We start from the raw sequence: 127,255 nt of genomic DNA on the forward strand, positions 1-127,255 counted from the left end.
CCCATGGAGAGCATTCACTTCCGCGTTGAGTCAATGCTCAAATCAAGTGAGGAAGGCCATCTTCCCATCCATCTGGTTGACAGTCGGGAGGTATTACCAGGAATTTTACAAAAGTTCCAGTTTAGATTTTCTCAAGAGACATGTTCTTAACCACTTGCACTTCAACAAGCTTTAAAGAGAAGAGGGGACATTCTAACTCCTAATTGTACTATGAAAATATTGGATAATTAACCTGTCATTTAGTTCTTCACATAGATTAAAATGGGAGCTGCTAGCGACCGGCATTTTCGTAGCGGCTGCCAGTAACTTACTGTCACTGCTCACTGGCAGACGTTAAGCAAACATTACTTGCTAAAAGCACCAACACGTATAAAGATATGGCAACCTTAAGCCTGCCTAAGGCAGGCGTAGGATTTCTGGCCCAAGTCACCCGATACCCTTGCGAAAATTGCTGAGTCTATATAGTAAATGCAATTCCCCATAGCTATTTGTTTGCTTTCTACACCAGTGATACAGGCACTAGTAAATGCTATTTTTGTGTTTTACTTTTACCTGGGACTAAAAAAGAAAATGTTATCGGTGGTCTCCAACAAATCCTGGGTTAAGTGCCTGTCTGCCCCATACGTCTAAATGCTGCAATGCTTTCCTATGGAGTTTTGCTGGATGCTGGACATCTTCATGCAGAGCATGAGGTCATCCAACTTCATTTAGGCAACCAAAAGTCGCCTAACCACCCATAAGTACCTCTAGTATCTGTCTGATTGACTGCAGCCACTAGAGGCAGTCAACCCTGCAATGCAGGGTCTCAGAAACTATGATAATTACCATTGCTCGGTTAAGGGGATATGGGCACTGCACCTAGACCACTTCAATGAGCTGAAGTGGTCTGGGTGACTATGGTGTCCCTTTAAATTGAGTATTGACTGAATATATAATTTAAATAAAAATAAGATGTAAAATATTTGTATCTGCCTTGGTGCACTGGAGGTAAGTAATCAGGTGCTTTATCTAGCAGCTCCACTGATTAGGGACACCAGAACCCCTTATTAGAGCTCACTGTAATTAAAATATAGTGCATGCTTCTTGTTACTTTGAATTCCCTGCTGCTTTCATTCATCATCGTGAAACTGACCATTTCCACACAGTATCCTTCCTGTGTCCCGAGAGGGCCTTACAGTGCAGGTTCATTTAAACGTCAATGAGTCATTTAACAATTGTTGCTTTTTGAGAAGAAGAAATGAAACACAAATCTACCTGGGAGAGAAAAGGAGAAGCACGTCTGTTTTTAAAGTCACAAGTGAAGCGCCACAGGCTGTACAGCGTTGGGTGAGCGTTTTATTGTGGAATGCAGGACAAAACAAGGATACGATGTTTCGGCCGTGACACCTTAAACATAATACATGATTAAGATCTAACAAACGAACCAAGTTAATGAGGTGACATTATTACAGTGCTTACAGTATCCCTTAAAGGAACATTATAGTGTCAGGAATACACATGTGTATTCCTGACACTATAGTGTTAACAATGCAGTTTAGGCAGCTGGCTAACCCTTGCATGTGCAGCAAAACACTGTGCTGCCCCAATAAGCATCTCCTCAAAGACATGCATTGCATCAATGCGTCTCTATGGGGAACATTCAGTGCCTCCATACAGAGCATGGAGATGCTCAACGTCAGTGCTGCACAATGTGCGGCACTGAGCCAGGAGGCACCTCTAGTGGCGTCTAAATGACTGACACTAGAGGTGTTCCTAGGCAATTCTGCAAACACTGCCTTTTCTCTGAAAGGGCCATGTTTACCTTTAAAAAGCCTGCAGGTACATGCTATACACACCAGAACAACTAAAATAAGCTTTATTGGTTCTGGTGACTATAGTGTCCGTTAATAAAAAGCTATATTTTTATCTTATATTTATCAAATTTTAGTGACAAAAAGCTACACAGCAAAATGGCACACTGTGGTGAAAAATACCCTGGATTCACTTAGGACAACTGTGAACACTTGCTTACATTGAATTGTATGCACACTTTTCTCTAGGTTACCTGAAAGTGGAACGCCAAAGAAAGAATCTAAAACATAAAGACAAGGAACCCACTTTGACTCCTGCTTCTGTGCTCGTCACAAATTCTCTAGATCAGTGGTTCCCAAACCAACAGTTCAGGATTTATGTATTTCCCTCTTTTATTTCAATAGAGAAACTAACAAAACCTTGGCTGTTGGAGGATCTTGAGGACTGGTTTGGGAAACACTGAGCTAGACAATTTTAGGCTTTTTGTAACATTATTTTAGCAAGTAGTTTCCCTAAAGACCCGGATGTCGCTCTAGTGGCTGTCTAGCAGACAGCCACTAGAGGTGCAGTTACCTCACAAAGCTAGTTATTGCAGTTTGTTAAAAATTACAATAATAAGCTGTGCAGAGTTAAGGGACCTGGGACTATGCACCCAGACCACCTCAATGACCTGAAGTGGTCTGGGTGCCTATAGTGTCCCTTTAATACATATGTGATCACCCCAATGAAAAAAAACAAACAATAAACTCACAGTAGTACATACAAATAAGTTAGAAAAGATACATAGAGTAAAACTGTAGGACTTAAACATACTGAAGTTGAAGCTACCAATACACACACAAGTATGGAGAGCAGGTAAAGACGGCTCAGACTATAAAGACTTAAGACTAAAGTGTTACCAGTATTTTGTCCCATTCATCTGTAGCTCACCGAAATGAAGCAATGGAAAGCACATAAGCTTTAAACTGAGGTAAATGAGCAAGTACAGTCCAAGAAGCAAGGCATATGGGAAGGTCAAGACAGGTCCACAGGTTCAGATATCCAGGAACCAGGAAGGTTCAGTAGCATAAAAAGAGGCCAAGGGTCAGGTATCCAGAAAAAGTACAATATGTTTAGCCAAGTGTCCACTGCTAACAGCACAGAACAAGTGGTTCAGCTATGAGTTAGGGTACAAAATAAACAACAGATAAAGAGAGCTCAACATATTTAAAACTTTGCATCAAACATATCTCAAAAATTGATACAAAAGTATTGATATCACTTTGATAAATCTCCACCTTTATGTCAATAGGACATCAGCCAGTTTCCTAAAACAGAAACTTTTTAAAAACAGTCACAGTGCTTAATAGACTAGCAGCAGAGGAGCCGCTAGTCAGAATAAAAACCTGCAAAAATAAGGTATTTATAAACAAAAATTCACAAGCAAGTTAAATGCCCTTTTTTTTCTTTAAAGGACAGTCATTTTCTACCTGGAGTTGTTCAACAACCCCTGTTGTTCAACACTGCTAGTAGTTTCCTGCAAAAGTGGGACATTGAGAAGTATGTTTTTATTTTAATTATTATTTATACTGTGCTTTTGTGGGGGTCAACTTCAATTGTCATTTTAAAGTTTAGTTAAACTGATGCCAAACCTGTAGCCAGGAGCATTAATGTGTTAAAACAGAACCATTACCCTAATTTTATAGTAATTGTATTTTCTGGTGCACATTATAAAATATAAACAGTTACATATGTGGCTTTAGTAAGACCACTATCCTCAGAATTAAAATATGACATAATGCAGGATTATACTGGTTCAAACGCAGTCAATGATCACGTCCATATGCTGCAGAGACATAAAGGAATTAGTCTGAGTCTCAGTTCCATTTGCAGTTTTGATAAATATACATTATCCATAAAGTATATATTAACATTATTATGATTATTATTATTATTATTATGTTATTTATATAGCACCATCAAATTCCGCAGCGCTTTACAATGGGTGGACGAACAGACATGTAGTTGTAACCAGACAAGTTGGACACACAGGAACAGAGGGGTTGAGGGCCCTGCTCAATGAGCTTACATGCTAGAGGGAGTGGGGTAAAATGACACAAAAGTGTAGTATTAGACTAATGACAGTTGCAGAAGAGGAATCAGTCAGGAGCTATTAACAGTTTAATTGATACGCTTTTATGAAGAAGTGGGCTTTTAACGATTTTTTTGAAGGAGTGGAAACTGGGTGAGCATCTAACGGAGGAGGGAAGCGAGTTCCACAGGAACGGTGCAGCCCTCGAGAAATCTTGAAGGCGAGCATCAGAGGTGGAAGTACGGACAGAAGATAGACGTAAGTCTTCTGCAGATCGTAAGGGCCTAGACGGGACATACTTGTGTATAAGGGAGGATAGATAGGTGGGAGCAGCATTACTAGTATTCTAGTACATTACTAGAATAGTACTGTAATACTGCAAATTGTTTTATATTAATAATTAACTTAAGACAAGCTCAAATTTGCAAGTACAAGTTCTGAGTTTTAAATGTTTTCATTTTACTACTGCATGAAGCAGTACTCGGTGGAGAGAAAGGATACTGAATAAATAAATAACTGATATTCAAATATTCTGATTATTATGTCAATCAAAATACAGTTGGGAATCAAATCATGGTCAGACTCCCTGCCATACCAAAATGTACCAAAAAGGTCCAGGATGTATGGAATCCCAGAGAGGCCATGTATTTTAAATATTTTTCTGACTTTTTATTTCAAGAAAGCAACTTTTTATCTCACTTTTATTGTATCCCTGTGAGATGCTACCTTGAAAGCACTAACCTGCTGAATACTGAGCCAATTGATTTAGGCTCTGATGCATGTGAGTGATCTGACTTTTCTCATATGTATATTTCTTTCAATACAATTACCATGTGCACTATATTTTGTTGTGTTTCTTTTTTGTTTTGATGTGAACTACACATCAAGTTAAATTCAAGGGTAAGCAACCCTGTCATTTCAGCACTCCACTATAGGTATTAGGTGTTTTTTTACTGATACCACTCTGTATTTTGTTTACGTATTTGTGTGTGGGAGGTAGGGTGTTCCCACACGAGTGTTTTTGAGCTGCTGTTAAGTTATTTCTATCAAAGCGCTTTTTGAATCTGCACACTTCCTCCTTTGGAGTTTTTTTCTTTATGAGTTGTATAAATAGTTTATCAATCTGGTATCTAAACATTTTAATTTATCTTAAAATTTGAGCAAATAAACTATATAAACACACACACACACACAGACCCATACATACACACACACACACAAACTATATAAACTGAGCACCCGTGTCTCACCAAAAATAATTCACTATGGCATTATGATTATGGGAATGGAGTGCACTATGATTCAACCAAATTAAAATCCAATCTATTTCAAAAGCCAATCACCTTGCAGAAGTAAAGGGAACTTTCTGTCAATTGATTTATGTAACAATTTTACCTGAGAGTTGTAAAAAATAAACCTTTCATATAAAGATTGACTGGAGTAAGATTAATATCAGCATAAATATATTTAGACAATAGAAATCAGATTGACTGTGAAATTAATGATCTTACCCATTTTGTCCCTACCATATAATTATTATTATCTTATTATTTATATAGCGCCAGCCAAATTCCGTAGCGCTGTACAATGCGCTGTACAATGAAAGCATTTTATCTCCACGGATACATAATTCTATCTACCACTAATCTCTCTGTAACAGGTTGGACTAATCAACCCCCAATTTCATTTCCAGACTCCATTAGTAAACTCCTAGCTGCAAAAAACCCTGAGAGTAGATTTTCTGGGGAAATGGTTGGAAGCCCTCAGATTACCCCATTCACTTTCCCGATATTAAAACCAGGGGTAGGCAACCTTTGGCACTCCAGGTGTTGTGAAATACATTTCCCATAATGCACTTACAGCCACGATGGTGGCAAAGCATCAGAGAAGATGTAGCCCACAACATCTGGAGTGCCGAAAGTTGCCTACCCCTCATCTAAACTATCAAAGTAGTGGAGTTATATGTACTATTAGGGCACCACTATAGTGTGCATAATAATTTACAATAAGGCTGTCCACTTTTCAAATGGAACTTTATTAGATACTAGTCTGAGCCTTTTCGATCAGACAAATTCTGGCATTTTAGATTTGGCAAAATTCTATTTAGCCTTTGATACATACAGTCATGTCAGATTCTGTAACATTCCACATTGCATTCAATAGATGTAGCCAGCTCATATGGTTTGGAATTCAATATATCATTCAGTTGGTGCAGTAATTCCAAGTTGTGTAAAATTCTAGATGGAATTTAACAGATGCAACTATTCTGAAAAGTCTTTGTAATATTCACAACACCCACAAGATGGAGTCTTCTTCTTGATGTGCATTTCAAAAGCCTCTCTCTTCTTATCTTTGAGATGACAGAGGTCATACCTAAGTGTATAATTTTCAAACTGGCCATCTAAAAATGCTATGTTATTCAGATGGTTTTCTTTTCTCTGAAACAGACTGAACATTTCACTATCATTTGCCGGCCCGATTCATAATGTCAACCGCTGCCTTGTCGCCTATTCTGTTATCATTGGCAACAGATCATGTACTCTTTCACGAGGCATATACAAGGAAGGAATTACAATGGTATGGTAAATGCTGTCTGCCGCTGAGCTGACACTGGTTGCTTAATAGCTTCTGGTTCCACTGAATAGTTTTCTAGTATCAGAGGGATTCGTAGTCTTCTCTTGCATTTGTGCATTCTAAGATAAAACCACTGACCATTCTTGATTTTGACTTGGAAAAAAAATAAGAATATGCAGATTCATTTAACACGCTCTGCAATGTTTATATTCATTAATCACCAGCAAGGAGGGATACAATAAAAGTGAGATAAATGCCATGCTTAAATAAAAAGGCTATATATTCTCACTCAGGGCCGGCGCGTCCTATCGGCTAAATAGGCGGCCGTCTACTGGTCTGGCCGACCTCCTATCAAGCGGGATTGATTATATATATAGCGGGCCGCGGCGGCCGCCAGCCATATTACCAGGCACTAGGGAGCGCTTACTTGTAGACTAGTGCCTGGTAAAACATTGGTCCGGCATTCACCACGGCCTGCTATGTGTCAGGGTACCTGTCGTCTCTACCTCTGAGGAGGTGAGACACTTGGACGTTCTTCCTCCCAAAAGGGTTGAATCACTCATTCCTCGCGGTTCTCCCGGTCGTTTACACGCCGGCCGCGAGGTATCCACTTCCTTTTATGACGCGGCGCTCAGTAGCCGAAGTCATGACGACAACCCGTCCCGACCTGTCAATCAAGTCCTGAGCACGAATGAGGACTCGTCGGGGGCGTGATTACCTATCTGGAACCAGGGTATAAAGTAGGGCTTTCTACATTTGTTCATTGCCTTGTCGTGGTTCTAACTTGTCTAGTCACTCAGTGCTCTTGTTATATTCTGTCTCTTTGGTTTTGACCCGGCTTGTTTGTTATACCTCGTTTACCTCTATTACCCTTGACTCGGCTTGTCTCTCGCTTACCTGCTCTCTCGTTCCTTCGACCTCGGCTTGTCTCTAGACCATTCTTTACTTTCACCTACGTTAGTCCGGCCATTCTAAGGTCCGGTATACGTACCTATTACCTGTTTGTACTCTGCGTGTTGGATCCCTGTCCCGATCCTGACATTACGACAGGGCCATGGATCCTGCAGGTACAAACACTCAGGTTGGTTCTTCCGACTCTAGGTTTGACGACATGGATCACAGAATGGACCAGATGGCTCTAGCGCTGCAGGCCTTATTATCTCGTTCTAGTAATCCACCAGAGGAGATGCGAGCTACGTCCATCTCTCCTGTAAGTTCAGGTCTAGAAGTAGCCACTGTAGGTGCTTCTTCCCGTATTACCCCTCCTGTACGTTATGGGGGTTCCCCGGAGAAGGGTCGTGGTTTCTTAAACCAAATTGGTATTCATTTTGAATTACAACCCCGCTCCTACCCTACAGATAGGGCGAAGGTTGGATTCATTATCACTCTACTCATTGATAAAGCTCTGAGATGGGCCAATCCTCTGTGGGAGAATGATAACCCGTTAGTCTATAATTATAATGCTTTTGTCGCTGCTTTTAGAAGAACTTTTGACCCTCCAGGTAGAAGGGTCAATGCAGCTAGATTACTGTTGCGCCTTAGACAAGATAACCGAACCCTTGTGGATTATGCACTAGAGTTCAGGTCATTGGCGGCAGAAGTTAAGTGGAATGAACAGGCTTATATAGACGTATTTTTAAACGGATTATCAGATGTAATTCTAGACGAGGTTGCTACTAGAGAGCTCCCTGAAAATTTAGAGGATTTAATTTCTTTCATTTCTCGTATTGATGAACGTTTAAGAGAGAGACAGAACACTCGAGATAGTACTCGTAGATCTTCCTTTAAACTTGCTCCCTTATTTCAAAATTCTCAATCCACAATTCCAGTTTTTTCAGAACCTATGCAGATAGGCAATACTCACCTCTCAGAAGAGGAGAGACAGTACAGGAGAAGGGAGGGGTTGTGTATGTATTGTGGAGTAAGAGGGCATCTACGCCTAAATTGTCCTAATCGCCCGGGAAACGCTCGCACCTAAGTTTCTCTAGAGGACAGGCCTTGGGTGTTTCTATTTTGTCCTCTATACACAATTATAAAGAGCACAGACTTTTGCTACCTGTTTCTTTAGCTTGGGAGAAGGGAGTACTAAAAACTATGGCATTGATAGATTCCGGAGCTGCTGAGAGCTTTATCGACCAAGTTTTTGTTACTAAACACTCTATCCCATCCCAGCTAAGGGACACTCCTTTGGCCGTTGAGGCTATTGATGGTAGACCATTGTCTGAACCTGTTATTTCTCGTGAGACCATACCTGTTAACTTGACTGTTGGTATCTTACACGAGGAGGTTATATCTCTTATGCTTATCTCGTCTCCTTCTGTTCCTATAGTCCTGGGGTATCCATGGTTAAAGAAACATAACCCTATTATTGATTGGGAACTAGGGGAGATAACCTCATGGGGTCAGGGTTGCCAGAGCAGTTGCTTACAGAAAGTCTCACCACTTTGCTTAGTTAATACACCGGTTAATTCTACCCAGTCTACAGATATGCAAATACCGCCCCTGTACCTGGATTTAAGGGCAGTTTTTTACAAGAAGAATGCTGATACTTTACCTCCACACAGGTCCTTTGATTGTAAGATTAACCTTCTACCTGGTACTATGCCTCCGAGGGGCAATGTATATCCTTTATCCACTAAAACCTGCCGGGGCAGGTTTTTTTTTTGTGAATAAGAAGGATGGCACGTTAAGACCTTGCATTGATTATCGAGGTTTGAATAAAATAACTATTAGAAATGCATACCCGATTCCTCTGATTACTGAGCTCTTTGATCGTTTAAAGGGTTCCAAGATTTTCACCAAGTTAGATCTCAGAGGGGTGTATAACTTGGTGAGAATTCAGCAGGGAGACGAGTGGAAAACAGCGTTCAATACCCGTTATGGGCATTATGAGTACACGGTAATGCCCTTTGGGCTTTGTAATGCACCGGCTGTATTTCAGGATCTGATCAATGAAGTTCTTAGGGAATTTCAACATGATTGTGTTATTGTATATTTGGATGATATACTAATACACTCTAGAGAAATTGAGACCCACCACAGACAAGTCAGAAGGGTATTGCGCAAACTCCTACAACATGGGTTGTACTGCAAATTGGAGAAATGTAGTTTTGACCAATCTCAGATAAACTTTCTTGGTTACGTGATTTCTGGGGAAGGCTTTAAGATGGATCCGGATAAACTCCAATCTATTTTAGATTGGCCATTACCCAGGGGTCTCAAGGCCATTCAGAGGTTTATTGGATTCTCCAATTATTATAGGCGCTTCATTAAAGGATACTCTTCTATTATTGCTCCTATTACTAATATGACCAAACAGGGGGTTGACACTAAGAATTGGTCTACTGAAGCTCTCGTTGCTTTCAAAACACTCAAGGAACTTTTTGCTTCTGCACCAATTTTAGTTCACCCCGATACGACTTTGCCTTTTCTACTCGAAGTAGACGCCTCAGAGACAGGTATAGGTGCTATCTTGTCTCAAAGGTTAGGTGTGGATAAACCGTTACATCCATGTGGTTTTTTTTCCAAGAAATTATCTGGGCCTGAAAGCAGATATGACATCGGTGACAGGGAACTACTAGCTGTTATCATGGCTTTGAAGGAGTGGAGACATTTATTGGAAGGGACTTTACATCCTGTTACTATTTTGACGGATCACAAGAACTTGTCCTATATTGGGGAGGCTAAACGCTTGTCCGCCAGGCAAGCTCGTTGGTCCTTGTTCCTCACTCATTTCAATTACGTGCTCACTTATAGACCTGGTTCTAAGAACTCTAAGGCCGATGCTTTGTCTCGCCAACATGAGCCTTCTACTATATCTGAGACGGTTTTGTCTTCTATAGTTCCCAAGTGTAATATTATCGCCAACACGAGCCTCAGGATTCATTCTCCGTTGCTTGCCGAGATCATGAAGTTACAACATCTGGCTCCTAGACAGGGTCCCGGGGCACGGTATTTTGTTCCTCCTGAACTACAACGGGAGCTATTAGAATGCTTTCACAACAGTAAGGTGGCTGGGCATCCTGGCATTCGCAAGACGTGTTCCCTAATATCTAAAGATTTCTGGTGGCCTTCATTACGTAAAGATATTAGGGATTTTGTTGAAGCATGTGAGGTCTGTATGAAGACTAAACGACCTCAGACACTTCCATGTGGGTTTTTGCATCCCTTGGAAATCCCCGAGAAACCATGGACCTGTTTGGCCATGGACTTCATTGTAGATTTACCTGTTTCTAAAAAACAGACTGTGATTCTCACGGTGGTTGACAGGTTTACTAAGATGGCACATTTCGTGCCCTTGCCTAAACTTCCATCTTCCCCTGAATTGGCTGAGATATTCGCAAGAGAGATTTTTCGGTTACATGGGATACCTTCCGAAATTATTTCCGATAGAGGTTCCCAATTTATTTCCCGTTTTTGGAAATCATTCTGTTCTCAAATGGGTATCAAATTGAATTTCTCTTCTGCCTATCATCCTCAGTCTAACGGAGCTGCTGAACGCACCAACCAAAAGATTGAACAATATTTGCGTTGTTTTGTTTCCGAACACCAGGACGATTGGGTTGGTCTGATTCCTTGGGCAGAGTTTGCACACAACAATCTCGTTTGTGATTCTACTCGTTCTAGCCCCTTCTTCATGAATTATGGCTTTCATCCTTCCATTCTTCCCTCGGTTTCTCCTTCCCAAGGGGTACCGTCGGTTGATGTTCATGTTGCCAATTTGAGGAAGTTGTGGGATCAGACTCGACAAATTCTTCTGCATAACTCTATGTTGTTCAAGATAAGCATAGAAGGGCGGCTCCAGTCTTTGTTCCAGGTGATAGAGTATGGTTGAGTACCAAAAACATTTGCTTAAAGGTTCCTTCTATGAAGTTCGCTCCTCGTTACATTGGTCCTTACAAGGTTCTGACTCGAATTAACCCAGTTGCGTATCGTCTGGCTCTTCCATCTGCCTTACGCATTCCTAACTCCTTTCGTGTTTCCTTGTTGAAACCTCTAGTATGTAACAAGTTTTCCTCCACTGTATCCTCCCTTCGCCCTGTTCAGGTTGAGGGACAGGAGGAATATGAAATTAACTCCATCATCGATTCTCGAATCTCTAGGGGGAAGTTACAATATCTGGTTGATTGGAAAGGATATGGACCTGAGGAAAGGTCTTGGGTACCTCAGGAGGATGTGCATGCACCTCGCCTCCGCAGGGCTTTTCACTTCCGTTTTCCATCTCGTCCCGGTTCCTTCCGCCCGGTGGGCGTTTCTGAGAGGGGGGGTACTGTCAGGGTACCTGTCGTCTCTACCTCTGAGGAGGTGAGACACTTGGACGTTCTTCCTCCCAAAAGGGTTGAATCACTCATTCCTCGCGGTTCTCCCGGTCGTTTACACGCCGGCCGCGAGGTATCCACTTCCTTTTATGACGTGGCGCTCAGTAGCCGAAGTCATGACGACAACCCGTCCCGACCTGTCAATCAAGTCCTGAGCACGAATGAGGACTCGTCGGGGGCGTGATTACCTATCTGGAACCAGGGTATAAAGTAGGGCTTTCTACATTTGTTCATTGCCTTGTCGTGGTTCTAGCTTGTCTAGTCACTCAGTGCTCTTGTTATATTCTGTCTCTTTGGTTTTGACCCGGCTTGTTTGTTATACCTCGCTTACCTCTATTACCCTTGACTCGGCTTGTCTCTCGCTTACCTGCTCTCTCGTTCCTTCGACCTCGGCTTGTCTCTAGACCATTCTTTACTTTCACCTACGTTAGTCCGGCCATTCTAAGGTCCGGTATACGTACCTATTACCTGTTTGTACTCTGCGTGTTGGATCCCTGTCCCGATCCTGACACTATGTCAGGACCCCTCTCCCAGTCAAGCACTGCGGCAGCTCAAGGGCGCATTATTACTCGCTCCTGCCCCTTGCTCTGTATAAGGGAACAAGGGAACGGGAGAATAACGGGAAATGGGGCTTGGGAAAAAAGTGTCGGCCACCAGGCGCAGTAAAGAAGACAGGAATGAAGAGCAAAGTGCAATGAAGGTAAGAGAGAATGCACAGTGTGTTTCATAGAATGAGTGTCAGTATGTTTCAGTCAGTATGTTTGTGTATGTCAGTCTGATTGGGTCTGTCTGTGTGTGTATGTATGGGACTGTGTGTGTGTGTGTGTGTGTGTGTGTGTGTGTGTGTATGTATGTATGTATGGGACTGTGTGTGTATGAATGGGTGTGGGTGTGTGTGTGTGTGTTTATGTATGTATAGGCGTGTATGGGTCTCTTTAGTCTGCATGAGTCTGTGTGTGTCTGCATGGGTCAGTGTCTGTGTATGGGTCAGTGTGTGTCTTTATGTGTCAGTGTGTGTTTGTATCGGTCTGTGTATGGGTCAGCATGTGTGTGCATGGGTCAGTGTGTGTGTATGTATCGGTCTGTTTGTGTGTATGGTTCTCTGTGCGTGTGTATGGGTCTCTATGTGTGTGTGTAGGTCAGCGTGTGTCTGCATGGGTCAGTGTGCATGCCTTTATGAGTCAGTGTGTGTCTGTATGAGTGTGTGTATGTATGGGTCAGTGTGTGTGAGCGGGGTCAGTGTGGGTCAGTGTGTGTGTCTGTATGGGTCAGTGTGCATGAGTGGGTGAAACGAATGGGGAGCTAAAACATTTTTCGCCTAGGCCGGTAAAAATCCTTGCACCGGCCCTGTTCTCACTACTCACCTTAATTTAGCACCCACCACCTAAAAAATAGTTTTAGTCCTTGACATTATTTACATCAGACCAAATGGTTACTTTAGGCAATGATCCAAGTAAAGCTAGAAATGTACTCTTATTTAGGAAAGGTGTATTCCTTAAAAGCTCAATGGTCATTTTAAGATTTTGTCTTGATTACTAAATTAAATTAGATTTAGATTTTTAGTCTGCAAACTCTGTAGGCTCAACACAAGGAATGAAACCATACATCCATAAAACAAGTCGGTCACAGAATGTTGTGATCTATTGAGTAATAATATATACATCAAGGTAGGGAAAAAGTTGGACCCTCAGATGTCCTCTCTCAATAGTTACATGAATATATATAGAAAGAGACATTTTCTTTTACTGCTCCTGATTTTTTTTACCTCTATTGCTCATGCCTCACTGTTAATAAAGCATTTACTGTCTGTTGCTTAGCCATCAATCATCTTTTTTCCCATTAATCATATCAATTTTTGGTTCCAAAGGTGGAATTCATAATCACGAATAAAACTATTTCTCAATGCTTTCCTATGGATGTGATGCACGCTGGATGCGAACGTCCTCAGAGAACACAGTCAAGTTTCGGTAACTGAGTCTGAAGTGCACCAGAGTTCCCTGGTAGTAACGAGGAAGCTGACCTGGCAGAGGTACTCAGTCGGAATACGGGAGCTCTGTCACAGCACAGATCACACACTTGTAGTCATAGCCATTCATACCAGCAATGGGCACTCTGGTAGGCTAAAAACAGTCAGCTGATCACAGCTCCCTATTTCTGTTCAGGCTAAAACCTCCTCATTGTCCTAAGCAGCACAGAGGGAATGCACTGCTGGGGACTCTCGTTTACCAATAAAACATTAAAAACGGTTTAACTGTTAACGCTGAATGAAAGGATGGCTCCAGGGGGCTCCAGACACTATAACCACTTCAATGAGATGAAGCAGATACAATACCTACAATATCCTTTTAACCACATAAACAATGTTTTTAAGCTCCAAGTTTTAACAGATACATCTAAAGGTGTACAGATGGTATAGGCAAAATGAACAAAGTCTTAACAGTGTGAATTATAGCATAATATTGGTCATACCAGATATTACAGGGAAGGTAGGCAAGGAATGGTCATGAACAGATATAGACAAAGGATTGTCAGGCTTTATACTGAGACTGGAAAAGAATGTATCAGGAATCATAATGATTTCAACAAGACTCTCTCTCTCGGCAAGTAGGGCAAGGTTTTCTCCTAGACAAATCAGTGACATGAGTAATTTATCTGATAAAATAAATCTAAAAGTAAAAAAACATAACTTTTTATCAGTAATTTACTTGCATTCAATAAAGGTAAAACACGTCACTGAAACCCGTAATTCTAAAGAACTCCAACAATATTTTATTTCCCTATTATTATCAACAAAAATGTAATCTGAAATGACATGAAGGTGTGGTTAAGCTTGTGAATAATAGATAACGAGGCCTTTAAGTTACACAAAAATGTTCTAATTCACCCAATAGGGCCTTGTGCACAGTAAGGTTCCCCTCACCCACAAAATTAGTTACATAGTTACATAGGTACATAGCTGAAAAGAGACTTGCGTCCATCAAGTTCAGCCTTCCTCACATTTGTTTTTTGCTGTTGATCCAAAAGAAGGCAAAAAAAACAGTTTGAAGCACAATTTTGCAACAAGCTAGGAAAAAAAATCCTTCTTGACCCCAGAATGGCAGTCAGATTTATCCTTGGATCAAGCAGTTATTACCCTACATTGAAGGATTATATCCTTGAATATTCTGTCTTTGCAAGTATGCATCTAGTAGCTGTTTGAACATCTGTATGGACTCTGATAAAACCACTTCTTCAGGGGACTCTCGTTTACCAATAAAACATTAAAAACGGTTTAACTGTTAACGCTGAATGAAAGGATGGCTCCAGGGGGCTCCAGACACTATAACCACTTCAATGAGATGAAGCAGATACAATACCTACAATATCCTTTTAACCACATAAACAATGTTTTTAAGCTCCAAGTTTTAACAGATACATCTAAAGTGATACCGGAGAAACTGACGGAAGCCAAGCACAGAGAGATGGACACAGGTTTCTTCAGGAAGGAAGAGATTCTTTATTGGATCACCGATCGGGACTCAGAGGGACTAATGTCACCAAAATACAGCAAGTTCTGAGCCCCGGACAATAGTGCAGGCTCCTTATATAGGCACATAACTCCTCCCATATTAAGCTCCACCCGCACATTCTCTTAACCAATCAACACAAATAAGAATTAACTTCCTGTTTGACCGCATGGCTTGTCCAGCACAATGGAGGAGGGGGAATACTATATCCTGTATTCTTGCACATGCTCCGTACACTACTGATCGTATCTTGCCTCGTGCAACCAACTGATCGATACGTCAGCATATGCACGTACACATGCCACGTGGTAATCTCGGCCTACTAAATTTATTTTTACCGAGATTCCACCACATTCCCCCCTTTGATGCCTCTTGATATTTTACAATTACTTGAGGCATCACTTAACCTTGGTTTGCTTACACCGCAAGTTACCTTGAACCAGACCAGACTTATCTTATGATGTGAATCTTTTAACACTCATCTTCCTGCATTGGTTCTCCCTGATCTAAAGCCTTATACTTATAAATCGCCATTATCTGTGCAGCAGCCTTCCTCTCTGCTATACTTCCTATCAGGCTTTGCACAGACCTAACTACTAAGGGTATAAGACACGGCAGGAGTAGACACAACATTAAAATTAGTAGGACTCCACCTACCACTGCCTTAAGCCCTCCAAACCACTCATACCAGCTACCAAACCAACTACTTGGATTATACCCTTTCCATACCTGAGTAGGCACATGCGCTAGTTTAACCATATGGCTAGTAAGCTCAGCTATTGCTTGCCCTTCGTCATCTATTTGAAGACAGCAATTGCTCAAGTTAAACTTCCCACATACACCTCCCTCTACTGCCAAAAGGTAATCCAAGGCTAATCTATTTTGGTAGACTGCTGTCCTCATCCTGGTATTATGTTTCGCTAGAAGATTGAGCGCTTGTGATGTCTCATTTGTGATAATCTCAACCACCGCCTGTAATCTTATAATACGGTTGAGCATATAAATAGGGGTTCTGTAACCAAAAGTACCATCCTCAGCCCACGTGGCTGGCCCATAATAATCTATGATACGCTGGGGAGGCCATTCATTATCTTCCCAGGTGCCTATCTCTATGGGTCCCCTTTTCTTCCTATGATTCACATCATACACTTTAACACCTAAAGTCTCACCTGTTTCAATCGGTAACAAGAAGAAGGATGGTTTGAGCATACCCAACACACATGCCCCTTCCCAGTCCTGTGGCAACTCCGAATAGGCTTTCTTACCACAGATCCAGTACAAATTTGCTGGGGCTCTCCAGGTTGATGTGATGGATAGATCAAACCACACATCCTTTAAATTGGCGTATCTAGCAAACGGGTTTGATGGTTCTGAGACATTTGAAGCCGACCACCAAGTTGTATTCTTTGTATCATCATCATAAGCTTTTTGCCCTAGACAAGTTAATTCTCCTACAGAAGTGTTATACATTATTCCTTTCCTTGCTATGCAAACATAACCTATGATGGAGGTCTTTAATCTCCACTCAGATTTACCTCTAACATTCATATGATAATCGGCTTGTGTAGATATTAGTTGGTCAACTGCCTCAGAACCGGACATTACCTCCTTTGCTTCCCAAGGCCATTGGTCTCCCATGTTAGTACCTCCACACACATAGCAGTTGGTAACATTAAGACTACCGGCAATACTTTCAGCTAAATCGATGAACAGGTTTTTAGCATTATGGGGGATCTTATTATCTATACTCATCTCTTCATAAAAGGAATGGTATACTTGATGAGCTTGGGAGGATACCGTATCAGTCTCTATCCCTATAAACAATAATGTCCCAGGATCTAAACCCGTCCCGTATATCTGAAACCCAAATAAATTGCCATATTTGTCTAAGAACTTGTCGGGGTTATTTATAAGTATGTGGATGGGATTACATTCCATAGACTTACAATATGGGCTAGTCGGCAACTTAGTCACTATCATGTCTTTATCTACTGTCTGTCCCCAAGTCGCCCACCCCACACAAGACCAATATGGACAAAAGTTATAGTCTTTATTTGGGCATCTAGGACTTACATATTTATTTTTACTACTGGGACAAATATATTTATCATTGGACCCATACGTCCTCTCCCATCTAAGATCCCCACATACATTCCACGGCTTTCTACCACTCGATATCGCTTTACACGCATCAAATAGCAGAACACCCGAAGAATGTACGGATTCTAACACCGTCTTATTAATTAGGGTCCCCTGAGGATCTCCATTCCTGAGAGTCAACCAAATTGTACGAGGTTGATACTCTGGACTGAAGCACTTAGGTTCTCCTACTCCTAAATGGCACACACTATAGTCTATATTTAAGTATCTACATCTCGATACATCTCCTTTACACTCGTATTGTGAATGCCAAATTAGGGTTTGGGAAATATGGTTACCTGTTCTCGTAGTCTTAATGCATACCTCACAGCTAGGAGTGTCGGTACCTCTACCTTCCTGAATATAAAAACACATATAAATAAACACTATCAAAAGCACATCTTTCGCCGTCATCCTCAGTCTTCGTCCGTGCGATGGAGCCTCAGCTTCCAGGATGTGAGGGCTGCAGGGAATGGAGTTCTGCTCGTCTTCACAGGTGTCCCTTCGAGACTTTCCTGGCTTATACACTATGTGTTGGTAAGCGGACAGGCTTTATTATGGCCTTCTCACTCACACCTGTAACAATAAAATTTGTAATCCACACGATTCCTCGTTACTCCGACTGAGTAGTGCGTTTTAACCGGATCTTGCAGGGATTCTCTGGATCTGCTGTAACTTGCCAAGAATCGACTGCTGCTGGCTTAACCCTGGAGTGATGTATCCACGGAGTCACTTCGGCTACTTTTATCGCTGTAGGGGTAGACAAAAGAACAACATAAGGACCTCTCCACTTGGGCCCTAACGGTACATTATTCCACTCTTTAATCCACACTTGATCTCCTGGATGATAACTATGAACAGGGGGATAAATATTCACAGGTAATCTATCTTGTACCCATTTCTGTACCTCCTCCATAGTCTTACCCAACTCTACAACCTGCTGCCGGGTAATTCCTTCTCCCAACTGACTCAAGTCCCCCCTTAAGTTACCAAGTACGGGAGGTGGTCGCCCATACATAATTTCAAAAGGAGAGAGACCCATCCTTCTGGTAGGGGTACTGCGGATTCGCAATAGAGCTATAGGTAAGAGAACGTTCCACTTAAGTTGGGTTTCCTGACACATTTTAGCCAACTGGTTCTTTATAGTTCTATTCATTCTCTCTACCTTACCAGAACTCTGGGGTCTATATGCAGTATGAAGCCTCCACTTTATACCAAGCATATGAGTCAGTTGTTGTAGGCACTGATGAACAAAAGCTGGACCATTGTCCGATCCTATAGAACAGGGTAGTCCATATCGGGGTATTATTTCTCGTAGCAGGAATCTCACAACTTCTCCTGCTTTCTCTGTACGAGTAGGACATGCTTCTACCCAGCCTGAATAGGTGCACACAATTACCAGCAGGTAACGATGTCCACCCGATTTAGGCATCACTGTAAAGTCTATTTGTAGATCGGACATGGGGAGTCCCCCCATAAACTGGACTCCTGGTGGCTTTACTGGTCCTTGTCTTGCATTATTTTTAGCACACGTTACACATCTTCGTACAATGGCCTGAGTCAAGTTGGACAATCTTGGTATGTAGAAATGTTTTCTGAGAGATTCTTCAGTACTGTCTCTCCCAGAATGTGTCCCGTTGTGATAATTTTGGACAATTTCTACCGCTAGTGATGCTGGTATGACTATTCTTCCATCTTCTAGCTGATACCACTTGTTCTCCAGATACTTTCCCGGTTCAGTCTTTAACCACTCCTCTTCTTGAGCTGTATAAACTGGAGTCCATTGGGACAGTGGAGTTGGTATAAGAGCAGCTATATGCCCCACATACTCCTGTCTTCCTGATTCAGCAGCACGCTTAGCTGCACTATCTGCCATCCGATTTCCCTTGGTTACATCACCATCTCCTCTCAGATGCGCTCGACAATGTATGATACCGACTTCTTTCGGCTCCCACACTGCTTCCAATAGTTGTAGGATTTCAGCTGCGTATTTGATTTCTTTGCCTTCTGAATTCAGTAGTCCTCTTTCTTTATACAAAGCTCCGTGGGCATGAGTGGTTAAAAACGCATACTTAGAGTCCGTATAGATATTCACTCTTAAACCTTCAGCCAATTGTAACGCTCGTGTTAGTGCTATTAATTCTGCCTTTTGTGCTGATGTTCCTTTCGCCAATGGCCGAGCTTCTATCACCTTGTCTATTGTTGTTACTGCATATCCTGCATAGCGGATCCCTTCTTTCACATAACTACTGCCGTCGGTGTAATATTGAACATCGGGGTTCTGGATGGGAAAATCACGAAGATCTGGTCTACTTGAGAATACTTCATCCATTACTTCCAAACAATCATGTTGACTTTCAGTAGGTTGTGGCAAAAGGGTAGCTGGATTTAAGGTGTTTACAGTCTCTAAATGCACTCTTGGGTTTTCACACAACATTGCTTGATACTTGGTCATACGGCTGTTACTAAACCAATGATTTCCTTTGTAATCCAACAACGTCTGTACTGCATGTGGGACTCGTACATAAAGTTCTTGACCCAGAGTGAGTTTATCGGCTTCAGCTACTAGCAGGGCGGCTGCAGCTACGGCTCTTAGACAAGGTGGAAGTCCGCTGGCCACTGCATCCAATTGCTTAGACATGTAGGCAACAGGTCTTTGCCATGATCCCAAGTACTGTGTCAATACTCCCACAGCCATTCTTCTTTGCTCGTGTACATATAAGTAGAATGGTCGTGTGTGATCAGGTAGACCTAATGCTGGGGCACTCATCAAAGCCTTCTTCACATCTTCAAATTCCGTTTGCTGTTCTTGGGTCCATAGGAAGGGGTCGTGCTCTGTACCTTTGATAGCTGCGTACAGAGGTTTTGCTAGTATCGCATAGCTGGGAATCCATATCCTACAGAAGCCTGCTGCCCCCAAGAATTCTCGCACTTGTCTTCTATTCTTGGGTATTGGTATTTGGCAGACAGCCTCTTTTCTCTCTGGCCCCATAATTCTTTGACCTTCAGAGATATGGAATCCCAGATACTTGACAGTTGGCAAACACAACTGAGCCTTCTTTCTGGACACCTTGTATCCTGCCTTCCAGAGAATGTGCAGTAGATCGTGCGTTGCTTGCTGACAGATTTCTTTTGTAACTGCTGCTATCAACAAGTCATCTACGTATTGTAACAAGACACACTCTCCTGGGATGGACTCGAAATCCAGTAGATCTTGACTTAGGGCTGAACCAAATAGGGTAGGTGAATTTTTAAACCCTTGGGGCAGTCTTGTCCAAGTCATTTGGCGTTTTGAGCCCGTTACAGCGTTCTCCCATTGGAAAGCGAAAATACATTGACTTTCTGCGGCAATTCGGAGGCAAAAGAAGGCATCTTTGAGATCTAAGACTGTGAAGTAAGTAGCCCCGCCCGGAATTAAAGCAAGCAGGTTATATGGATTGGGTACGACTGGATGTATACTAACAACCGCATCATTGACTGCTCTCAAGTCCTGCACAGGTCGATACTCATCTGTACCGGGCTTTTGAACAGGCAGCAATGGGGTGTTCCAGGGGGAAGTACAGAATTTTAGGATACCATACCGTATGAACTTATCCAGATAGGATTGAATGTTCTTCTTAGCCTTCTGCGGAATGTGGTATTGTCTTAGGCTCACTGGATAAACCCCAAGTTTCAGTTAAATTTTTATAGGTGGAATATTGCGGGCCAGTCCTGGTGGGTTGTTCTCTGCCCAAACTCCTGGTATGTTAAATAATGTCTCATCACTCCTAGGGTTTTGGCTAGTCAACGCTGTATAAAGTCGCCACTCTTCTTCCTTTGGTACGGATAATGTCATGATACCTGAAGGTCCATTAAACTTTAAAGATGTTGTTCCATTTGGTAGGAACGTAATCTGCGCTTGTAATTTTGATAGCATATCACGTCCCAGCAATTGGACTGGACATTCAGGCATATAAAGGAATTGATGTTTTATTACGTGGCCTCCCAATGTACAGAGTCGACTTTTAAGAACCGGTCTTTCAGCACTTCTTCCAGTTGCTCCTATCACAGTAATAGTCCTTCCAGATGGAGGAGCAACTAGATTAGTCACCACTGAATGTTCAGCACCAGTGTCGATCATGAACGCACTCCTTTTTCCCCCTATTGATACATCGACCATAGGCTCCGCTCGATTAAGGGGGATGGAGCCCGGTCGGTATCAATAGTCCTCCATGACCGTGTCAGCCAATCCTACGAAGTCCCTACCTTCTCTATCGCGGGACCTTTGCGCTGCTGGAATATACCTGTCTTCCCTAACACTTCCTCTGTTTCCATTACTCCCTCTATAACCATTACTCCCTCCGGGGCCTCCTCTACCTCTCGCTCTGCCTCTAAAGTTTCCGTAGCCTGCCCTGGGTTGGTCTCTCTCGTACTGCTCTCTTTGCGGACATTCGTTCCTCCAATGCCCTTCTTCCTTGCAATACGCGCACTGATCCCTACTCAAAGGCTCCCTACTCCATCTATTATTGCCTCTATCTGGGCCCCGTTTATCTACGCCTGCGATCGCTACCGCTAGCATATCAGCCTTTTTACGCATCTTGCGCTCTTCCTCTTTTTTGCTTTCTGTTTCCCTATTCATATAAACCTTATTAGCTACCTCCATTAGTTGGGTGATTGACATACCTGCAAACCCTTCTAACTTTTGTAGCTTGCGCTTAATATCTCCGTATGCTTGGCTGACAAAGGCGGAGTTCACCATTCGGGAATTATCTGCGTCTTCCGGATTAAAGGGGGTATACAAGCGGTATGCCTCCAATAATCGGTCATAAAAGACACTGGGCGCTTCATCGCTTTTCTGAATCACCTCAACTGTCTTCGACATGTTAATAGCTTTCTTTCCTCCGGCTTTCATGCCAGCAATTATAGCGTCTCTATAGGCTCTGAGTTGAACCATATCAGCACCATTTACGTTCCAATCGGGATCGGTGTTGGGATAATGTGTTGCGGCCCATGCTGATGGATTAGCTTGGTTTAAAGTACGGGCTTTATCTTCTAATGCTTTAATGGCTGCTTGATTAATTCTTGTCCTTTCCTCATTGTTAAATAAAGTCATTAATAACTGCTGGCAATCAGCCCATGTCGGGTTATGTGTCTGTACTATTGAGGTGAACAGATCAGTCATAGCTTGTGGTTTCTCGGTATACGAGGAATTGTGGGTCTTCCAATTTAAAAGATCGGTTGTAGTAAATGGGACATATACGAAGACAGGGTCAGCGTGTGCCATCTGACCTGCGGCATCGATATAGGCTGACCCGGGATTCAGACGAAGAGGCATCTGATAGTGTCTTAATTGTTGGGCACCGGTCAACTGTCGGGTCTGTATGGGGCTACGTGGAGGGGCGTCAGTCATGGGTTCCAGTCGGGGAGAAATAGGGTATGGGGATGTGGGAGCTTGGTTTTGGGAAAAGGTGGTAAATAAAACACTTCGAGCCGAGCTAGATGAAGCTTGACCGGAAGTCTGAAGTGGCGCCAAATCAGGATATTCGTTTTTAATGGGGGTTGGTTCTGATTCCGGAAGGGGAGATTTAGTACGAGGGGGGGTGGATCCTGTACTGGAGGAGGAAGCGGAAGTGGATGGGGGTAATGAGGGGAGGGCTGCAGGACTTCCTGCGTTTGCGTCACTTCTTCTCAACGGAAAGTAAGGGGGCGGCAAAGGGATCTCGGACTCAGGGGGCGTGTCCAAAATGGGCCTAACACCAGTCCTAGTGGACGAACAAGTCCTAGCTACCATGAGGCGACACTGCTCCTCGTGGCATGTCCGGAGCCATTTTGGCGAGTCATTTACGGCCTGTCTCCAACAGTCAATATAAGGAAACTGGCTGTAAAGTTCAGGCCTACCTGATACAGCCACGTGTAAGCGCTGTACCAGAGTTGGATCCAAACTACCACGTGGCGGCCACGCCGCAACCAAAGTAGGCCACTCCCTAGTACACAAAGTGACCAAACGTACAGGAGACATTTTAACCCCGAAATCACAAATTTTGAATCCCTTTTTAAAATTCTTCACCATACATCCTAAGGGATCCGGAATCGTTGACTGCGACGCACCCATACTTAACAATGGAACGTCGTCGACAACGAATACTATACACACGTACTTATTCAACAGTCACACCCGTTTCCTCTGGCAACAGCACCACGTGGTACGGTTACCAAGTGAAACGTACACAATAACAATAAACACTCAGGGAATTCCCGTACACACACAGCTGCTACACCAGTCACTATATAATCAATATTATGCCCTTTGGCGTAACTATACAGTCACCCACGCTATAATTCTCTATATACGAATTACCCGTCTATAACACACCCCAGTAACATCGTCTTTTACAAATAGCGGTTACAGTACGGTTAGCATAGGTCAAAGCACAAGTTAAGGTCACAATACAATTATTAGTGGTTATGGTGTTAAAACATGCAATTGACAACAATGATTAGTACTTATATACAGTGTCAGTAAATATACAGGGTTATGGTACCGTGCACTATAATACAGCAACACACTATTAACACTCTCGCTAGACGGCTGAGCTCGCGCTATCTAACAAGATATACACTTTACTAAACAATCGTTAACACATTTACAATTCCCAACTAAACTATTGGCCAGTACCTTGATGGACTACCTAAAACTATATACACCCGTTTTGGTTAGCCACACTGCCCAATCACCACATATATAGCGAGCTAGAGAACCGAATTTACACAGGCGCCTCTTAGTCGCACTATCAAAAGTCTAGTGGGTTCCAAATTTACACGCCTTCCCACTTAGCCCAGATAGGATGAGAACTAGCGAACCGAATTTACACAGGCGCCGCTTAGTCTCCCGGTCCCTCCGACCTAGCGAACGTAATATACACCCTAGAACGCTAGTCTAGACAAGACACCGGTGTCCGGCTAGGGCTATTTACACCAGGACCCCGCCTGACTAACCAAATCAAACGGTCTGACTAAAGAGCGTTCGATCGAGCGGTGCGCCTTCGCTCCTTCCCTCCGACAGAGGGGGCAGATACACAGATTCAAAACCCCTCATCGACGGGGACACCCCAGCACTTCTCACGTAGAGGCCGATGATCTCCTGGACAACAGACCAGTGGCGCCGAGACGAAGGGAGGTCCACGCAGAAGTTCAGGGGTGCAGCCGTAGAGAACGTGGGCAAAGATAGACCGTCTCACGCCTCTGCCTCTCAGCTACCGTTGAACGATGAGCTTCCCGGCCAATGCACCAAATGATACCGGAGAAACTGACGGAAGCCAAGCACAGAGAGATGGACACAGGTTTCTTCAGGAAGGAAGAGATTCTTTATTGGATCACCGATCGGGACTCAGAGGGACTAATGTCACCAAAATACAGCAAGTTCTGAGCCCCGGACAATAGTGCAGGCTCCTTATATAGGCACATAACTCCTCCCATATTAAGCTCCACCCGCACATTCTCTTAACCAATCAACACAAATAAGAATTAACTTCCTGTTTGACCGCATGGCTTGTCCAGCACAATGGAGGAGGGGGAATACTATATCCTGTATTCTTGCACATGCTCCGTACACTACTAATCGTATCTTGCCTCGTGCAACCAACTGATCGATACGTCAGCATATGCACGTACACATGCCACGTGGTAATCTCGGCCTACTAAATTTATTTTTACCGAGATTCCACCACAAAAGGTGTACAGATGGTATAGGCAAAATGAACAAAGTCTTCACAGTGTGAATTATAGCATAATATTGGTCATACCAGATATTACAGGGAAGGTAGGCAAGGAATGGTCATGAACAGATATAGACAAAGGATTGTCAGGCTTTATACTGAGACTGGAAAAGAATGTATCAGGAATCATAATGATTTCAACAAGACTCTCTCTCTCGGCAAGTAGGGCAAGGTTTTCTCCTAGACAAATCAGTGACATGAGTAATTTATCTGATAAAATAAATCTAAAAGTAAAAAAACATAACTTTTTATCAGTAATTTACTTGCATTCAATAAAGGTAAAACACGTCACTGAAACCCGTAACTCTAAAGAACTCCAACAATATTTTATTTCCCTATTATTATCAACAAAAATGGAATCTGAAATGACATGAAGGTGTGGTTAAGCTTGTGAATAATAGATAACGAGGCCTTTAAGTTACACAAAAATGTTCTAATTCACCCAGGATTTGTAACAGCTTCTGTACTTGTTCAAACCAATTTTGCATTTAAAGGGAAAAGGGGAATCACACTGTGCATATAGCAAAACGCAACACTTCATCTCCCTCAATTTTTAAGTGCTAACACTTGAAGAGTTACTCCAAACACCATGACCACATTAGTGATTTGGAGTGGTCATGGAGGTAGGGCAGTGTTTCTGCTTAAAGCACGGCACATCCAGAGTTATTGTTAATTGTGTGCTAGGGGCTTGTTGCACCCCCAGCATATGTGACATTGGCAGCGCAGAACTCTGTTCAGGCTACCTAACGTCAATTACAAAATGTCTGTCATCAGTGCACACTGCTGACAGATGTAAAAATAAATGCCTCCAACAGGAAGATTGCTCCCCCCTCCCTCCCACTGTGAGCTACTTCCTGCCTCCCTCTGCTGCAGAGAGTATTTAAAAAAATAATCCTCCTCGTTCCTTCATCCCCTCGCCAGTCTAGAGCATGTGCATGCGCTCTGAGCCACTGAAATGGACCAATCACAGGCTTCTGTATAAGAAGCATGTGATTAAACCATGCATGGTCCCAGTGATGTCAGAGAGGGTGTGGAAGTCAGTGCCAGGGGCGTAGCCTGGTGGTGGATTCCAGGTAAGTAAACTTTTTTTTTGCAGGTTATACTGCAAGTCAAGGTGGGACATTCTCAATAGTGCCCAATAGGGCCTTGTGCACAGTAAGGTTCCCCTCACCCACAAAATTAGTTACATAGTTACATAGGTACATAGCTGAAAAGAGACTTGCGTCCATCAAGTTCAGCCTTCCTCACATTTGTTTTTTGCTGTTGATCCAAAAGAAGGCAAAAAAAACAGTTTGAAGCACAATTTTGCAACAAGCTAGGAAAAAAATTCCTTCTTGACCCCAGAATGGCAGTCAGATTTATCCTTGGATCAAGCAGTTATTACCCTACATTGAAGGATTATATCCTTGAATATTCTGTCTTTGCAAGTATGCATCTAGTAGCTGTTTGAACATCTGTATGGACTCTGATAAAACCACTTCTTCAGGCAGAGAATTCCACATCCTTATTGTTCTTACAGTAAAAAAACCTTTCCTTTGCCTTAGACGAAATCTTCTTTCTTCCAATTGTTGGAGTAGCCCTTTAATGAGTACTCTGTCACTTCCCATTGTATGTTTATTAGTGTTCTCTTAGATCTGTCCTCACTACACATAAGGATGTCAGGAGATTGGCAAATGTCTAAGATATGGAATAACTCACCAATTGAGGACATCATGAAATTTTCACAAGTTATTATGTAAAGTTTAAGAACTTGGAGCTAAACCGTGCAGATGGAAGACATACAATGACGCAAGACTAGACTCTTAGCAAGGGACAATATATGATAATAAACAAATAATAATAAATAAAATTAATTTGCTTTAATTATTTGAAACACTTGTCTCCTCTCCTTCTACGGGGGCAAAGGGCAAGAAACATTTAAATTATATTTGAGCAAGAGGGGAAGGGTAGCTAAACCAGACAAGGGCTATACCCTATAATACCTAATGTTCCTTGTACAATTATTTGTAAGATGCCCACCACACACATCCAGTAGGCATACATTAACAGCATTTAATAATAATGTTAATTATAGGAATACTTACATCTCTTTCTTTCCTGGTATAAAGAGGCTGTAGAAAAAAAAAACATCCAGGGTCCACCAGCAGCCCTGTCAAGCTTGATGGCCCTCTGTTCTCCAAACCTACTTTCTTGCACCTTCACTAGGGCCACGAGTAAGGTAGGAGCTCTGTCTCCTCTTCCATCACCCTGAAGGTGGGGTAAGGGTGAAGCCAGATCCAGATCCTGTTCTTCATTATCCTTTCTTATTTATATATTTATTTGTTTGTTTATTTGCTTATCTATTTTTATTTTACAAAGAGAACATGATTACTTATTTGTTTATTTCAGTTAAAAGTTTGAGACTTATTTGAGTTGAATGATCTTGAATTGATTTCTGAGTAATTCCAGATGTGATTCAAGCCATTCGTCCATAATTAAGCTCTGGTTTAAATAATGCTATGCCTTTTGTTTCCTAATTTCGATTATAGTCGATTGATTGTCTGAATTTCTCAAATCTGAACCTCTCATTTGCCCAGAATTACATATACCAAATGATTGAACTTGCTGCTACAAACTGATAGCTTAGCATATAACTCCCTTCAACAACTGCGTCACGTTCCACTAGAAGGTCATTTAAAAAAACAGAGGTTGCTGTTTATTTCAAATTTAAGCACAAAATAGCCAAGTTGGAATAATGCTAAAGCTTATGTACTATTCAAGCTTGTCTATTATGGCCTAAAATGTACAATTCCTTGGTCAATTTAAAATAAAACATGTTTATCTGAATAAGACTGATGGAATATCAATACCTCTTAGCACTAAAGGATCACTAAAGCCTCCCAGGTTGCTTCATCTCAATGATGTGGTCTGGGTGCAGTGTCCTGTCCTCCTAACCAAGCAATAGGAAAAAATTGCATTTTTTTTAGAAACTGCAAAACTTACATTACTGGGCTAAGCCCACCTCTAGTAGCTGTCACACTGACACACTGACACTGTCTCCTCCCTGACATTCCACATTCCAAGAGTGAGCCACGGCACCAGAAAAAGGTGAGTAAAACTTTTTAGTTTTAATACTAATTTTGTTTATTTTTTTTGGCAAACAAGTGGGGACCTGAATATACCCAGAGACAGGGACACTAAAGCAATAGGAATACAGGTTGGTATTAATAATGCATTAGTGTTCCTTTAAATAGCAACAAGCAGGGTATGTATCAATGCTTGTTATTGGGACATACATATTGAAAGCTGTGTTTCACAATCCTCTGATGTCTCTGGGGATAGTTTAAAGCATGACTGCTTTCAAAGCTAGTGCAGAAACAGGCACAAATTAAGGTTCAATCGTTTCCAGATAAGTTAAAATTCAATCAAAAGACTTCTCCGCCATCCTGTTAGCTATTACTGACGTGGATTTGCATTCTAATCAGTTTTTTTTTAAAGGTACTAAATAGTACAACCGCAGCATACAGAAGTGTACCTAATACAGAAGTAATGTTACCGAGGTACAATAATTTCACAAAACCTGTGTTACAGATGCACATTAACAAAAATATTACTAGAGTGGAAGTAATTACAATCTAAAAGATGCCAAATGGATTTGAAGTTCAATGAGGTGAGGTCATTGTTTAAGAATGACAGAAGTGAGTCTTGGATTTTAAACATAGTTTTTTTCGGCCATGTTAAACCAAAGGTGTTTAGTCTTCACCCACCAACTGGTGTTGAACTGCAATCTGAAAAATGTCTCCAAACATATGGTCCAGAACTTAAAGGAAAATGATTAGCTCTTGGATAGGATAATTTGCTGAATGGTTGCAAAACTGTTAATGTTCTAATGTAGATGGATGGAAAAAAATGTACGATATTAATAACAAGTAAAAAAAAAAATATGTGAAGAGTTCACTGTTTAGAAAACGGGGTTGTAGAACGAAGTGGAACACCATATCGGTTCCTGCAGAGTTGCAGCAGTCTGTGCTTTGGCTTGAAGATTGAAAATGTACTCAAGTCAAATGTAGCACAATGTAACCTGTTTCTGTTCATATGAGAATTTAAAAAACATACCACATACCACTTCCTGTGAAGGAGGAGAATCACTTAATGGAGAAGTTACACATGTTAACACTCAGTGTTTCATAGTCTTTCGAAAAAAGGTGAAGTAAACATTTTGGAAGGTTTAAATTTATATCAACTTCAAAGAACCTTTCCAAGCACAACCCAAAAAAGGTAATATTCTTTAATTCTTTTTATATGTTACCATTTTGTTAAGTGTTGCTTGACTAGATACTCAGATAATGAGAATTAATTGATGCAGTGGTAATATATGAATTGCAACATAATTTTTGCTGTTATAATGAGCAACATTTGTCAAACCTTGTTATCTAATATAATATGCAATAATTTGATTCAGTTTTACATGTTCTTGTGTTACCTGCTCGCTCAAAATTATGGTCAATATTTCAATAAGTAGTTTAAATACAGTGATTTGCTCAATGCAATAAGACAATAGGACACTATGGTTTTAATAGCCTGTTTTATACACATTCTGTAAATTCGGTGAGTCTAACAAAGTTAGCAAATTGGTGAAAGAAAATGTTTTTAAACGTTATTATCTGATATATTTAACTTTTTTCAAATAGAACACTTTCTCAAGTACCCAAAGTAAAATAACAAATCTAATATTGAATTGCTCATGTGACACATGCTCAAAACACAAGCCATATGGACTGTCTTTGCATATTTAGACTTAGAACTCTAGCGAGCATTCTATACATTCTCTATAAACCTTTGATGCTTCCTGTCAGCGGAAAAAACTGTGAATCTGATGCAGAAATGTTCAGAAACGCCATAGTGTACAAAGACAAAGCGTCTATAACTGCTGATGAAATTATAATCAGGCACGAGCAATTATATAGTATATACATTTTGCTAATAAGAAACAGATGATGAAATAATAAAATAGATGTAGAGGATGGTCCGTTTGTGACATGGAAAACAGGAAAGTGCTTCTCTGAGGGGAATGCAGGAAGCACATGTGTGCTGATTTCTAAAAGATGATAAAAATGCTGTGGTTGTGGTTTCTTTAGGCGTACAGGCATATGGGATGTGTGTAAGATATTTACAAAAAATATTAGTACAAAAAAGTATGCAAAGCAAGAGGCTTAATGTGAGTTCTTACTAAACATAAATGTTGGCATATTGAAGTAATACAGTTGTGGCCTTTAAGGTGGAACTCAACCCTCCTGTTGGGGAGCTGTCAGTCCATGCTAAGACACTTAACCCCTTAAGGACACATGACGTGTGAGACACGTCATGATTCCCTTTTATTGCAGAAGTTTGGTCCTTAAGGGGTTAAAGTGCCCTATTATGTCTAAAATGACTATTGAGGTTATTAGGGTTGTTCACAAACGTTAGAATTGTGTAGTATGCAAAGTGAATTTGATGTAAATTTCAAATTTAAGGCCAGCTGAAATTTTTTAATTTCTCAAGCCAGCTATTCTATGAGTCCAGTTATTTTGGTCTAAAAATTTTATTCACTCTAAATTTACTTTGCATTTATGACAATTCTTACTTCAATGATTAAACCTGTTGGTGTCACTTTAACCTGTTTTTGCACCTTCATTAGCAAGTTATAACATGTAGATCTGTTTTCGAGTTTTCTCATTGTGGAATGTTTGTGCGCTGAATGCACTGGGATTGAGTTTTGTATCAGTGAAATGGCACACACAAGCTAGTTTGTGGTTTTACTAATACACGTTTCCTGCTTTAAATTCTCTCCAGTTGTGAAAGTGTATGTAATGATATCTAGTCTTATATGTAGAAGAATAAATCACAAAGCAGCAATTCTTTAAACAGTTGCTTCTGCCTTCAAGCTGTTTTATTCAAATCAAAGCAAATCCTGGTCTCAAAGGCTGTTTGCATTAATAAGGTTATAAAGTTAAAAGATCAAGATACGCCTTCTGATTAATAATGCATGATCCTATACTCGCAGGATCATGTTCATCCACCAGTCTGACCTTGACTTTACTGAACACATAAAGGTATGCACAGACATTATTACATGCATAAGTACACTGATGCACACCATAGGCGTGCGCAGCCTATTGCATAAGGTTGTGCATCCTAAAGCACAAACACACATGCCGCATGTATATGTATCTATCTATCTATCTATCTATCTATCTATATATATATAAACATACACACACACACACACACACATACATACATACATACACTGGTGTGTGTGTGTGTGTGTGTGTGTGTGTAAGGGTGCTGTGTGTTTAAGTGTGCTGTGTGAGGGTGCTTTTAGTGTGCTGTGTATGTGTGTGTGTGTGTGTGTGTGTGTAAGGGTGCTGTGTGTGTGCGTGCTGTGTGAATTTGTTTGGAGGGATTGTGTGTGGGGGTAGGAGGGCAGATTAGGAAATAGCCCCCCTCCCTCCTTACCTTTTGCCTAGGAGGGGGGATCCTTGCTGCCATCTCTGATCCCTGGTGGTCCTAGTGTCGGTGAACTCTAGCCTGCAGGGCTAGATTTCACTGTCGCGAGATCAGAGCGTTGCCATGGCAACGCTCCGACCTTGCGAGAGGAACCCTGCGGAGCTGCTGGCAAGAGCTCCCCTGATCCTCTCCTGCCTCCTTCCCTGCCTATCGGCTGGTGAGGGAGATCTTTGATCTCCCTCACCGGCCAATGGAGGCACACAGCATGTGCCGTGGGGATTAGGGTGTGCCCAGGCACACCTGGCACACCCTGTGCGCATGCCTATGATGCACACCCAAACATAGACATGCACATACAGAAAAATAAATAAACAGAAGCATACATAATTCTCTGGAACACCTAATTTATGCATAACTTCTTACCTACTACAAAGTAGCAAATATCTGTAGTGAAGAATAGTTATGAGATAATAAAATTGCTTTCTTACTCAATGTCTCTGCCATATGAACAAAAACTTAAAGGGACACTATAGCCACCAAAACAACTTTAGCTTAATGAAGCACTTTTGGTGTAGAGATCATACTCTTGCAGTCTCACTGCTCAATTCTCTGCCATTTAGGAGTTAAATCACTTTGTTTACAGAGCCCGAGTCACACCTCCCTGTATGTGACATGCACAGCGTTCCTCAATACTTCCTGTAATGTTTATACTTCCTTTATTGCAGTCTTTTTAATTTAGAATCTCCTAGTCTGTTAATAACTTGCTAGACCCTGCAGGAGCCTCCTGCATTTAATCAAATTTTAATTTACAGAGCAGGAGATAACAACTTTTAAAGCAAGTTACATCTGATTGATAATGAAACCATTTTGTTTCCATGCAGGCCGTGTCAATCACAGCCAGGGGAGGTGTAGCTAGGGATGCAAAAACAAAAAACAAAAGTGATTTAACTCCTGAATGGCAGAGAATTGAGCAGTGAAACTTGCTTAATTAAATTAAAGTTGTTTTGGTGACTATAGTGTCCCTTTAAGATGTCACTCCTACTTCAAACATTGGTGGCAGAAGAATAGAAAAAGTTTATGACTAATAATAACCTCAAAGGTGGATGTAAACTGTACCTATTTTGTGCCGAACAGGGATTTATTTAGTCAAAAACATTTTGGGTAGGGGGCGGGGCCTGACTCTCAAGCAGGCAAGACATGCTTTCCAGGAGCTCCTGCCTGAGCCAGCTTTAACTCAAATTAGGCACAACAGACATCCTGACTAAAGAGGACACCAAAGGTCCTGAAATGATCATTTATGCATAATTATCCTGCCATCTTGCCATGCGGCCTACTTGGGTTGCTGGTCTGTCGACTGGGAGAGGCGGCCGATCTCCCACTTGGGACTGCGCATTCCGCTGTGAAACTACTGTAGCCCTGCTGCCCCCCCTTGGACCGGTGGGGGTTATCCCGGTCCCCTCTAGTTGTGTTCACTGAAGTGTTTTGAGGCCAGATTTGACAAGCTGTGCCGGGATTTCTGGTCCCTTGTGGCATGCAGCTGCCATACTCCTGCCTTACCTGCCCGGATCCACCGAAGCACGGAGAGGACTGGTGCTACAGCATCGCTCCTACCGCTCCCACTACAAGACAAAGCAAACTGAGACCCAGACCCAGCGCAACAGCAGTGGTGAGGAAGCGGAGGAGGTTATCTCGCCCCAGTCCTATCCATCTGGACCACGGTTTGTCAAGAGGACTGTCGTGGGGAGAGGTGCGAGGGGGAATAACCACTAGCACGGACAACTGGCTCCAGGCCACCAACAGGAGTCCTCAACACTGAATGGGGTGGGGGCCCCAGGATGGTGATAAGGCAAGCGGCAAGGTCTAAAGAACCGCCAGGTGACACGGAGGCAGTTGCAGACACAGGCCAAGGTTGGATCTCCTGAGGAGCTGGAAATGCTGTGGGGAGCCCAGTTTCTGATGACAACTTGGTCTGTGCTCAAAGGCCCAAAGTATCCCTCCCAGTTGATGGACAGTGCTAGGCCCATTGAGGGCATCGGGTGAATGGATGCCCTGAGACTGACCTACACAGTACTCCAGGCATGCTTACACGTGATAACACTAGATTGGGGGCAAGTTATATGCTAAACATATGCTGAGAGTATATCCCAACCTGCTTGAATTTGTAGGCTTCTGCTGGGGTTGGTTCACACCTTTACTTATTGACTTGTGATATGGCTGAACATAATTTGCCTAGCATGATTTCACTCAGCATGTGCATTCATTTATTTTAATTTTCATTTTCATTTATTATCCACATGTCTAGCAAGTCTATATAGTAACAGACATGCAATTCCAACTAGGACTAGACATGATTATCCTGATTTTTGATAAGCCTGTTTGTATTTTCCTATTACTCATGTTCTATAACAATAAAAAAAAAAGTGCAGCATACCATGATTACTCGAAGCGATATATTGTTAATCTCTCTTATGTATTAAATACATCATCTAGTTTGTGTTCTCCTTGGAAAACACCTGATTACCCTTTAACAGAAAGTCACAGGAAAGACCATCCCAAAGTCTCCAACCTATTACTGCCACCCAAATTATCATTCATAATGTGGAAGTTTAAAATTTGCATTATTAAGACAGCGGAAGCAGGGGTGTGCTATTGGTGATACACCACTCCTAAATGGTTTTAAAAAAAATAACTATAGGCAGTGATCATGGACACTTTGAACATAACCTCTATTACCACCTGTAGCGGTTATGATGCCCTTTGATATAATTATTATCAAGGAGTGTGGATTGGAAAGTGTTATACACAGTACATACATACTTGGAGATGGATGAGTAGGCAAGGAATGTTCCACAAAGAGAAGATTTGTCATGCGATTTTAAGAGTTACACTCACTGTGTGGTTGGATAAATGTAATATTTTAATTAAAGATGCAATAGCGACGCATCATTTGGACTTCACTGAGAACCTCTCAATAAATGCTGGAGAGTAGAAGCAGCCGTATAAATGTAACCCTTGCACTACCAAGAGGGATACGGCATAATACAAAGAAATGATGTATCCCTAGCTGATGAACTACAACTCCCATGATGCTTTGCATGCCTTTAGAATGCGTTACAATGACAAAGCATCATGGAAGCTGTAGTTTTAAAACATCTGGACATCTACCTTTTGGGCACCCCTTCCTTAACGTAAATTATCACTGGAATAATGGCTCTACAATTGAAATATTAGTGTGCAATGAAATAAATAGAATAACTCATTATATGCAAAAGTTATATTCTGAAACTTGGGTTATGTGCTATAATAATTACTTCAAACAGTATATTACACATGTAAAGGAAAGAAAATGACCAATACGAATATAGAAACCAGTGGTTCTCTTGCTTGTGTAACCACTAGATCAGGAACACAGCATCAACTCCACCCATTTACACTTTTTAGTAAATAGTGATTAATACGTTTTCAAATTACCATGTTATGTTTTGACTCCTTCCTGCCAAACCCATATATACACACATATTCAATTTTGTTTTGCATTGCACAGTGTACAGAAGCATTTCTAGTTTAACTTACAGTTCTGTGTTCTAAAATCCATGCGTGGGCAGGACAGAGTGCTTGTGACACACTATAGAGCTTCATTGCAAGCTGCATCATTGTTGTGTTTTAACCACTTGCCTGTACTTACTGTGTATGAGCATTCCAGATACACTGAGAAATTCAGTTCATATTCTTTGAGAAGTAAGATTACAAAATTGCAGATGTTTTACAGATACCAATAAGCATAGTGTGGGTCCATTTTCTATTTATCTCTTCTTATCATGCTTACTAAGCAAGACACACATGGAATTGTTTCTAAGACGTATATGCTACGTATCCTTGAATGGCAAGCTACGTATCTATGTGCAAAATGTATTTTTCTTAAACAAAAAGTACTTGATAACAGAGGGTTAACTTTGCTATGGGTTTACGCTCTCTGAGAGTGAAATGAGCCAGACACTAACACATTGAACCTATTGATGGTTAAGGAGATATGTGGAATGATCCAAGCACTAGGACTGTCAAGCTGATGAATATCAATGACGTTCCAGTTCTGAGAAAAAAATGGCCAAATTCAGTATTGCTTGGATCTGGGTCTGTGAAGTAAGGCCTAAAGGACAGAGATGGAGATTGTCACGGCAAGGGTGCATAATTTATTATTACACTAGGGAATATTGCTATTTAATATAACTTGTGTAGTGCATCAATAATTTGACCCCTGGGCAGAGGACGAATGGCAGAGAGAAATTGCTCTTTTGATCAAAAGGGGCTTCTGCAAGGTGTGAAAAGGATTGCCCTTTTGATCTATCAAAGGCCCTGCAACGTGAGACATTTTGCACTTGAGCCACCTGTATGTCTAGTTTCAATGTAAACTAACTGACTTTGACCATATGGCCTGAAACTCTCAATTGATAGTTCAATTCTTGATATGGTAATGGTATTGGTTTCATGACACAAGGTCATGCGTTTAGACTAGAAGAAAGAAGATTTCACCTAAGGCAAAGAAAAGGGTTTTTTTTTACTGTAAGAACAATAAGGATATGGAATTCTCTGCCTGAAGAAGTGGTTTTATCAGAGTCCATATAGATGTCCAAACAGCAACTAGATGCTTACTTGCAAAAACAGAATATTCAAGGTTATAATTTTTCAAAGTAGGGTAATAGCTTCTTGATTCAAGGAAAAATCTGACTGCCATTCTGGGGTTAAGAAGGAATTTTTTTCCTAGTTTGTTGCAAAATTAGTTTGTGCTTCAAACTGGGATTTTTTGCCTTCTTTTGGATCAACAGCAAAAAACAAATGTGAGGAAGGCTGAACTTGATGGATGCAAGTCTCTTTTCAGCTATGTAACCTTGTAACTATGTAATGAAGACCCTGGTGTTCCAGTATCATATCCAAGAGAAACATTAATACATACCCACAGCTGAATAATTAAGCCTAATTTTATTATATCTGGAATGGAACAAGCCCAATCTTTTAATTAAGCCTAAACATGAGTTGCACAACTTGAACCATGTTGCAGGAATTGTGATGACAGTCCTATTGGATTGCGGGTGGGGCGTGCGACTTATCTATGGGATGGGAAAATAATAATAAATGCATAGATGCAATTATTATTTCTGTGGCAGGTACATAAGAGAAGATAGAGCCAAACGTTTCCATTTGGATTGACGTTGGCCTGTAACAAAGGAGGTGGTCACCTATTATTTCTATAGGTACGCCTTAACTCCACCCCTGGGCAAGACTTAATAATACAAAGGGTATACATCCAATGATTTGGAGAGGTGTGCGTGTACTTGCTTGGGGCCAAGATCTCATTTTGAGTGAGTCACCATCATCCTTCCTTGTCAGAGACCCCCTGGGCAGATGTTTTACTTTGAAAACCTAAGTGAGTAATTAGGACTTCTGTTATTTTATCCTTTTTGTTTTTATCTGTTGGTGTAAATAATTTGTTTATCATATTTTTGCATGCACTGTGACTATTTTTTGCTCATAATAAACATTAATTTATTAAGTTCTGCATTTGTCTGGTTACGAATCATGTTACCTGAAGAGACTAATTAGTATTTTGCAATTACATAGATATTGTGCTAAGGAATATTTGGTGGGTTTTTATTATTGATGTACCTGGGGGACCAAGGTACCCCATTTATAAATTGTCTTGGTGGTGTCAGCGTTAAAATAGTAATAGTTATAGTATTACGTTTAAGTGTGGGTGATGTTAAGGGGGATTTTGTCATTATTTCCGGTCTAGTGCAGACAAAAAGTGAACTTTAACCCTTTCACCACCACAACTACGTCACGCACACCCTTGAAGGGTGCGTTCATGACAGAGATGATACAGTTATATGAAGGTATTAACAGCCAGGAGGAGCAAAGGAAAGAGACAGGGGCCGGGCAGAGCAAATATGTGTTGTATTTCTAACGTTGGAGTGTTCCTGTAACGATCCTGCAGGTGCTGTATTCGTACTCCTATTCCATCCCCTAGACCGGGAAGAGGTTCGACCAATGATAATTATCTATGACGTCTAATTTTATCCCATAAATTCATGTTAAGTAGATACATGCGGATAATGCGGGATATTTAATATAGCTCCACAGTTATTCTGTTTATTGCATCACCTCACATACTGCAAATGCTGTCAGTTTATTTTCAGAATTTTCTAAAAGGGACTTTAAATAGTGCTCGCCCCAAGATGTGGCTCTGGTTCTGAAGCTAGAGTTGAATAGGGATGGTAGGGACTTTGAACAGCACATTACAAAAATATTTTGTATAGTCGAAGAAGAACAGAAGACTTCCACCTCTAACACGACTATCCAAAGGGAAGACTTATGCATGTATCCATTTTTTTCACACTGCAGCAGATATAAGCAACTATTTGCAGTGAGACAGAAACGGGGGACCACCTTGCCCCATTCTAAATGCAAGGAACATATATTTTTAGGGTGCTGGACATGTCCCTTCCAGTGAGCATAGCTGTTGGGGAGCTTCTGGACCCACAGTTAGAGAGAGTCTAAATTATTTGGTTCCTACCATAGAATTGTAGGGTGTAAATTAGTAATGTGTTTGTGATTGGACGTTATGCCCTCAATCCCCAACATAAATAATGTATTATCTAAAGGAAATAGGACATTGATACAATTAAAGATGATAAAACAAATAAACTCTTCCCATAGAAGGTCAGCTCAAATTATTTATCTTCATGAACTTAAAGGAACACTATAGCGTTAGGAATGCAAACCTGTATTCCTAACACTATAGTGCCCATGTCCCTACTTATATACAGGTGCTCCCCCCTCCCCCTTTGCAATAAAAAAGAAAGGATTAACATACCTTTTTCCAGTGCTACAGCTTCCTCACCGCTGCTCACCTCTTCACCTTCCACAAGATCATCCAAGATATATTACCTCTTCCATTATGATCCAATCTAAAGTTCCTCATACAGGAGCGCTGGGGATCTTCAATATAAACATTGAAATTTTTTTTTAAATGTTTTACAATGCAAGGCTAAAAAGACAGGACTTCATTGAGATTAAGTGTTCTTGGTGACGATAGTGTTCCGTTAAAACCCACCGCATTTAATACACACTAGAGAATTTTCAAACTTTAGACAAAAAACAGTAGAGTTGTAAAAAGATTTTCTCTAATATGGCAATTTTACATCAGATTTCACGAGTGGAGAGTCTTCTCCCAACAACTAAATAAAGCCTGCAAAAAGTTAGTGTTACACAGATTAATGCATGGCACATAAGCCATACAGAGAAAATCTCTAGTAGTAAAGATTAACCTTAGGGGTCCCAGATGTGTCTAAACTACATTTCCCATGATGCCTAGCCAACCTTTAATGGATACTCCAGACATCATGTCCACTACATTTCAATGAACTGGTTATGGCCCACAGAATTCTCCCTCATGCCTTTATTTATTTTATTTATGCCTTTAAATGTTAAATTGTTTTTGAATGGTTTAACAATGAAGTAGGATCCCCCAATTCAGCTCTGGAAATGTGGGAGTGTTTGCTCAAGCAGTATTGATGAGCTCCCAAACTCAATAACCGATCTTCCCTCCCACAACTGCATCATCTAGTAAACTAAGCCTTCATTGTAAACTCTTCTAGAAACCGACTTTCCATTACATAAAATAAATCTTACCTTTACCTTTCTTGTACCATTTTACCCCCTTCCCCTAAAACGGAGGCTCGTTTGAGCAGGGCTTTAACACCTTCTGTTCATGTACATCCAACATGTCTTGTTGCGACTACATATTTGTTAGTCCACCTGTTGTACAGCTCTGCGGAATTTGTTGGAGCATTATAAATGCTAATAGTAGACCATCACTGACAGTCTGTACTGAGTAATGCTCCAAAACTGTAACTACCAGACCAGGTTAATATATTCCCGCCACCCCCCACCCCCCAGTCCTCCCTCAATCTTTTGTAGGATTGTAGCTCTAGTTTGGACAATTACTCCCCACAATTCTCATGTTGCTAATCAAGTACTCTAATCCTTTTTTTTAGATATTCTTTGTGTACTCCTTTAACTCTTCAGGGTTATATTGTTAATGTCCAACACGTTGAGTTTGATTGCTTACTTTATGTACTTCTGCTTCCTGATCATTACTTTAAAAAAAAAAACTCATTAACAACAATTCTGCTATTTTTATCTTTAGTTTACAAACTCGCTCTGGACAACCTAAAACACACTGTTCGTTTTTTAAAAAATCCACACGGTTTTCGTGCTGCGTGGTTTAGTGAAAGGTGCACTCCTATCATTTCTGTGACACTTCCTTATTGTTTAGGATTAGTTACGCAACTTATGTTTCAATATCCTGTTTTAAGTTAATGGGAATTTCTGTAAAAAAGATTGCACTTTTCTGTTCTTCCACATCAACTTTAGTTATTTACTGTCTTGACAGCTGTGCAGTTGTTACATTATTCATACTATTCAATGTTCAAGTCACTAGCAAGTTGTAGAGGCTTGTGAATAATTATACACACATTATGACCACATGTGCATATCGTCTTTATATCTATTAGAATTTTACGGTAAAGCCTGCATTTTGTTGGGGGCACTGTTTGTTTGTTTGTTTGTTTTTTTAATCAAAAACTGTTTTGAGTTATTTTGTTTTGTCAAAACTGCATAGTGTCCTGGACCCAGAACAGCAGCCCTGATTTGAAACTTTGGTCCCAATGTAGGGGGATAAGCCTATGGACTCCCGGTTCCTTGTGGATATAACTAAACATATAAACAACTGCATTGTGAGCACAGTATTGGATATAACACAGGCATATTGTGTTAGTGACTCTGCAGCACTCTGCGGCAATGTCAATGCATGCGTGATGGTTGGTTGCTGATAACGTGTGTCCCCGCTAAGTATGCATAATTGCTAAGATAACATGTTACCTCCAATTAATGCATACTGATATGGCCCTAATGATGCTGTGTGCATCACTGGCATGTCCCTTGTCATACCCTCCAACCATCCTAAATTAGGTTGTGCAGTCCTGCTTTTAGGCTCTGTACACGTTTAGCTTTCTGCTGTTCTACATTTGGGGACACCAGAATAAAAGGAGATGAACCTACACGTCCCGGTACAGTTGCATAATGTGTCTGTATAATCTGCCTCTAATTCTCAGCTGGCTTTGATCATTTGTATGTGCTATCTATTTCAATTACACTGGTTACATTTTCACTATAGTGCAAATTCAAAGTGAATTTCAACTCTAAGGCCAAAGTCGTCAAACGGGAAGCATAGCTGACTTTAAGAATTTTTCTGGTTCAGCTATTTTGACTTTAAATTTGAAATTCACTTTGAATTCTCATGTTAGTGAATAACTGTATTTTACAGAGAACTGGCCACAATACACACGATGAAAGCCTTACATCGCCACTTTAGCAACAAAGTAACTGTCTCACATCATGGGAGTGGTTGGAATGTTATATACCACTAATTGCAAAAAAGGCGAATATTATTAACACTGACGTCTTGTATTCTATTTGCGGAGTTTTGGGTGTAGCTGTGGTTTACTGACAGTATTGAGCTTCTTAGCCCATTTTGTAGCTTGAACTACCATTATTTTATGCAGTGGTGGCCAATATTCATAATTTTTTCTCTATCAGCTTGAAAGAGTGTGAAATCCTGTGAGTAATGATCAGCAGCAGTAACACACTAAACATGATGAGATACATTTATGATAATCATTGTTGTTGCTATATATAATTTTTTTTATCATTATTATTTACATCTATGTAAACATTATAAGTCTTCTCCCAAATAGGTGGCAAAATCCATTGATTTTAATACTTTGAGCAGCAGAGTCTGATGAAGGTCATGTGACCAACATGACAAGGTGTTAGAGTATGTATAACAGTGCATTGGGCAGACTGGACAGCAAGTGGATTAGTAACAAGTGTATATATAGCTATAGACAGGACTATTCTTAACTTTTGGTAACTGACCAAAACAAAGATTTATATTAAATGAGATCGGAATTTTGCTGGTGCCCAGGGCCGGCGCGTCCATAAGGCGGCACAGGCGGCCGCCTTAGGGCGCACCGGCTCTGGGGGCGCAAAATTCCAGTGACCGGCAGGAGGGAAGTGCTCCCTCCTGCCTGGTCACCTCCTGGATCCCCGGAGCTGCTGGGAGGCGTGCGTCTGCAGTTGATTAGGAGGAGGCGGCGAGGGAGCTCTCTGATCTCTCTGACCGGCTCCCTCGCGCGCCTTTTGCTGATGCCGCGGGAGCCGGAATATGACGTCATATTCCGGCTCCCGCGGCATCAGAAAACAGCCTGCGAGGGAGCCGGTCAGAGAGATCAGAGAGCTCCCTCGCCGCCTCCTCCTAATCAACTGCAGACGCACGCCTCCCAGCAGCCCCACTGGACCACCAATGAGAGACCCACGCCAGCACTCCAGGTAGGGAGGCTGGGTGGGAAATTTAAATGTAATTTATTTAATTACTTTATTAATTACTGTGTGTGTGCATGTGAGTGTCTGTCAGTGTGTGTGTAAGTGTGTCTATGAGTTTGTGTGTGAGTGTGTATGTCAGTGTGTGTGTGTGTGTCTGTCAGTATGTGTGTCTGTCAGTGTGTGTGTAAGTGTGTCTATGAGTTTGTGTGTGAGTGAGTGTGTCTGTCGGTGTGTGTGAGTATGTCAGTGTGTGTGCGCACATGTGAGCACGTGTGTCTGTCAGTGTGTGTGTGTTCGAGTATGTGTCTGTGAGTTTGTGTGTGTGTGTGTGAGTATGTATTTTTCTGTATGCCTGTCTGTATGTATGTATCTGTATGACGGTATGCCTCTGTATGTATGTATGTGTCCGTATGCCTGTATGTCTTGTACGTATGTTTCTGTATGTCTCTGTATGCATGTATGTAACTGGATGTATGTTTGTCTCTGAATGTCTGTATATATGTCTCTGTATGCATGTATGTAACTGTATGCCTTTATGTCTCTGTATGTACGTATGTGTGTGTCTCTGTATGCCTGTATGTCTTTGTATGCATGTTTCTGTATGTATGTATGTGTCTGTATGATGGTATGCCTCTGTATGTATGTATGTGTCTGTATGACGGTATGCCTCTGTATGTATGTATGTATGTATGTGTCTATATGCCTGTCTATATGAATGTGTCTGTATGACGTTATGTCTGTATGCATGCATGTATCTGTATGTGTGTATGTCTTTGTATGCCTGTATGTATGTATGTATGTGTCTGCATGCCTGTATGTCTCTGTATGTATGTTTCCTTGTCTGTATGTATGTGCCTGAATGTCTTTGTATGTATGTTTCTGTATGCCTGTCTGTATGTATGTGTCTGTATGACGGTATGCCTCTGTATGCATGTATGTCTTTATATGCCTGCATGTCTCTGTATGTCTCTGACTGTATGAGCCTGTATGTCTCTGTATGATTATTGCTGTCTTTGTATGACAGTGTACCTGTATGACTATGACTTTGTGTGACTGAAAAATGATGCCTGTGTGCCTGTGGCTTGGGAGGAAAGACACACAGGTGAAGATGCATTTTTTTTTTAAAATGAGGGTTGGGGGCGCCAAAATGCATCTTCGCCTGTGTAACTAAAAATCCTAGCACCGGCCCTGCTGGTGCCAACAATATTACTTACAATTAGATGAGATAAAAAAAAACAAATATTAACATTCTTTATTTATGTTCAATTTTCATATGAAAAAATTACAGAAGAAAAAGAATACAAGGACATAATACGTCTGCAAATCGCACAAAAAAGGCCAGATGTTAGTGATAATGGTCGCGTGCGGGTCACAACACATAGCAAGGTTACACAGTGCACATGTGACAGCAATCGATAGTGTAGTGACTATCATGGGTTAAGTAACAGGTCGCTCAGAACGCATACATTATACTGTGGGCCTGGTAATGTTATCAAAACTTTTGAGTGATTGCCCATGGAATGGGCGCTTTGTGTATGGGCTCTATGATGTGTCATCAGCAGGGACGCATTATCAGGAGAATTAAACAGAAATCAACCTAGAACTTGAATAGGGTTAGCAGGGTGGCCACTAGAAGTCAGGAGAAGGCTCTTAATTTATGTCCTACTCTGAGTCAGAACAGAAATCTGTCGTCTGCTGGCTCCAGCAAATGAAGATTAAATGACAGAGCCAGAGAATTGGTGTATGGGAGCCAAGTTCATACTGGGCCTCTAAGGAACAAGGCCCTGGATAAGAACTCTACTCACCCCATATCCCTTGGAATGCTAAAGGGGCACTTGAAGCACCATAACAACTACAGCCATTGGTAGTGGTTATGGTGCCAGCATTGCAGTGGATCTAATCCCCAACTGTGTGTTCAATTGTATTTTAATGGTCTGACACAAACAAAGAGTTGCTAACAAGCTCACCTGGTTTGTAACAAACTGTTCAAAAAATGGTGCCTGTGACATGCTGGCACCATAACCACTACAGGGGACTGTAGTGGTTATGGTGCTGACAGTGTCCCTTTAAGTGCCGTACTTTCATGATAGATTTGTTTTTGCAAATATTATTAACATTCTGGTGGCTGATGTTGAATATATTGTTTAAAGATAGAATTGACAGCAGGGCTGCAGTGATATCAACGTCTGGTCGCCCATCTATTTGCTCGTAGCGTTACAGAGGCACAATAAGCATGGTACATGTATCAACGTTATGTGCTACAAATCCTTTCATAGGAATTGATTACTTTAAGATTCATGTGAGATTTTTTACTTAAGATGTTTTGATCCATAACCAGGCTTAAATCACATCTGACAGAATTATAAAAGAAGTTTAATCTACAATCAAGCATTACTTTTCCTTAATACAATGGAATCAGGTCAATAACATTACTCTTTCAAAGAGTCTATTTTTCTTTCCATGGCTGAAGAAAATCACATCATAACTTTGATTAAAGTCCTTATTACCGCTGCATACGCAGCACCACATATTGGAACTAGCATCTTGAAAGAAATGCTGTAAATTACACAGAAGAAAAGGCAGTGAGTCGAAAAAAAAATCTGATCCTTTAAAAATGAGGTTTGTGAACCTCTTAAAGCAATTAAAACACCCTAATCCTTTAATTGATAATGCTGTCGTCCCCCTATTCCTCCTCCCCCCCTGCCCCACCCCCCACCCCCCCAATATAAATGGACACAACAAAGCGGCTTGTTTATTACCTAAGATGTACATATAAAGAGCAAAAAATATTTATTTTATTTATTTAATTCCTATCATTGAGCAACATACATTATTTTCATAGCACCTATTCATTTATAAGCTTCAAATAGAGCGGCAGATTTGTTTTTAAATATTGTTAAGTTACTCATGCAATGACATTTTAAAGCTATAAAAAAAAAAAAAAAAAAAAAATGAAAGTGCAAAAACAGATAACATGCCAAGCATGAGTTGCACTCAAAAATAATATACAAAACGCTAAATAATGTCATAGTCCCTACAGGTGATGAATCTACTATGGTATGTTCTGTTAGAAAAAAAAAACCAAGGGGCATTGCTGGTGGCAAAACAACCAGGGGCTTCAGTCAAAATGTACATTAAACGCCCCCTCGTGTGTTCTGTAATTCACATTATGACACCAAATCTTCCATTGAATTCGGAATACTACATGACTCTTTATTTCATTTATAAACTCCACAACTACTGTATTGAACCGAAGCTTTGCCATGCTTTTTTAGGCATTTATGTAGCCCACCTCTTCCAGTCTTCTGTACTATGAGTTTATAAACCCGACTTTCCTAACGCCATAAGCCAACGCATTTCTCAAAGTTCCCATTGTCTCCTCAACCTTTCTCCCATGCAACCACCTAACCAGGCTTCACCTCTGACATAACTTGATTGCTTAATGTTCGTGGTTCTCCAGAGCAGAGTTATATCATTCATTTCTCTGTTTTCCTCATTTTGTTAACTACAAATATTGCTGCACCCTCTTACACATATTTAATCCATCCATATGTACCATCCCATTCCAGAATAACTAAAGCAGGATTTAACCATTCACCTCTACTGTTCCATTCCGTAATCGCAAAATTGGTTTAAAGGAACAATATAGGGTCAGGAACACAAACATGTATTCCTGACCCTATAGCGTTAAAACCACCATCTAGTCCTCCTGCCCTCCTTTCCCTGCTAAATATAGCAAAATCAAACCTATACTTCAGTCTGCTGCTGCTGGTTCTGCCCCTGATCTGCCTGCGTGGCTGGCATCATCAGAAGTGGTGAACTTAGCCAACCACAATGATTCCCCATAGGAAAGCATTGGATTGGCTGAGCTTGTCAAGGAGACAGATCAGAGCCAGAGCCAGCACAAGCCAAACAGAGCCCTGGCCAATCAGCATCTCCTCATAGAAATCCATTGAATCAATACATCTCTTTGAGGAAAGTTCAGTGTCTCCAGAGTGTATGCAGTGTATGCAGAGAGTGGAGACACTGAATGTCAGTCACACTGTGCAGCATTGCCCCAGGAAGCACCTCTAGCATCCATCTAAGGAGTGGCCATTGAAGTTATCACTAGACTGTAATGTAAACACTGAATTTGCTCTGAAAATACATTGTTTACAGCTAAAAAGCCTGAAGGTAATGATTCTATTCACCAGAACAAATTCAATAAGCTGTAGTTGTTCTGGTGACTATAGTGTCCCTTTTAACTATTGATATTTTCTCACCCATGCTTTCACCTCTCCAACCTATCGACATTTGCTTTGAACCCTCCTGTCTTCAACTTTTCTTCCTTATCAAATGCCATCATTTTTTCTGCATATATTAATTTCTCATGTCATTTTGCTATTTACTTTTCTCCACTCATTCATTTTTTTCTTTCTTTCGCTGTCATCTTTCCTCTTTCTTAAGAATGAGGTTTGGGTGGTTGGTCTTTTTGTCTGCCTGCGCTCTTGGCATTAGTCCGTCAGCAATATTTTTGTGCCCAGTAAAGATAATTTACTGATGACAACTGTGTAGAAATGCATGATTACAAAATCCTTGCAAAAAAAACTTGAATTAAGAAAAAAACCTACACATGTAGTACATTGCAAATTAAGGTTTGTGTTTGTTTTGGGATCTTTAAAAAAAATATTTGTTGGATCGTTTAACCATTTGAGTTCCAGACTAGTGCTAAATTTGGTTATGCCAAGTTGCTTTACATTTTTTTGTTGTTGTTTTTTTTTTGTTTTTTTTTTAAGAAAAGCGCAGCATGGAGATATGGTATATTTGTTTTTAATAACATTACATAATTCACAGAAACATTTCTCAAAGTGATTGAAGCTTCCTCATATTACATAGTTACATAGTTAGATAGCTGAAAAGAGACTTGCGTCCATCAAGTTCAGCCTTCCTCACACCTGTTTCATATGAAGTGTGATAATTCTTGATTGGCCTTATATGTGATACAACCCTGAGAAATTATCTTGTTACTTTTTCATGAAGTAATGATCTTCATTAACAGAGAAAGCCAGGGACACCCATTTCAAAATATTTCAGGCTTTTCAAAGGCTATCATTTCCAAGTGAGCGTTATAGTATCAAAAGACAGACAGAAGAATAGGAAGGTCACATAGTCTTTAATTAATAAAGTTATACAATATATCTACTTTTTGGTAGGTCTAAGGACAATAAAACTGAAGTTTCATAAACATACAGAGAGGAAGTGGTTTGCGACATAATTTGCTAGTAAGCACCAGTAACAACCCCTGGATGTTGGGCTAAGGTAACATCCCCAGGACGTACTTGAAAACCAGAGTAATCTGAATGTGCCTTTCCTGGTGAAATACTTTGTTATTATTATTAATATTATTATACATTGGAAAAAAAAAATATAGAGAGTGAATTTTATCAAAAGATTATGATGTATGACACAGGACCCTATACGGTGACAAATAAAAGATCTGGTGTTTTGGTTTGTTTGTTTTTTAGCTTGTGAGCTGAGATGTTTTTGGAGATTAACCGTTTCCCTGTTGCATCATTTAACATAGTTTTTTAAAGAGGAAGTCCCACAAATGAAAAGCAAAATGAGCTGTTTTGCATTAGCAAGATAGAATTAGCATCATAGAATATCGAATGGTATTGTATTCGATGAGAGCGAGAGAGAGAGAGAGAGATGTTTCATATTTCCAAACATTTCAATATGGAAAAAATGAAAAAGAGGGACTATATAATTTTATGAATATAACCAGGGAGAATGGCCAGTGGTGGGGTTATTCTGACAAATTGACTTACTAACAATAATTTGGCAACTAAGATATAATTAAGAACAATGTTTCTCATTTACACAGACTCATTTCTAAACACTTTTATTGTAGTTTAAAGACTCACTGTGAGTATTATTGCTGTGGAGCTCTGTTATACACTCAGACACACCAACAATATGGAGGTCCTAGAAAAGAGGGACATTAGGATTGAAAAGAAGGACATAGGGATTTGGGTCCAATATAGGGACTATCCCTATTAAATAGAGACACTTGGAAGGTATGGATTCATGCACTTAATCTGTAAATAATAAACATATTTTGTTTCATTTCTTAGATTCTGTCGGGATTCCCCTTTAGTTGTGGGATCTTTACGTGAATATTTTCTTTTTTTCTGCTTCAGATATTATCTAAATGAATTTCTACAAGAGTACAGTCAAATGTAATTCATTAATAAAGGAACATTTCAAAATCAACCTTCTGTCTATATTTATGCCACATGTTCATGGACAATTAGTGGGTAGCATTTATCTCCTTTCTAATTACATTTATGTACTCAGCAGGTTTACAAAAGGCAGTAATATTACATTTATCGAAAGCTTTCTGTGACACATTACTAGTGTTTGTATTCTATATTTGGATGTAGTGTCACCTCAATCTCAGTTACTATGGTATCCACAATCATTCCGCTCCCGGAGAGTGAGAGCACTTTAAAATGATCCTCTAGTAGGTAGGACTAAAATGAACTAAATACAGTAAAATTTTTATTCTGAGACAGGCTAACAGCAGAGTCTTATCTCGTGCATTTGATTTCATCCCAATTGTGAGATTTTGTGTGATTGGGTCTCCTCTGAATCCCCCAACTCCTAATTGCCATATGACGAATCATGAAACACACAAAATAAGCAGTAAATGGACAATGGTCTGTCCAGTCATGTGGGCTGGATCTCCTGTCCAATCTAGAGGTGGAATAAAATACGATTGCTGTTTAGGGGACAGGCACAGTGGATTTTATTCACAGATAAAGTGTGAAGTGACCAATATATGTCCAAGTAGGATTCTTTCAGACTCATTGACTTCAGCTATTGAAGGAGACAGATCAATAGACACTATGTATTGTTATTACCATTGCAGTGCCTGTGTCATTGATCATAGTGTGAGACTGGTGAGGTGGCTAGATTACTTCTAAGCCTAACCACTGCCCATGCCACTTACACCAACTTTGATTCACTGATAACTAGAATAATTTTACTAGTTTGTGTTTGCCTTCATTTTTGTAAAAGACAGGTTTGATTTGCAGTGTCCTTCAATACCACTACTTGTGCTTTGCAAATTACAATACAGTTTAGCAGTTTACTGCACAAATGAACACTACAGTGTGTGTGGCCATAGGCGTGCGCACGGGGTGTGCCGGGTGTGCCTGGGCACACCCTAATCATACCTCCTTGCTGCACTACCTTTGAGCAGTCTAACATGTCGGGTCCTCGGTCTATGACCGAGGACCCGACACAGGAGGGGGCCCGGCGGCATTGTTGTGCGAGACCCCTCATGTCAGTCTGCCCTGACAGAGATCCAGCCTCAGTCTGCAGCTCCGCCGGGAGTGAGCTGCAGATGGAGGTGTCTCACGATCTCCAGCCTGTCAGAGCATTGCCACGGCAACGCTCTGCCCGGAGATTGCGAGACTCACCATGTGGTCTGCAGCTCACTCCCGGCGTAGCTGCAGACTGAAGAGAGAGGACGCCCACTGGACCACCAGGGAAGGTATTTAAACCCCCCTCTGCCCTCTGTCACTCACTGCACCCCACCCCCATCTACCCCCTGTCACTCACTGCCCCCCCCACCCTACCCCCTGCCACTGCTCCTCTACCCCCAACCCCTGTCACTACCCCCCAACCCCTGTCACTGCCCCTCTACCCCCTAACCCCTGTTACTACCCCTCTACCCCCCTGTGGCGGAACCAACCTCGCCACTGTCCACTGGAGAGGCCTGGTTGCTCGCCTGCTCCCTTTAGACTATGGTCCTGCATTTTAAACTTTTATTTTACCTGCAGAAAGGTTTATTCGTGCCTTTCTGCGGACTGTTAAAGCCATGCTACCCCAGCTATGCCATGGAGCCCAGTCGTATACTGAAAGACTGTATGAAAGACTTTGGCTCCATGGCGATTGAACGGTATGTATGTGATCTGAGCACCATCCGGTAATAATGTGCGCTCCGATCTAAGCTATCTGGGGATAGGTAGAATGTGTATGTTCTATGTGATAAATGTAACGGTATGTATTTTTATGTCTTTTATTGTCCTTTGTCTGCCATGTGGCTAATGGAGTTTTGCCTCTGTCCTTGGAGATAATTGGATAACTTCCCAATTATCTCCAGGATAGAAGACTCTGTGGAACTGGTTTTGGGCAGAAAAGCCATGCTTCGTTTGGTCAAATAGGACTTTCCCTTAACTTTTTAACCCCTGGATGGAATTGGCTGAATTTTGGTTATGCTTATATTTAAAGTATGCTGATTCTGAATATGTATGTGAATATGATGCATATTTTTAAAGTTACAGTGTATGTATAAAAAGTGTATTTTTCCTGCCTGTGATAAATTACATTAACCCATTGTGTTCAGTAATTATATCACAGGCAGAGGGGAGGGATGTATGTTTGTGCTGTGTGTGTTTAACGGTTCTCCTGTAAATGATTGGTTGTACTGTGTCCCACCCTGTGGGATGTCCCCTTGCATGGGGACTTGCATAAAAGCCAGTGTGTGGCCATTACAGTGAAGTTCCTGCTTAACCCTCAAAGTGAAGTGTCGTCTCATTATTGGGGGAGGATTTATTGTATGCTGTTCCAGTTTGAATGCTAGGAGTGTAAACCTATTCGCATGGTTTGTCCTATTCGGCTGTATACAGCATTCATATGCTTGAGAGAATTTATGTGTTTCTCTAGTTCGGTGGTTGTGGTGTCTGCTTCAGTGCCTGCCCCTCTGCAAATCAGTTTCATAAATAAGACTAATAGAAACAACAAAAACATATGACTGTATTAATAATATAATCATGCATTCATCCTCTAAATGATGGATTATGGAGAATAAACAAGGGAATTACGTGAAAAATAACTGAGCTGAAGAGATCTTCTGATTTGGTTATTTTGGCCTTAGATTTACAATGCCATTGCCTGTTCTCTTTTATAATATTACATTATGGTATATGGTATAGCCTAACAGAGAATTCCACATCTTTATTACTATGACTTTCAAGATCCTCCTGTAACATTTTGATTTAAGGAGTTGGTGAAACTCAGTGTCATAGGACGATAACGATTACGGAAGTTTTAAGTTTCCATGCACTTGCAGAACTACCATTGTCGTACTCCAGGGGGCCCGGCCGTCCTGCGGCCCCCGGAGACAAGGTGCCTGCCGCCATGTGTTGCAGCTCCGACCGGCGCGGTGAAACCGACGGGGCCGCACTGAAGGGGCCCATAGGGTGACCAATGCTGTTAAGGCCACCCAATGGCAATGAATTTCCAGGGCAGCGGCTATTTAACAGCGCGTCCGGGCACCCTGTGATGACATCAGAGCTGGGAGGAAGTGATTGCCCCGGTCACTCCTCCCAGCTATGAGAGAGAGCCGCGCGGGAGGAAGGAGAGGGAGTCAGAGTGGGAACGTTGACTCCCATTAGCCCGAGCCACCGCTGGACCCCAGGGAAAGTCACCCTCCTTCATCTTAAAGATAGGAAACAGAAGGGTAACTAAAACATTTTGTATGTGTGTCTCAGTATGTGTCTGTATTTATGTGTCTCTAAATGTGTGTATGTGTGTGTGTGTGTGTGTCTGTCTGTATGTATGTTTCTGTGTGTGTGTGTGTGTGTGTGTGTGTCTGTATGTATGTATGTGTGTGTCTGCAAGTGTTTATATGTTTGTCTGCATGTGTGTGAGGGAAGGGGGGAGCATATGGTGGGAGGGAAGAAGTAGACATATGCGTGGGTGGACCTATGGGGGGCCCCAGGACAATTTTGGCACCAGGGCCCCGTGGTTTGTAGTTACGCCTTTGTTTCCATGTAAACCATTATAGTTCCTTCTTTGAAGGAGTTACAAATAAAATCAGTTGATATGCAAAAAAAAAACTAAAACTATTTTCATTCTTCAGCCCAACTGATTGAAGAGCTTTCTTGTAGGCTTCTTCTCTTTATGTAGGCTTTTCCCACCTTGAATACAATGGTAACAGTAATCTGGTTGGCTACTTTATTACAAGCACTTTGAATTCATTCTATCCTCCTAACAAGGTTCTATTTCGTTCATCTTTGGTCAGAGTGCACAAACTCCTCTGTTAGTTTTTTAAATTTGCTTGGAAATTTTTTAAAGAGTCTCTATAACTCTTGCTAAATAAAAATGATTTATAACCAATTAAATATATTTCTACTTTATTTACAGAAACATTATTGATTGTGATATTAGTCACAACTTGGCTCTGTTAGCCTATATTTTGCCAATAACAATTACATTTTATACAGTTTACAGTTTGCTAAACAAAATGTATTGCTTAGCTTTTATCGAACATTTCACACAATCCTTCATGTTTAGTACGGTATGCACTGTCATAAGCCTATGAAATTGTTTGGAACAATGTAAAAATGGTAGTAAATGCAAAGGTGGGTTTTGGTATCCTGTGATATTTTGTCAAATCAAAATCAATTAACATTAAATGAGGAGATTTAATAAGCCAGGAGCAATTTTATTTTCTAATTCTTTATTTATAAGCAAGGGATGATACATAAGACAGCCTTTGCAAACATCTCACAATACAATGAGAAGTATTATATAATCCTTTAAGAAGCCAGAAGATATGTTTCCATCATTCTCGTTTTACCAGAAGCTATTTTGAGGCAACGTGCTAAATGCTGAAGGACCGTCTTTTGGTTTCCACGGTTATTGCTCCTTATTTAGCACTTAGCTCCAGAAGAGCACTAGTTATTGCCTGGATAAATCTCTTCCACTGTCTACAAATTGCAAGTGTATTTCGTAGCTGCATAGTAGACAGTCACAATGAAATAACCCACTTGGTATTCGCTGCGTTGGCCATAACTTCCTTCTCTATATTTTGTTTGTAGATGGAGCAGACGTGTGACGAGATCGATGCAATGTTCAGTAATTTGCTGGGAGAGATGGACCTATTAACCCAGGTGAGCATTACCAACATCTAAAACCATTTAGACACAAAAAAAATGGCCTTGAACGAGTTTTATTTTCTATTCATCCCTAGTACTCCGCTCCACGCAGAGAATTTCCAGACTGTATAAATATTGACAAAAGGGGATTTTCAAAGGGGAAAAAATGGTTTCAGTCTGTTTGGCATCCTTTCCAGAGTGTTTGAGGAACAGTCAGTGTGACATCATACCAACTAATAGCACAGAACAGCTGCATCTCTTTGTAAGAAAGGGTTTTACTCTAAACTCCATCCAATGTCTATAAAGCCTTTATCCAAAAAATGTCAACACATATTGTTCTTTTTTTTTTTTATAATGAAAACACTTGAAAATAATTTGTGTGTAGCTGGCTCTTGCGTGCTTGGCCACGTTAGTTTAAACACAGGCTTATCAAAAACGTTTCTTTAAATGCATATTTTTATTAATTTTTTTTTTATAGTCAGTTGGTCATTTTTCTCTGCAATTTTCTTTTTTTAATTAAGTAGGTGATTTTCTTTATCCCCAAGAATCTAATAGAACCATATTGTAGCAATCGTGGTGCAAAGAGCTACATTTGAAGTAGTCACTAGGAGACCATAAGGAATGTTTGTTTTGATTGCTTCGAAATTCAGGAGGCATGTACAAACAAACTGCATATGAATTAAAGGTTAATTAATGTTTATTTTGTTCCATTTAACACCAATAGGTTTTATACAAATGTTAATAGGAAGAGGTAGCTCAGTAAGTTAATTGGGCTGAATTTGAGCTAAAACTTAGCCAGCTTGGGAACTGAGCAGGGACCCTCCAAAGGGCATGCTGTTGTCCGGTATCAGAATTCTTTTACACCCTGTTTTTTGTTTTTGTTTTACTGAATGTTTATTACAAATATTCCGATGCACTTGAAAAATATTGAAGTGAAAATGAAGAAAAAAATTATAAACATAATATAAATACAAACAAAAGAAAGAAAAAAAAAGAGGACATCATATATACATGAAGAAAATGAGTACGTGCTTAGACTTATATAATTATAATACATTAACCATATGCGGCCTGTAAAAAGTGAGACTAGGGGAGAGATTTATCAAAGTGTTCTGTTCTAAAATATGGTACAAAAATTGGAAAGGGGAGGAGTCCCAATTGAACGTGTTGCTCGTTCCGCAGGATTCCGTGATGATTGCCCCACTTTTGCTACTTTATACCACTCTTCAGAACAGAACACTTTGATAAATCTTCTCCTATATCTCCAAACAATATATATTTACTCCCAAGAGATAAATTGCTAATACATCAGCACTCCTAACAGATATTGGTGTAGCAAAAAAAAAAAATAGATTTAGAACAAACCAAGATTGTTTGCGCAATCCTATTGTTATTCTGAAATGTTGATGTATTTAGTTTGTAAATTACCCAGAAACTACATTCAACCTAAAATGCATTGCATCTGCATATTTCTACTAAACATATTTGGCAGTAAAATAACAGTATCTTAGCTAAGGTGTCTTTAAGCCAATATACTTAAAACACCAGTAGAGGCTGGTCCATGGGGCTGATGTGGCAGCAGCACAGCGCCCATAGTGTTTGTTGCAAAAAATTAAATCTAATCTATTGTAGGGACTGATTGGAAATGTGTGTTAGAAAATATATTTTCGGATTATATACAGTTTTCTTTCTCTCCTCTATTGATGACTAGAGACGCAACTGGTTTTGAACAGGGTATCTCATGGGGTTAAGCGATAAGCGTTAAGACCAACCAACTTAACCCCCTAAAATATCCCCAACTGTAACTGCAAAATACAAATAAAACGTATGCTCTGTTTCAGTAAATGGTAGTAGTTTATAAATCTAAAAAGAATGCACTCGTATAAGTATACTCCTGTATACACAAGTGCAGGGGTGTTAGCTTGATAATATTTTCAGTCAATTAGTGAGGCAGACGTTATTTGATCAAGTTATACGTATTCTAATCGCGCCACCAAAATTAAACTGAGTAAAGACAACAACCAGAACAATGGCAACAATTATAAAGAAGTCTTAACTGCTATTGTTATTATTATTATTATTTTACTATTTATATAGCGCTATCAGGTTCCCTAGCGCTGTACAATGGTTGGACTAATAGACATGTAATTGTAACCAGACAACTGGACGTACAGGAACAGAGGGGTGGAGGGCCCTGCTCCATGAGCTTACATTCTAGAGGGAGTGGGGTGTTATAGCTTGTTATTTATCACAATGGGGGTTACATTGTTGCCGGGGGTTCAGGAGTATATTTGGCTCACAAAAAAAACAATTATTTCAAAAGTTTTACCAACAATTGTACCTCAAATCAAATCAGAATCTAATGAGAGTTTTAACTCCACGTGAGCCCCATCATCTCCCTGACATTGCCAATTCTCTCCCCTCGTTAATTGTTTGTTTGTTTTGGAATCAAATAGCAAGTCTTTGGTAATTGTTACATATACGCAATTATATTCACCAAATAGAAGCACCTTTAGAATATTTTTTTGCTTACCAATAATTCCTGTTGCCATTTCTCTTACGCTACCTTTCATTCACCAAGTAAAAATCTCCTATCAGATCCAATTATTTTCAAATAATAATAAATAAATACATGATAATAATTATATACCTTGTGTTATTAACTGCCCTCTATGTTACTGGCAAACCACACGTTACTGTAACCACATCAAAGATAAAGAAATGTGTGAGAAGTCTGGCAGACGTCTATCTCTGGAGCCATACCTATTCTCAGTAAAATCATATCAGTTATATACATTAAACACATTTCTGCCTGGTGTAAATGCTGAGTTTTTTTGTATCCAGATACAATCTGATGGTGGCATTGGCCAGTGGCTCCCACACCACTTCTCTGTTAACAAAGATAATATACACATCTGTTAAGGCTGGAAACAGCTGGAGATCAAGATACAAAAATTGGTAAAGGCTGATAAGTTTAGCTCAGTGCAGGGAAGGACAATCCGGGGATGTGGTCAGAACAAGATGATAAGGCCCGTCCGTGGAGCTTAGGTCTTTAGGCGATTTAGGCAAGCAGGAGGTACAAAAAAAATTATCAGGAATAATGTCACTTTAGCTACAGACTGTGTTCATAGGGAGCAACAGAACTGTATGCAAAGGGTAAGGGGAATGTCTGAGCCCTGAGAGAGGCTACACAGTATTTTAAAGGAGGTACACCCTCCCTATGTAACAACCCTGTCATTGGAACAGCCCCCCAAAACCACCCCCTAATTCCATAAAGTGTGACCTGCATGGTGCGTGCACACTTTAGGGGACTTGGGAGGACAAAATCTCACCGGCCACAATGGCAGGTACACTCTGGCCCAAGTGTGAGAAGCTTTGTGAAAAGCTATGGGACTCAAGAAACCACTCTGACCAACGAGGAACCATAAAGACTGAGGGCCTCACCGAGTGTTGGTATATCAGCCTAGGAGAGAGGAGGATCATTTGGGGAACAGTTAGAAGGGATTTGAGTCCATGATGACATCTGGACAAATAACCAGCGTCCAAATAACCAGAGGCGACCCATGATAGGTTCATGTAAAAATGTGACTAGTAATTGTAATAGGATCTGATAAAATGGCCCATCAAATGATAAATGGTGGAGTTCACCATAGTAACAAGTAAGGGCTGGGCATTGGCCATTGAGAGGGCCTGACTTTGTCAAACTGTTTGATAAGTTATTTGACAGACAGCAGAGAAACTGCATCCAAAGACTATTTCGTTTTAAAATTGAACAGTAGCATTAAACTATAATTCTTTGTTTCTTATTTGTCCTTTGTCTTGCATGCCTTTTGAACCCTTATTTTGTTTGAAATGTGAAAATTACAGAGCAAATCTTTTGTGCCCATTCTTTAATAAATATTATGTAATGGTTTCCCGTTCTTTTTACCTTCAGAGTCTGGGGATAGAAACTCTTCCTCCTGCAGCTCCCAGAGACATGACTTCAGAGATGAATTTTTCTATTGGGTTTAAAGATCTCAATGGTAAGTTTATACATTCAGATTATGTAAACGCAATATCATTGTATCCATGGTTTAAATACCGTATTTCACCGCAAAATAGCTGCAGCCAGATTTTTCAGTCCAAAAATTGGTTCATATCCAACTCATAGCATAATTGTCGTTGCTGTTTTTGTTTTGAGACATTCCTATTCTTAAAAACTTATGGCAAATATCCTACTGATCTTATGCTTACAACAAGATTTACCACAAATCAGTTTATTGTAATTTAGTACATTTTATCTATGTAATGCGTTAGGAAATGTGCATGTTCATAGCTAAAACAACAGGAGGACAGGGATTAGGATCACAATTGGGAGACAGAGATCAGGATCAGCTTTTATTTAATGCATTAGGAAATATGCATGTTCTCGGCAACTATAATGTTATCAGCAACTGTTAAAAAGCTGTTAAATAAAAAGGTTCACATATTGGTAGCATATAATTTTGTGCAATAAAAACAAAGCTTCGCATAATTTTCGCATGTTAAAAGGCCTGAACTTGTGGAGGCCTGAATTTGTGGGAGGAGTAAGTCCCCTACTTAAACTCCCAGCCCCTACTCACCTCTGCCTTTCAGCTGATTGTTTTGTCCCCATAGCAACCAGCACTTCCTGTCCAGCTTCCCTCCAGAATTTTTTCCTGTTTCCAGCAGTCAGACGTCCTGACCAGTCCTCTGTCCGTTTGAGGCCTTCCACTCGGTTCCCGGTCAAGGTACCCGGTTTCCGGTCACGAGACCGGCACGTTCACGTAAGTTAGGCGTAGGAAATAGCGCCCCGCTATTTCCCGCCGTTCGGGCCTAAAAACGTAGGGGTAGGCTCCCTCTATCATATTTGTACAAATACACGCTTTTTTAACCGATTTCAGTGTTCACGCCAAAACAGACGAACGCTCGGCACTTTATCACTGCTTTTACATATTCGTACGGAAACTACCTAATCTATTATTATTTATATACACAGTAATATTATTACGGGCATTCTCTTATTTCCGTTTGGTCACCCAGGACCAATCTATTTCGTACGATTAAAGCACAAACACCTTGCTCTAAATCCATATTCGGCTAGTTCTTATTCAAATAGGCTACAGTATGCACTAAGTTCTATTTCACGAATTCTACTTTTCTTTACGTATATTCCCTGTTCGGTCATATTGCTACTGATACCTTTTTTTGTCAGTTTGGGGATATAATTAGCTTGTTTAAAAATCTGCCTTGTGATTTTCTTTCTGTTAACCAGTTAATTTGTTTTACTACTTTTTAAAATATCCACGTCTATCATAAACGTACGGTTTCTATACACTGTGGCAGGATGGCCAGGCTCTTCACAAACTTCAAATGCAACAGTCAGGATAAAATAGTACTGCAGTTTATTGTCACTTTCCACAATATATACAAGGTTGTGCTCTCCCACAAAATAAAACAAAAAGAAAATAAATCCTACTCCAACTTGGAGACTTACTAAACAGTATTACTAACTATCCAACTGGCCAGCTAATCTAGTTCCCAGTTTTAAACAAAATGAAATACAGCACTTTAAGCAGGTTTCACACAGTACCTTTGTCTCAGGCTTAACTGCCTCCTCTCTCCCAGCTGTTAGATTCTCTGTCTTCAGAGGCTAACCTTTTAAAACCCTAGTGCTGGTTAATTACATTCACCTGGTATATAACATTCAAGGGGTGACTCCCACCAATTAACCCCATCATGCTGGGAATAGAGAGCGCTCCAATCTATTACTAACATAGAAAGACTCTCTGACCTTGACACAACAAATATTTACCTATTAAACACTTCATTTTGTCACATATACTAATAAATACTGTTTATAAACACAATATCCGGCACATAAACGTCTGTACTATTCATTTTCCATATAAACACGCTGTCACATATTTTTGGCTTTACAAACTGCATCGGTTTATCGCTTTTTCTGCGTTAAAGTTGTTTATTTCAAGGTCTTTTATTACAGGAACAGGTATTGTATTTTATCACTTTGCATTATAAAGCCATAGGCCTAAAATGTTTACATATTGGGTTTTATTACTTACCTCCACACCTGTCGTTAACTATGGAATTTTTCTTCGGTTAACCCTTAGCTCCAGTATTATTCTAGGCTTCCCCCGGTTCTACACAGTTAAACCGTTTCACATAACGTAATTTCTTTATGTCAAACCAAGGTATAGTTCACAACTCGTTTGTTACTACACCTCATATAAAACCTATCACGGTCTCAAGTTCATTACTACTTTTCCACAGGCTTACGCCCACGGTACGTTAATTCTTTACTATTATTTCTACTCAGACATACGGTCATACAGCCATCAGGCTCCGGTAAACACCAAAACCTGACCCGGTACTCAGCCATACCTTCAGGTACTTACGTCTATACCCAAATACGTCCAATCGTCACCCCAAGGCCTCATCCAGCCTTCTCACAAATATCTATTTCAGCCCAGTCACACACTTAAACCTTCCAGATCCCTCAATGCAGGATCTCACGTTGCGCCCCTAACAAACAACCTACTCCCAATTCAAATCATACGCCACCACGATACGCATAAATACGTCAACATCTGTCTTAAAGCCTCAGGACTCTTCCTCAAGGACAGCATAAGACGAGACTTACCACACTTATTACCACCAGAAGGTTCCAGATACCATTCGCAAGAAGTCAAGGTTAGTATCTACACAACATTCCAGTCCTCTCACCTTATCCTTAAATATACAATCGAACTGGCTACAGGGTCTAGGCTAATGCCTTAGCGCACCCTATCAGAAAACCCATCCCAGCGAGGCCTTCCACCCCCCCCCCCCACCTCAACACGGAGGTACGGCCCCACGCCCAAATCATAGTTACAAGCCTCGCATGCCCTACTACAGGGCGCTAGTCAGGGCCTCACCTGTCACGGCCACACGTTTTGATTTCTCTCTACTGTCACCGAGAGGCCAACATCCCGCCACCACGTCTGTGGCAACTACGTCATAAGCCAAATCATAGGTAGAGCCTCTCACCGCCACTTGGCATTAGCAGGGCCTCACCTATCCAAACATTCAACAGTTAAGTTTTTCGCTTTGGCATCTAGCATTACAGTCCAGTTCTTCCATATACACCACCCCACATACCCCGCCTACTTACCTTATGCCCCTTCTAATATATCTTTCACATAATCATTCCTTTTAGAATGTCCCAAGAACCTATTCCAACCAAAGAATTGACAGAAGAAACTCCATTCAGGCCTACCAGACCCGGGTCCCCAGGCGAATCACTCACTCTTTCAACCCCCACGTCCTTGAGAGCATGGACTATTCCCAAAATTACGGCCGAGCTTAGGCTCAGGGGAATCCCCATTCCAGCCACAGCTAGGAAGGCTGAACTTTATAGGCTACTTACTCACCAAGCCCCCGAGCCCAGGCCAGGGACTAGCTCTCAAGGACAACCACCAAGCAACAGCACGGCCACCCAGGATACCCTGGCAGAGATCTTGGCCAATCTACAGACCCTCAATAGCAGGCTATCTAAGGTGGAAAGCGCCATCTCCTCCCCAGGTACTACCACGGTAGTCCCAGTCGCTTTCAAGGCTGTACCTACTATACCAACATGCCCTCCTATACTCCCCCCTCCAGCACCGGGCACAGCCATTACACCATTTGAGTCACCAGCACACTCTATCAGGAAAGATATCCTAGACGGGAAGGATGTGTGTCTGGTGTCCTTGCTCATAGCCTCACAGGATGTACTTGAGAACAAGGCATTCAATTACGGTGATATCTCTGTGGTGCTCAAGACAAGGGATCCCAGGCTTAATCATCTGGTGGGTTATCTCACCACAGGGTTCACTAAAGGGTTTCTCACGGGTATTGTAGCCATTCCCCCAGGTACACTAGAATGCCCTAATCTCCAGTCAGCACGTTTAGACCCAGTCTCCATAGACACTCTCATTGCCTCTGAAATCACCAACGGTTTCATGATCGGCCCCTTCACCTCTTCACCATTCTCCCCCATTGGTATTGCTATTCACAAATATTCCCAAAAAAAAAAACAAAAAAAAACTTCTAATTATTGATTTATCGGCACCGCACTCCTCTTTTGTTCCAAGCATAAACGCACTCATTCCAGCAGACGAATTCTCACTTCAGTACGTAACCATCGACGACGCCATACAGTCCATCATATCATCTGGTAATCGACCCTGGCTTAGCAAAACGGACATCACAAACGCGTTTAAATTACTACCCATGCACCCCTCACTCTGGCACTTACACGGTGTTAAATGGCGAGGGAAATATTACTTCTCTACACGACTCACTTTCGGTTCTCGAAGCAGCCCCAAACTGTTCGACATTTTCGCAGAGTCACTATGCTGGCTGCTTCTGAACGTCACCAGGTGTCACTCCGTTATCCACTACCTCGACGACTTTTTACTAATAGAGCCAGGGTCACCTTCACCCACAGCAATCAGAAGCACTACTGCACTATTTTCCACACTTGGAGTCCCTTTGTCCACAGCCAAAACTATAGGCCCCACAACTAAATTGACCTTTCTGGGGATAGAACTGGACTCGGTTAACCTCAGAGCTAGCCTCCCCCACGACAAACTGTCACGTTTGAGAGGGGAGATGACTTGTTCCTGTGGAATGATGTTTGCACTAGAAAATAACTTCAGTCCCTTCTCGGATCCCTGAACTTTGCGATGCACATCATTCTGCAGGGAAGGTCTTTCATATCCAGACTCCTTTGCCTGCTGCACGGAGTTCCGGACTCTGGCACAGTTTCTTTGGACCCCCACGCCAAGGCTGACTTAGCTATGTGGGGGAAGTTTTTGAAGGACTGGTATGGAATCTCCATGTTTATTCCCCCTCTCTCCACCTCTTCACCCATCATCCACACAGACGCAGCAGCCAATACCGGTTTTGCAGCCATTTTTGGGAACCACTGGTTCAGGGGCCATTGGCCCACTGATTCGGATGCCTTGCCAGGATTCAGAGAGACCTCAGCACTATTTGAAATTTATCCCATTGTGGCGGCCGCACACACCTGGGGTCATCTCTGGTCTGGCAAGGCAGTCAAATGCTACTCTGATAACTCGGCAGCTTGCGAAATCGTGAACAAAGGGCGATCATCTTCCCTGACCATCATGCGGCTGATTCGCAAGCTGACCTGGTTGGCAGCATCCGGCCAGTTTTACTTAGTTTGTTTTCACATCCCGGGTATTCACAACACGGCCGCTGACGCTCTCTCGTTCTCAATTTCAGGCATTTTCTCAGGCACTTCCAACGGCTCACCTACAACCATCCAGGACACCACGGTTCCACGATCTAATCCTGGATTAAGCACACTCTTGAACCACGCTAGAGCACTCACTCACCAAGCATTATCACCAAACACGGCTATCACTTACAATAGGGCTCTTAATATATTTAATAAATTCACAGCAGAGTTCGGTTTACAAGGTGACTTCTCTATTCAAACCATGGTGGCTTTTGCCTCTTTTTTCTACCTACACCTTAAACTATCTCACAACACCATTAAACTATATCTCACGGGGGTCCAGCACCACAGCCTCACCTTTTTTTCCTAACAACACACCTTTCCTGTCTTCATACCCCGTCAAAAAGGTTTTGAAAGGAATATCAAAGGTTTCACCTCCACTCTCTGCTAAGTGACCTGAAGATAGGACCATCTATAGGTAATCTAATGGTAATCTCCTTGACACAGCCCCATTCGACATCGGCACAAATACGGTGATCAAATCTGCTTTATATCTCGCTTTCTATGGTTTTCTCAGACCTAGAGAGTTCACCGTAATTTGTCAAGGAGATACGAAGCTAAGACTTAAAATATCACACCTCACTAAAATAGAGGATCACTACCAACTTTCGATCCCTACAACTAAAACCAACCGGTCACTACACCCTACTATAATTCCTCTCTTCCCTACTGATAATGCCTGGTGTCCGGTAAAAGTACTACACCACAACCAACTTTGCTCACAGTTACTATCCATTACGTATTTAAATTCCGAGCACAAGTTAAAAGGCCTGAACTTGTGGAGGCCTGAATTTGTGGGAGGAGTAAGTCCCCTACTTAAACTCCCAGCCCCTACTCACCTCTGCCTTTCAGCTGATTGTTCCCACCCACCTACACCCTGTTATAATTACATTCTCCTTGGTGGGCCCTCTTATTTACAGGCCCACTCATACGTTGGTTTCGGCACACCACAACCAACTTTGCTCACAGTTACTATCCATTACGTATTTAAATTCCGAGCACAAATATTTCACCGCAAAATAGCTGCAGCCAGATTTTTCAGTCCAAAAATTGGTTCATATCCAACTCATAGCATAATTGTCGTTGCTGTTTTTGTTTTGAGACATTCCTATTCTTAAAAACTTATGGCAAATATCCTACTGATCTTATGCTTACAACAAGATTTACCACAAATCAGTTTATTGTAATTTAGTACATTTTATCTATGTAATGCGTTAGGAAATGTGCATGTTCATAGCTAAAACAACAGGAGGACAGGGATTAGGATCACAATTGGGAGACAGAGATCAGGATCAGCTTTTATTTAATGCATTAGGAAATATGCATGTTCTCGGCAACTATAATGTTATCAGCAACTGTTAAAAAGCTGTTAAATAAAAAGGTTCACATATTGGTAGCATATAATTTTGTGCAATAAAAACAAAGCTTCGCATAATTTTCGCATATAATATTGCAAAAAAATAAAGCTTCACATAATGGTCGCATACCGCATAATGGTCGCATATAATATCGCAAAAATGAAGCTTCATGGTCTCACCCTCATTTTTAAGAAAAAGAATTAGGCATAAAATCTACAACTATCAGGTGGTGAAATGCAGTATTTTAAGGTATCGTGTTTAAAATAACCAGGAGTCTTAAAGGGACATGCATCACTTGACAAGTATTTATTTATTTTTACTTTTTTACATTATTTATATTGTGCAAAGGAGAGCAAACAGGCTTGTGATGCCATGATGGCATGGACTAGCGCATTTCAACCATGCATGTAATGATATTGCCATGGTACATGAGATAATTGCACATTTGTGAGAATTTACTGGTTTTGAGTAAGAGTAAAAAAGGTTAACTACCTTTTGGGTAAAAACACGCTAAAGAATAATAGAATATAACGATGTGTGATCAACAAGGTATTTTGGGGACAATATTTTTTTTAAACAAACCAGCAAACACTTTTAAACAAATATACAAACCAAAATGAAGGAAGAAGAAAAATTTCATAAATGTTTATAAACTTACTGTGAGCTTGGTCAGATGGCATTATTGGGCACGCCTCTCAGCTAGGAGAATTTATTCAGTCTTGTCTCCACCTCCCTATTATCCACCCAACCCCATTTCAGACCAGTCCACCAATGGCAGAAATAGTTTAATCCCCAAGTTACCCCCTCAGGTGGCACCCAGCTTCTGAATTTTCACATTCAGCGAGTGCGGCATGCCACCAGGCAGGAGGGCCTCTGATTGGCTGAGAGTGGTCAGGTGACGGTCTCAGCCAATCAGTGACTCCCCATTCACAAAATGTACCTTTTCCAAGCATGTTTTGTGAATAGGGAGTCACCGGGGACCTAAAAACTGACATTTCAGGAGCCAGGTGCCACCTGCATGGGGAGTGGAGATCAGTGCTGCAGGCAACTTGGGGTTAAACTGTTCGAGAATGGTTTATCCCCTTGAGGTAAGAGTGCCTCTAGGGGCCTCCTGGCACCATAACCGCTTCATTTAGATGAAGTTGTTTTGGTGCCTGGAGTGTTCCTTCTATGGAGATCATGATGACATATGTCAAACATTTGTATTTATTCACTAAACACCAAACTGTAGTGCATTGAAAGTTGATTTGAATAGCTGAAAAGTTCTTCAACTCCGCTATAGTCACAGTATAACTATTGAACCCTAAATTTAGCAGTTTAGTTTAGTTTTCAATTCACTAAATTTCACTGTTTAATATTGAAAATTTAAACATTAAGCTTGCTTTGTTTTATTTTCACAGAATCCTTGAATGCTCTTGAAGACAATGATCTGGATGCCTTAATGGCCGATCTGGTAGCGGATATTAGTGAAGCTGAACAAAAAGTCACCTCTCGGAACCATAAGAGCTCATCTCATACAGATACCAATGCTAGCGCTTTATTTGATCTTCATTTTTGTGACACCCTGACTGTTTATCCTGCAGAAGACTTCTCATTTTCACCGCCTCCACCACCCCCTGAATGTGAACCGGACCTCCCACCTCCCCCACCGGATCCGCCATTACCGACTGCTCAGGTAACACACAATTCGTTGATTAGGATTTCGTTGTATCGACTGGTTCATACATTTTAGAAAAGTCAGTCCGGATGATGCGTTAAAATGTGAATAATTGGAAATTCAGTGTGAATTTAACACAAATTTTAGGTTAAAATAGGCAAACCTGGAAATATTTAATAAGTCATCTATGCTTTCAGTTTGATTATTCTGGCCTAGAATCTGAAATTTACTCTGAATTTCTGAAATGTTTTTGTGGTAATTAGTAAGACATGGTGGAGAAAATGTCATTACTTATTTGTGTTCTTTTTTCCTTATTTTTCTATTTTAAGTCTTGATTTTTCCATTTTTTTATTTTGTTTATGACTATTATATCATTGTCACTCCACTCCAGTTAGTTACACCAGCACCAGGTGCCATTGCCTCCCATCGTTGTGCTCTAGATAGTCTGCCCAGTTATGTCAAACCTTTTTGTTGTTTGCTCTTGATTGGTAAGTCATAGCAGCAGCAAGACAACCCCAAGGGGATGTAGTTTCACCTACTTACCCATCCTCCCTAGATATCATTTACATAAATATTGTTCGCCGATTATCAAAATTGGAGTGTATGAAGGAGATAAGTTCCAAGAAACATCAAAACAACAGTTAAGGAAAATTCAGATGTAAATATGATTCATAAAATATACAAACCAGTAATATCCATGTGTAGCGGAGAGGTAGTATTATCCACAGTATCTACGCTGGGTAACAGGAACAGCATAAATAATCCAGGCAAATAAATACAGCAGACAATAATCCTGGTAGCGTTGTAAGAATCCTTCCTTCCCAAGAACTAGACGACACATAGGCTGGGAGTCAACTGAGGTCTTTATTCACAGCTCCAGTATTTATGCAAGTCCCCATGCAAGGGGTTTCCATACTGACATAGCAGGGGTAATACTGTTGGGGACTACATGGGGGACTTAACATTCTGAGCATTTCTCCCATCAGGCAGGGCTGCCACCAGAAATTTTCGGACCCCTAACAGAACAAATGGTCTGTCCCCCCCTCCCCCCCCCCCTACTTAACCACGCCCCCTCCCTTGCAGAGTTATTTTATCCAGGTCTAGTTTCAGATATGATCATTCTTAATAGAAAGGAGTCTCTTCATCTATAGTTTGGCCTAAAAATAGTAAGCCTGCCACCACGTCAAGGTAGACTCTTTGAGCAGGACCCTAACCTAAACTAACCTTGAAACAGTGAGGTCTATTAACTAAGCTGGGAATAGCTAATTAATTATTAGAGAATTGAAATATTGAAGCCAAATTAGCAGTTTTCCTGCAGTAGGTCAACTATTTTGCCATTGAGTTAGAAAATCTATTAAAATACCCTGTCTAGTGAATAGACCTCTGAATTGCAGAATTATGCTGGTGAAATCACCAATACATAACTCGGAACCTTACATTTGTGGCCACACTATTTCAAACTATATGATGTTACACTAAGCTATAGTGTCAGAAAGCTAAATTTCCATTTTTACATAGTAATTTAGGTTAAAAAAAAAAGCCTAGGCCCGTCAAGTTCAACTTTTCTACCTATCCTTCCTGCTTTTGATCCAAAAGAAGGCAAAAAAAAACAAAACAAGTTAAGCTATTATGAATAGACAAATGCAATAATATATTAGACAATATTATCAAAAACAAATAAATACTCAAATCATGTAGAACCAGACCTGAGTACCAATGGCTAACCACACAAGGTAAAAATGTAAACTTTTAAAACTGTATAAATTTCACGAAAAAGTGCAAATAAATAAATATAAATATCAAAACAAACAAATAACGCAGGAAACAATGAGCAAATATATACAAAAATGTGCAAATAGTGCAGTGCAAACAAATTTTACACAAATTGACTTGCTCGATGTGTTTTAATACAACTTACCAATGTAGTAATCTTCAGATGTCCTAGGAAGTTACAAGCACGTACGTGGTCATGTAAAAGGGAGAAATACTCACCTTTCAGGAAAATTGCAGGTGTCCATCAGTCGCAAGGTCTGAGCAACAAGAAACAAACAAACACACTGATGCACAGAGACACACACATTGACACAAACAAACATACATTCACATTGTGCATTTGGCTCTGTGTATTTATAAATGTGTCTGAGAGTGTGTGTCAGACAGCAAGTATCCTTGTGAGTGAATGTGTGTCTCTGTGAGCATGTGTGTGTCTGGGACCATGTGAGCAAGTGGAAGCTCGTATGTATGGGGGGCTGATTGTGATCTTTGTGCATTGTGTTTATGGAGAAGCTGTATTTCACGACTGTGTATGATTACTGTCTTCAGGGTGTAACTGTGACGGGGGAATATAGGGTTAACTTGGCAGAGTAAGTGTGACAGGGCGAGGGGCGTGAAAGAGACAGGGGTGGGGGTGAGTGTGACAGAATGAGAGAAGTAGAGTGTGACAGAATTGGGGTGAATGTGGGGCTTAAAGTGACAGGGTGAGTGTGGCAGGGAAAGATTTGGGGATGAGTGTGACATAGTTGGAGGAGGGAGTGTAACAGGATGAGGGGTGTTAATAGAAACATAGAATGTGACGGCAGATAAGAACCATTCGGCCCATCTAGTCTGCCCAATTTTCTAAATACTTTCATTAGTCCCTGGCCTTATCTTATAGTTAGGATAGCCTTATGCCTATCCCACGCATGCTTAACCCCTTAAGGACCAAACTTCTGGAATAAAAGGGAATCATGACATGTCACACGTCATGTGTCCTTAAGGGGTTAAACTTCCTCACTGTGTTAACCTCTACCACTTCAGCTGGAAGGCTATTCCATGCATCCACTACCCTCTCAGTATAGTAATACTTCCTGATATTATTTTCAAACCTTTGCCCCTCTAATTTAAGACTATGTCCTCTTGTTGTGGTAGTCTCTTATTTTAAATAAAGTCTCCTCCTTTACTGTGTTGATTCCCCTTATGTATTTAAATGTTTCTATCATATCCCCCTTTAACCTTTCCTTGTAAGTTTTATCCTGCAATCCATGAACCAGTTTAGTAGCCCTTCTCTAAGCTCTCTCTACAGTATTAATATCCTTCAGGAGATACGGTCTCCAGTACTGCGTACAATACTCTAAGTGAGGTCTCACCAGTGTTCTGTACAATGGCACGAGCACTTCCTTCTTTCTATTGCTAATACCTAATGCAACAGGTCAATGCCTTGGCTGAGGGGGTAAGTGTCACATGCAAGGAGAGGTATGTGTGACAAGATTAACCCCTTAATGACCAAACTTCTGGAATAAAAGGGAATCGTGACATGTCACAAATGGCATGTGTCACTGCAGGCCCCCTCTCCCTCCCACCCCCCATCCCAAGTTGCTGAGGGGGTTAAGGCACGCGTATTAGACCTCCCCATAGGAAAGCATTGAAAAATGCTTTCCTATGGGGATTTCAGCGATGCTAGACATCCTCACATAGCGTGAGGACGTCCTGTGCCGTTATAGCACACTTTTCATGTGCTATAAACACAGAAGTGTCCTCTAGTGGCTGTCTAGTCTAGTAGACAGGCACTAGAGGAGTTAACTCTGCAAGGTAAATATTGCAGTTTATGAAAACTGCAATAATTACACTTGCAGGGTTAAGGGTAGTGGGAGTTGGCACCCAGACCACTCCAATGGGCAGAAGTGGTCTGGGTGCCTGGAGTGTCCCTTTAAGGAGGATTAATATTCAGGTTCAGTGTGACATGGTTGAAGTGTGAATCAGTGAGTGTGACAGCATTGGGTGCTAGTGTGCAGGGGCGGGCTGGGAAGGGGGGCAGGGAGGCAATTGCCCCCCAGGCCGCCCTAAACCCAGGGCCGCCCACACCCAGCAAAAAAAGGAAAAATCTGAATCCCCTGCTTCTGGCTGAGGAGTCAGATTTTTCAACTTACCTCACTCTTCCTGCAGTCTGCAGTCAGTGTAGTCGGCCGGCCTCTCCTGATGATGTCAGGAGGAGGGGGCGTGACTTCCACTGCTCTTCTCACAGGACCGCTGGGGAGTCTGGGAGAAGAGCAGAGGAAGTCACGGCCCCTCCTCCTGATATCATCAGGAGAGGCCGAGGTCACTTGCTGCTAGTTGCTGCTCCTGTTGGCTGCTGTCCACCCCTCCCTGGCCTAAGGTAAGACTCAGGGAGGGGGGAAATACACTTTAGTGTTTTTTTTTTTATTCCCCTCCTCAGCCCTGTCCCCTCCTCAGTCCCTGTCCACTTAGTCCCCCTCCTCAGCCCCTGCCCCCTCCTCAGCCCCTGTCCTCTCCTCAGCCCCTGTCCCCTACCTCAGCCCCTGTCACCCTTCTTCAGCCCTGTCCCCTTAGTCAGCTCCTGTCCCCCCTCCTCAGTCCATGTACCCCCTCCTCAGCCCCTGTCCCCTTAGTCAGCCCCTGTCCCCACCTCAGCCTTAGTCAGCCCCTGTCCCCACCTCAGCCCCTGTCCCCACCTCAGCCCCTGTCCCCACCTCAGCCCCTGTCCCCCTTCCTCAGCCCCTGTCCCCCTTCCTCAGCCCCTGTCCCCTTAGTCAGCCCCTGTCTTCTCCTCAGCCTCTGTCCCCACCTCAGCCCCTGTCCCCACCTCAGCCTTAGTCAGCCCCTGTCCCCACCTCAGCCCCTGTCCACACCTCAGCCCCTGTCCCCTACCTCAGCCCCTGTCCCCTTGGTCAGCCCCTGTCCCACCCTTTCCCTGCTCCTTTCCCCCCTCTCAGCTCCTGCCCCCTTCCTCAGCCCCATGCCCCCCACCACAGCCCCAAAACATCCCCACTACAGCTCCTCTCCCCCAATTGCAACCCATATTACCCACACCACAGCCCCTTTCCCAAATTGTAGCCATCAACTTGCTTCAGCCCCTATCCCCCCGTACATTTCCCAAACCCCCAATTACAGCTTATACCCTCCACTACCACCCCCTGTCCCCCACTACAGCCCTGTCCCCTTACTCAGCCCCTGTCCACTGGTTTTAAAAGTGTAAAGTTTGGGTGTGTGTTATGAGTATGTCTGTGTGTATGAGTATGTATGTGTGTGTCAGTATGTCTGTGTGTGTCAGTAAGTATGTCAGTATGTCTGTGTGTGCGTCAGTGTGTCTGTGTGTGCGTTAGTATGTCAGTATGTCTGTGTGTGTGCGCATCAGTATGTCTGTGTGTGTGCATCAGTATGTCTGTCTATGTGTGTGCCAGTATGTCTGTCTGTGTGTGTGTCAGTATGTCTGTCTGTGTGTGTGTCAGTATGTCTGTCTATGTGTGTGCAAGTATGTCTGTCTATGTGTGTGCAAGTATGTCTCTGTGTGTGTGCCAGTTTGTCTGTGTGTGTGTCAGCCAGTATGCCTGTGTGTGTGTGTGTCAGTATGTCTGTCTGTCTGAGTCAGTATGCCTGTAACAGTGTGTCTTTCTGTGTGTGTCTGTGTGAGTACCAGTATGTATCTCTGTGTGTGTGTCAGTATGTCTGTGTGCAAGTATGTCTCTGTGTGTGTGCCAATTTGTCTGTGTCAGCCAGTATGCCTGTGTGAGTCAGTATGCCTGTAACAATGTGTCTTTCTGTGTGTGTCTGTGTGCCTGTCAGTGAGTGTGTGCGTGTGCCTGTCAGTGAGCGTGTGTTTTTTAGTGTGTGACAAATCAGCAAGTGTGTGTGCCTGTCATTGAATGTCTGTTTAGGTGACTGCTCCCCCCCCCTCTCTCACACACACACACACACACACACACTTTCAATCACATGGGAAAGGTGTTTTTACTCTCCTCTTGGTGCAATGGGCCACTTGACTGGATTTGCCCCCCCAGGCCTAAGGCTGCCAGCCCTCCCCTGCTAGTGTGGCATGGTTGGAGGAGGGAGTGTGACAGGATTAAAGGTTTATTATGACACGGTGAGTGTGGCAGAGCGAGGGGTGTTGAGTGTGACAGGATTGGATGTATTAATGTGATAGAGTGAGTGTGGCAATGTTATGGAGGGGAGTGTGATACAGGATTAGCAGGGATAGATGTGAGTGTGGCATGGTAAAGGGGATGACTTTCTGTGGGGGTGAGGGTGACAGTGAGTGAGTGGAGGTGTGGGTAGCAGTGAGTGGGGGAGGTGTGGGTGGCCGTGAGTGGGGAGGGGAGGGTGGCAGTGATGGGGGGAAGGGAGAATGGCAGTGAGTGGGGGAGGTAAGGGTGGCAGTGAGTGGATGAGGGGAGGGTGGCAGTGAGTGGAGGGAGGTGAGGGTGGCAGTGAGTGGGGGAGGTGAGGGTGGCAGACTGGCATTGAGTGGGGGAGGGGAGGGTGGCCTTGAGTGGGGAGGGGAGGGTGGCAGTGAGTGGGGGAGGTGAGGGTAGCAGTGAGTGGGGGAGGTGAGGGTGGCAGACTGGCATTGAGTGGGGGAGGGGAGGGTGGCAGTGAGTGGAGGGAGGTGAGGGTAGCAGTGAGTGGGGGAGGTGAGGGTGGCAGACTGGCATTGAGTGGAGGGAGGTGAGGGTGGCAGTGAGTGGGGGATGTGAGGGTGGCAGACTGGCATTGAGTGGGGGAGGGGAGGGTGGCCTTGAGTGGGGAGGGGAGGGTGGCAGTGAGTGGGGGAGGTGAGGGTAGCAGTGAGTGGGGGAGGTGAGGGTGGCAGACTGGCATTGAGTGGGGGAGGGGAGGGGGGCAGTGAGTGGAGGGAGGTGAGGGTGGCCTTGAGTGGGGAGGGGAGGGTGGCAGTGAGTGGGGGAGGTGAGGGTAGCAGTGAGTGGGGGAAGTGAGGGTGGCAGACTGGCATTGAGTGGGAGAGGGGAGGGTGGCAGTGAGTGGAGGGAGGTGAGGGTGGCAGTAAGTGGGGAGGTGAGGGTGGCAGTGATGGGGGAAGGGAGGATGGCAGTGAGTGGGGGAAGTGAGGGTGGCAGACTGGCATTGAGTGGAGGAGGGGAGGGTGACAGTGAGTGGAGGGAGGTGAGGGTGGCAGTGAATAGGGGAGGTGAGGGTGGCAGTGAGTGGAGGAGGGGAGGGTGGCAGTGAGTGGGGAGGGGAGGGTGGCAGTGATGGGGGAAGGGAGGACAGCAGTGAGTGGGGGAGGTGAGGGTGGCAGTGAGTGGAGGAGGTGAGGGCGGCAGTGAGTGGGGAGGGGAGGGTGGCAGTGATGGGGGAAGAGAGGACGGCAGTGAGTGGGGAGGTGAGGGTGGCAGTGAGTGGGGGAGGTGAGGGTGGCAGACTGGCATTGAGTGGGGAGGGGAGGGTGGCAATGATGGGGGGAAAGGAGGATGGGAGTCATGGGAGGAAGGGAGGGTCGCAGTGAGTGGGGAGGGGAGGGTGGCAGTGAGTGGGGAAGGTGATGGTGGCAGTGAATGGGGGAGGTGAGGGTGGCAGACTGGCATTGAGTGGGGGAGGGGAGGGTGGCAGTGAGATATTAAATTAACTTACCTCTTGAGTGAAGTGACTCCCTGTCCCTGGTGATCTTCTTTCCTGCAGCAGCAGGAGGGTGGCAGTGAGTGGGGGAGGTGAGGCTGGCAGTGAGTGGGGGAGGTGAGGGTGGCAGACTGGCATTAAGTGGGGGAGTGGAGGGTGGCAGTGAGTGGGGAGGGTGGCAGTGATGGGGGAAGGGAGGATGGCAGTGAGTGGGGGAAGTGACGGTGGCAGTGAGTGGGGGAGGTGAGGGTGGCAGACTGGCAGTGTGTGGAGGGAGGTGGGGGAGGTGAGGGTGGCAGTGAGTGGGGGAGGTGAGGGTGGCAGACTGGCATTGAGTGGGGGAGGGGCGGGTGGCAGTGAGTGGGGAGGGGAGCGTGGCAGTGATGGGGGGAAGGGATTATGGCAGTGAGTGGGGGAGGTAAGGGTGGCAGTGAGGGGAGGGTGGCAGTGAGATATTAAATTAACTTACCTCTTGAGTGAAGTGACTCCCTGTCCCTGGTGATCTTCTTTCCTGCAGCAGCAGTAGGGTGGCAGTGAGTGGGGGAGGTCAGGGTGGCAGTGCGTGGGGGAGGTGAGGGTGGCAGTGAGTGGGGGCGGTGAGGGTAGCAGTGAGTGGGGGAGGTGAGGCTGGCAGTGAGTGGGGGATGTGAGGGTGGCAGACTGGCATTGAGTGGGGGGAGGGGAGGGTGGCAGTGAGTGGAGGGAGGTGAGGGTGGCAGTGAGTGGGGGAGGTGAGGGTGGCAGTGATGGGGGAAGGGAGGATGGCAGTGAGTGGGGGAGGTGAGGGTGGCAGACTGGCAGTGTGTGGAGGGAGGTGAGGGTGGCAGTGAGTGGGGGAGGTGAGGGTGGCAGTGATGGGGGAAGGGAGTATGGCAGTAAGTGGGGGAGGGGAGGGTGGCAGTGAGTGGGGGGGTGGCAGTGATGGGGTAAGGGAGGATGGCAGTGATGGGGATAAGGGAGGATCAGGGCTCCCGAACGACTTGGAAGTCCAGCGGTATTCGTGCCGTCGAGTAGCCGATTTTAGTTCCAGGTGCTCGACGACAAAATACCGCTGGGCTAACAAAGGATCCAAGATGGCCGACCGCCGCGTGGTCGGTAGCCGAACGGCGGCCACCCTGAATCCTTCTAATTACCGATTGCAACAATGTTGCAATCCTTAATGGGAGCCACACGACCTCCTGTGTGTGGTCTCCCTTCGGTAGTTTGTTCGTTTCACGAACAGTGTTGAAATTCACTGTTCGTGAAATTATTGTATGAATTCTGGCGGTTTTTCATGCCGCCAGCATACGAACGCTATTGTTTGCATGGAACCCATTAAGCATACATATACTTGGTTCTTAAAGTGGTACACACATCTTTATGAAAATACAGTAACAAGTGGCTAATTTGCCACACCATGCGTACCATTTATTAAACAATATGCATATCATTACAGTCAGCACCAAACTACAACTCTATGATTCTTATTGATGGCGGCCATTACCAAAATGTTTTATCAACGTAAATGATTGCATGCATACACACATACATGTATTCATACATAACATCAAACATATGAACCTGTCATCATTGCTTGTCTATATTTGTTTTAGGAAGCTTCAGAGTCCAAAGAAAAGGTTGATAAAATTAAACTTGCTTTGGGCAAGATGAAGGAAGCTAAAGTTAAAAAGGTAAGAATGGACCGTTGGCTGTATAACTGTTGCGATTAATTAAGAATACTTTAATAAATTCCCGCAATGTTCATTTTAACAAAGAATACTTTTTTTGTTTATTTTGAAGATCAATGTTTTGCGCAATCTCACAAAGATATGTTTCATAATTGAGAATACCCATTGGCTTGTGACTGAGGCTTAGCCTGCACAAAGCATTTAGAAATAGATTAAGATAAAGTGAAGTTTAGGGGTACCAAGATTCCCCAGCTGCTGCAGAACTACAAATCTCAAGATGCCTTGTAGACTTCTGCACAGAAAAAAATGTGTTTCGGCCAATAAACTACATCCACACAATAAAAAAAAAAAAAAATGTACTTTTGCAGTAGCAAAAAAAGATACGGAAAACAACTTACATTTAAATTAATTTACCATCTTGTCCGTGCAGCTGATTGTAAAAGTCCATATGAACGACAATAGCACAAAAACATTGATGGTGGATGAACAGCAGACGGTGCGAGATGTTTTGGACAATTTATTTGAGAAAACACATTGTGATTGCACCATTGAGTGGTGCTTATATGAAATGCTTCCAGAACTCCAAATGGGTAAGTGTTGGTAGTACATCTAATGAACAGGAAAATGTATTTATTACCTTGTTATAGACCAATAATATTCATTACAATCATCAAGATCTTTTGGTATCATTTACTATCAGCTGCTGTGTGGAGAACTCTTGACATTCAACAGATGATACTTTGAATTTTTGGAATTTGCATAATTTAATAAAAACTGATTTAATGTCGTTCTTTAAAAGGTAAAAAAAAACATGATAATTATGTGGAAATGTCCACATTTAAGCTATAAAATGTTTGTTGCATTTTGCTCTACCATGCAAGTACACATGTTATTTCACCTTTTGGTTTCCGGAGATTTAGGTATTAGTGTAAAAACAGGGGGCCACAGAAAATGCAGCTGGACCATTACACCAATATGTAGCAGGCAGCACTGAACGTCGTCCACACATTCTGGACTGAAGGGAAGCAGAATATCCCAGCAACCCAGGTTTTCCTGCCACACAAGATAAGAGAATGGATGACCAGAAGCACAAGGTTGGATCGTCACAAAATATGCATGTCAACATTATAGGTACTAATATACAGCTTCCACACCTGGATATCATAAGGCATTTCAGTTTTTGTTAAATCTCCATTACCTACACTGATAAGCCACAACATTAGAAACCACTGACATGTGAAGTGAATAACATTGATTATATCATTACAATGACACCTGTCAAGGGGTGGGATATATTAGGCAGCAAGGGTAACAGTCACTTCTTGAGTTTTACATGTTGGAAGCAGGAAAAATGGGCAAACGAAAAGATCTGAGTGACTTTGACAAGGACCATATAGTGATGGCTAGACAACAGGGTCCAGATATGCTTAGTACCTACCAAAAGTGGTGCAAGGAAGCACAACCAGGGAACCAGTGTCAGGGTCATGGGCTCCCAAAGCTCATTGATGCTTGTGTCCATGAAGACCTGCCCACCACCAAAAGCTTCTTCAATGTGATGTAAGCATCAAAACTGGACCATGGAGCTATGGAAGAAGGTTGCATGGTCTGATGAACCACGTTTTCTTTTAGAGCAAGTGGATGGACCTTGTTTACCTGGGGAAGAGATGGCAGCAGGATTAACTATGGGAAGAAGACAAGCAGGCAGATTCAGTGTTATGCTCTGGGCAATGTTCTGCTGGGAAACCTTGGGGCTCCTGGTATTCATGTGGATGTTCGTTGACACATTCACCCCTTCATGGCAATGGTGTTCCCTGATGGCAGGGGCCTCTTTCAGCAGGATAATGCACCCTGTCACACTACAAAACTTGTTCGGGAATGGTTTGAGAAACATGTTCAAGGTGTAGCCTTGGCCTCCGAATTCCCCACCTCTCAATTCGATTGAGCATCTGTGGGATGTGCTGAAACAACAAATCCAATCAATGGAGGCCCCACCTCACAACAACAGGAGTTAAATGATCTGCTGCTAATTTCTTGGTGACAAATACCACAGGCAGCGCCGGATTTACCCTCCTTGCTGCCCCAAGGCCAATTCTTCAATGCACCCACGCCTTCTATATACTATGTGTGTGTATATATATATATATATATATACATTGTTTCTTAGAGTGTCCATTTAAAATAACAATATTCACATTAAAGAGATTAAAAATTGATAAAGAATGTAAAGAAAGTAAAAAATGTTTATTTCAATGCATTCATAAATAGTTATTACAATTGTTAGTTATGTTGAACATGATTGTTATAATTCCACAGAAAGATTCTTTGAAGACCATGAAAATGTTGTTGAAATCCTATCAGACTGGATGAGAGACAGTGAAAACAAGATTGTTTTCATGCAAAAAAATGAAAAATATGCTGTTTTCAAAAACCCACAGGTAAGATTTTTTTTTTAAAAAAAAGATCACCAAATTAGATTTAAATATTTGAAAGACATGTAATTTAAGTTCTCACTAAAATAATTCTGCCCAAAATTTTCTTATCGCCAGATGTTAACGCTGAACTGCTACTTCTGAGATACATGCACAAGCTGATTGCTGACTAAAAGTTAAAAGAAAATCTCATTCGTTTTCATTTTTTATTAATTAGGCAGGTATAGCTACCTAGGCTTGGCATGCAATTAACACGGTTATTAAAATAACGCAATCAAACTGAAATCTAAATGAATTTCAAATTTAAGATCAAAGCAGCCAAACAGAAAAAAAAATCTGTGCCTTTAGTTCACCTGTTCTGTCCTTAAAGCGGCACTGTCATGCCGAACTTTCCTTTCCCCAATTGATTCCTCTTCTCTCCCTCTCTCAGGATCTGTTCTTCTTTTCTTCCTATCTGCTATAGTTTTCTTTAAAACTTAAGAAAAAGTAGGGACTATTTCTCTTCTGGAGGTTTCCTACGCAGTGACCAGCGGTGACCAGCGGAGGAGCAAAGTGTGCTTCGTTTCCGGTGGTCACAGCAATTTTCCCATGATCCTTAGCTTTCCTCCCTGTTCCCACGATGCTTCCTGTCACTTAGACAGAACGCCGGCAAAACTGCAGAATTGCGCTCTAACAGTTTCTCCATTCGTGTTAGGAGGCAATTCGGCACTTTGTTCGGATCGCAATTTCATTCGAATGAATGAAACTCCGATCCTAATAATTGCTGTGGCTGCATCTTGCAGCCGCTTAGTAGATAACTCCCTAATTCCCACGGTATCAGGGAGCTATCTACTAAAAGGCTGAAAGACCTAAATTGGTCTTTCAGCCAAATTTACTAACACTAAGTAAAGAATGGCTGAGGGACTAGTTCCCATAAGTAGCAGTCGCTGAGTTTTTCCAAACAGCATCTCCTCTTAGAGATTTAGCATCAAATCTACAGGTGCACTACACTAGCATGTTCACCATGACCCTCATCCAGCCACCAAGGGAAACATAATACAAAACAAGTAAAGTGACAAATGCTATGAGTCACACAAAATTGATCTATTCACTAAAGATCCAGTTGCAATGGCTATCCTACTGAGCTGCAAATGGAGTAAAGACATTTAATTTAACCACACTGTCCAAAATGGTTCAAGTCAACTAATGTTTGACAAACAGCAGTAGTGCTATTACAAACTTTTTTTTTACAACAGCAAGAGGTTTTGGTTCAAAAAGGTTTTTATTTTTACAGTAATATAAAGAAAGATACGCTTATACAGAATATTCAAGCAAATTGAAGAAAAATGAAAAAAAAAAAAAACAGCAGAGACAGATTTACTAGAGGCATCTACTTATTTTCAGTATCACATGTGTTTGAGATGCTCTTGCATAGTGTTTGCTGAATATATGCAAAACGTTTTCTTTTCACATGCCCATTATGCTAAATCAAACGAACTGTGATTCATCGTAAACACAACTGCTGTATAATTAAAATGTATAAAGTTAGGGATAACAAGGTATAACTAAAAACAAACACAAAACAAACAAGAAAAGTATTCAACAGCGGCTTACAGAACTTGAAATAGTAGTGTTTGTGCAAATTATGAAATGTTGTTTTGTCTAAGATATGGAAAAATATGCATAGAGTATGCACACAATAGACAGGAAAGCGAGGATTAAGGAGTAAGGACCAATGAGATGTGAAATGCTGTAGGCTGCTTGAGAGAGAGAGCTTGGTGCCTGAAAGATTGCGGTGAGACAGACACAATAAAACTCCCCCGGTGCGAATAGAATAATTACTGTTGTGCATCACCTTCATATCGCACCCTGGACTTTGGAAAGTCTTCCATTGCTAAAGGTACCTGCAGAATGAAGTCTGAAACAGAAAGCCTGTCTGTGCTCATTTGCATATCTAGGTGGGAACTCTGGGATAGCTGTTGAAATATGATTTTTTGAGTTTCTATGTCAAAGGAAGACTTTCCCAAAGTCCATCTTGGGATATGCAGGTGATGCACAACAGTAATTTCTTTTTTCTATTTGTGTTTTGGTAAGTTGTACCGTGTTTGGTCTCACCACAATCTTTTTGTGACCCTTGTAACATCAGCTTGTTTCTGGTCACAGATCCTATTGGTCATAACCCATGCTTTAATTTAAAAAGAGCTGTGTTTAAAACTGCACCCATTGCTAAAGGTGTCTTGAGAAATGCTGTTTGAAGTCTGAAACACAATCTGTGCTCATTTGGATGTCAACCTGGCAACTCTGGGATAGTGGTGGAAGCATCATTTCTTGAGCTTCTTTTCCCAAGGAAGACTATCCAAAGTCCAGCTTGAGATATGCAGGAGAGAGAAAGAGTGTGTTTTTCACACAGAGAACCTATGATTTCTTTTAACCATGTTTTTTTTTTTTATATGGTAGCCTGTTGCTCTAATATATATATATATATTGTCTTTTGCTCCAATATATATATATTGTCTTTGCAAAATTTAACACAATATTGGTTTCAATGCCTTATATTGATAATTAATTAGAACTTCAAAAATTAAATTATTTAAAAAAAAAACAAAAAACTTTTTCTTTAAAAAAAAAGTTCCTTGGTGCACCGATTGCACAGAGCTTCTCATTCTGATATATAGCTGGGTGTTATAACCCACTCTTAAAGGATCACTATAGGGTCAGGAACAAAAACATGTATTCCTGACCCTATAGTGTTAAAACCACCATCTAGCCGCCCTGGGCCCCTCATGCCTCCATAAATCTAGCACAATCTTACTGTATTTAAGCCTGAAGCTGTACCTCTGCATGCTGTTTGCCTAGAAAAAAAACAAGCAGTCTGCTGACATCAGCAGAAGTGGTAGCCTGATCCAATCACAATGTTTCCCCCATAGGATTGGCTGAGACTAAGAAGGAGGCAGATCAGGGGCAGAGCCAGCACAATTCAAACACAGCCCTGGCCAATCAGCATCTCCTCATAGAGATGCATTGAATCAATTAATCTCTATGAGGAAAGTTCAGTGTCTGCATGCAGAGGGAGGAGACACTGAATGTTTGGATGCATTTTAGGCAGCCATGACCCAGGAAGGATCTCGAACAGCCATCCGAGGAGGGGCCAGTGAAGTTATGACTAGGCTGTAATGTAAACACTGCATTTTCTCTGAAAAAACAGCGTTTACAGCAAAAAGTCTGAAGGTAATGATTCTACTCACCAGAACAAATTCAATAAGCTGTAGTTCTTCTGGTGACTACAGTGTCCCTTTAAATATGAGAGTGGATTCAGAGTACTGTACGTAGTGCTTATGGTGCTTGGAATGACCCTATAATGCATTTGTCTGTGTTTATTATATCATTAGAAGCCAAACAGATTATGCTGCGCATCTGTTTGGAGGGTAAACATTTAAATTGAAATGATGTTTTTCTGGTATTTTACATTTGAAAAATGGAGTTGGTAGCATTTCACCTAACAAGTTAAGTAATATTTGATTTATAGTTCATAAAACAGCAGGAAATAGATTATGTTCAATGAATGGATTACCAACATATACAGCTTCCTGCATGAGTTCCAGTCGCTTATTATGACAAACGCATGTTAAAAAGAAGTAAAACTTGTTATTAAATGTGAGCCCCAAATGTTGATTTGCTTGTGTAGGCAGATCTAAGCACTCTCTTCAACAGCTGTAAGTGATCCATCATTGTGAAAAAAGAATAAGTGGAAGTGTGTTTCAAAGGTTAGAAATTACATTTTGCATGATTTCCTGCGTGCAGATTGTGTCTGACTGTAGCTTTCCTTATCCCCTCCACTACTACCTTAGTGACTCATTAACCTCTTCACTGCTGGACTGTTTGTCTGTTGCTGCTGCTGAACCTATTTTTTTTTCTGCCGATGAACCCGATGGCCACTAAAGGCGTTTACCCCATGAGAACCGAGTCAGACTAGATTCTCCATGAAATGCTCCCTTCTAGAGAGCATTTGATTGGTGGAGTGCAGTGATTTGCTGTGCATGCGCTGTACTCTGCCGATCCTTCCTTCGAGGATGCACTGGATTGACTGAGATTATCACTCTTGATGATCTCAGCCAGAGTTGCAGGGCGGCCGTGGCAATACAAAAACGGTGAGTGAGTAAAGGTAGGTAAATGCACCTTTTAAACTCTCACGAGGGGGAGGCAGACACAAAATTGTGAGGGTTAAACAATAGCAGGATATTTTATGTTGGCACCAGGTTTTTAGGGATCAGCTTGTAATAACGTCATGAAATGCCATTGGTATTTAAATGGCAAAACAAGAACTTGGCTACAATGTGCGATGCAAGCTTGCAAGGTCTTGCAATATATAAAAGGGCTATTAATATTAATTCACTTGATTCCAATATATATATATTTTTCCTCTTATTAAATCATTGATAAATCCCAGTTTCAAGCACGCAGTACGGTTTTGCCACATGGAAAAAGTGGACTGCTGAGTTACAAAATAAAGAATGTGAAAGAGTTTACCTGCGGATAAAGGTCAGGAAAGCTACATTTGTTTACAAAGTGTAACGCAAAAAGGGGAGTTCACCCTAACAGGTTGAGATGAGAATATCCCGATTAATTCCTAAGTGTGCAATTGCAAAATAAATAAAAGCAAACCAATTATCTTAAGTCAAGGGAACTATTCTAAAATCATTAAATGTGGAAAATGTGAATTCATTACCAGTCTTAGGCAATGTCACGTGTAAGTATGTTCATATGGAGCCCAAACCACACTATTAGTATTTAACAATAAATAATTGATAGACTGGCTGTAAGAGGTCCCTGTGAAACAGGTACCTAATGGAAGGACCCATTCTCTTAAAACCCCAGGAGTCTGTTTATATTATGGGTTCCCAGGGCTTTCTGCAGACATTTTGGGGCCCCTTACACTACTCCAGGCCTGGGGACAAGGTGCCTCCCCGCAAGTCTGCCCACAGGGCTGACACCAAGTCTGCCTCAAGCGCCCCCCACCCATTCCACCTCCATCTTGCAGGCACTTAGAGCTTAGGTAGGTAATTTAGTGTATGTTTGTAAGGGATGTAATGTATTTAGGGAATGTAGTGTATGTGTATAGGGAATCCAGTGTGTGTAGGGGTGTGTGTGTGTGTCAGAAACAACATATTGTGTGTGTATAGTGGATGCAGTGTGTGTGTGTATGTATAGTGGATGCAATGTGTGTGTGTAGTGGATGCAGGGCCTTAGGGCGCACCAGCCTTGGGGGCGCAATGTCAGGCTGACCGGAAGGAGGGAAGCGCACCGCGCTCCCCTCCAGCCGGTTACTATTTGTAGCGTGGCCAAGCCCAGAGATCCCGCCCGCGGATCCCAGCCTCCGCCCGCCCACCTCCTACCCTGGTATCTGCCGACTGCCGCGGACTGTGTGGAGGGGGCGGGGATATGACATCATATCCCTGCTCCCTGTGTACCGCACAGCGCGGCTGGCGCCCAGTGATGGGGCTGGGCTGCAGGACTCCACAGAGCCGGACAGAATGCACCCAGGGGACAAGATTGAACTGTACAAATGTAAGTATGTATGTCTCTGTCTGTATGTATGTATGTCTCTGTCTGTATGTATGTCTCTGTCTGTATGGCTCTGTCTGTATGTCTCTGTCTGTATGTATGTAAGTCTGTATGTCTCTGTCTGTATGTCTCTGTATGTAAGTCTGTATGTATGTATGTATGTATGTATGTAAGTCTGTATGTCTCTGTATGTATGTATGTCTCTGTATGTATGTATGTCTCTGTATGTATGTCTCTCTCTGTATGTATGTCTCTGTATGTATGTCTCTGTCTGTATGTATGTCTCTGTCCGTATGTCTCTGTCTGTATGTATGTATGTCTCTGTATCCATGCATATATGTATCTGTATGCATGTGTGTAACTCTGTGCCTTTATGTCTCTGTATGTACGGATGTATGTGTGTGTCTCTGTATATCTTTGTATGCATGTTTCTGTATGTATGTGTCTGTATGACGGGTTGCCTCTGTTTGTATTTAGGTTTGTATGTGTCTGTATGTCTTGCATGGATGTTTATGTATGCCTGTATGTACTTATGTATGTTTATGTATGCCTGTATGTCTCTGTATGTACGTATGTATATGTATGTGTATATATGCCTGTATGTCTTTGTATGTATGTTTCTGTATGCCTGTATGTCTCTGTATGCATGTATGTGTCTGTATGGCTGTATGTATGTATGCCTGTATGTTTCTGTATGCCTGTATGTCTCTGTGTGTATGTATGTATGTATGTGCCTGTATGTCTCTGTATGCCTGTATGTGTCTGTATGACGGTATGCCTCTGTATGTATGCATGTCTTTGCCTGTATGTCTCTGACTGTATGTGTCTGTGTCTGTATGTCTCTGTATGATTATTTCTGTGTTTGTATGACAGTGTACCTGTGTGACTGAAAAATGATGCCTGTGGCTTGGGTGGAAATACACACAGGTGAAGATGCATTTTTTTTATTTTTTTTAAAGGAGGGTGAGGGGCGCCAAAATGCATCTTCGCCTGTGTAACTAAAAATCCTAGCACCGGCCCTGAGTGGATGTAGTGTGTGTATAAGGAGTATAATGTGTGTATATAGTTAATGCAATGTGTGTAGTGGATGTAGTGTGTATGTAAGGTATGCAGTGTGTGTTTATTGTATATGCAATGTGTATAGTAAATGTAGTGTGTGTAGTGTATGTAGTGTGTATGTAAGGTATGCAGTGTGTGTATATAGTGTATGCAATGTGTATAGTAAATGTAGTGGATGTAGTGTGTATGTAAGGTATGTAGTGTGTGTATAATGGATGCAGTGCTTGTATGGTGGATGCAGTGTGTTTGTATAATGGATACAGTGTGTGCATAGTGGTGCAGTGTGTACAGTGAATGCAGTTTATATAGTCTATGCAGTGTATGTGTATAGTGTACGCAGTGTGTGTGTGTGTGTTTGTGTGTGCGAGCAGAGATAGGGGCTGTGTTGTGGGAGAGTGTGAGAGAACCGGGTTTTTAATGTATTATTTTTATTTACTTAGTATGTTACCAATGGCCAGGGATGGTACACTCTGCACTCCCTGGTGGTCTGGTCCAACGTGACCGTGGCAGAATGCAGAGACAAAGTGTTCCCATAATTGTGGCAACACTCTGACAGCCAGGGCTCAGGAGACGACCTGGCGCAGGAGGAGACAGACAGCATTCCAGGCTCCATCTCCATCTTTAAAGCATTCAACAGCTTTATATGTACATATATGTTTTGGTCATTCAAATGTACTACCTGTACCCCCTGATGGCAGACCTGTGTAATAAATAGGACAGGAGAAGTATATGTATAACGTAGGATAAGTAGAAAATGAAAAGGTCACACTAATAATAACATAGTTGAAGTTTAGATCAAATAAAGAATCAAAAGTATCTATATCTATTGTTTATACCTGCAACCAGTCTCAGCCCCCAAAAACGCTGAAACACTATTCTACTGACTATGTGAGGTGGGGAAAATGTGTCAAGACAGATTACCCTTATGGCCACACCGTTTTAATTTTTTTTTTTTAAAGTCTGAGAAATAGCCCCAAAACAAGAAGGGCTCCTTCTTATCCTAGCAACTAGTCCTCCGATAACTGCCCCACTTCCTAGTACTGGTAACACACTTTCAGTAACCCTCTCCCTAGCAGGTATACTGCCCAGTACCACTCATAGGATCAAAAATTGCTGCTTTTAATGCAAACAAATAGAGAAGCAAAGGAACCCTATCGATATCATATACCGCGGTACTCCAGAATAATGTATCTGGAATCCAACATAACATAATACACTCCTGACTTTTATATAAGCCCCAAAAAGATGAAAATTGTCAAATAACACTGACCTAAAATTCCCATGCCCTAGTGCCCATAACAAAAACCACAAAGAAACGCCCGACGCGTTTTGGAACCAAGCTATGTCTTCATTTGGGGATTAGAGAGTTTATTTTTTTGCTTTTGCTCCCTCAGCACTGAAAGCAAGGTGAGTAAAGAGTTTTTTTTTAACTCTTTAAGTGCTGGGTGGGACCTAATACTACTAGGGACAGGAAAACTAAAGGCTACAAACACAGATTTGTATTCCTAACAGTATAGTGTTCCTTTAATAGTTGATGAAAAGAGATTTCACTTACTGCAGTAAAAAGGATTCTTCACACAAAGGACAGAGATGCAGTAACACCAATGTTTTATTTCATCATTATTACAGTATTAAGCCAAGAACAGACATTTGTGATATCACTATCCAAAAATACATGTCTTGAGCGTCCAGCAGTCATAGTTTATAATTTTTCTAAACACTATCTTATGCTGGTTCTTAGAAGTCAGAGTATAATGTAATGGAAAGGCTTCACACATTAATTTTGCCGTCAGAGGGTCTGATCGCTTGAAAAACTATTTGAAAGTAGAGAATTCATCCAAACACACTGAAAACAGATGATTGTATTCTTTTCATGCGGAAGATTTGTATTTTTGAAGTCTCTCAATGTTCACTGGAATTCCATCAAAACAATTAAGATGTCATTACAGCCAAGATGTATTCGTATTGATCTTGCAGAACTAACTGCTGGAGATTGCTACATTATGTGAGATCATTTGTACTAGCGAAGTGGACACGGTGACAGCTGCAAATAATCAGGAAGCTGATAGGGAAGAATAAATAACAATTCCATGTAAAAAAAATCAACATTAAATAGAAATTGCTGAGGTATATCATCCAGAGACATATACAATGTTACAGTAATGAAGCTGAATGTTGACAGAAATAAAGGATTCTCTCGTTTTGCGGCTCACTTCTAATTACTTATATATAACAGGTGAAACACGATCGCATATTAAATGGAAGCATACAGTGGGAAATGATGGATTTAGATTATAAGTAAATATGGCATATCTGGTCCTCTTATCCTTTTTGGTTGCAATAAGGAGTTAGCCAGATAGAATGTCCTATTTCAGAACCCTTACTGTAGTTACTGTAGTTACTTTAATGCAGAGCAAATATTAGATGATGGCTCTCTTTGATCTATCAGACTGCGGGATGCTAGGTTTCAAGTTTCAACTGGAGAGTCCAGTCCATGCGGACTCAATGTAGCACATAAAGGGAGCCAGAGATAATGTATTATTCTAAAACCCTAATTCACTTTACTGCAGAGCCAATATTAGATGAAGGCTCTCTTTGACCTGTCAGATTGCGGGATGCCAGGTTTAAAGTTTCAACTGGAGAGTCCAGTCCATGCCAACTCAATGTAGCACACAGTGGTGGAACTACCGCAGTCATAGGGGGCGCGACTGGGCACGTAACTCCAGGAGACCCGGCCACATGCGTACCCCTGCGACCGCAGTGCCTGCCGGCTAAGTAACGCGGCCCCCGGCCCGCGCGGTATAACCACCGGGGTCGCATTGTGAAGGGGCCCAATGGGTGGCCCATGCTGTTAGTGCCACCCGATGCTATGTATTTCCATGGGGCCCAGTCAGCACTGCAGCGCTTTAACAGTGCGACCAGGCCCCCTTTGATGAGGTCAAAGGCTGGGAAGAAGTTACTGCTCCGGTCACTCCTCCCAGCTTACACCAGGAGCCGCGCGGTATGAAGCTGAGGAGGGAGTCAGAGTGGGAACATCAGGCTGAGCCACTGGACCCCAGGGAAAATCACCCTCCTGCACCTAAAAGGTAGGAAACAAGAGGGTGACTAAAACATTTTGTATGTGTCTGTATGTGTCTGTATATGTCTGTGTTTGTATGTGTGTGTGTGTGTGTCTGTATGAATGTGTCTGTATGAATGTTTCTCTATATGTGTGTGTGTGTGTGTGTCTGTATGTGTCTGTGTGCATGTGTGTGTCTCTCTGTATATGTGTGTGCATCTCTGTGTGCAGAGGCGGCTCTCTAATTAGGCGGTTTAGGCGGCCGCCTAAGGCCTCGCGCTGGCTGGGGCCTCGTGGCCGCCTAAACCGCCTGTTGGCAGAGTGTGTCAGGTCCTCGGTCAGTGACCGAGGACCTGACACCAGGAGTGGGCCCGGCGGCTTGCCCGGTATGCCGCCGGGTGCGAGGCCCCTCCTGGCTGCCCGGCCACCATCGCAGACACTGGTCTGCAGCTCCGCAGTGTGCAGAGCTGCAGACCATGTGACTCGCGAGAATTGGCCAATCAGAGCGTTGCTTTGGGTTACCACGGCAACGCTCTGAAATCTCGCGAGATTACATGGTCTGCAGCTATGCGGAGCTGCAGACCGGAAGCAGTGGCCACCGGACCACCAGGGAACCCACTGGACCACCAGGGAAAGGTAGGCTCTCCCTCCCCATCACCATCACCCCCACCACCCTCACCCCCCACCGCCATCACCCCCCACCACCCTCACCCCCCACCACCCTCACCCCCACCACCCTCAGCCTCAACCCCCAGGGCCGCCATCAGGGGGTGACAACCATAACGGTTGTCACGGGCCCGGCGGCCCTGGGGGGCCTGGCCGCCCGGGCCCCACGTGTAGCGCATGCTGATGGGGCCCATCGGGTGGCCCACTCACTTAGGGCCACCCCATGGGCCCTGTATCTTCAGGGGCCCGGTCAGCGCTGCGGCCGTGCAATAGCGTGACCGGGCCCCTTTAAAAAAAATCCCAACCGCAAAGTACTGCTGGGAGGAAGTGGCCGTCACTTCCTCCCAGCTCCCTCCCCTCCCCTCAGCACCGCGCGGGAGGCAAGAAAGACAGGCCGCAGCCCGCAGGAGCCACGCCGACTCCCATCAGCCACAGCCTTCCACCTGCAAAGGTAAGACAAATTAGCTGTATTTGTGTATGTATGTCTGTGTGTATGTTAGAATGTCTGTATGTATGTTAGAATGTCTGTGTGTATGTTAGAATGTCTGTGTGTATGTTAGAATGTCTGTATGTATGTTAGAATGTCTGTGTGTATGTTAGAATGTCTGTATGTATGTTAGAATGTCTGTGTGTATGTTAGAATGTCTGTATGTATGTTAGAATGTCTGTGTGTATGTTAGAATGTCTGTATGTATGTTAGAATGTCTGTATGTATGTTAGAATGTCTGTGTGTATGTTAGAATGTCTGTGTGTATGTTAGAATGTCTGTGTGTATGTCAGTATGTCTGTGTGTATGTCAGAATGTCTGTGTGTATGTCAGTATGTCTGTGTGTGTTAGAATGTCTGTATGTATGTTAGAATGTCTGTATGTATGTTAGAATGTCTGTGTGTATGTTAGAATGTCTGTGTGTATGTCAGTATGTCTGTGTGTATGTCAGAATGTCTGTGTGTATGTCAGAATGTCTGTGTGTATGTCAGTATGTCTGTGTGTGTTAGAATGTCTGTATGTATGTTAGAATGTCTGTATGTATGTTAGAATGTCTGTATGTATGTTAGAATGTCTGTGTGTATGTTAGAATGTCTGTATGTATGTTAGAATGTCTGTATGTATGTTAGAATGTCTGTGTGTATGTCAGTATGTCTGTGTGTATGTCAGAATGTCTGTGTGTATGTCAGAATGTCTGTGTGTATGTCAGTATGTCTGTGTGTGTTAGAATGTCTGTATGTATGTTAGAATGTCTGTATGTATGTTAGAATGTCTGTGTGTATGTTAGAATGTCTGTATGTATGTTAGAATGTCTGTATGTATGTTAGAATGTATGTGTGTATGTTAGAATGTCTGTATGTATGTTAGAATGTCTGTGTGTATGTTAGAATGTCTGTGTGTATGTTAGAATGTCTGTATGTATGTTAGAATGTCTGTACGTATGTCAGAATGTCTGTGTGTATGTCAGAATGTCTGTGTGTATGTCAGAATGTCTGTGTGTATGTCAGAATGTCTGTGTGTATGTCAGAATGTCTGTATGTATGTCAGTAAGTCTGTGTATGTCAGAATGTCTATGTGTATGTCAGTATGTCTGTACGTATGTCAGTATGTATGTAAGAATGTCTGTATGTCTGTGTGTATGTCAGAATGTATGTGTGTATGTTAGTATGTATGTATGTATGTCAGAATGTCTGTGTGTATGTCAGAATGTCTGTGACTGTCTGTGTGTGTATGTCAGTATGTCAGTATGTCTATATGTATGTATGCCAGTATGAATTAATGTATGTCTGTGTGTGTGTATGTATGTGATGTCGGTGTATGTGTGTGTAAGTCCTCATGCATGTGTGTCTGTATGTATGTATGTTAGTATGTGTCTATCTGTCACCAGTGGCGTACACATGACCCATGGGGCCCCGGTGCGAAAATTGATCCATGGCCCCCCCCCCCCAACCCCCCGCGCTTACTCTGGCGGACCGGGGCCGCAACACATTGCGGCGGGCACCTGGTCGCAGGGTGTGCAGGGCTGCGAACCCTGCGACCGCGGTATGTACGCCAGTGCATACAGATGCACACACTTAAAGGACCACTACAGACACCCAGATCACATCAGCTCAATGAAGTGGTCTGGGTGTCAGGTCCCTCTGGTTTTAACCCTGCAGCTGAAAACATAGCAGTTTCAGAGAAACTGCTATGTTTCACTGAGGGTTAATCCAGCCTCTAGTGGCTGTCTCACTGACAGCCGCTAGAGGCGCTTCCGCGATTCTAAGACACTGAACGTCCATAGAAAAGCATTGAGTAATGCTTTCCTATGGGCAGTTTGAATGCGTGCGCGGCTCTTGCCGCGCATGCGCATTCGGAGCTGAGAGGCGGAGGGTTCCCCTGCGCCAAGGGAGTCCAAGCTGGAGAAAGGTAAGTGCTGAAGACACACACACACTCTCACGAACAGACGCATACACACTAGCTAACAGACACACACATTTACTGACAGAGACACACTCAGCGACAGACATACATACACACTCACTTACAAAACATACACTCTCACTGACAAACACACACTCACTAACAGACATCAAACAGACTCACTAACACACACACAAACACACTCAGTAACAGACACACACAGTAACACAATCACTGACACTCACTAGCAGACACACACTCACTCACTGACACTAGCAGACACACACACTCTAACACACACACAAACACACACAGTAACAGACACACACAGTAACACACTCACTGACACTCACTAGCAGACACAAACACTAACACACACACTCACACTAACACACACACTCACACACACTAACACTCACACACACACACACTAACACTCACACACACACACACACTAACACTCACACACACTTACACACACTCACACTCACACACTAACACTCACACTAACACACACTAACACTTACACACTCACACTAACACTAACACACACTAACACTCACACACACACACACACTAACGTTTTTTTGTATTTAATCCCCCCAGCCTCCTTACCTTTTGGAGTGCTGAGGGGATTCCCTGGGGTCCAGTGGTGCTGCTGGGCTCCTGGGGGTCCGGTCACCCGGCGGGCAGTCAGGCTGGCGGGCGCGCGAGGGAGCACTCTCCCCTGAGTGCTTCCTCTTCAGCTCCCTCGCGCGCCGCGTACTGATACCGGCGCCGGAAGATGACGTCATCTTCCGGCGCCGGCATCCCTACGCGGTGCGCGAGGGAGCTGAAGAGGAAGCACTCAGGGGAGAGTGCTCCCTCGCGCGCCCGCAGGACCGGCCAGCCGGGTGGCAGCAGGGCCAGCCTCGGGGGGGCCCGGAGGTGGCCGGCTATAGGGCCCCCCAGGAGAAGAGGCTGGCCCAGTGGCTACATACCGGGTCGCAGGGGCGGCCGGGCCCCCTGGTGGGCCGGGCCCGGTCGCAGCCGCGACCCCTGCGACCCTGGTATGTACGCCACTGTCTGTCACTATGTATGCCTGTGTGTCTGTATATGTGTGTATGTCTCAGTATGTGTGTGTCAGTACGTATGCCTATATGCGTGTATTTCTGTTTCAGTATGTGTGTCTGTTAGTATGTATTTTTGTGTGTGTGTGTGTCTGTGTCCTTTTGTATCAGTGTGTGTTTTTGTGTCTGTGTGTATTCCTGTGGGCGGGATTTGGAGGCGGACCCTGTGGGCGGGATTGGAGGCAGGCCCCAGGGGGCCCAGACCCTGAGCTGAGTTAGGGGCCCCAAAATTTCTGGTGGCGGCCCTGTCAACCCCCACCACCATCACCCCTCCCCACCCTCACCATCACCCCCCACCACCCTCAGCCCCACCACCCTCAGCCTCACCCCCACCATCACCCCCCACCACTCTCACCATCACCCCCCCACCACCCTCAGCCTCACCATCACCCCCCACGACCCTCAGCCTCACCCTCACCATCACCCCCCACGACCCTCAGCCTCACCCCCCACCACCACCACCCCCCACCACCCTCAGCCTCACCCCCTACCACCATCACCCCTCCCCACCCTCACCATCACCACCCCCACCATCACCCCCACCACCATCACCCCCCACCACCCTCAGCTTCACCCCCCACCACCCTCAGCTTCACCCCCCACCACCCTCAGCCTCACCCCCACCACCCTCAGCTTCACCCCCCACCACCCTCAGCCTCACCCCCACCACCATAACCCCCCACCACCCTCAGCCTCACACCCCCACCATCACCCCTCCCCACCCTCACCATCACCCCCACCACTCTCACCATCACCCCCCACCACCCTCAGCCTCACCCCCCCCACCACCACCACCCCTCCACCACCCTCACCATCACCCCTCCCCACCCTCAGCCTCACCCCCCACCACCATCACCCCCCACCACCCTCAGCCTCACCGCCCACCACCCTCAGCCTCACCCCCCCACCATCACCCCTCCTCACCATCACCCCCACCACTCTCACCATCACCCCCACCACTCTCACCATCACCCCCACCACCCTCAGCCTCACCCCCCACCACCATCACCCCTCCCCACCCTCACCATCACCCCCCACCACTCTCAGCCTCACCCCCCACCACCATCACCCCCCACCACCGTCAGCTTCACCCCACCACCGTCAGCTTCACCCCACCACCCTCAGCTTCACCCCACCACCCTCAGCTTCACCCCCACCACCCTCAGCCTCACCCCCACCACCCTCAGCTTCACCCCCCACCACCCTCAGCCCCACCACCCCACCACCACCCTCATCATAACCACCACCCCCACCACCCTCAGCATCACTCCCCCCACCACCCTCAGCATCACCCCCCTCACCACCCTCAGCCTCACCCCCCACCACCCTCAGCATAACCCTCCGTCACCACCCTCAGCCTCACCCCACTCACCATCACCCCTCCTTCTCACATCACCCCCCTCTCACTCTCACATTACCCCCTCTCACTCTCACATTACCCCCTCACTCTCACATTAGCCCCCCACTCTCACATTACCCCCCCTCACTCTCACATTACCCCCCCTCAGCCTCACCCCCCACCACCATCACCCCCCACCACCCTCAGCCTCACCCCCTACCACCATCACCCCTCCCCACCCCCACATCATCACCCCCCACCACCCTCAGCTTCACCCCCACCACCCTCAGCTTCACCCCCACCACCCTCAGCCTCACCCCCACCACCCTCAGCTTCACCCCCACCACCCTCAGCCTCACCCCCCACCACCCTCAGCATCACTCCCCCCACCACCCTCACCATCACCCCTCCTTCTCACATCACCCCCTCTCACTCTCACATTACCCCCTCTCACTCTCACATTACCCCCTCACTCTCACATTAGCCACCTTACTCTCACATTACCCCCTCACTCTCACATTACCCCCTCACTCTCACATTACCCCCTCACTCTCACATTACCCCCTCACTCTCACATTAGCCCCCCTACTCTCACATTAGCCCCCCTACTCTCACATTAGCCCCCCTACTCTCACATTACCCCCCTCACTCTCACATTACCCCCCCTCACTCTCACATTACCCCCCCTCACTCTCACATTACCCCCCCACTCTCACATTACCCCCCCCACTCTCACATTACCCCCCCACTCTCACATTACCCCCCCCCACTCTCACATTACCCCCCCACTCTCACATTACGCCCCCTCACTCTCACATTACCCTCACTCTCACATTACCCCCTCTCACTCTCACATCACCCCCTCACTCTTACATTACCCCCTCACTCTTACATTACCCCCCTCACTCTCACATTACCATCACCCCCCGCTCCCTGTCACATTACCATCACCCCCCGCTCCCTCTCACCATCAACCCCCCACTCCCTCTCACCATCACTCCCCGCTCCCTCTCACCATCACTCCCCGCTCCCTCTCACCATCACTCCCCGCTCCCTCTCACCATCACTCCCCGCTCCCTCTCACCATCACTCCCCGCTCCCTCTCACCATCACTCCCCGCTCCCTCTCACCATCAACCCCCCACTCCCTCTCACCATCACTCCCCGCTCCCTCTCACCATCACTCCCCGCTCCCTCTCACCATCACTCCCCGCTCCCTCTCACCATCACACCCCCCGCTCCCTCTCACCATCACACCCCCCGCTCCCTCTCACCATCACACCCCCCGCTCCCTCTCACCATCACACCCCCCCGCTCCCTCTCACCATCACCCCCCGCTCCCTCTCACCATCACCCCCACACCATCACCCCCCTTTCACCATCACCCGCCTCTCACATCACCCCCCTTTCACCATCACCCGCCTCTCACCATCACCCCCCCCCCCCATACACACAACACGCTTCAAGCAGCTACCCCATACACACAACACACTTCAAGCAGCTACCCCATACACATAGGGTCTCAGACAAAAACGCAAACATGCTCACAGAGACATACATTCACACACACAAGGATACTCTCTGTCAGATACACTCTCAGGCACATACACAGGTAGACAGTGCATCAATGTGTATATGTGACACTTTTTTGTTAGTGGGGCCTCATGTTTGCGTTTCGCCTAAGGCCTCATAAAGTCTAGAGCCGCCCCTGTCTGTGTGTGTCTGCATGTGTATCTGTTTGCATGTGTGGGGAGGAGAGGGGGGAACGTATAGGAGGGCGGCAGTAGTGGGGAAGGGTGGAGGGGGGGTAGATGTACGGGGGGGTGGGACGCAGTGCAATTTTCGCACCGTGGCCCCCCTGGTTTCTAGTTACGCCTCTGGTAGCACATGTATTTACACATATACACTGGTGACTTGTTTTATATTTATTGATGTTTTGGGGGTCCAGTTTATATAATACGTGTCCATTTGTGTGCGAGCAATTTAACAAGCATAATAAAAATGCATCACCGTGCATTGTTATCTCAAGCTACTTATTAGGCTTGAACTATGAAGTGTTGTAGCATATAACAGTGGGTTCTGAACAAGAATCATAATAATTTATACAGTAATTTAATCTAGAACACCGACCAAGGTGGATGGGTTAGCCTTTTTGTTACCGAGCTGGATCCACACTTCGCATTGCTCCATCAATATCCATTTCCAATTCTCCAATCATGCCTTTGGTTTTGCTTGCACGGTGCACTTTACTGCATAACTTAAAAAATCTAGATGGCAGAAAAGTCAGGGGCAAGATTAACACCATAAGCACCTCTCAAATATACCAAGAACGCTGTCAGCTGTCTACCTCATAATTGTTAAAGTGATAATTATGCACAAATTAATATACAGCAAGTAAGGAGTTGTGTTGATTTAAAATGTCGATATAGCTTCCAGTAGTTGGATTTTTGTTTGACCCTTTTCTGCTTTAATGTTCCATATGTTATAGTGGGTATTTTAATTCACAGCTGTATTTTTTACTATCTATGAGAATTCTAGCATTGCGTGTTATTTTTCATTTATTATTTGTTTGTTTTTTTCTTCCATAGAATTTCTACATGGCACGGAAGGGAAGCAGTGACATGAAAGAGATGAATGAGAAAATTAAAATATCTCTACTGGAGGTAAGAATGATCCAGATGTATGCTGTAGGGAATCGCACTAAATAAAAAAGAAATGTGCATTGTTACCGCCTACAACAATGTGTCCGCCAAGAGTGATGTCTAAATGTACTGCATTTGAAAAAATATTGACAAACACAAATTAAATACTTTAAGGGAAGAACACGGTATATTCTGGAAAGAGTAGACAACAGATGATCCACTGCCCTAAGCAAAAGGTAGCCTTCTGGAGGACCATATCAAGACTTTATCATGCAATTTATTATTTCACTATATTTTACACATCTTGTATATTATTTTAATTGTTTGCAACCTCTATTAGCCATAGTGTGGATATGCTGGGCATATTGCCAATTTTATCACCTTTATGTCAGAACAAATACAATAAGCTGTACATACAAATACAATAAGCTGTAGTTGTTGTGGTGACAATAGTGTCCCTTTAAGGATACCAAATTAGGGAGCTATCTAATAAATACATACAGATGTTTATACATATACAAATACACACACAATCACAGGTTCACACACACACATATAATCACAGACCTAAGCACACATTCAATTACAGACCAATACACACACACACACACATATATACATACACACAGATGTATACACAATCACAGACACATACACATAATCACAGACATACAGATAATCACATACATACACAAACACAATCACAGACCCACACACACATACAATCACAGACATACACAGACACAATCACAGACCCACACACAAATACAATCACAGACCCACATACACAAACACAATCACAGACCCACACAAATGCAATCACAGGCATTCATATACACACATTTGGTAATTAAGAGGTCCACTCAGCCTCCCTATATTGCTCTGGGAAACTGGAGTGGATCCTCTCCCTGGTGGCCAGTGGTTGCTGCTGTGATGGGATCACTGTGCTCTTTTTGCACAGGTTCCTCATGCCCAGTAGTGATGCCAATGCAGGGTGGCGTCATATCCCAGATGCCGGCTCACTGCAGGGTTCATGAGGAAGTTGTGCAGAAAAAGGACAGTAAGTAATGGGCTCCGTCCCGGCGGCTCGGACGGCAACTGGGCCGCACTAAAAGTTGTTCAGGGCTGCATTCAGCCCATGAGCCATGGGTTGCACATGCCTGTTCTAGAATCAGTAAAGTATTCCCACTTTGAACAGGGGGTGGGAAAAGAGACGATAGGCATTTTTGCCCACTGGTGGTTTTAAATGTATTAATTAATTTGTATCTCTTTTTTATTGCTCTAAATTAATATGTAGATTATGCCATGTTTTAAAACTTTGCTATTTAACAGTAAATGACTTACTTAAGTAGTATGTGGCATCTACGATATCCAAGTCTCAATAAACTCCCCTTAACCTTCACCCCTTAGCTGTGCTTAAATGCTACATGATTCACTGCATGCCAGAGTCTTCCGCAAACAATTATATAAAATTATCCCTAAAGGTCACCTGCTAAATGGAATAATACAGCGCCATTCCCATGGTGCATGTACATATACTGTACATGTAATTAATTGCACTTGTATCCATTTATCTGCATTGCTTCTACATTGTTTCACCATTTTGCTACTGCTCTTGTGTCTCCTGAATTTAGTGCTTAATATTTTTTAATTATTTATATGCTGAGTTGAAGTGACTTCTCAGGTACCAGTCCCTCCAGCAGCATGGGTTTCCATAATAAATGGTTATGATTATAGATTCTTTGTATTTTATTTGAGATGGATTGCTGACCAAATGATGAATTGGTGTTACTTACACCATATATGCTCCCGTACCATATATCCTTGAGTAGGTCACCTACAGTTTTCATAACCTATCCTACTGGTCTACAAAAATACAAAAATCAATTTCTTTCTCATTGTGTTTGCAGTTTATTTTCTACTACAACCTTAGACCCCATGCTACATCACGTGGGACAGTACAACATGAGGGGGTGGTGGGGTTATAGTACTTGTGGTAGGATAGTGTAGTTGAAGTATAGCCACACAATTAATTTAGACCATTCCTACAAAAAGGTGGAGGGGCTTATACATATGAATGTGGCATTCACTAAGGTCATGCACCAGCAGTGTTGGAAGACCTGAGATCAAACTTTCCATGTTAACCATCACCATATTTTAGATATGAAAGTCTTTTCTAAGACTAACACAAGATATAGTTTTCTCAAACCTGATCACATTTTCTAAACTACCATTTAAATGGTAGATTGATTCCATGACTTTGCACACATCTACCACCCAAAGAACAGGAAATAGACTTTAAATATGATATACGAGTTACAATAAATATTCTTTTGTAGCAAATTAGAAAATAAACTTCATTTTATGGTTGATTTTCTTTATTTAACATATCAAGTCAATTGTAAAACGATTTTCCACAGAGGTAAATTCCGTGAGTTCTTCTACAATAAACATTAATCTTAAATTACATTGTTCTTTTATAATGGGAAACGGTTCGGCTTCGCTCATGCCACCTTGTTCTCGGATGTTCATTACAGTAAAACAATCCCTCGTTATCTGTGTCTTCAATAAATGTACAACTTTGGATCATAATGACAATGCCTCAAAGCTTTAATTACTGAAAACAAACTTCATCCTTTGAAAAGCTTCACATATGCCTTGTTTCCTAAATTAGGTTTGTTGACCTCTCTGTTCTCGTTCCAAGTCTTCTGATTTTCATTTACTTCAAGACTCTGAATGTACCAAAATTGGTCTAAACTAAGCCCCGTATAATAGCAGGACCTCTTCCTTTTGTGTTTAAAGCCTGCTTTGTGCAAGTTGTGCCTCCTTTAAATCATTTCTCAAAGTTTATTATGTGTTGTGCTTTTTTTTTTTCAAACTACCTGTTTTATTGTAATTAAGCACAGAAAACGCTGTCTTTGGTCGGATTAACTCTTTCTACAAAAAAAAAAGAAACGAAAATAGAGCAAACTTACTGCCATTCCTGCACAGAGAAGTTGTCTCTGCAGCCTAATCATCGCCCACTGAGAGGGAGGGATGTCCTGGAGAATGGCCTGAGGGGTGGACATTTGTTGCACAAAGGGGGGTGCGTGCTGATATTGGTTGTCCGTCGCCAGTATGGTGTGCACGCTGGCATCAGGTGTCAAATATGCACAGAAATGATGCCCCAATGATGCTCCTGGAGCTGGAGTTATACCTCCAGCAGTGTAGGGGTTAAACTCTGTACGTGCAGGGTTTCACAGCAAAATGTTTCACATACAGGCTTCAGGTACCATGACCACTTCAAATCACTCTTTAGTCCTTGCTGTTGCTCGTGACTGCTATTGGATGATGTAAAATAAATCAATATACACATCCGAAGTGTCAAAACCTATACCATGAATGAGGCAAAAAACATAGGATTGAAAGTTTCACTGAACCTACAATGTAAATATTCCACTTTCTTAATTGTGTTAAAGTATTTAGGACCGGGACATACTTAGGAGTTATTTAAGATGCTGCTATAGAAGTAACATTATTCACAGCCAGACCTTACCATTGCATTGTCAGTGTCAACGAGTGTTAGGATACACACTCTAAAGACTAGAGGATCCTAGAAGAACGTATACCACCACTCTAGTAATGCGATGCCGATATATTTGCCATTATAATGATGCTGTACTTTTTAATACGTTCAACAATTTTTTGTTGCTATTTTCAAAGTAACATTTTTAAAGTGATTAATTGAACCGACTAAGTCATATTTATATAGTACATACGTTTATATGAGAGTAGAGGCTGTGTTAGACTACAACATTATTCAAGGCCGAATGATCTTCCATAGTGCTAATTAAAATGCCTATCATTAATTTATCATTGATTTCCTTTAGTTTAGCTGAATTACATCATGTACACCTCAAAGGGTTTATGATTTCAAGAATGTAAGGGTTAGAAAGACCTGGATGAGGGACAAAGGTGAAGGTAGCTATGTATATAGTGGAAGGATAAACAGGAAGATGGGAACATACGACAAATTGTTAAATATAGCTTATACACAGTTACATTACTGAATGTAGTTAGAAGATAGGAAACATAGAGAGCATGTCAGTTATAGTTCTGTGTCATTTAGGAGTTAAATGACTTACCCTAGCCATACTTCCCCTGATTGAGACGCACACAGCCTTCCTACACACTTAATGAGAGATCTAATTTTGAAACTTCCGTTATCGCACAGTCTGTTTAATTTAGAATTTCTTATCTCCTGCTCTGTTGATAGCCTCCTGTATGTGTAATTAAAGTGTAACTTTTAATATAAATACACTGTGTTGTTAGATCTGTTTGAAAAGTAAACCACTTTTTCCATGCATGTTGTGTGGGTTACAGCCAGGGGAGATGTGGCTAGAGCTGCATGGACAGAAACAAAAGTTATTTTACTCCTAAATGGCAGAGAATTAAGCAGTGAGACTGCAGGAGTGTAAGCTATACTTCAAAACTGTTTAATAAAGCTTAAGTTTCTATGGTGCTTAGAGTGTCGCTTTAAATTAAATTAACATCCAGCGTCAGTTAGGCAACCAAAAGTCGGTTAGCCACCAGGAAGTGCCTCTAGTGGCTGTCTGATTGACAGCCACTAGAGGCAGCCTTAGTCCTGCAATGTAATCACTGTAGTGTCTCAAAAACTGCAATCATTTACATTGCCGGACTAAGAGGGAAAGGGACACTGCACCCACAGCACTTAAATGAAGAAGTGGTCTGGGTGCCTATAATGTCCCTTTAAATTCGTGGCTCACTTTGAATTCTCACTTTAGTGAATAACCCTTTAGAATTCCTAGTTTAGTGAATACTGCGATTACTGAATGGCTAAAACTATACTCCTTGTATAACAGGATTTCAATATTAGTCTAACGTCAACTTTTATTGAATACGGCTATTAATTGTCTGGCTATGCAGTCAGACATTACACTGTGTATGTGGGTGTGTAAGAAAGACTGAATGTATGTAAATATCTTATCTTATATACAATTTTCACTTTGGGGAGGCAGATTTACAAAATGTCATCAGAATTAAACTATTATAACCTCATGCGAGTTTAAAGGGACACTCCAGGCACCCAGACCACTTCTGCCCACTTTTTATAAACTGCAATAATTACCTTGCAGGGTTAACTCCTTCTCTAGTGGCTGTCTACTAGAGAGCCACTAGAGGGCACTTCCGTGTCTATAGCACAGGTCTGTGCTAGAGCGTCGCTGGATGTCCTCATGCTGTGTGAGGACCTCCAGCGTAGCTCAATTCCCCATAGGAAAGCATTGAAAAGCATTTTCAATGCTTTCCTATGGAGAGCTCTAATGCGCATTAGGTCTCCCCGGCCGGCGGACGGGATCAGTCTCGCCCACCGGCTGACGTAAGGAAGGGGAGGAGCAGCGGCGACCCGAAACCACCGCCGAGGGACATCGGCGGGGGTCTCAGGAAGTCACTGAAGGGGTTTTCACCCCTTCAGCAACCGGGGATGGGAGGTGGGAGGGAGTGGGAACCTGCAGTGCCATAGAAAATAGATTGTTTTCCTGGCACTGGAGTGTCCCTTTAAGGATATTGCAGTAATGCATAAAATGCCTTACTACTTTTAGTACTGAAGAACACAATATTTTTTAACTATTAAAGGGACACTCTAAGCCAACTGGTAATATCCCATTCTCTTTTTTTTTTTATTGACAATGCATTAATATGCATAGAAATAACCGTTCAAAAATACCAAAAGATACAAAAAAAAAAGATACTCACTCATAAAGTTTCTTCTTTTTATGCAAATCCCTAAACATTACATCATTAGCCTATTAGCCTTCAGATTTGCCTACTCCAGGTAAGTAGCTTGAAGACAGTGAGGAACCTTTTATTCTGGTGTACAGCATGTTCCACATGTTTAACCAAGCACTGATGGTAAAGTGGTAAAGTGTAGCGAGAGGGGCTGATTGTCACATTTCAAAGACTTCTGTGAACACCTTCAGTTCTGCTTAAAGCATAGGAGTTTCTGGGACTTGTAGTTCAGTTAAGATCTTTATATTCATGAACATTCTCGACTGAACTACAACAACCAGAAAACTGCCAGTGCTTCTGAATAAATGTTATTGATCACTGCAGGTTAGTAGGAAGGGACAGAAAAGGAACTGTATACAGGTAAAGGAACAAGCAAAAGGGTATATTTTAGGATAAAGGAGGCGGAACACTTATTTTGCAAAAAAAAAAGAAATATGCAAACTTGGGCATGCAAAAATACATCTGTTTTTCAGCCAGAAGGTATAAACCCATGAAGATTTTATTGGTGTCCCTTTAATTCTCGATAAAAGTGTCCATTTAAATGGGGAAACTATTTTTCTGAATTATTCTTTGAAATAATATATTATGTGTCCCTTTCTTGACATGCAGCAAAGTTTCTGTGGTTCGTCTGTCGTGGTGCCAGAGATTGAAGGGGCTCTTTATTTGAAAGAAGACGGCAAGAAGTCTTGGAAAAAGCGGTACTTTCTTCTGCGAGCTTCTGGGATTTATTATGTACCTAAAGGAAAAACTAAGGTCAGTGAGACAGAGGAAAACATTCAGTAATGAAACAATTCCTTAAGGTACAAAGAATGAACTCTCAGGGTGAGTTCCACTACCTGAGACTAGCTCGTCTTACTGGACCACTTGTGTAAATATTGGGAGTCAGGATTTTAAATAATTTTGAATGCTTCGGGTGTTTTGTTTGCAGACATAAGAATAGTAGGTCTATTTCAACTAAAACACTCTAAATGTATACCTTGTCATTCTACTGATAAATGGGAGCTTATTACCCAGACCTCCTTGTGGAATGGTGGCAAATTCCATAGGGTTTATAAAGGATTTTTTTTTTTTTAAATGACCCACACAATTGGTTGAATCATTGTGCTTTGCTGCAGTAACTGGTAATGCACATTTGGCGTTCATTCACAAACCTGGATTTTGTAGAGAATTGACAAGGAAATTACAAATTATAGGTTTAAACTATCAAACTCTAAAATTGCTGAGTTGGAGAATTTTTACATTGCGGCTTGCTTGGAATAATTGTAATTTTCTAACCATTTCTACAAAGAATCGAGATTGGTGACAAAACTTTATAGACACTAGCGATATTTTTGTTGTTGCTTTCGCATAAGGCATTTTTTTTTTAAAACAAATATACTGATTATTTCACCTTTTTTAGTATTTGTGGACAATAAAAGCATCTTCTGGGCCCTGGTATAGTGAATTCCAAATTATCAGTACACTTATTTTTTCAGTACACAAGTCACTGTAAAGTTAATCCAAAATGCAGCTTATTTGCTGGTGTAACATAGTCATGACTAAGTTTTTCTTATTAAAGCTGCTCTGTTACCATCTGGCGAATCAGTAGCTCCCCATTCATAAAAAAAAAAAAAAAAAACTACCCTTTTTCATGAATGGTGAGCTACTGATTGGATTCGAGTGTCAGCTGACCACTCTAGCCAATCAGTGGTGCTCCTGTCTGGCGGAACACCGTGCTTCCTGAAACTCTTTTTCAGAAGCTGGATGCCGCTGGGGGAACTGGAGACCCAGCACTAGAGGCAACATTTAGGGTAAAACCATTCGAGAATAGTTTAACCCCTTCAGGTAATAAAGTGCCCAAAGGGGCCTCCAGGCACTATAACAACTTAGTTTTGATGACGATGTTATGGTAACCTGAGTGTTCCATTAAGTTTGCACAAGGAAACACTGGTGGAACTACCATGGTCTCAACATTCCCTGAAGTTCCATCTGTCAAAAGGATGACCAGGCAAGGCTGGCGCATTATCTTGCAGAACCATTATTAAATATAAACCCAATATGACAATATTGCAAATAAGAAATACCACAGGAAGCACTTTAAGCACTCCCTTGGGGTTACTGTGGCAACATTCTCACTCATTCCCTGAGTGCCGTAGAAGAATAGTGTTTGTGTGTGCAGCATCCACCGGAGGTGCAGACTGCACGCTTCCCTGCTGGACCACCAGGGATGCAGTCAGCAGGGATCAAATGCCAGCAATATTCAAATTAGTCATTTTGGTGCTACAAAGGAGAGGAACAGGGCTGAAAGCTGAATGAAACAACTCAATAAAATACATGCTCCTACACTTTTATGTAGGAAAATGGAAGGAAGGGTCACATGGGTATGATGAGGTTTGCCCCACCTAATGAATGGTGGACAGTAACAATATTAAAAATCAGAAAAAAAAATAAAAATAAAAAAATCTGTCCACCCCCATTAGTTATTTTAACCCCTTAAGAAAACATGACATGTGTGACATGTCATGATTCCCTTTTATTCCAGAAGTTTGGTCCTTAAGGGGTTAAACTCCCCCACCAGATGCCCACGGGTGATGGGGAACAGATCTTGCACGGCAGGTGGGGGCGTTTGGAGGTGAAATACCTCCCTTATCGCATTATGTGCGTCCTATTGACCCCCACAGACTTTTAATTTTTTTTGTTTACCTATGGCAGCTGGCTAGCAAGCGCTGGCCTGATGCCACATAAACAACCCATGCGTCGCTGAGGGTGTTCAAATATTTGCCCACTTGCTTTTTGCACAATAGTAATAATTATAATAATGATAATTTGCTATTGTGCATTCTGATGGCTGTATTTCATTCCAAATTTAGTTAAACTGTTGCTTTGTGAACCTTCCTGTCCTTTGCATAGGATTCAGATACAAAAGCACCGATTCTAACCCGGACACCGAATGCATAAGGTAATTGCTTCAAATCCGGTCGGACTGACCTAATTTCAACCGGAATCGGCTTTAGTAAATCTGTAAATTGCCAATGCAGTTGGAATTCGGCCATTTTCACTGGTGTTTAGTGAATGACTCTGTTGGCCACTGTCACCTAAAATTCACTCTGAATCCCTGACAATTCACACATTTTGAATCATTCAGCAAGCTGCAAGGGGATTTCATAAGTGCAAGGACAAAAAGTAGATTTGTAGATATCTCCATGGTACTGCTAAATAAACCGGTATCAAAAGGAAATATTGACAGTTCTGTTTAAAGAGGCATTTAATGCACTGGAAACGGTCTACACACATACATACATATATAGCAGATTGGGTGGGGTCAGGTAAACGTTGTTGTAGCCAATCCGCAAATTAATAATTGCATTTTACTGTCTGCTGTGTCAGTATTTTTCCACATTTAGATTAGGCAGACATGCAAAATACATAATCAATAGGACGTGGACACATGATACATTGTATATGAGATGTATGTACATCACATGTTATATGATACCATTTTGCAGATGTGCCCCTTTATTATTTTAGTATGTTTAAAAAGGAAATGTTCTTTTGAAAAACAACATATAAAAAGGCAACAAAAATAATGTCTAAATGTCATATTATAATCAGCAGAAAATGAAGGTCTGAATAATGTATTGATTTATGAAGATGTAACCTTGTGCTGTTTCGAGTCATTATTTTCGTGGAGGGGAGGGTGCTTGTACACACAGATATTTTAAATGGTGAAAAACGATGCAGTGTAAAATAGCTGCATCATAACAGCTCCTAGGTACCCGTTATCTCAAGTTGCCATAGCAACCTTCCGAAGAACAAAAAGAAAGCCCTCGGAAAAAAAATTCTGGTACGGAAAAAAAAGGAGGAACGTTACAGTCAATCTAGCCTTTCCCTATAATTTTAAACAGAAAGAAATCTATTTTTTTTATTTTTTTACAACAAAACCTATTCACTTGTCTGTAGGGAAAGACAATTTTGACATACATTTAAAAAAAAAAAAATAGGAAAATCTGGTTTTCTTCAAATTGCTGTAATTTTACATAAAAAAAAAGAATCAGACAGCAGCAGCAGCAGCAGCATGAATTCCAATAAGCCCTGGCAGGTGGCTGCTTCTTTTTGGAATATTGCATTGGTGACAACATTCTAAGGTAAGTGACATATGATTGCATGATACATGCGGACAGACAATACAGCAAAACTACAGACAAAATGTTTATGGTTTGGTTTGTTCGTTGCTCTTTTTTTTAAGCTCTTTAAACACCGCCCAGTATGAAATAGGCTTTGTATGGGGATTGCTTTGCCTGCCCTGACCTCTTCCTAATTCAAATGAAAGCCACACACACACTAAAGGAATCAGGAAATTCCAAAATATATCTTTACTCCAACAATTAATGATTTTTTTTATTTGATTTTTTTTTTAAAAGCAAGAGGAAATGGGGCAGGGGGGAAAGGGGTGGGGGAGTGGGGGGGATAGGGGTGGTAGTGTTATGATACCCACTTTGTTGCCAGAACACATTACAGCAAAATACCAGTTCTTCTATTTTCACAACTGTGATAGATACTGTTGAACTGAATATCTTGCCAAAAGCATCTATTTGTTATCATGAGCATTTCTCCAGCTACTTTTAAAAGGCTGTTTTATTCTGTAATTACATACATGTGTGTTTTTGTTTCAGACCTCTCGCGATTTGGCTTGTTTTATTCAGTTTGGAAACGTGAATGTTTATTATGGTGTACAGCATAAAACAAAGTACAAAGCACCAACTGACCACTGCTTTGTCCTGAAGGTATATGAATTACATTACTTATATCCTGCAGATTTTAGTGTAATGATTATAGCTCTCTACGATATAGCATTTTTTTTAATATTTATATTCATATATGTGTTATTTTACACGTGTCAACATTGTATAGTTATCCATTATGGAATAATTGTTCCAGTATGATCTTTATCAAAAGTTGTGATAACCGTGGCACTGCAGATGTTTGTGAACTACATTACCCAAAATGCTCAGCTTCCCTTGCAGGGGAGCATGAAGTATATTCAGTTTGCAGACACCTGCAGTACAAAGAGGGATCACCACTAAAGTGTCGGTGATATTAAAACTACTGTTAAACCTGTGAATTAATAAAATGACTGGGGTCGTTAAAATGATCTTAAATTTTATGCATTTAAGTTTATTCCCAAATTGCTGCAAATGTATGCAAAATAGTCACGATGAAGTTCATTTGACAAATTTTATTTTTATTTTCCGTTGACCATGTTAGTGAAAAGGCAATTTTTGAAAATATTTTTATTTTTTTATAATGTATGTATTCTTTTCTATACACTTCTAGAATAGTGGTATATTTATTTAAATGGAAGTTTAATTTAAATGGCAGATTTATTAAAAGTTTGTGACTAAATGTGGACACTTTTTTTTATTACAAACAGGGTGCTGGCTTTAAAAACCCTGAGGACTGTTACTCTTATTAATCTCGGTAAAGTCTCACAGGAGTCTTGAAGGCAGATACCCCATAATATTCCAGTACTTCATACCGTTATCAGAGTAGTCTCAGAACGTCATACCTTCATCGTAGACATATCTCCCTCCCAGCCCTTCACGCCGTTACCCTTGGCATAACTCCTTCCCATTGCTTCATCCCTTCATAACAGGCCTTGACTTCCACCCCAGCAATCTTTCATTATAATTCATTCCCTCCTAGGACTCAGCTTTTCAACCCATCATTCTTCCTCATCATAGCCTCCACCTATCTCACACTTTTCTTTATCAGAAGCCTCCCTTCTAGCACTTAATCATAGGCCAAGCTTCTCTACAACACATTATCCCTTATCATAGGCCGCCACCCAGCAAATCATCCCTCTATCATAGTCCATCTGCACCAGCCCTCCATCCTTTTATCATAGCCCCACATTTGATCTTTTCACCTTCATCATAGGCACCCTTCCTCATAGATCCCTTCTTCATAGTCCTCCTCCTTACCTCCCAAATCTCCATCTCTTTTTGAAAGTTCTCTTCCTAAATCCACATGTTTTTCATTGATTGTTACCTCACCCTTCACCCTAGGCCATCCTCTGCCCATACCATTCCCTTCATGCGGGTCTCCACGGTCAGGACTCCTTCATTCCTTCCAAGTTGTTTTAAGGCAGGTAGGTACCTGAACTGTACCCATCAGCTTATAGGTAGATCCTCATGCTTCATCGTTGACTGAGCTACACGGTAAAGAGAGGGGTAAAATTAAAGTTGTGGGCCCTGAGCAGCTAAGTGTGTGGGCCTTTTCCTACCTTAAACTATGCTTCAAAAGGTAGCTTCAAATCCACCACATATAATAAAGAATTAATCAGATAACCCTGTGAGGAGCTTATTATACTGGTATAAATGAGAGATAAAGGACACTACTAGTTAGTCCCCATCATGTCCCTTGATCATACAGGCATTACCTTCAGACTCTCTGGCTACTTACTCGTTGTCAAACTGAACTATCTGGCCACTTACAGGCTTACAGGCTATCAAACCATTCTAAACAGGTACCACAAGCAGGTGTTACTCCCGTATGCATGAAATATACAAAATGCTAATGTTCTACTTTTCAGTTTCCTTGGCAACTGGTAATATGAAAACAGAGTGGGTAGTAATAGAAATGAGAGAAAGGTTTGGGTGTACAGAAAAGAACAGAAAAAAAGCAGCTAGAGAGTCATAATGACAGGTGCCTTCTACTCCCCTGCTAAATTATTTTAGTATTACTCCTCTGCTATATTATATTTAGTATTATATATACTAGATGAAAAAAATAACATATTTTTTATTTTAAAAACGGTTAAACTAAATAGCACATATAGGGAGTGAGTCGGACAGGTCTATATAGCTTGACTAAGAAGTCCTCTTGCAATGTTATTTAAGGTCAAGCAACAATATTAAGACATGTTGGGCGACAAGTGTTAATCATATCAATGTGTCGGGGTAACTCTGGTCTACTTAATTGACAGGTTGCTTTTGGCTAGAGAGTTGGGATGACACTCAGTTAGGACCTAAGTCTTCAGGTGTTTGACCTAGAGTGCAGGTCAAGGTGACTGGTGTTGGCTGGAGAGTTGGGATGACTTTCAGTTAGTTAGTCATCGAGTGACTGATCTCTTGACATTCTATAAACTGATAAAAGCTAGCTGTACATTCTAGAGGCAGAGGAGAAGGACAACGCTTTAGAATTTCTAATATTGATATTAAATGATAACAGATAATAAATAAGAGGCACTTTAGTGACAAGCAAACATTGATTTGCTCAGATGAATACTGGTAAAGTAATTGGGATTATGCATTTAGTTTTTAAAGGCTAACAAAATTTAGGAATGGAATTTTTTTGCACAATGGGACATGGAAAAACTGTGGAAAGGAGATATCTAATTGTGTTGAAATGGAATGACTTGGAAAGACAGCCCTGCTGATTGGCCAGGGTGGCTGGCCCCACACCATCTCCTTAGCTAAGATCATCAGAATTGATGATCTTAGTCAATCCAAAGCTTTCCTATGGGAAAGCATTTGACTGGCTGAGATAATCAATTCTGCTGATGCCAGCCATAGAGGCGAAGTGGGGACGGGGCCAGTGCCGCAGACCCACGCAGCACTGGAATAAAGGTAAATTTTTACCATTTTCACTTTAGGGTCAGGAATACACATTTGTATTCCTCACCCTATAGTGTTCCCATAAATTTGAAATACATTTTAAATTCACCCTTTAGAACACACACGTGGCACTGGCTATTCGAGAATCTGTCTTTGTGCTAGAAAGACAATTTGAAATGGACTGGAATTTTTTTTGAGGTTATGAAGAGAAGTTTATAACAATGAATTAAATCACCAAAAAATAGCCAGAAAACCACAAGCAAATAATGGTGGAGCTACACACATTTTACTCACTAGCCAAATTCTGAATTCCAAACCATGTCAGATGCTTACTAGCTGTGGTTAGTTATGAAATATTTCAATACATATACTACAGACCACTCAGAACAGGCCTGTATTTGGTCTGGATTACAGCTGGATCAAATACCATGGGATGGCTGAAATCCAGACTCGAATGCATCAAATCCAGGCCCTGATGATTGGTCTGGAATCTGGATCCAGCAGGCAGGTAGCTCAAAAACCCTTGGCAGTGTGAGGATTAATTATGTGCTGGCTGGCCAGCACTTGCTAGTCAGCCAACCACATTAAATTAAAAGTCTATGGAAACCCTCCCTATAAACCCATCTGCCATGCAGCAGGTGGGAGCATATCTCCTAAATATTTCAAACTAGCTACTGGGCATGGGGATTGGGCCTGTTAAGTAACATGAGGAAGTCCCCTCCAGTGCTCCCACCCATAGCCAGTGGGTCAGGGCTATAATAATATAAAGGAGGGGACCTAGTGAGATAATCAATTAGAACGCTCTTTCACATGTGTATGGGGCCTTTCTAGCAACAGGGCAACAACGGCACTGGCCAACTGAAACATAATTAACTTTGTGAATATTCTGAATACTATACTTTATAGAAGATACGGATGTGAAAGCACCAATTTTCTTCTGGACATCGAAAGCATTTGGGCGATTGCTGCAGATTCGCTGCATTTTTGGAGAATTGCCATTGTGGTTGGAATGTGCTAATTTTCACAAAATTTTGTCCATCCCGGCAAGATCCAGTCTTCAGTGAATAAGCCCAATGATGTTTCGCAGAAACATCTCCATGGTGATGCATGATAAGTTTATATGTATATAATTTATTTTTATTTATTTATAAAATATTTTACCAGGAAAGATACATTGAGATTTCTCTCGTTTTCAAGTATGTCCTGGGTCCACAAATCATTGCATTGTTACAGTTAGTGTACAATAAAATACAAAAACAATATTAATATACAATATATACAAAATTTAACATAGAACAGGTAGGAAATATATAATCAACCATGACATGTGCATTCTGTTTTGAGGTACCGTATTTTTCGCTCCATAAGACGCACCTCACCATAAGACGCACCTAGTTTTTAGAGGAAGAAACCCAGAAAAAAAATATTCTGAACAAACTGCCCCATAGTGTTTCTTACTATGGGACAGTTTGTTCAGAATATTTTTTTTCTCCCCTGTCCCATAGTGTCCCCCCCTCCCATAGTCTTCTTCTCTCTCCCATAGTCTTCATCCACCCCCTCCCCATAGTCTTCATCCCCCCCTCCCCATAGTCTTCATCCCCACCTCCCCATAATCTTCATCCCCCCTCCCCATGGTCTTCATCCCCCCTCCCCATAATCTTCATCCCCCCTCCCCATAGTCTTCATCCCCCCCCCTCCCCATAGTCTTCATCCCCCCCCTCCCCATAGTCTTCATGGTACTCGATCGGAGGTTGTAGGAAGTGGGAACAGCCGGGGAAAGCATTGCGTTCAGGTAGGGTGGGAGTTTCCCAGAAAAGCTCTTAAACACAAGGCTGGAAAGATGAAGGGTGCGTCTGGATTCCAGCGACAGCCAGTTTAGTTTAGAAGAGTGCTTGGTGCGACACAGTGAGGAGCAGTCATAATCATAAGATAATACATCCACTGAGCACCCAGATTTGTCAAAAGATCGTTTATTTTCAGACCAAGTTTCAATTCACAGGTCAAGTTTCGGCTCACAATGAGAAAGATTGAAAAATACTCACTGAGATCAAAAATGTTGCCCTTTTAAATTTCCCTTTAATGATCCGGATTTACGTTCTTATTGTGTGGAACAAAGAATTGTTTTCTATTAATTTATTTGCAGTCAAATAGTAACAGAAATCAAAGAGTGCATTCATGTGGCTTGGCAAACATTCTCAATTTCATAAATACATTTGCCCTTCAACAAATAAGTTCACTAAAAATTGCTGTTTAAAACGACAAAAATCATATTTGCTATGGCATGTGCAAAACTATTACACTACAATGTGAAAGGTACACTTTAAAAATCATAATAAATTATATTTTGGAACAAACTATGGTGTAAGGATATCCCTTGCTCTTGTTTCCTTGCACACACTATAATTTACAAAAAACATATGTAATGGGTAGCTATCTTTCTCTCTGCCCATATAAGTACTTGTACTATCGTAAGAGACTTCACAACAGAGGGTTCTGGAAGTTGTAGTACAGCTGTCCCTACATTATAGGGAATAAAATCAGCATTGTGCAGTAGTTTATGGATAAGGTTAGCACTAACACAGAATTTTATGAGAGAATCCTTGTTGGTAAAAATGACATTGTAGGAACTATAATCATTTCATTTAATTGAAGTGGTTATAGTGCCAGGAGTCCCCTGACACTGTCCAACCAATCAGCATTAAAGCATTTTCGATCGGTTTAACACTGAATGAGGGACCCTTGCTTCACCCAGGTGGTATGGGTAAGCATCAAGGGACTCCAGACACTATAAACTCTTCAATGAGTTGAAGCAGTTATGGTGCCTACAGTGTCCCTTTAAGTAATTTCTCTGTTCCAGACAGAACTCTCAACATAAGCTGCAAAATGTAATGGTTTACAAAAAAAAAGTGTTTTTTTTTTTTTTCATTATATTTATTGTATAATTTAATAAATTTGTAATATTTATATCAGTAATAAAAAATATTAAAACAAAAAAGAATGGAGTTTTATATCATCATTGCAAGACTGTTGGTTGGCTTTTCTTATTGCTGATTATATGTAGCATATAGATTTCATGATTATTTAAAGTGTATTTTATTATTGTCTGTTTTCACATTATTATTACAGCATCCACAAATTCAAAAGGAATCCCAATATATAAAATATCTGTGCTGTGATGATCCTTGGGCTCTTCAGCAGTGGGTTACTGGGATTAGAATAGCCAAGGTAAGATGTCTGAAACTTTTATATTGCCATGATTAAAGTGGCTCTGTCATGGGGCAAACCTATTTTTTCAATGTCGCCCCGAGTCCTTATTGTCATTGGCCCCCGCTCTATTTGTTTCTGTATTTTGCCTATTTTTTTTACCATTTTATTCTTCCTAGTTGGTGGCCCTGGATCTGGCTCCAAGTCGCCATGTTAAAGGACCACTTTAGTGCCAGGAAAACAAACTTGTTTTCCTGGCACTATAGTGCCCTGAGGGTGCCCCCACCCTCAGGGTCCCACTCCCGTGGCGCTGAAGGGGGAGGAAGGGGTGACGTCCCTGGCTTGAACGCGCATTCAGCCAGTCCATAGGAAAGCATTCTCAATGCTTTACTATGGACGCTGGCGTCTTCTGGGTGCCTATAGTGATCCTTTAACCCCTTAAGGACACATGACATGTGTGACATGTCATGATTCCCTTTTATTCCCGAAGTTTGGTCCTTAAGGGGTTAAGGGATCCTGGCAGTGGCGATTGCGTTCTGCCTCAATGTGCCCTGCGCATGCTCACTGCTTCTTTTCGTACTTAAAATGCAAGACCAGTGGGTCTCAGATAACTTCAGTCCAAGACTTAGTAATTTCTAAATTATCTTTCAGTGTTCCTGGAACTAATCATCTATCTTGACTCTCTGTCAATCACTGTTAAAGGGACACTATAGTTACCAAAACAACACTAGCTTAATGAAGTCTCATTAAATCATGTTTGTTCCTATGTATGCAGCCCTGGCCACACCTCCCCTGGCTGTGACTCACACAGCCTGCATGAGAAAAAAAAAGTTTCATTTTCAATCAGATGTTTTTTTTTTTATCTCTTGCTCTGTAAATTGAACTTTAATCACACACAGGAGACTCCTGCAAGGTCTAGCAAGCTATTAACAGAGCAGGAGATAAGAAATTCTAAGTATAAACATTAGATCTCTCTTTTTAGGAAGTATTTGGGAAGGCTGTGCAAGTCACATGCAGGTAGGTGTGACTAGGACTGCATGAACAAAGTGATTTTTTATTTTTAAATTGACAATCAGATTTTATTGAGATACAAAAGGTAAGTACAGGATAGCAGAATTGTAATGGCAATGCATAGTCAAACTAAGATTATATAACGGTATTGAGTGTCAGGAATAGGCATACATTGATAAACACAGCATTGCATGTAGTGATGACGTCGGTCTCATTTTCTGTATTATAGAGTGTGGTGGGACCATTGCTCGTCCGTTAATTGCCTTTATGTGATTGCCTGTATTTCCCCCATGTATTTGTGAATCTGTGTATGTTTTACCTGCTCCCCGTTCAAGAGACCTCATATGAACGGGTTTTGTTCGTCTCCTGAATGGGGACCACCCCAAGATCCCATTTAAAATGTTTATTTAGAATGTTTACACCTCGCTAACGAGGTGTGAAAACTGCAAACCACAAGGGAAGCCTCGGCACGTGCCTACCCAGGGGGGCGACCCGTTCATTAGACGAACGCCATCCAGGAGGAGCATTCGCGGATTGCTTCTCCCCCAGCTTCAGGTGGCAAGATATTGTGCCCATAGAGTATCCAGCACTCAGACATCCCCATTGGTGTATAGATGGCAGCCTGGCCTTGCTTCTGGCCGGACTCCGGTCAAGAAAAAAAACAGACTTTGCAGCCAGCTGCTGTGAGCTTCGGAGTGGTCAAAGGGGTGATTACTGCTCATAGGTCGTCAATTCCACACCAGAAATTCTGCATACTGCGTTGAATCGCACTTTAAAGGAAACTTTCCAGTCCTGGCTCATAAGATCTAGGGGCTGTAGGATTGCACCTCCGTGTGTGCTCAGGGCGTCGGGAGATCGGCTGCTTCTACACTTCAGGGACCTAAGATGGAGGCGCCCAAATGGCAGGATAGTAAAAAGGGATAATATAAGACAGACTGTTAACAACTGCTTCACTGCTATAGCTGTTATCCCAGTTACTGCAGCACAAACACACACATACTTTTAATATGAAATTATTTTAATAGGTATTCAATGTAAACATAAGTATAATACACTATATCAACCTGTTAAAGACTGATCCATAGTTTAACGTTTTGCTGAAAAGTTAGAACGTAGTGATAATGTTTACCAGGAAACCAAACCAATAATGTTTGTGCCATATATCGGACCTGTTTCTCTTTACTGCATCTACCTGACTGTATTGTATCCACTGTCTCCTTAATGAGAAGATAATGAATCTTAAACTTGATTTCAAATCTCATTTCTTTCTATTTTGTTTTATTTCATTGTTGTATTGTCCATTCTGGTTTAAAACCACGTACAAGCAAAGCTATAAGCCAGACTTTGTTATTTGTTTGCAATGAATACATTAGACCAGAGACACATTTCCAATTACTGTCTGTTGTTTTATATGTTTCCTTCTATCACAGTACGGAAAGGTATTGTATGACAACTATAAAACAGCCGTGCAAAGAGCAGGCTTAGCGTCCCACTGGTCAACGCTCTCCAATTCAACCGTAGCAACAGCAGCAGGTAAAATTAATGAAATAAAAAAGAAAAAACTAAGAAGCGAATTGTGGTTCGGCTTACAGTTATACACATTTATGTGTGTGTTTATTTAGCCTGTGAATCATGCTGAAGTACAAGGCTGCCATCAGGGAGTGACAACCATGACGGTTGCCTAACCGGGCCCCATGTGTCGTGGCGGAACTGCCGCCGGTGCAGGTGCACCGGGGCCTGCACAATGATAGGGCCCATCAGGTGGTCCATGCATTTAGGGCCACCCGACGGGCCTGGTTAGCGTTACAGACGTGTAATAGGGAGGGAGGAGAGACAGGCAGTGAAGAGGGAGAGCCATACCGACTCCCATCAGCCCTAGCCACTCTCCTGCACTGCAAAGGTAAGAAACAGGAGGGTGGCTGAAAAATTAACTACATGTATGTGTGTCAGTGTGTTTGTATATGTGTGTGTGTCTATATCTATGTGTGTGTGTCAGTATGTATGTGTATGTATGTATGTATGTGTCAGTATGTATATGTGTGTGTGTGTGTGTCAGTGTCTGTATACATCTCAGTATGTATGTGTTTGTATGTATATCAGCATATATGTGTGTCAGTACGTGTTTTAGTATGTATGTATGTATGATAATTTTTTTAAATCATTTATATAGCGCCAACAATTTCCATAGAGCTTTTATCACTATGCTTGTATGTGTCTGTACCTATGTCAGTATGTATGTATGTGTGTGTCTGTATGTCCTTATGCATGTGTGTCTGTCTGTATGTATCTTAATATATGTGTGTGTCAGTATGTATGTCTGTGTGTCAGTATGTGTGTCCCTGTTAGTATGTATGTGTGTTTGTCAGTATGTCTCTGTGTCCTTTTATATCAGTGTGTGTCTGTGTTTTTGGTGGGTGTGTATTTTGTGTCAATGTTTGAGTGCCTGTGTATCTCTGTGGGTATATATGTGTGAGTGTGTGTGTGTGTATGTGTATTTGCATGTGTCATTGTATGTGTCTGTGTATCAATGTTTGTGGAAGTGTATACACTAATGCACATCTGCATTCAAACACCAACATTCACACACATATTTTACACAAAAACATGCTTACATTCAAACAAAAATTGTGTGTGTATCTATAAATATATATATATATACACACACACACACACAATATACATACAGTGTTTCCACTACACATGCATTACACACACACACACACACTGCACTTTACACACACTGCAGCCAATGCACAAACACACACTCTGTATCCACTCTGCAAACACTTCTTCCTTGTGGGCGGCTTTGGAGGGCGGATCATGTAGGCAGGCTTGGAGGCTGTCTCCCGGGGGCCCAGATCTTGAGTTGTGTTAGATTAAATTGTGTGAAATTAATTTTCTGATGGCGGCCCTGCAGAAGTATGATGACAAAGCAAACATATTGACATACCCCGAAAGTTGGTGGCATCTAGCTTGGGGAACTTGTCCGGCAAAGGGAACATGACATGTATTGCCAGCCAACTAGACCTGAGCATAATGGGAATTGTAGTTCGTAAACATCTGAATTGCTTAGGTTAGGATGGTAATGCTGTTATGACTAAACATGTACACTTATGCAGGAGATGATATAACAATCAATAAGCAAAAGAAAAAAGAGGACATGTAATGGGGAAATATGAGCAGCAAACAGATCTCGAAGAACACTTAATGTAATCCTATTGTGCATGTAGGTCACCACACGGTCAGACACTCTGATACAGTTTACATAATGAAGGCGCCTAGTATTAAATAGGAAATAGAGTCTGCATCATGTGAGCAGCTGATTGCAGAAACACTCATTTTATTTATAAAAAAAAAAAAAAAGACCTGTCTCATTGTTTTGCTTGTTTTTCACTAACATGAGGAACAATGTCTCAGATCTGGAGCCTAAAACGATCCCATTTTGATTTAGCCAGTGAATATATAAATTGTGATAGAGGTCATTGTGTAATAGATTTTTTTTTCACATGCACAGAGATTCGTTTTAAAACAAAATAATTATTGTCTATATTGCTTTTTTTTACAGCAGGAAACGGACAGGTCAGCCAAAACCCAACTCCTATCAGTTCCAGCTTCTCGGATGCTTGGAAACGTGCCGAGGCAACACAGGTATATGTTTTACTTAAAGGAAATATCAAAGTTCATTGCCAAAATCATAGACATACAGAAAGACAAATTGATGGACAGAAATGACAGACAGACAGATAGTGGATGGAAATGACAGACAGACACACGTGCTGACAAATGTATTATGTTGTACATTGGTTAAATGAGGAGACATCTCAGCCACTTCATGGTTTCAGAAGACATTATCAGACAGCTGAAGGGGAGGAATCAGTTTCCTGGGAAGATTTGCAAAAATTGGATATTCAGTGATATCATTTTCCACACCATTTTTAATACATTAACTTATCAAATTCCTACAGAATTGGTGCTGAATTCATCTGGAATATTCTCACTTTTAACTCACCACCTTCTTTGTAGCTCAGCTGTTAGAGGGACACTACAGGCATCAAAACAACTTTAGCTTAATGAAGCTGTTTTGGTGTATAGATCATGCCCCTGCAGTCTCACCGCTCAATACTATTATCTCCTGCTCTGTTAATAGCCTTCTAAATCTTGTGTGATTTAAAGTTAGATTTACAACACAGGCGATAGAAATTTCTAAAGAAAGTTAAAGTCTGTTTGAAAACTAAACCATTTTTTCATGCAGGCTCTGTCAGTCACAACCAGGTTAGGTGTGGCTAGGGCTGCATAAACAGAAACAAAATGATTTAACTCCTAAATGACAGTGAATTGAGCAGTGAGGCTGCAGGGGCATGATATACACACCAAAACTGCTTCATTAAGCTAAAGTTGCTTTGATGCCTATAGTACCCCTTTAAATAAAAGCTAATAAACTGAAGGTCCAAAAGTCAGGAGCTACTTAAATGGTGGTAGTTAATGAATACATCTGATGGAGACAAAATACAATAAATAATGAGATTCCAGTAAATAAACCCATCCACACAGCAATCCATCCACACAGCAATCATGTGTGGAGAATGTAAACTGTATTCCTACACTGGTATCCTAACACTGACAATTGAAACAGGGAATTATGGGTTGTTGTTTCTTTTTAAATTCCAGATAATTTCTGTAAACGCTAAATGGAAATAAACTGCTAATCTTGATGACAAATTACAAGACATGTAAAAATAATCTAATGAAAAGTATTAAAAACATTCCTCTGCTTTAAGTAATCTGATTTATATTACAGTGTAACAAAGCAATTATCTGCCCTTCACAATGTAGAACTATAATAATGTTTATACTCTATCTTGTTTTCCTGTGTTGAGAAGATATATTGCTAGCAATTAGTATGATAATATGGCCTCCTACCCAGTACAAGTGAGAATTTAAATTTAAAAAAATACATACTAGTCTAAAATTTCAGAAATAATAGATTTATCCTTTTAAAAAAAAAGCCATTTACTTATTTTATGTCACATACTGAACTGTTGTGTGAAGAATTCGAGGTTTCGATTTTTTTAAGAATTAGATGTTTCGATTTGTCACCTATAAGTCTTATTTAGACCTCAAATTAATACTGTTGTATTTGCTTTTGAAATTATTTAATATTTTTGGATAAACTTAAAAATATATATATATATTTTTTTTTAAATATTAAAAAAAAAACGTATAAAAATATATCAATATCTCTAAAAAAAATATGATTTTTTTTTTTTAATATTCTTCATAATACTGAAACATTTAAAAAGCATATCAAACAATACTTAATCGAGGACTTAGTTATAATACCAGCTGTGCTCTGGAAGTTTTTGAAATATACAGTGGGCACGTTTTTTCTTTTCCTATAGTGAGAGAATTTTGAGACTTGTGATCTCCTGGGGGGGTTTTGCCCACCCTAGAGCAGCAGAAAGCCCACATCCTTGTTTTCTCTTTGGAGCAGGTTAGATAACAGACAGAGGGTGCTTTTAACTTGATATCACACCCCATGATCTTAGTCTAATACATTGTAACTTTGCACAAAAACAAGGAAAGTGGGATATGTGTAACCATTGCCCTAAGGCCTACTAATAGACCATCAGGTACCTGGTCTCTGCTTTCTCATACCATTAGGTAAGGATTTTGGGCTACCGGGGAAATATTAAGCAAGCACTGCTTAACATATTACATATTTACTTGGTACTTATTATAGAGCAGCCATCTACAACCCCTGGATGTTGGGCTAAGGTAACATCCCCAGGACGTACTTGGAAACCAGAGTAATCTGAATGTACCTTTCCTGGTTAAATACTTTGTTATTTTTATTACTGATCAGTAGGAATGGTAAAATACATACAGGGTTATTCACTGGTAGGTGAGAATTGCTAGGAACGTAAAGTAAATTTCAAAATTAAGGCCAAAAGAGACAAACTAAAAAAAAAACAGGAAATTACTTGGAGACATTTTTTCTATATTCATTTATTTTGGTTAAATATTTTTAATTCTCTTGGAATCCCAGGATTCCTCACTTTAGTGAATCCTAATAGTGTTCTCCAGGTTCCTGTTTGAATGTCATCATGTCTACATATGCCACATATAGGCAGCTCTTTAAGTAGAGGTAGCCTCCCCATTCTCTAAGATGAATGATATTAAATGTACATTTTTATGATTGTAAGTTCTAACACTCACATCCCCTGCTCTACAAATTACAACTGTGTTTTTGTGTTTAGTGCTTTATGTTGCTCTACATTCCATATTGGAAAATGGTACGGAGATAGGCAGCCTTCAGCCCTCCAGCTTTGTGGACTACATCTCCCAAAATGCTCCTACAGCCATAACACTGGCAAAGCATCAAGGGAGATGTAGTAGACAACATCAGGAGTGCCAAGGGTTGCCTTCACCTGGGTTAGTACATTCAATCCACTCCACCCAAGACCTTGGAAGGGTAGAGTTTGGTCCAAGACACATAACGAAGCAACCTCATACATGCTGCTTTAAAAGAATAATTGAATGTATTTGAATTGCTAAACTCGCATATGTCTTGTTTTTTTATCCAGGATTACAAGCCAAATGAGATGAAAAAACCTGAACCTAAAATATCAACTTCTACATTAAAACAACCCCCACCTGCACCTGTCAGAATATCATCTAGTAAACAAAAAACTCCACCACAGCTGCCAAGCAAAATGAATTCTGCAATCCCACCACCTCCACAGTTTCCAGCACCGGAGCCTCTGCAGCTTGACGATGATTTTCTACCCCCTCCTCCTCCTGAATTCCTTGACTCCCCTCCTGATTTCTTACCACCACCTCCACCTGCCTTTTCTTCTGAATCGATGTTTTCCTCACCTCCACAATCGCCAGAGCCACAGGGCTTCAGTGCTCCTCTCCCACCACCTCCTCCACCCATTTTTGCATCCAACAGTCCCCCCCAACTGCCGGTGAAAAAGCAGCCACCCAATCCTCCAAAAAGACAAACTAACCCAGGACTTGCAGGAAGTGACCCACACCAGAGTAAAACCAATGCTAACGGGTCGGTGTCTGGTGGTGAGCCAGATTTCATGTCTGATTTAATGAAAGCTTTGAATAAGAAGAAAGGAAATGTGTCCTAATTTCATTAAGGAGTTTAATGAATGCTAAGAATCAGAAATCAAACTTGGTCTTTGAGAATTAAAGAGGCCTATGGCTCTCCAACAGTTAAGTGTCTACTGGCGCCAGCTGTTGTATAAATTTGGCTACGCTCTGTTGAAGAGCAGCAGAGTAGCGATCCACCTGTCAGCCGCCACAACTTCTGATGTTCTCCCACTCAGTGCTAAATGTAAAATAGCAGCTACAATGTAACGTAAAACAATTACATTTCCTTTCTTAGCATTTTACACCTATGCCATCCAAAAACTAAAATTCATTAGTATCTAACTCAGATAATATAGCTTGGGAGCAAGAAAATGTCATTATTCATTAGATATTTTTTCTTTACTAGATGTTTGCATGTTTTTTGTTTTGTATTTTTGAGATTCAATAAAAAATAAAAATAAAACTCTTAACTGTATGTTTACGTGTAATAACTGCCCAGCATAAACTTTAGGGCCCTTTCATATATAATTAACGGGGGGAGGAACATTTAGTTTAGAACGTAACCCTTTTAAAAAAATGGCTCCGAACAATTGCTTCATCTGCACTTATGGCCCATGTCATTCAACAGTTTCAACCCTCTGTTGCAGAATATTTTTGTCTACTGCAGAAATATTTATAACCGAACAACTAAAATGAATTAGTGTCTAATGTTAGAGTTGCTGTTAGAGTTAAGTCTGAGAATCGGAGCAGGAACCTCATTTGGTTAAAATGTTTTGAGAAATATTTTTGCCAATAACTAGCTACAATAGCTGTCCATACAGACTTACATGTATGGTTGATAAAATTAATTTATTTTATTATTTATTTTTATTGTGTACAGTGCTACAAGCCCATATTCATAATAATTATTATAATTGGCATTTATATAGCATTAAAGGACCACTCTAGGCACCCAGACCACTTCAGCTTAATGAAGTGGTATGGGTGCCAGGTCCAGCTAGGGTTAACTAATTTTTTTATAAACATAGCAGTTTCAGAGAAACTGCTATGTTTATCAATTAGTTAAGCCTTCCCCTTTTTCCTCTAGTGGCTGTCTCACTGACAGCCGCTAGAGGCGCTTGCGTGATTCTCACTGTGAAAATCACAGTGAGAGCACGCAAGCGTCCATAGGAAAGCATTATGAATGCTTTCCTATGTGACCGGCTGAATGCGCGCGCAGCTCTTGCCGCGCGTGCGCATTCAGCCGACGGGGAGGAACGGAGGCGGAGAGGAGGAGGAGAGCTCCCCGCCCAGCGCTGGAAAAAGGTAAGTTTTAACCCTTTTCCCCTTTTGAGAGCCGGGCGGGAGGGGGTCCCTGAGGGTGGGGGCACCCTCAGGGCACTCTAGTGCCAGGAAAACGAGTATGCTTTCCTGGCACTAGAGTGATCCTTTAACTTATTCTGCAGCAGTTTACAATATTATAAAAGGGGGGAATTTAGCAATGAGACAATTACCAAATGTTACAGGAATAATAAGTTGATGAGGACCCTGCTCAGAGGAGCTTACATTTTAGAGGAGGTTGATGAGGGCCCTGCTCGGAAGGTTGGTTGATGTAACTTGTGGAGTTACTGCGTGCTGCGCTCGACCAGGCACTTGGGAGTGCACAATAATCGAGGCTTCAGACCTCCACTACGTCCCACCTCGAGCGGCCAAGATGATGTTCTGCTCTATTTTGTCCAGATCCAGGACTGCCGGGGTATCTTCCACAACTCCTGTGAGGTCAAAGGTGGCTGCAATGGAGTAAGGACACAGCTTTCAATGCCAATTCACTGCTGAGGTAGAGTTGAGGTGCTCGGGTGGATGGTTTACAATTACAGGACAGCTCGGTGCAGAGCTCTTCAACCTTTGTCCGTTTGCCTTGGCCCCTCCCACGTTAGACCCAATTTAGTTTCTTTTTTTTTTTTTTTAAATGAATATTCTAAGTGCCAGGAATACAAACCTGTATTTCTGGCACTATAGCTCCGTCTGTCTCCCTTCTCTTTCACAACCACCCACTGTGGTAAATAAAGGGTTAAAACCCCTTTATTTACTTACCTGATACCAGCGCCAAGCACGAGATGTCCAGCATCAATTACCGGAGACTTGGAGACAGCCACTGGAGGCAGGCTTAGTGCATTGCAGTTTCTCTGGAACTACAGTTTAACATTGCAGCACTAAGTGCAATAGGGACAGGACACTGCACCTAGACCACTTCAATGAGCTGAAGTGGTCTGGGTTCTTATAGTGTCCCTTCAAGTTACTAATATTAAGTTAGTTATGACTTCTGTTTTCCTTGCAGTCTAATTTCACAATTGTCAATTAGTTGTTATTTTTCTTGCAGTTCTTTGGGGGGGAAAATGCTATATAACCTATTTTGGCAAAGCAGAAGTAGACCGTGAAATCTTAAACAGATCTGTTTAGGTATACAGATTCAGATCCTTTTATTACAGTTTTACATTACACAGTGTATTTTCTTATGGCGCAGAGTAAAATACTAGCAATCCAAAGGTTGGAATGTGCCCTACTTTTTAATTGGAAAAAATACCCATACAAGATATTCACTAAAATAAAACAGAATGCAGATTTATATTTAATACAATGCTGGATTATAGGTTAACCATATATTTATCAGACATATTGCAAGAGCAAATTGAGAGCTCTCTTTTGCAAACTGGACATTCTTGCTATTTTTTAAACTATTGCTAACAGAAAGTTGAAGCCTAAAAGTGAAGTGATCACTATACATTACATTAAAAAGCCTGCAGAGACAGGCTATAGACACCAGAACCACCACATTAAGGGACCACTATAGGCACCCAGCTTAATAAAGTGGTCTGGGTGCCAGGTCCAGCTAGGTTTAACCCTTTTTTCTATAAATAAATGTTTATAATAGGGTTAATCCAGCCTCTAGTGGCTGAATCATTGACAGCCGCTAGAGGCGCTTCCGCGCTTCTCACTGTGATTTTCACTGTGAGATGACGCCAGCGTCCATAGGAAAGCATTGAGAAGGCTTTCCTATGGACTGGCTGAATGCGCGCGCGGCTCCTGCCGCGTATGCGCATTCAGCCAATGACGTTGCTATGGAGGAGGAGAGGAGGAGAGTTCCCCCCGGCGCTGGAAAAAGAGGTAAGTTTAATCCCTTCCTCCCCTAGAGCCCAGCGGGAGGGGAAAGCTGAGGGTGGGGGCCCCCCCAGGGCTTTATAATGCCAGGAAAACTAGTATGTTTTCCTGGCACTATAGTGGTCCTTTAAGCTGCAGTGGTTCTGGGGACTATAGTGTCCCTTTAATGTGAGGTAAATTATAGATTAGTGTCACTAATAATATACTAGATTGCCTACTTACAACCAGATGAGGATGGTGATGGGCTCTGACTGCAGTTTGGCTCCACTGGTGTGGTGTAGAACAGGATCTCTGGAGGCTGTTTGTAACTGTGGTCACAAAAGTCAATGCTCTGGGAGAACGGGAAGCAGCTCCATTTTTTGGGGCCCCTTGCACAGCTCAAGGTCTGTGCCCCCAGGGCCTGACTGTGAGTATGCCCATAAGGCCCACCCATAAGTCCACCTACATGTTCCACCCATGAGTTCGCTCACAGGGAGTGGAGTGTGTAGGGGATGTGTTACATGTTAGTGTTGAGGATCTAAAGTGTGTGCTCATGGAATGTAGTGTATAGGGATACCAGTTTGTGTAGGTGCTGCAGTGTGTGTGTAGTGGATGCCATGTGTTTTTGTGTAAGGGATGATAAGCAGCGTGTTTCTGGTTGTGTTTAAGGGATGCATTGTGTGAATGTGTTTGTATGTGTAAGGGATGCAAGGTGTGTTTCTGTGTATGTAAGAGATGCAGTGTGTGTGTCTGTAAGGGGTGCATTAAGTGTGTGTGTAAGAGATGCAGTGTGTGTGACTGTAAGGGGTGCATTAAGTGTGTGTGTGTGTGTGAGATGCATTGTGTTTCTGTGTGTGTAAGAGAAGCAGTGTGTGTTTGTGTGTAGAGATGTCGCGAACATAAAATGTTCCGTTCGCGAACAGCGAACGCAAATTTCCGCAAATGTTCGCGAACGGGGGAATAAATCAACCATGAAGGGCATAAATCACCTAACATTCCTAAATTGTTTGGAATAACGTGCTTTAAAACATCAGGTAGGATGTTGTATCGATCAGGTAGTGTAAGGGTTACGCCCGCTTCACAGTGACAGACCAAACTCCCTGTTTAACGCACCGCAAACTCCCCATTTGCACAAGGTTGGATACTAAGCTAGCCATGTCCCGTTCCTTGTCCTCACTGATGACAACATCACACCGTACGTCCATGTGTGTAATGCTGCCTGACTGAGACATATCTCTGTTATCTACATCCTCTGGCAATAATGGTTGCGCATCACTCATTTCTTCCAACTGATGTGTAAATAACTCCTCTGACAGATCAAGTTAAGCGGCTGTGGTGCTAGTGTTGGTGGTGGCGGCAGGCGGGCGAGTGGTAACTTGAGAGGTGCCCGAAGCTAAGCTGGAGGAGGATGGTGCGTCAAGGTTCCGAGCGCAAGCTGTAGAAGATTGGGTGTCCTGTGTCCACCCCTGAGAGGCTGTCTGGAGCTAATGGACGCACAGAGCACAGCCGCCCAGGCTGACATACTCATCTGCGACTCTCCCAATATGGCGGCAGCCGCGTGTCCTCCTGGTACCAGCAAAGCATGGCAGGATATTGAGTCTAAGCTGGACAGACTCTTTAATCAATTTTGGAAGCAAATAATAAGCAGGAAGCCCCAACAAGCTCCACCACAGCCCCAACAAGCTCCACCACAGCTAAGCGAAGCAGTCCCCATTAAAATCCACCAACACAAAAGGCGTCGAAGACAGGACCGGAGGCACAAACAGAAATGCAGATCCTGCCCCACGTCAAGCACTCGCCTCCACCTTAAGCCACCACAATCCTGCACCGGACGTGAAGCACCACCGGGACAGATCCGACCACCCGACAAAACAAGCTTCCACCACCTCAAGCCGTGAACCCGGCACTCAGCCAGAGACTTGCCTTTGTTGTTCCAGGTATCAGGGACTCCCAGGGTCTGCACCTGGCGCCCAGAAGGGATCGGATGAGCACAAGCAGTAAACAGCAGCCTGCCAAGCATGTCCCACTATAGCCGATCCTCCACACCATGCCTTTGATCACATGAACTGCTCTCTGCACATTAACTAATCGTAAAGTAGCAAGCGTTTAAACATGTCATTATTTCACCTCCTAAAGAGTTTATTGTCGTAGTTCCTTACATGCCTTTACCTTAACCATTCATATATTATGTTATTCACTAGTCTCATCTCATGGGGCGACTCACACTTGATTTATAACTAGTGGTGGAGCTGCTGATATAAATACACAGTTGATAACGTGCAAGCTACACCCTAAACATGACAGCCATCTTTCACAACAATGTACTGCTATATACTCATACCCTCAGTGCAACTAGCAATGATATACGCACGTTCAGCCTAGCATGCTCAAATATAACACACTTCTGTCTAAAAAAAAAAAAAAAAAAAAGAATGCAGCTTCCGAATAAATCTAAAATGGATGCTGTCCAGGAGGTGGGAGGGTCTGGGAGGGAGGGTCTGCTGCTGATTGGCTGGAATGTGTCTGCTGACTGTGAGGTACAGGGTCAAAGTTAACTCAATGATGACGAATAGGGGGCGGACCGAACATCTCATATGTTTGCCATCCGTGGCGAACGCAAACAAGCTATGTTCGCCAGGAACTGTAGTTCGCATGGTGTGTTTCTGTGTGTGTAGAGATGCATTGTGTGTTTCTGTGTATGTATAGGGAAGCATTGTGTGTGCAGTGTGAAGGATTGAGTTTTTGGGGTAGGATAGAGGCTGAGTCCTACCAGGCCCTTTGTGCTTCTCTTTCCCCCTTCCTCAGTCTCTCTCCCCTCTTGTCCCTTAGAGCTCTCCCCTGCCCCACTGTCACTTAGTGATCTCCCGCCCCCTTTCCCATAGAGCTCTCCCCTCCTGTCCCTTAGAGCTCTCCCCTCCTGTCTCCTAGAGCTCTCTCCTACCCTCCCCCCGTCCCTTGGTGCTCCTCTCATTCCTTAGTGCTCTCTCCTACCCCCCCCATAGAGCTCTCCTCTGCCCCTTAGTGATCTCTCCTCTCGTCCCCTGTCCCTTAGAGGTCTCTTCTCTCACCCACCCCATTAGTGGTCTCTCCTCTCCCCCCCCACTCAGTGGTTTCTACTCTCCCCCCATTCCCTTAGTGTACTCTCCTCTTGTCCCCATCTTTCTATGTGATCTTTCCTCTACCCCCTCCCCTTTAGTGGTCTCTCCTCTCCTACTATCCCCCCCTTTCCATTAGTGGTCTCTCCCCTTCTCCCCCCCTTTCCATTAGTGGTCTCTTCCCTCCTCCACCCCCTTTCTATCAGTGGTCTCTCCTCTCCCCCCTCGTTGTGTCTCCTACCCCCCACCCTAAGTGGTCTACTCTCACCCCTCCACCTTAGTGGTCTCTCTTCTAACCTCACCCTTAGTGGTCTCTTCTCACCCCCCTCTCCCTCCTTAAGGGGTCTTTCCTCACCCCCCTTCCCTTAATGGTCTCTCCTCACCCCCCCTTCTCTTAGTGGTCTCTCCCCACCCAACCTCCCGCTCTCCCTCCCATGGTGGTCTCTCCCCTTCTGCCCCCCTTTCCATTAGTGGTCTCTTCCCTCCTCCACCCGCTTTCTATTAGTGGTCTCTCCTCTCTCCCCTCGTTGTGTCTCCTACCCCCTACCCTTGGTGGTCTCTCCTCTCCCCCTTAGTGGTCTCTCTTCTAACCTCACCCTTAGTTGTCTCTTCTCACCCCCCCTCTCCTAGTCGTCTCTCCTCCACCCCCCTCTCCCTCCTTTAGTGGTCTCTCCTCACTCCCCTTCCCTTCGTGGTCTCTCCTCACCCCTCCTCCCTTAGTGGTCTCTCTTCACCCCCCCCCTCCCTTAGTGGTCTCTCCTCACCCCCCCTCCCTTAGTGGTCTCTCCCCACCCCGCCTCCCGCTCTCCCTCCCATGGTGGTCTCTTCCCCACCCCACTCAGTAGTCTCTTCCCCCCATTCTCCTCACCCCCCTTTCCTACCTTGGGTAGCGTGGCAGAGCTCTGATCCGGTCCGCGGTACAGGAGTTTCTGTTTCCTGTACCCGGCCGGACTGACAGGAAGTGCTCACTCAGTTAGCACTTCCTGTCAGTCCGGACGATTAGAGGAAACGGATGCTCCTGTACCGCGGACTGGACCGGAGCTCGGCCACGCTACACTGAGGGACTGGCAGGAGGGAGCACTGTGCGCTTCCCTCCTGCTGATCCCTCATATCTTGCGACCCCAGGCCGGTGCATCCTCATGGACCCGCCAGCCCAGACAGTGCTGCAGCCATCTGATGCTCTCTATAGAGCGCTCGGGCGGCTGCAGCATGAGGGGGGCTGGTGCTCCTGGCGGTACCCTAGATCACTCTATTCAGTCTGAGGAGCTGGATCTGCACATGGCCCCACCCCCTCAGACTGAACACAGTGATCTGTGCATGGCCCCAACCCCTCAGACTGAACACAGTGATCTGTGCATGGCCCCAACCCCTCAGACTGAACACAGTGATCTGTGCATGGCCCCACCCCCTAAGACTGAACACAGTGATCTGTGTATTGCCCCGTCCCCTCAGACTGAACACAGTGATCTATGCATTGCCCCACCCCCTAAGACTGAACACAGTGATCTATGCATGGCCCCACCCCCTCAGACTGAACACAGTGATCTATGCATGGCCGCACCCCCTCAGACTGAACACAGTGATCTGTGCATGGCCCCACCCCCTAAGACTGAACACAGTGATCTATGCATGGCCCCACCCCCTCAGACTGAACACAGTTATCTGTGCATGGCCCCCATCTGGCTCTCTAAGTATGAGAGAGACAGATGGGGGTTAACAAGGGAGTAGAGATACAGATGGGGGTTGAGTATGGGTAGGTGAGATGAAGAGAAAATGAGGAAGGCATAGCTACAGA

At 42.4% G+C, this 127,255-nt stretch overlaps 1 protein-coding gene across 1 annotated transcript; it reads left to right on the forward strand.

Moving 5' to 3' along the window:
• Positions 1–28,202: 28,202 nt before the first annotated feature.
• APBB1IP (amyloid beta precursor protein binding family B member 1 interacting protein) lies at positions 28,203–119,711 on the forward strand. The gene is made up of 14 exons (XM_063452577.1): positions 28,203–28,240; positions 52,933–53,004; positions 56,924–57,011; positions 65,049–65,323; positions 74,245–74,322; positions 74,750–74,909; positions 76,633–76,754; positions 94,497–94,571; positions 100,947–101,090; positions 104,990–105,100; positions 111,059–111,157; positions 113,578–113,680; positions 115,713–115,795; positions 118,732–119,711. Exons 2-14 carry the CDS (start codon positions 52,933–52,935, stop codon positions 119,284–119,286), a joined length of 1,965 nt encoding a protein of 654 aa, XP_063308647.1. The 5' UTR covers positions 28,203–28,240; the 3' UTR covers positions 119,287–119,711.
• The last annotated feature ends 7,544 nt before the right edge of the window (positions 119,712–127,255 follow it).

The sequence above is a fragment of the Pelobates fuscus genome, chromosome 4 (genome assembly GCF_036172605.1).
Source record: "Pelobates fuscus isolate aPelFus1 chromosome 4, aPelFus1.pri, whole genome shotgun sequence".
In the NCBI taxonomy this organism is placed as follows: Eukaryota; Metazoa; Chordata; class Amphibia; order Anura; family Pelobatidae; genus Pelobates; species Pelobates fuscus.

What these genes read in the sequence shown, in the direction of transcription:
- APBB1IP (XM_063452577.1), top strand. Translation starts at nt 52,933, where the DNA reads ATGGAGCAGACGTGTGACGAGATCGATGCAATGTTCAGTAATTTGCTG. An exon ending in AGATGGACCTATTAACCCAG is followed by an intron (nt 53,005 to 56,923) that starts GTGAGCATTACC and finishes TTTTACCTTCAG; the next exon opens with AGTCTGGGGATAGAAACTCT. An exon ending in ACCACTGCTTTGTCCTGAAG is followed by an intron (nt 105,101 to 111,058) that starts GTATATGAATTA and finishes TTATTATTACAG; the next exon opens with CATCCACAAATTCAAAAGGA.